This window comes from Heloderma suspectum, chromosome 2 (assembly GCF_057233095.1).
Source record: "Heloderma suspectum isolate Gila_16-S chromosome 2, 16-S_ref, whole genome shotgun sequence".
NCBI lineage: Eukaryota > Metazoa > Chordata > Lepidosauria > Squamata > Helodermatidae > Heloderma > Heloderma suspectum.
The window spans coordinates 199335249-199478651 of NC_139459.1; the positions used below are offsets into that span (position 1 = coordinate 199335249).

The following is a 143403-nucleotide window of genomic DNA, read 5'->3' on the forward strand; positions in this document are numbered from 1 at the left end:
GGGATGCTCATCCTCTTCATGGTCAGTTGGATTGTGCTCCTTGATAGAAATCTCAACTCTGTTCTGTTCTGCAGAAAGTCCTTTGATCATGAGAAGCTACTTATTGTTTTTGACCAATGAGAAAACAAAATTCAATCCCACAGAAGGTCCACTGGAATGTTTAAAAGATTATGGATTAGCCAAGGCATGGCTGCTGAACTCTTCCCAATTGTATCAACACACAGTTTGTGCTTAAGCAAATCTACTGCTAGTATATATTCCTGCTGTCCCATGCTGGCCTCTGTTCAGAAGCCATCATCTGTGGGCATCTCTACACCTGCAATTAATTAATTAATTAATTAATTATTGTATGTATCCCGCCTTTTCTCCTCTTGCAAGGAACCCAAGGCAGCTTACATTATCCTCCTCCTCTCCATTCTCACAACAACAACCCTGTGAGGTAGGTTGGGCTGATAGTGTGTGACTGGCCCAAAGCCACCCAGTGAGCTTCCATGGCTGAGTGGGGACTAGAACCCGGATCTCCCAGCTCCCAGTCCAACACTCTTGCCACTACACCACACTGGCTCTCTGTAGATTTGGCCACTCACAGAAGTTTGCAGGGCTCTTATACAATGTTGTAATCCTCCAATGATTTTCCCGCCGTTTCCCTGCCTACCCCGTGTTATCCCCAAATGGAAAAAATTCAGTATTTTTTCAGCCCGTGCAACAGGAGTGCCATGGCCTGCCCGTGTACTTCTCCCATAGTGCAAAAAACGCACTTTGTTTGGGGTCATGGGGGGCATGGTCATGATGACAACAGCAGTGACAGCAAGGTGGTGGGCCTATCGGTATGCTGTCCAGCCAGCTTGCCGCCATGCTGACTTGCCACCATGCCATGACTAAATGCAATGCACCGACTTCTGCTCCCGACTTCGGCTGCTTACTCCACAACACAGAATGGCTGGCATGCCAGCAGTGCGCCCGGAAGCCAGTGCCTGCAGGGACGGGGTTTGGGCAGTCCAGTGGAGGTTGCTGTCCACCCGCATTGTGTGTCAATCACAATCAAACCACCCGTAATCTGTGAGGGGAGGGAAAGGGGCAGGAACTAGGGAGAAAATTTTGCGACGCCCCAAGTGTGTGTAATGGCTTTTTGTGGAAAAGTAGCCACCCTGTGATAAGGTAAGGAACAGAATATAACGAGACAGAAACAACTGTGTAAAGGAACCTGATCTAATCCTGCAATGAAACCGGATGGAGAAAGCCCCAGTATTGGTGCAGATTTCTGCCCCCAAGTGATGAACCCCTTAGTCATCTGCTGAACTCACAGCTGGTTGAAGGATGCTGAGGGGCTCCTTTCTTGGCTACCACTACTAACTCTCCCTCGCCATCTGAGGGAGGGAGTTGGTAGGTCACTCCTAAGCAGTGGTGTTGTGGAGGCATGCCTTGCAGGGATGCAGCCCTGGCACTTCTTCATTAGCAGGGACTCTGATGTCATCTGCCACCCCCGTCAGAATTCCCTGCTCCCTCTGAGCTTAGCTGCGATCCTCACTGTAGCTGTGGGGGAAATGAATTTTCCAAGCAACAGTATATTGTTCCATGTTGGAATGCAAAGTATTTGGGATGACTTGGTCTGGAATGGGCAATTAAGACCTCTTCGCTTTACCAAAGACCTGCTCCTGGTGGAGATGAAAACTGTTAGAACTGGTTTGTGGATATGGATAGACACAGCTGCCTGAAATTTTTGGACTGCCCTTGGAGATTGTCACAATGATCTCCTGCATTTCCAAATTTACCACTACACCACTCTGTGTGTGTGTGTGTGTGTGTATGTGTGTGTGTAGTTCAATCCAGCTGGGTGTGTGGATGTTTCTGTTGGAAGGGGGAGGGGGGAGATATAATGAAGGAGCTTACGGCAGGCTAATGGGTAATGTTGGGGCACGAAGGGAGTGTGCAAGGGGTCTGTTTACATAAGAAGGGATTTGTCCATGAGGGCTGAGTGGAGAGGATAAAGCTTCCATAGAGTATCATATTCTGAAAACCTAAAACATTTGCATTTGAGTGAATGAGTGGGTGAAAAAGATTTTAACACCCCTGCATATTTTCTCAGACATCCAATTGAAATGCCACTGCCTTACTGTCAGCTACACTGTTTTTGGATCCCACTTGAAGGCTGTATATCTTACAAGGTTGTACAATCTTAGAAGGGGGCGTGGCTGTGAGGGGGCGTGGCTGTGACTGTCACGAAGGGACCCTGCCCTTCTGAATTTGCCACTACTCTCCTGGTCCTAAGCAGCTACAAAGTAATCTTTGGATCAGGTTTCAGCTATCTTGGCAGCGTGAAAACATCTTAACCACCGGGATATGCCTCATATCACCTATTTCAGATGTTTCTAACCAGAACTGTGCCTTGGGCCATGCGTGCACAAACACTCAGCTTTCTAGATCATGTGGAAGTCCCTTCATGCCTGTTACCCCATGAGTGTGGCCCAAGCATTTTTATTGGGGGGGGGCATGATCACTGCAGCCCACCGTGGCTCATTTAAGCTACAGAGGGTTGTGGTGCATGCCAGTGGCCATTTTGAATATTCAAGCCACGGCAGGCGGTCACCATGGCTTATCGTGTCGTGCAAACCTGGCAAGGGTAGCTTATGTGAGGGTTAAATAACCCTTGCATAACCCATGGGCTGTTTTAACCTCACATAAGCCAGGTTTGCATAGCACAATAAGCCACAGCGACCACATACCATGGCTTGAATATTCAAAAAGTCAACCAATACACACTACCCCCCACCATGGCTTAAATAGGCCACGGTGGGCTGAAGTAATCATGTGAACCTAGTCTACGTGTCATTGTAACAATGGATCAAATATTTCCAAACAGCTGACAGAGCAAGCTTGGGTCTTATTCTTGTTAACCACATCTTAAGAGACATACCAGTGAGAAGCACTGCTGGAGATAATGCTTTTGTACCACTCACATTCATTTGGTGGGGCTTGTGCAAGAGAACTTTCCAGTGGAAAATATGGAAGACACAAGAACTGAAAGGAGGTTATCCATGTAGTGGTTCTCCATGTAATTTTCAGGAGCCCAATAATTACAAGGTAGGATTAAAGCCACTGAAAAGCAAAACATTTTAATAACCTGAGCTTTCTATGTCAAATATCACCCTTTTATAAATCTTTCTCAAGCCTTTACCTTCCATTAGCTAGCACATACATATGTGTCTTTGTGTTGGCATATAATTCAAAGGCGGCATAGAAATAAATAAGTAAATAAATAAAGGCAAAAACGACTTTATTTTTATACACTCTTCCTACACATGAAATAGGGAAGTTAAACATCTCTTTGCCTTCACATAACCACTTGGGTATCCTCTAAGTTGGCTCCTTTCTATTATGCCTCATTTAATATTTGTTTTCAAGCTGTAACATTTGGTATTTTTCACTATGACATGCTTGTGAGAGGTTGTACTAGCAAATTGGAGGGAAACCCTTTGGAGGGGGAGCATTTTGCACTTGCTTAAAAGCACTGTGGCCTTACACTGAGCTTTTTTAAAAGCTGCTTCCTGTAGGGAAAGGTATTCTGCCCATGTTCAAAAACACTTCCCTCTTATAGCCTTTAAAGAACACACATCTTTTATATGCTATATAACTTGTATTTTCATTCTCTCATTAGGTAGTGAGCTTAGACTGTTTTTTCCTATAGATCTTCCAGAAGAATATTGCTGATAGATTAAGAATTATAATCAGTGAATTTGGTTGTTTCTTTAGTGATCCTGTTATATTATTATGTTCTCCTTTTTGTTGCCTTTATTTTTTTTACTTTATTTCAAAATAAAATAAAATGTCACGAATGAGAGAAAGAGCCTCTTTCTGAGGCAAAATATGACCATGGACTGCATAAAATGCTCCTCTCAGAGCTGAAGAGCAACGGGCGGCTCTCAACTGCCACTCCCATCCCTTCGTGCAGCTGTGGACAATGTGAGAACGTTCTGTTGGCAACGAGGTAACAGATGGCCTTAAAGTCTTGCTGCCCGTGAGCCTTGTCTTATTGAGAGGGGGGCGGACAATAGTGCAAAGGGCCGAGCATGTGCCACCGAACAGTGCACAGAGCCATTGTTGGAGCCTGAGTGCAAAATCCCAATTCCACGCTTAAGGGCGGCCCAAAAGGAGCCTTGCTTCTCCGAACCTGCAAAAGAGCAGCTCCCCATGTTGCACATTGAAACCAAGGAAGGGCAATGCATATAGAAATCTAATTATTGGCAGGCACAGAGCGAGCTTTTAGCATGATAATCACAGGGCCCCCAGTGCTTTCTTGTGCACGGACCCCTGAAAGGTGATGCTGAAAGCAAAAGTTAAAGCCATTGAATTTCCATCAATCATTCAGTGTTCGCTTTGATTGCACTGACAAGATCCTGTTTTGTTGGCTCTTAAAGTGCAGTGAGAAACTCTTATTAATCACTTTTAAGATTTTTTTTTTTATTTTAAGACAATAGGAGGTTGTCTCCTCATTAGCTGCCAAGCAGAGACAGAAGGGCTGAGAATAGAGCTTTGTGGAGCAGAATGGGTTCCAGTGGATGATGTGCTCAGGAATGGCCTCTCCACTCACCAATATGGCACAGCAGATTTCAGCATGTACAATAATTGCAAGGCCAGAGGCTGACATGGTGGACATCAGCCTAATTGCCAGATGTGAAAGCCAGGACCAAAGCACAATGTAGCTATGTTTATTTGCCACATTCGCAATGGGACTTAGTGGTGTCTAAGCCTCAGCCTGCTGTTTACACTGGGGGAGGGGGTGGACTCTTTTTCACCCAAGTCCTAAACTGGTCCCAGGCTGAGATGTTGGGAGGGGAGCCACTGCTGGCAAATGTTGTCACCCACCCTCTCTCTCTCCCCCACTCTCTCTCTCTCTCTGTCTCTCTCACACTCTCTCTCTCTCTCTCTCTCACACACACACACACACACACACACACTGAGCTGGCTTCTCTTACCCCTTACCATTCCCTATCTGGAAAAGCCTGTATAAGCCTTATACAGTGCAATCCTATGCATGTGTACTCAGAAGCAAATCCCATTGCGTTCAACAGGGCATGCTTCCTTGTAAGTGAGGCTTAGCTGCAACCCACTTTTGCAAGGATGTGGCCCTTGAATGGTTTCAAACAACAAGGAGGTGGATTTGCAACAAGCTCTCAGATTTTTCTTTTTAATGTATTGTCTATAACAGCAGTTATTCTCCCAGAAGGGAGTGGCTAACTCTACAGTAAGCTGCCTGGAGAAGGCTGCAAAAGCTTCTCCCTTGAAGGAGATGAATGCCAATGAGCCAGGCAGAATCAGCACCAGATCTTTGTTGTTGTTGTTCAGTCATTCAGTCGTGTCCGACTCTTCGTGACCCCATGGACTATATGGCCTTCCTGTCCTCCGCTGTCTCCCGGAGCGTGCTCAAGTTCATATTCATTGCATCGGTGATGCTATCTAGCCATCTCATCCTCTGCCGTCCCCTTCTCCTTTTGCCTTCAGTCTTTCCCAGCATCAGGGTCTTTTCCAGGGAGTTTTCTCTTCGCATTAGGTGGCCAAAATATTTGAGCTTCAGCTTCAGTATCTGTCCTTCCAATGAGCACTCAGGGTTGATTTCCTTTAGGATGGACTGATTTGACCTCCTTGCAGTCCAGGGGACTCGTAAGAGTCTTCTCCAGCACCACAGTTCGAAAGCATCAATTCTTCGGCGCTCAGCCAGAGTTGTGCATGTATGTGCATGCGCACACACTGTCACAGAGGCTGTGTCCTGAGCAAAGAGGCTTGCCTTCTGGCAGCGAGAGCGTGCATTCACTCAGTTCTGTGATTCTAAATCCATTCTCTTCACAGGCCTCCTGAGTGTCTAGGGATTGCTCTCCACTCAGCTCAATGGGCCCTTCTAATGGACCCTGTACAGATGCTCAGTTTTCTGGGGTGTTGGCACATGAACAGCACGAGGGGATGGTAGGATCATGCAAACATTAGGGCTGTGACATAGGGGCTGAAGGCAAAAGGCCCAGACTACAAACAAATGCAAAAAATGCCAGCATATTTTAGTTTAAAGCTCTTACTGCCAGGGACTAAGCCTTAGGAGAGGCATTTCAGCCTTTTAGAATGGGGGGGGGGGACTGCACAAAAGGCCGGAAACCACCAAACAATCCATGATTAGGGGAAAGGGTTGTGGCCATTTGGGGAACTCTGAAGGGCCGGACTGGGAGCCCAGGAGGGCTAGATTTGTCCCCCATGCCTGACGTTCTCCATCCCTGTATTACCAGATAAGAGGGCCATAAACAGCCTTCCTGACAACCCCAGCCCCCAAAGTCTAGAGTCAGCCCCGCCCTGACACCCAAGAAATGGCTCTTGAAACTCCCCTGTGCTCAAGAAGCAATGTCATGAACTGGCCTAAGCACTTTTTAAAGGGGAAGTCTGGGCCCTAGGGGCAAACACCGTGCATCAACACCTGTTTCCCTTTAGAAAGCGCTTGCATCAAATCTTCACATGTCTGTTGGAATACAGGGAAGTTGAAAGATCATCTTGGAGGTTCTGCAGAAGCACTTCCTGAAAACTGACTCTGAGGCTCTAGCCAGACGCCAAGGGAGACGGTCTTTCCCCTCCGGGATTGGCCCAGGACAATTTTCTTCCTGAGACAAAGGACAAGATGGCATCTCCCGCATTCCATATTCCAGAACCAACTGAACTAGCAGTTAAATCTTACTCCAGCCCTGGAGATGGTATGGCATCCTCCACCACACCTGAAGGCAAGATGCCAGCTCCAGGGGCACAGGGCAGGCTGCATGGCACACAGCTCTCTGCCTGCTTCGTGCACCTCACTACCTGCTCCCTGAGGTGGCTGCCTAATGGTAGGGCCGGCCCTGCTCCCCTCTTCCCCACCCCCACTTCCTTGATGCCATGGCCTGACATCATCACATTGTGCACTACCTCACATCTTTGGCTGTTGGCAGCGGGACCATGCAATGCCCAGTGCAATCTCACCACCTCGTACGTTTTCAGCTACACATAATGAAGTGGGGAAAGATTCATGGTGCAGCAGCGGCTTCATGCCTCTCATCAAAACATCTTGAGAAAAGTGTGTTTGTGCATGGGTTGAATGTGCATCACCTTCTCTGGCTTCTATTATCAAAACTTCATTATGTCTTTTATTTATAAATAAAATATCTTATTTTATTTTTTAAAAAAACTATTTTAGCCTGGCTACTGAACTATTCATACAAGGTATGTTTGTGACAAATGTTTTCTTACTTTTTCTGGATTTTGCTTTGCAATAAGCTATGGTGTCCTTTTCAATCCACATTGATTTCAGTGAGACTTAGCAGCATGTGCTGTTTAACTAAAATACAACCATAACGAGCTGCAAATTTGATCAGAGCAGTGGAGAGGTGAAAGCATTTAGCCCTATTCCTGCAGGCCGTTTTTCTTATCAAAATAATCCTCCTCAAATAATCCACCCATACTGGAGATGGAGACCTGATATCTTTGTTCCCACAGTTGGGGAAGCAGTTGTGTGGAGGAAATGGATTGGACAAATGGCCCAGGAGAAAGGGTTAAGAACCCCTCTTTCCAGAGTCACTGCCCTGATCTACTTTGCATCCCCCCTCCCTGCTGCTACATTTCAGTTATATCTTTTTTTAAAAGCCAGAAGACTGTTTGCTGGTCTTTAATGTTAAGTCTAGTTTGGCCTTGAAACCTCTCCTTGAAATCACTGAGGCTTAGACATACTTAAATGTTGTTGTACTCATGTGTGAATACAATGAATGTGGCACAGAAAGCAGCTGAGAGACAGTTTAAAATAGAATGTATATTGTGACAAGGTAGCTTTAATGTTCCCATTATAGACGTGGGAAATGCAAAAACCAGTGTCAACCTCACCAGTGAAGAGCGCACCCACCTTGGATTGTGCAACTGGCAAACAGGTGCAGAGAGCAAGTGCGTCCTCCAGTATTGGGTACACATTTAGGACACACCTACAACCTTTACACATTGTGAGGAAATAAGATACTTTATGTAATAACAACCACAATGCTCAGGAATGAGACAAAAATGTTTGTTAAAGAGGCAAGGCATTTAGGATTGTACTCCGCTCAGAGCAAAAACGTCAAGTGCAAACCCTGGAGTGTTTACCTCTCCTGGGGTTCATTAGTTGCTGGATTGGATTTTATCTGCTTTCTTCTTTTGCAAGCTTTATTGATTTGTATTGACTGTGTTGGTTTTTGTCTTGTTCGTAGCTGCCCTGAGAGCATTCGCGTTACAGGCTGCTGGAGATAAATTTAATAATCAATAAAGAATAACGAAGTAGGAGACATACATAATCAAGATCCTATAATCGCAAAAATGTTTCGTGCTGTGCTCCCATGTGCATCTACGTCTGTCTGCATTTACGGGGGTGGGGTGGGGGGTTGCTCTGAAACAAAAATCGCCCTTTGTGTTTGACGCCGCTGTTGTGATGCTCAGGAATAAGTGGGAGTTCTTGAAAATAAGGGACATCTGTCAACTCAACCGCAGATTATACTCAAACTGCATGCGGGCGAGGGGGGTGGGAGGGCTGCCCATCTGATTCACTGCTGCTGCTGTGCAGACGACCACGCCACTTTTCACACCGTTCCCCAAGGACGGCGCTTCCCCCACCCCTAACAAACCACCCCTGTTGCAAAAGCCCACCCCTCTCCTTGCCCTCTGTCCGCAGAGATCGCGCCATCCGCTCCACGCGGGCTCTAGCGGAGGCTGCAAACGCCGCCTTATGTCCCCGGGGCGGGAGGTCTGGAGCAAGCGCTCTGTGCCCCCTCTGCTGCTCTCGCTGCTGCTGCTGCTGCTGCAGCCATGCGCCGCCGACTACTGCAGCTGGAAGGGCAGGTAAGCGGGGATGGGGAATGGGTAGCAGGGCGCGGGCAAGAGGAGGCAGGGAGGCATCGACCGGGGAGGAGGACGGGCCGGAGTCTTCCCGCGTGGCATGACTTGACTTCTGGGCTTTCTGGTGAAATTGGCGCGGACTTTGCATACAATCCGACCTGGGCTGTCCATTTGCTTGCCTTGCCCCCGAATCCGAATTGTCAGCTCCGGAGAACTCACCATATCAGAAACCTCCATGCATTCAAACTGATGCCACGAATATGGCCATTTTCTCCTATGAAGGACATGACCGCTGTGTGGTTCCACCCGAGTTTTACAAATGTCCCCAGTCCTCGTAAGGAGCACCTGACTTCGCACTCAGGACTCACATTCGAATTCTCGGCTTCCTGCGAATGGCGACGTCCACAGCTGCATTAATTCAAACGGGGGACGTTGAATTGCGCAATAATCGTGCAATCCTGTTGATGTCAACTCAGAAGTAAGCCCCATTGAGTTCAGTGGGGCTTACTCCCAGGTAAGTAGCCACAGGATGGTAGCTTTAAAAAATTGAGGACAAGGTCTAGCTAAGACTAGGCACTTTTAGGTACCATCACTTTCACTGGGGGACACGTAAGCATGTGCTTAACCTGCTATTGAAACCAATGTATAACTTTGGCTGGACTGTGCTGCCGCTAATTTTATTATTGTTATTTGCAAATAATTCCTACTTTTTTAACTGAATGGAAGGAATCTAAATTATTTGAGATACCCTTAAAACTATGTTTTAAAGCCTCTGGCACATTTAAGGATCCTGCCAAAGTTCTTTTTAAGTCCCATTAATTTCAAAGGGGGCCATTTAAATTTGCCTCTCCTACTGATATTAATAAGACTTTAAAAAGCTTGATCATTCTTCCTGCATCATGCCCTAACTTCATGCACTAATTAAATATGTATTATTCTTAAACTATGAATTTACAATTGTATTTTAGCTCAATAGAATCAAGCACACATGTGGATTCTAAACATTTTATAAAAAACTGAAACTTTAGCATGTATTCATTGGCTAAATAGAAGTGGCCATGTTCAGGTCTGTATTCTGACAGATGTAAATGCTGAGGGCACTAGCAGTTTGAACTTGCACCCATACGATGTGTTATGATATTTGATGTTTGTTTTGAATCCTAGATGTACCTGTAGCTTCTTGCCTACTTTGGATCAAATATTGAATGTATAAGTGTCTGCTATTCGACACTGGCTATAGATTCAGACCAGAGATGCATGCGTACATGAATGAACATACACACACCAAACAGATGGTCAGTGTGTTTGGTTTGCTTTAAGTCCCTCTGCTTCTGAACAGGTGATTGGCTCTGCCAGCTCTTAAAGCACTAGCATTCAAAGCTGCAGTAAGACTTCCAACCTCATGTCCAGATCCAGATATGCAGCCCTGGGTGCAGGTATTCAGCCATGGAAAGAACTTGCACAGTACATGTTTGCTGAATGTACACAGTACACCCATCAAGAAGATCCGCACATGGAGGCCTGCTTCCTTACACAGATCCTTCCAGCTGGTTTAGGTGATCACTCTACAGTCAGTGGTGTAGTGGAGGCATGCCTTGCAGGGGCACAGCGCCAGCACTTTTTCATTAGCAGGGACTCCGATGTCATCTGCCACCCCCATCAGAACTCCCTGCTCCCTCTGAGCTTAGCTGCGATCCTCACTGTAGCTGTGGGGGAAATGAATTTTCCAAGCAACAATATATTGTTCCATGTTGGAATGCAAAGTATTTGGGATGACTTGGTCTGGAATGGGCAATTAAGACCTCTCCGCTTTACCAAAGACCTGCTCCTGGTGGAGATGAAAACTGTTAGAACTGGTTTGTGGATATGGAGAGACACAGCTGCCTGAAATTTTTGGACTGCCCTGGAGACTCTCACAATAAGCTCCTGCACTTCCAAATGTGCCACTACACCACTGTGTGTGTGTAGTTCAATCCAGCTGGGTGTGTGGATGTTTTTGTTGGAGGGGGAAGGGGGAGATATAATGAAGGAGCTTAGGGAAGGCTAATGGGTAATGTTGGGGCGCTAAGGGAGTGTGCAGGGGGGCTGTTTAAATGAGAAGGGATCTGTACATGAGGGCTGAGTTGAGAGGATGTGCGTCCATAAAGTATCATATTTTGAAAACCTAAAATGTTTGCGTTTGAGTGAGTGAAAAAGATTTTCATACCCCTGCATTTTTTCTCAGACGTCCAATTGAAATACCACTGCCTTACTCTCAGCTGCACTGTTTTTGGATCCCAGCTGAAGGCTGTGTATCTTACAAGGTTGTACAGTCTTAGAAGGGGGAGTGGCTGTGAGGGGGTGGGGCTGTGACTGTCATGAAGGGACCCTGCACTTCTGAATTTGCCACTACACTACTGTCTACAGTGTTCCCTCTGTAATAACTTTATAGCCAGCTTCAGCCCAAATAAGCATGTGCAAAGTGTATGGATAACAGCTGTAGAATTGGGCCAAAGCCACAATCCAGAGAACTGTGTAGCTAGCCTGAACACACCAGGAGAGCTTTGGACTTTTATTTCCCAAACAGCCAGTTGCCCGACCTCACTCAGGCGGAAGGTGGTGGGCTCTCCCACACTGGAGGCATTCAAGACGAGGCTGGACGACCATCTGTCGGGGATGCTCTGACTTGGATTCCTGCAGTGAGCAGGGGGTTGGACTCGATGGTCTTGTAGGCCTCTTCCAACCCTTCTATTCTATGATTCTATGACTGTACAGGATGCTACTTTTGAAGTATTGTGTGTGTGTGTGTGTGTGTGTGTGTGTTCAAAGATGTTTTGTAGTATGGCACACAGAACCAGGGTGAGGGGAGCTCTTTGCACTTGCTGTGTGAGTTACAGGGATGCATATGAATAAGGTTGCCGGATCCATCTTCGGAGATGGCTTCTGTGCCTTTAAGAATACTGGGGCTGCTGCTTCCTGGCCCTGCAGGATAGTGATGGAAAATGCCACACTTGGGTCAAACTGTCAGTTCTGCGCAATTCAAGATACAGGATCTCTTTTAGGATCTGGACCCGGCAACCCTAGACTGGGAATAGAATTGAAGCCCTGTGTCTCCCTTTCTCTGACAGCCTGATGTCCCGTTGATTGTGGCTGTTAATCCCATTGTTTTCTAGTGGTTTGAGCTGGGAGCCCCACTCCCGTGCAGTGGAGCAGGTCCACCTGCGCTGTACCGAGGGCTTCCTGGAATGGATGTACCCGGCGCGAGCCCTCCGCGTCATCTTGGAGCCCAACCTCTCAAGCACGCGGCACACCACGGTCTGCATCAAGCCGTCCAGCAACTTTCAAGGTGCCAGCATCTACGTGGAGCGTGACGGGCAGCTGCACCTGCTGGTGAGTGAGGCGGAGGAGCCCCGCCTGCACCACGTATCCTGCTTCAGCACCCCCACCCCCCAGCGGGTGGCCCTCTTCCTACAGGCTAGTCCTCAGAGGGACATCAGTCGCAAGACAGCCAGTTTCCAGTACGAGTTGCTTAGCAACCAGAGTGTCACAGGCCCAGACTTCCAGAAAATGGCTCTTGTAGAAGGTAAGGCTGGGACAGGAAGTGGCTCTTTGTTGGTTTAATGTTGTTTTAATATCTTAACTTTGTTGAATATTTTCATGTTAATGTTGTTTAATGTTTTTGGCCCCACTGAGCCCTCAAGGCAGGTTAGAGTAAATATCCCAAAACAAAGTTTTAAAAGCCAGTGTTCTTTTAAAAATGTATTTTTATTGGCATTTCAGCATAAAATCAACGAACAATATAACATCATGGGAATGCAAAAGCCAAGGTTAAAAAATTAAATATTCAAAGAATAAAAATTATTAACAAATAAAAAATAACAGCAACCATATCAGAACTAGGGATGTACGAAACACTTACCTGGCTCCGTTCCGGGGCATCCGCAGTGGGCAGGAGGTGCTCCGTCCCTCCCCCTGGAATCCTGCTTGGCCAGCTCTGCTCCACGGTGACTCCGCAGAGCCACCAGCTGGGGCGAGCCGCAGCTGGAATTCCACCCGCTGCCGGGCTGCTGCAGCCGCCATGTGCGTGGCTGCCAAGCCATGATAGGCTATGTAAGGATTTACATAGGCTATCACGACAAAAGGCAGCCACGCAAATGGCGGCCGCTACGCCATTTGCGTGGCTGCCAAGCCATGATAGGCTACATAAATACTTACATAGCCTATTACGGCAAAGAGCAGGGGTGCAAATGGCGTAGCGGCTGCCATTTGTGCCCCTGCTCTTTGCCATGATAGGCTATGTAAGTATTTACATAGCTTATCACGAAGAAAGGCAGCCACGCAAATGGCAGCCGCTACGACGGCCGCCATTTGTGGCCACAGCAGCCCGGGAGGCCAGCCAGAGCCGCCGCCACCAGGTATGCTCCGTCCCGGGGGGAATCCGTGGGGTGGCAGGGTGGGGAGGCCATTCCGCCACGGATTCTGGGGGGCCGGATTCTTAAGAATCTGGCCTCACTAGAGTCCATGGCAGAATTCTCTGACATCCCTACACATATAGGAAGTGGAAAGAACGCCAAGTAACAAAGGAAGAGTCCAGGCAGGTAGCACAGAATTGCAGGGATGGCATCAGGAAGGCTAAAGCTGAGAACGAGCTGAGGTTAGCGAGGGATGCTAAAAGCAACAAAAAGGCTTTCCTCAGATATGTGCATAGTAAAAGACAGAGAAAAGAAATGATGGTTCAGCTATTAAATAAGGATGGCAAAATGATAACAGATGATAAAGACAAGGCAGAAGTGCTCAATTCCTACTTTGGCTCAGTCTTCTCCCAAAAGACGGTCTATGACCCCCTTGGCAAAGGCGAAGTACAGGCTGAAGGGGCAGGATTGTAGCTTGAGATCGATAGGCATATGGTCAAGGAACATCTAATTGCTTTGAATGAGTTCAAATCTCCAGGGCCAGATGAAGTGCATCCTAGAGTAATAAAGGAACTGGCAGAAGAGCTCTCAGAACCACTGTCTATCAGAACTAAAACAAAACACAAGTCAGTTACTCAGTCAGTCATGCTGAAAGCGCTCTAGAGCAGAACACCTGCTGTTTCCCTCAAAGCCATAAATGAGCATGCCTGGCAAGCCATCTTTGGCAACAAATTCCATAGAATGGTTGGCGTAAAATGGTTGCTCTACAAGGGCCCAACTCCAACCTTACCTCTTAAAGACCTGGATAAGCAGATAAAGCTGCCAGGAACAGTAGTTTCTGATAGTATTATCACTGGACCCAATGGTGGCCAGCATTTTTAGCAAGCTCAGTACAAATCAAGCCCAAAGCATCCAACAGTGCCACTCCAGTGCTCACTCTGGTAGAACAGTCCCCTGCTCCTTGGTGCCGTTATATTTATGTATTAGTTATTTAAATTCCATCTTGCTTTCCAGCTGGTGTTGTTCACATTTCTGAGCCTCCCAACCCCACCCCCAGCAATAAAACCATAAAACAAACTTCAGTAAAACTAGCAGATACATAATTATAATACACCATTCTCTATGAAGCCTCTGGCATTACATCCAAGTCCCCATTGGCAGTATAATCCTACACACACATTTCCTTGAATGCCAGTCATTGCATATTCCAAAGCCTGGGGGAGGCCACCAAGAAGGCCCTTTCTCATGTCCCCACCAAATGGTGGTGGGATAGAGAGAAGGGCTCCTCCAAAGATCGTAAAACTCAGGCAGGCTTGTATGGAAGCCTTCCAGATAGCCTGGTCCCAAGACATTAAGGGCTTTATAGGTCATAACCAGCTCTTTGAATTCTGCCGGGAAACAGACAGGTAGCCAATGAAGCTGTTGAAACAAGGGAGTCACATGCGTCCCTGTAACCGGCTCTGGCCAACTTTCTGGCCGCAGCATTCTGGACCAGCTGAAGTTTCCAAATGATTTTCAAAGGCAGCCTTATGTAGAGCCCATTATAATACTCCAAACAACTACATTACTCTTCCTATCATTTATATAGATTGTTTAAAACACCCAGATGTTGTCCTGCCTGAGTATAGAGCACTCGAGAACAAAGGAGATGGTATTGGATGAAGAGAAATGACATACAATTCCATTTGATGAAAAATCCAGGGAAGCAGAGAGAGAGTAAAATCCTCCCTGCCGCTCAGCAGGCTGTGACAAACTAGTTTACGAGGTGGCTCCAATCAGGTGGCTACTGGTGACAGTTACCAGCCTATGTGACAATTAGTTTGAAAACATTATGTGACCTATCCTCCAGGTCTATTGTGAGGGCCAATGAAATAAGGATTGATAAGCGCTTTATATGTTTGTTAATGGTGTTATGGAAATGTAAGTGTTACACAAATGGCTCTGATCTACAAAGGTTGTCTTCAACCTGAGCTTCATCCAGATTCTGTTGAGGTCTCTGGACCAGGCTTACTGTCCTTGACCCATTCAGGAGTCCACTAGCAAAGCCCTTTATCCTTCCACTTGATATTTTTTGTATTCTCCAGCCATGTGCCGCCCTTGTGACAACATGGAACTTCTCATGGCTATTTGCAGCAGTGATTTTGGTAAGTACACTTTGCAGAAATTCAAGATACTTGGATATACTAACAGCGTGATCCTATGCATGTTTACTCAGAAGTAAGTCCTACTATGTTCAGTGGGGCTTACTCCCAGGTCATGTACATAGGATTGCAGCCTAACAGTCCTCTTGCTTAAGTAGGGTAAGTCATTTGTGTAGCATAAAAGGCTGCTTTTATGTTGCAGTGTGTACCTTTTCTTGAGCAAAGCAATATGGGACTAGTTCATGCCCAGTTCAGATGCTTAAGACAGGCTGAAGATCCTGTTCCCATGGTGGAGCAGGCAGGCATGCCCCCAGCACCAGGCACCACCATCATAATTTGCGATGTGGATACTTGCACATGTAGAGAACCAAGTAGCACAGTTTTCCTCCTCCTTAGTGGGGCAAGAATTGAACGCTTTGGGCTTCTGTACATATAGGCACCTTTGTGAAGTGCTCCAGTCACATATTTTGTTATGAGCAAAGTATGTGATGGAGAAGAATGCATCTGCCTGCTCCAGCACCGAGTAAGATCTTTAGCCCATTTGGTCGGGGAGATTTCCCTATTCCTTTGCTCATGCAAAAGTGCTTATTGAAAGTAGAATGTTCAAAATCCACTGTAGTATGGTGAAGTATCAATGCTGCCACTAGATCGCATTCTTTTCATGGGCCTCAACAAGGATACTGCCATCGTATTACCCATGCGTGCCATTTTGTATGTCACCATTACAGTGGAAATGCTAATTCGCACGTCTAAGTTTGAGCATTCTGTCCATGCAATATTTTTGTTTGTTTTCTGCAAGATGAGACTGTCAGAGCTAGTCATGCCCTGCACATCAGTCCTGAAAATATTTTCAGGGGGCTGGAGGGGTTGCTGTGGGAAAGAGGGGGCAGGGAGGTCTATATCTGCCAGCACAGTTGATCCAGCTTAAATCTGAATCCAACCCACTTTGAGCTCAGGGGAGGTGGGGTCTTCAGTAAATCAGTCTGCGGGAGAACAGATTCATGAGTAGTGTGAATGCTTCTCATTTAGATCTTTGCAGGCATATCAGTAGTTTTGGTCCCCCAAGGTGGCTTGAAATTAAAATAATCAAAATAAAATAATCAAATAATAAATAAAACAGTAAATATAATAGGGCCTTTTCTGTGCCACCACAGAGAAGGTCCTGCTCCTTGTAACAACCAGCGTTGGTTTTGATGACAAAAATATCAAGGGCTCATTTGAAGGTTTTAATACACAGTAAGGAGGGGGAGGGTGGTGACAGGCTAACACACACACAACCAACTTTCCTTGCGCACAGTCAGTCTTTTCCTGGGAAAAAATGCTTCCACAGATAGCTCCGTATCTTCAGGATCAGAGTGTCAGACTCTGTATAACCAAAAAAGAAACATCACTGTATTGCTGCTTCTATTGTAATGTATATTGCTATTGCAATGACGTGTGTGTAATTTTTCCTTATATCCCATGATTTTGTCATTGTTGTCCTATTTCTTCAAATGGATTAAAAAACACACACACTCCTTGGGAAAGCTCAGAGCTGCTTAGATGGGGCTCCAGGCAGTCTCCCAACCACACACTGGCTCAACTTCAGCAATGTTCCTAGAGCAGCTTTCCCCAACCTGGTGCCCTCCAGATGTTTTGGCAGCCCGATTCCCATCAGTCCTAGTCAGCATTGCCACTGATCAGGAATCCTGGGAGTTGTAGTCCAAACAGCTGGAGGGCACCAGGTTGAAGAAGGCTGTCCTAGAGCGTTGTTCTTCAGCAGGTGGATCTGAACCCACAACTGGGTTGCGCTTCAACCCAAGTTAATGTGCAGCAATGGCATCACTATTTAGCGGCCTCTTTTTTTAAGGGGTTGCCTTGTAAGGAAAGAGAGAGAATAAGAAAAACAGTGAGAGGAGGACAGAGGGGTATAAAAGAAAAAACACAGAATGATGGGCATGTACTGTAAAAGAAAAATTAAAAGTGGGTCCCATGTTGGGGCTAACAGCAAGCCCTGAGTCTAAAAAAAATACATAAGTAGGACCAGTGGTTAAGCACAAGCTTTGCATGGAAAAGGTCCCCGATGTTCAGTCCCAAGCATCTCCAGATAAAAAGAAGGATTAGATAGCAGAACCTGGGAAAGGCCCTCTTCTCCTCTGCCTAAGACCCTGGAGAGCCACTTGTCAGTCAGAGTAGGGATGTATGGATTTTGTAAAATCTGCAAAAGTCTGCATTTCATGGATTCTCTGTTCCATTGTCTGCACATTGGTGAAATTGGATTTTTTTCCAGTTTCCCAAATTTGCACAAATTTCCCACCACCACCACTGCCACTCCCAATGTGCATTTTTATGCTTTATTGGGAAATGTTCATTTTTGGCCAGTTTTTTAAAAATTTTATGTAGTTTTCTATTACTAAATTTGCATGAAATTCTGGAAAGTGACAAAAAAAAAAACCCAGTCCAGAAGCCTGTGGAATCTGTGCAACTTTGGAAAAGCCAGTCCGCTGCAGAACCTGAAGGTTGGATTCATAGAAATCTGAAGTCATTTGATTCCGTTGTGGATTTCTCTAACTTCCCTATGTCAGAGTAAATGGGCCAGATGGCAAAATACTCCGACTTGCTGTACAGCCGCTTTCCAAATATGAAGATACCTGGTTTGGACCGTACACTGAGCCAATTTTTATTACTTGGCTCAAGTTGGCTGGCCATTTCCATTCTTCTCCTGCTTGCCAAAGCAATCAGCCCCACTGTTTTAACTTGATCAAGTTACCAGGTCTCAAGCAAGCCACACTCCTTGCTGAGCCCTCCTCCCCCCACCCTGAAGACTGACAGATGTGGTGCTGAAGGGCACACAATGGGGGGCACTTACACGTAAAGCACCAACAGACCAGAAGAAATAGCCCTTTGAACTGACTCTATTTATGGCTTGACATCTCTGTCCTGAGTTCACCAGTCTCCACCATCAAGGTTTTTTGGATTAGAGAAAATAGCTGCTAATGAAAGTGTAAATGACCCCCAAAGTGAATTGGAGCTTTCTGGTTCTTAAGATGGAAGGTGGTCAGTCACTTGACCATGGGCTGCACAGGAGCAACTTGGATGAGAGGAACAAGAGCATTATAGCTTGTCAATAGACTTGACTGCATCCGAGTAAAAAATGTTCACACAAAGCTGGGTTGGCGTGGGGAGGGGGGTAGGGAGGAAGGGGGCAGTACAGGGGACATCTGTTGTGCTCAAAGGCTAGCGTCTCCAGGAAACTGGGTTAGCCAAGGAAGGTCCTGAAATTTTCCTAAATAAGATCTTTGTGCCTGTGACATGACTGAGATAATTATCCCCAACAGGGGAGATTTTTAAACGATGCCGGATCTTGCAAACAAATTCCATAATTGATGACTTGATTTTTGGGTGCCGCAAATAGAAATTGTCCTTGAAAACTGTAAGTCTGGGAAAGGCCTCCTTTCTCATTTGTGTCAGAATTACGGTCCATTTATTCAACCAGAGATGTTTTGTTTTTTAATGGGCAGGGGGTGCTTATCAGGTAGCATCAAATATGTGCTTGACACAGTGGTCATCTAAATGCTGTTCTGTGGATCCCAAATCTTGATTTAGAATCTAAATTTTGGAACAGCCTTCCCCAACCTGGTGCCCTGCTGATGTTTTGGGCTACAACTCCCATAATCCCTCACTATTGGCTATGCTAGCTGAGGCTGATGGGAGTTGTAGTCCAAAACCAGGTAGAGACCAGGTTGGGGAAGGCTGTTCCAAAATTTAGATTCTAAATCAATGCAATTAGCATGGGAGATGTGTATGATGGGTTATTCTAAGGGCCATATTCTGTCTGAGATGGCAAAAAAATATAGAGGTCACCATGTACACAAGAGGTCAGTTTACACATCAGCTTTCCCCAACCTGCCACATGTGGTGTACTATAACTCCCAGAATCCCCAGACATATCTGGAGGGCGCTGGATTGGAGAAGGTTGTTATGCATTCATGTATACCACTTAATTTCTCTACACTTTCCATGACTGACTCCACTCAAAAGCACTGTTAGAAGTGACCTATAGTGATCCTGAGAGGAGCATGCATGGCTCTACCAACTCAATACCTGTGAACTTTAAGGATCCTAAGTGGAGCAAAGCATCATAGGGCTCAAAAGCACCCGATGACTCAGACAACTTAAATGTAAATGTTTTTTTTTTTCAGAAAACATTTGCAGATTGCATCTCTTAAATCAAAAATAATTTTGGTCTTCCCAACTGTAATGGCTTCTAATTGCCCATTGAGAGGCTGCAGATGCCCTTCTGTTCGGGAGGACAGGAAGTGACACTCACAGCCATGCCTTATCTCTGCAAACTGTTTTTCGGATTAGGCTGGGTTAACACAATCATGCAGGGGAAATAAGCCACAGTGTCTTATTTCCCCTCCCTGCACATGCCACGGGGATGACTGTAATTACCCCTGGCACCACGTTTTGTCATGTAATGTGAACCCAGCAAGGGTGGCTTGTTGCTGTGGGTAACAAGCCACCCAGAACAAGCAACAAGCCACCCTGGCTGGGTTCGCACAACAAGCTAGGGGTAATTATGCTAATCCCCCTGGCATGTGAAGGGCAGGGAAATAAACCACTGTAGCTTATTTCCCCTCTGTGATCATGCGAACCAGGTCTTAGAGTGGGATGGCCCATGGGTGCTCACTGAACTCCCTCAGTGGGTTCCATGATCAGAGAAGGAAAATAAGCCATGGTGATTTCTTTTCCCACCCTGCATGTGCCAGCTGTGAACCGCCTAATTAGTATAATTACCTTCACCAGGTGTGGGTTGTCATGATGTCTGAAGCCTGCTAGGGTGGGCAACTGGGGTAGTTTACAGCTCACCCCGAAACCCATGACTTATTCTAGGGCTTCAGAGTGGTTTGTCCCTGTGTTACTAGGAAGGAAATCCACTCTCTGCCTTATAGGCCACTCAGGACAGCTCTGCCTTGCAACCTGGAGACCTCCTACCTGGCAGGATCAAGGGCCAAACTACATGTTACACTAGATCAGCCTTCCCCAACCTGGTGCCCTCCAGACATTTTGGACTACAACTCCTATCAGTTCCAGCCAGCATTGTCAACTGGGGATGGTGGAAATTGAAGTCCAAAACATCAGGATTGGAGAGCACCAGGTTGGGGAAGCCCTGCATTTGAGTTCCTTGACTGGGAATGCTAACATCATTTTCTTCTTTACGAAACTGTGTGTGTTGATTTGGAAAGGGCCAGACCACATGCCACAGCCCCAACCCCTACCCTTGTGGAGCCGCTATTATCCACAGAGGCAAAAACACAGAGGCATAAAAAGTGTGGCTTGGTGTGGGGAGCAATTTAAGTTGGGGAATCAGCCAGGGGGCAAAGGTTTATAATCTTCTCTCCCCCTGCATCCACAATACAAGTTGGGACACAAGGGCTGGTTTTTGAAGCTGAAAAATTACAGTGATGGAACTCCAGTGTTCATGTGTAGGTAGGCCTCAACAGTACTGTGTCAGATAGGACTTTGGTCCAAGAGCTTCTTATAAGGCATCCCCTTATACCACAGGTTGCAATCATGGTAATGAAGCAGCTTATCCTTTAAGCAGACATCTGTGTATTGCATTCCCATCTAGTGGTGAGAGGATCAATCCAAAACGTCACCCACGATTCAGAGAACCACATGTCCCAGGTTGAAGTTGGCGTGCAACGAGTCTACAGGCAGAAAAACCGGATCTTTCAGCAAGACAAAGCAACTGGCGAGTGGCGGGGCCCCATCAAAACCTTGCTGCAGTGCAAGGTGAAGAAAGGGGCTGGGGACTTCCTCTTCACTGGCAGTGAGCACTTTGGTGAAGCTTGGCTGGGTTGTGCCCCAAGGTTTAAAGACTTCAGTGCTATCTATCAAATAGCCAGAAAGAGAGGAGCAAATCCCTGTGAATTTCAGTTTGACTGATGAGTCACTGCCTGTCATGATCAAAACAACCGATTTCAGGACAGTTTGATGTATAGAATGGCGCTGATCATGAGAGTTGGCAGAGGTTGAATGTTAAATGTGCATGGGTCTTTTTTTTTTTAAAGGGAAAAGAGTCAGTGTACTCTTGTGAATAGAGGCAGGTTTGCACCAGGAAGAGTTAGCATCACATCTCACCTGTCATGACTCATTGTGAACTCTTGGGCAAGTTAAGTTCTTGACACCTCAGTTCCCAGTCTGTAAAATGCGAATAGTAGTGACCTACCTCACAGGGTTGTTGTGAGGACAAATAATAAAGTTAAGCACTTTGCAAATAAAAAATTAAACAAGTGGTAATTTTCTTCTAAAACTGGAAGCACATGTTTTGAATTCCAAAGAGAAAGTGGCCTGTTTTTATGGAATGAAATCCCATTTCAGTATTGGATATGAAGCCCAGCTCTGTCCAAAAGATGTTCATTTATGTCCTCATTATATATAAGGATTTAAAGTAGGGGTGGGCAACTTGTGTCCCTCCAGATGTTTTGGCTTAAAACCCATCATCCCTCACCCTTGGCTATGCTGACTAGGGCTGATGGGAGTTGTAGGCCAAGACATCTGCAGGGGCACAAATTGCCCGCACCTTGGTTAAAAGGCATGGTATTTAATTCCATATACTGTATGTACTTGGATGTAGATGAGGAGCTCCCGAGTGAATTGTTTTCTTAAACAGAGCAAACATCTTGCATTTATCCCTTTGTGCGTGCAAAGTTCTCCCCTCCATTGAACTGAATTAAGCCTTTGTGGATGGTTGTTGGGGCAAGGTTTTTATTCTCAACACAGGCTTTCACTTGAATTGAGAATCCGCTATGATGAATACAACCCAAGAATAGATGCATCATCATTGCATTGCAGCTTCTCCCACTCCGCTTCATTGCCTGCCTTGTGTAGGGGCAGGAAAGCCCTCTTAGTGACGTTACAGCAGCCATTTTAGTTTATTAGACACAACGACAGAGAGAAGAGCTGCTGCCACAGGCCTGCCGTGTTTGGCAGGGGCTTGGAGAGATCCAACCTTTCCAATGCCTTGTTTCAGCCTCATTTTTGAAACTGAGCAATGGTTGCAGCCCGCAGAGGGAGGTGGTTCTCTCCCCCCGGTCCTGCATTATGAAGTCACTGAAAGACCAAACAGCCTTAAGAATCTATAATGAGTTTTTGAGTGACTAGGACCAACCCTATAAACAGCTTGTGAATAGAAGGACATGCAGTCACACTCCACTCTTCCTATGAAAGAGTTCTTACTTAAGCCTCACTGAATCGGGATCCTTCTACATACAGTTGCTCTTGTATATGGCAACCAGCATAATGCAATGTTATTAGTCTGACATTTCTGTTCGGAAGACGAATGCAGCTATTCTAGTTTTATCCAACTCTCTCTCAATATTTTCCTGTTCTTTACAAGCACTACACTATGCAGCCTAGCTCCCAACCTTCAGCTGATCATGAAGAACTCTATGAGAGTTGATTTTAGGCTGCAATCTTATACACACTTAACTGAACAAAAGTCCCACTGCATTCAGTAGAACATACATCTCTCAACTGTTATGCACAGGGTTGCCTTGTTAGTCTCCTTTCTGCGTTCAATGTTAAATACATTCTAGGTTGTACTTTACACAGCAGACATGCAATCTATCGTATGCCACTTAACATATTTGTAAACAGTTTCCAGAACAGTATGACGTCCCTGGAACACTGCAAGGTTGCCATTTTGCATGTGGTGAATACGGCAACAAACATAACCTAGTATGCAAGACATTTTAAGTTTCTTTGGGCCCAATCTACATAGCTGGGCAAAAAGCATGGCAAATGGATGCTGCTGTTCCTGGGGGCAGGGGGAGCAGCACCAGGAAGCCCCCGGGGTTGACAATGGGGCTTCTGCCGAGGCAGGAGCCTTGGCAGTTGCCCAGCAATACTCCTCCCTGACAGAGGCCCTGGGCAGTTTCATCTGTTACTAACATGGGTTAACCAAACTGGGTTAGTCATGACTGACTTAATTCACATTGATTTCAATGGGTCTACTGTATGACAAAATCTGGATCAAACCCACTATTTTCTGTAATATTTGGAAAGTATTTATCTGGGTTTTTTTTTTAATGTATTATCAGACAGAAACAGCCTTCATGTGCTACGGAAAAGACTCCAAATCCATAGTACAAATGTAGAGACCAAACCGTAACACATGAAGCGGCCTTAAACTTACTTTATGCACATTTGTTCTCTGCAGTTATTGGTGGGCAGAAATGTACACCTTGACCATGAGTTTCTTTTGCCATGCATGCACAGTATAGGAAAGAAAACTGCTGTATGCATCAACTTCTCACCTCAACCAATCATAGCAAACACAAACACCTGACACCAGCTTTATATACCTTTCCCCCCACAATATGGAGAAGTGTCCCTTCACATCTACACAAAAGAAAGTGATGACCTTGATTTCAGATGTACACGAGGTAGAGAGCCAAATTAGACACATTACAGCAGTAGACCCATCAAAAGTATGCAACATCATCACCCCACAAACTCAATTAGCGCTAGGGAGCTCTTCTGAATCTGTTGCACAAGTGCTTGTGCAAACAGTTATGCAAATGTAACTTTAGATGGATTGTCCTCTTGCTCATAATTTGGAATCTAGTTGCCACTAGCACAACATCATTTGCACTAGCAGGACACAGCTGGATACTTCCCTATGTGTTTAAACTCCCAAATCATATCAAAAAGGGGGGGGTCAGAGGGGGCCTGGACTTTGGGCCTCAAAGGCCAGCTCTAACTGCACCACTGCTTGCCATTTAAATCAGACCCATCCTACCTCACTTTCTAAGTGATTAGGTGAGATCCAAGTTTAAACACGTGCATGCCACCATCACATCTAGTTAAGCAGTTCTCAACATTGTCACCAATGGAGAATTTAAAACTTCACTTTAACAACTGAAATTAGCTTTATGAAACCTTTTGGGGTCCCACAAAACAAAACAAAAGCAACTTCTGTTACTTTTGTTAGTGAAAGAGAAAGCAAGCTTCCAGGATTCTCAAAACCTCTTATTCAGGCAGAGTTTTCAGGGCTGCTGCGGTCAGTTTAGAAAAAGCTTTTAATCAGGCATTAAAAAAAAATAATGCCAGAGCTTTTAAAAAACTACAGATGGCAAGCACCAGCTTAAAAAAGCGATAAAGGGACTCATCCCCCTCCCCGTTAAAATAGCAATGGAAGCCAAAATGGGTGCAAAAGCATTTAAAACATGTTTTTATCCGATGGATAGTGAGTACTTATGCTGAAACTCATCACTAATATAAACAAGTTTCATTTACAATCATTAGCTCAAAATGGTTTGCTGTACTGGAGAAGAATAAAAATTACAAGGTTATAAAGACACTAAGGGTTTAATCCAATGATACTCAAACTAGTGAGAGTTTTACCACCTGTTTTAAAAGGTAGATTGTACTTTTATTTTTAAAGCGAATGTAATAATCCAACAAGCAAAACATTTTATAATATAAAAGCATGTGTGGCATTTGAAGCAAGGTCATTTACTGTATTTTGACTAGTATTTTTTTTTTTTTTTAGCTTCTTGCATGTGTGCATACAGAGTGCCTGTTCCTGAACTTGAATCATTTTGGAACCATGAATCCCTAGCACTGGCACTTTCTCCTAAATTATCTCCTTCTTTTCAATTAGCTTTTATTATTTTAATGGAGGATCCTCCCTCCCTCCCACAGCTTTTGGGGCTTGCTCACATAATTGCCTATATTTTATGTAAATGGAATTGTTACACCGTAAAATGATATACAAATGTGTCTACCACACAAAGTCCAATAAAGAGCCTGAATAAACCCATTATTTACAATGTAACAGCATCTGATAGCAGCCTGGGAAACATAGACCTGACAGATGCGGGCCCGTGACAAGGCCTGAAAAAAGTGAATGGGGAGGGCTCCAATAGACCACAATTAATTGACTTTTAAAATAACTCCTTTTTTTCACAGTTCTACTTGGCTGAGCAGGATTCACAAATTGCTGTCTTGAACTTTTTAATGGGACAAAATAGCTGCCAATGAAAGTCTAAATGACATGGGCTTTGAATGGGGACCGTACAATGACCACACCGTGACATGTTTTTAACTGACATATTGATTATTTGAGAAGTAGCAGCCACTCAATTGAAGACAGAGGAGAAGAGGAGGTGAAGGAGGGCAACAGAGAGAACGGAAGCAATGGGGGAGAAAGCTATGCCGTTGAAGAATTGTCCCAAATGTGAAGTTAAAACCTGAAGGTTGTGTCTAAAGCGAGTTTTGAATATTTCAGTCAAGTTTCACTGGAGTACCTGCTTCCAACTGTGGCACTTGTCACATCTCTGGTTCAAAACAGATGCCAGATGAAGGTCTGTAAACAACAACAACCCCAAACTAACCAACCATGGATAGTGTTGAAATCAGTAGAGACAAAGCTATGCACTATTGTTAGCTCCAAAACCGGTGGCAAAATCATGCACAAGGGGAAGCGGCACACAAGCCCAGAGCATGCACTCTATGGGTTATGTCCACGCCAGGCCCTAGTGAATTCATGGCATTGAAGAGCTCTCAACTGTGAGACAGAAAGTCTTTGGTTCAGTTATACACTGCAATCCTATGCATGTTTTATCCATAGATAAATCCTGTGGAGTTTAATGGGATTTGTTCCCAAGTAAATACTCTCAGAATTGCAGCCTTAGCTCCTACTTTACCTCAAGGTATTTACTTTGATGTGAGCCCCACTGGGTTCAATCAATTGAACCTCACTGGGTTCAATTCCTAGTAAATATATTTAGGAATTAACGTCTCACCCATTTAATCCTGTTCTTCCCCCATGCAGACGCAACATGCTTATATCCTCAACAAACATCACTCCATGGCAACGATCATAATCAAACTTTATTGAATTGTCACGTAACAAGTCTTGATCCACTGCAAGACCAGGCCAGTCATCTTGGATACATCACAACATTACATTTGACGTAGTATGAGATGGCAACAGGCCAATTACAAACCAAGCAAAGCGAGGACAAGAGCTAAGCAAAAGTGGTAAGAACCTGCATTTATTTTTCATCTCTACTTCTTAAAGCAGCCTATGGATCAATGTTATTTATTCAAAATATGAGATAGAAACATTCACTAGATATTCTGAATACATAATTTTCAAGGTTCCACAGTGAAGCAGCTAGGTGTATTAGTTTGAACTTTCAACATTATTCTGCTTGGTGTTTCAATATGAACATCCATGTGTGCTGAAACCATTTCCCAACAGCTTTACTTATATTACGATGCTTTCAGCTCATTTCATACACTGAAAAAGCTTGGCAGAAAATGTTAATCTACATGCTAGATCATCATAACAGAGTTTAGTATGTATCCACGCAAACACAGCCATCAGAAAAGCATTGTTTTTTTAGTGAGGGATTTCACCTAAAAAACAGATACACGGCGGCCCCTACCAAGCCAAAGAACCATTGATTTCAAAGGCAAAGCATGACGCTGGACCCCTTTCCACCAAAACCAATAGAACACAACATCCTTAACTTTGGCTCAACCATACCCATGAGAATTATTCCACTGCCCACCTTGCCATGAGATTATAGCAATGCTATTCTTGGCCCAAAAGCAAGGCTGGTTTGCAGTGTAGAGGCTAGCTTTCAATTATTTCTCTAAAAAGATCAATGTTTAGCCAATGGACAATATTGTGCCAGGCTAAAGATTAAAAGCAGTTAAGATAAAAATAGTGATCTATATCAAGACAGCAAGAGTCCCAAGGAATCCCAAAGGTATTTCAAAATCCTTAAGAGACCCATTCTACTGTAATCATAAGACTTCAGTACAGTACTGATCAGAGCACACATTCATAATCACAGCACAAAGGCGCATGGATGCCAGCTATGTCACCATCGTGAACATATCCCAGATCACACAAAATTTGAGTAAGGGAGACTAAATCCACTGTGCCTTGTATCTTGTGGGATTTCTTTTAAGCACATGGAAAAGTGCATCTAAATCCCAATGATCATTTGTAATTAGAATGCCTAGAATAAGAGATGAACTCATTTGGGAGAACATAGTCCCAAGAGCATTACTACTGGACTTCTAGTAGGACTCATCAGGAAACAAGACATGCACAAAACGTTCTTCATAAAGGGAGAAGTGCTCAGATCCTACAACAAATATGCAAAGCTCATTACTGGAAAAATATCACCCTAGAGTTCCTGAATATTAAAGAGCTGTTTGCTGTATTGGAAAAAATCTATTAGACCTTCATCCCAGCAATCCTCTCAGCTGAGACCAACAAGTCCTCAATAGTGGCTTATTGTTTTTTGCTTCATGTCAACACTGCAGCTTGCTGTTTAAAAGTGTATCCCGTCTCTCCTTCATACTGTGCTGTTTCAACTTGGCCCTTATCTTTCAGTTACTTTCCTGAATTACCCGTGGAATAATCTTGTGGCTTTTTTGGCAATGGTTATTGCATTTTGATAAGCCCCACAGAGCATTTCCCCAAGGTCTCAGTATTGTATATTTTAAGATTTCAGGAATGTTTTAAAAAAATCATTTGGTGCAAAACCTCAGATAGCTCAAGGCATACCAAGATGTCACAACTTGGTTTTTGGACAGTAGTTCTTTCCCAACAGTGTCCTAAGACTGGACCCTTTGTTCAGCTATAGGAAGAACCCCATGGCTGGTTTCTCATGTTAAACACACGAAACAGCCTATGGTAGTCATGTTTTACTTTCATCTCAAACTTGCTCCAGAGCTCTCTGCTCATGCTGAAACCACTAACACTCCCTTAGTTCATTTCACCTCAACCAGAATATAGGTGCTTCCCTACATTTTATAGCATGAGAGGCTCCTAAAATGGAGAGCTTCTTAAGCCACCATGTTTGGGTCAAGCCTCTTTCCAATTCTGTATGTTCTGGTCTAAGAAAGAGAAGACAGCTCTTGTGGCCTACTAGTGCGCAGCATACATAGTGGTCGTAAGGCCTTAGCAGCGCCTCTAGTTGGCCACTCCTTTCCGATTAAAGAACAACTCCGTTCTCCTCAATGACTAGGATGCACAACTGTCAGAACCATGCTGTATCAGATTCCAAAAAACAACAAAGCCACAGGAAGGCTAACAATGTTGTCCAAGAGATCTAAGCCCTCCAGCTTTCTCAGATCCTTCCCAGACGGCTGCCCATTTTTTAAAAAAAGAAAAAAAAAAGCAGTTCACATGTTAAGTTTGAAATGGCAGCTGGGAAGAATAGCTTCGAGACACAATTGGTTCTTCACACTTCTTGGAAGTCACACAAGTGATCTTTTAAGCATTAGGTTCCATGGCCAAACGCTACCAAAGAAAGCACTTGGAGAACTGCACGCAACAAGTGAGAGTGATGTATCCACCTCCCAACTGTGGCTAGCAGAAGATTTGAGCTACATGACTAGCCTGAGATATTCTAAATTCCCCACCCACAGTCTCCTCCTGATGCTCACACCATGGCAAAGTATCACAGTGAAGACTGAAAGGCCAGGAAGAGAAAGTGAGCTTCTTCCTCTCATGCAGTCAACCACATAACGGAGTTGAAATGGGCTGCTTAAGATAATGATGGGTTCCCCCTTCCCCAGCGACTCCCTTTCAGCAAAGGTCTGTCTGAGAAGCACAGACACAGTGCAAAGATCTCCTTCCCAACCTTCCTGTCTTTGCAGGATGAATATTGTACAAAGCCCTCTGTAGCTCCAGCTTCTTAGGTCTGCATAGCTCTGATTAACTGAACTAAGCTAAGAGGGGCTTATCATGTGGCACAAAAGGGATTTTTCAACATCTTCAGATACCAAGAAGAAACCACCTTCAAAGCATCTGAAGAAAAAAAAAGGCGGGGTCCTCTGTAGCACTGAAAGTTAGAAGAGACTCCAGAATTAAATGTTTGCCCTTTTCAGAAGTGCTTTTCCTCCCCCCAGCAGCACTGTCAAAGTGTCACCTCCCCTGGTTTTCAGCAGTAGGATCAGCAGTATTTGATACAAGAGCAAAAAGTCCCACCTCCTTCTTTGCACCTCCAGCCCTGTTCTCATTTATCAAAACACAAGTCCCATGTTGTTCACTGCATAAGCATCAAAACAAGCTCTAAAAACCTGTTCAGAAGATCGATCTGTATGAGTGAGAGAGTGCGAGTGTGACTGCGAGTCTCTGTGTCTGTCCCACATGGATCCCTTCCCTGTATCCATACTTCAGATACAAAGAATTGTGAACTGTGCAGCCTACGTGGGAAGGGCAGCAACAAGGGTACAGAAAGCACCATGCATTTTGTGCTCTGCACTTCTGGTTGCATGATGAGGCATCTATCGGGGCAGAAGCAAAGGAAGCTTCCGCTCAGACTTGCCCTTACTTGCCCCTTCTGAAGGACGGCTTAGAGTGCCAAGTGCTCAGTATGCCCGATGGCTGCAGTCCACCGAGAATTCCATGGGCAACTTGCCCAAAGGACATTTCAAGGAGGCTTGTGCAAGAGATTCTAGGTGGATCTTGGTTTAACATCCCTGGAAGTTTCCAAAAAGCAAGCAGGGAGCTTCCAAATATGCAACTTGGCTTCAAAATCAATACCAACACTACACACAGAACTGGATTCTAATATGGTGGGGGTGAGGTGGGGTGCTAGCGTGGGGATGCTGTGTGTGTGAACAAATGTTGATATCACTTCAGTTGGCAGAGCGAGATGGTGGTTCCGCTAGAGAACACCCAGAACGCAGGATACAGTGCCTCTGTGAACTGCACTCGGAATTTGTAGAGCAGGGTGATTTTTTCACTGACGCCAAAGAAAATCAGAAAGCCGCCCTCATAATTCAGCAGGACACCAACCTTCTTCACCTTGGTGTTGGGCAGGCACTTTTCGATGTCGTTGTGCCAGGCCGAGATTTTGGCATTGAACCACTCAATGCACCACGAGTAGCTGTTGCGCCCCAGGCGGCTTTCTGCTCCCTGCCTTGCCATGCTCCCGTAGCAGACGCCGATCCCACAGAAATTGTTGTGCTCCAGTTCCGCCTCCCAGTAATGGATGCCCCTCTTGAAACACTGGAAGGACACCACTTGGGAACAGTAGGTGAAGCGTTGCGGGTGGTGGCCGTAGCTCTGGGGGGTTTCTGACACCGATATTTTGGTGTTCCTCTCTGATAAGACCACTTTCTTATGGGCAGTGTTGAAATCCAGACTGAATCTTGTAGCAACTACGGAGAAATGAATTCATGGGAGAAGTCAGAAGCAGCACACTTTACTTCGAGCGAGGAAGAGAAAAATGGGAGGGGGAGGTGGCGAGGAAGAGCACAACCATCATGCTCTGGGGTATCTGAGGGCAACAGGCTCTTGTCAGTGCATCCGTGGCAACAGGACCGTTCTGCCCCAATGTACGTCACTTTACACAGAACCACATTTTCCACTTTATTGCTAATCGACCCAGTTTGGACAGATCCCTTTTGGAGCTCTTTGCAATCCTTTTGTTTTTACCACCCTGAATAATATGCTGACATCAGCAAACTTGGTCACCTCACTGCTCATCCCTGACTCCACATTATTTTTGAACATGGTTGAAAGCACTGGTCCCAATACAAATCCTTGGAGACCCCACTTCTTACACTTACACACACTCTCGACTTACACTTCTCATACATCCTTGGAAATGCCACTTGGAGACCTCACTTCTTCAGTTCTGAGAACTGCTTATTTAATTCCTACTCTCTACTTCCTGCTCTTTAAGCAGTTACTGATCCATAAGACAACTTCTTCTCTTATCCCATGCTAAATTTATTCAGGCATGTTTGTCAAAAGCTTTCTGAAATTTATTCAGGCATGTCTGTCAAAAGCTTTCTGAAATGTATTCAGGCATGTTTGTCCAAAGCTTTCTAAAAGTCCCAATACAGAGTGCCTATTGGATCATCGCTATCCAAATGCTTGTTAACATCTCAAAGAGCTCTAAAAAATTAGGTGAGGAAAGCCTTACTTTTGCAAGAAGCCATGCCAATTCTTCTTCAGCAAGACTTGTTCTTCCAAATGTTTGATAAAACTATATTTATCTACCAATTTACCCCAAACAGACATGAAGCTAACTAGCCTGTAATTTCCTTGATTCCACTCCCCGCCCGCCAGCTGCAAAATCCCTTTTTAAACAATTGGTGTTACATTGGCTTACTTTCTAGTCCAGTAGAATGTGACAGAAAGGTGGGAGTGAGGGACAAAATGTTGAGAACTGGATTCGTATAGAGTTGGTTATAATCTGTCAGTCACTTACATTCCAAAAGTTCTTCTCTTGATTTAGTTAAAAAGCTTTCAAGAGTCGTTGACTGAGTCCTGCTGGAACTTCTTCCTCTCTGGCTGGGACTTGGTGCTGTAGTTAGGGGAAGAATGGAGGAAAATGCAATTGTGTGGGTTTTCTTTTAAACTGGCTAAAATATTACACTGACCAAGAGAACTCAAGCTTCTGCAAAACTTTATACAACTGTACTACATAGGTTGCCCAAACACTATCTTGTAGCCCAAACCTAGCCGTGTTCATTCACAGGTAAGTCCTATGGATCTCAACAGGGCTTACCTTCCATGCAATTGTGCTTAAGATTGCACACAATTCCAGCCAGGAACGGTTGTCAAACTGGAGGACAAGACACTTTAATCTGGCCTGTCCTCAGAGCCATAAGGCACTGAGTACCACCTGCCCAGCTGAGGAAAGGCCCCAGCTCTTTACAAACACTAACAGTTTGTGCTCCCTGGGCCTGGTGTTCAGCAACACTTGCTTCTGTGGCCACTGCAGACCTGATGAGGCACCAGAAAGCATGGGGAAAGATCTTTTAAACATCACTGCTCTCCCAGAGCCTCCTGGTATTCCAGGGGCTGCAAGCTGTCTAGAGGATCGGCCTGATGAAGCCTACAAGACTCAAGAAACATCCTGTTCAAGGGAGAGTGAAGGTAGGGCTGTAGTGATAGATTTACAAGTCCGTCAACTCTCATCCATTTTTTACTGGAAACCAGTTTGAGAACTCTGTTTACTTTATATACTGCCTTCCAACAAATAAGTGAATCCTGGCCCCAAGGGAGGTGTCCTCATTTAGTCACTGCCCACGCTAGCATTGCTAACATGTATTTCTAACAAGGAATCACAAGGAATCTCTCCAGGCAGTCATGTCTGCTTCACTTCACCACTATCAGGCTCCGATGCTCCCTCTGGTGGCCTGCCCATATGAAATTCACATTTGGTTTGCAGCAACCAAATGGAAATAAACTATTCAGTTTCAGCATTTACTCTCACTCTGTCCCCCACCATTCTGAATGAAAGGTCAGATTAAGTCAGGGAAGACTAGAATTGTGTAGTGTCTTCCCTAAAGCTCCTGCACTTTACATCTACCACTTAACCTTTGTACTGCACTTTTACTTTACACAATGCTTAATATTCTTCTTTGTGTTTATTCTTGCAAGAAGCTTTCTATGTAGGTCACTGTTATTCCCATTTTATGGATGAGAAGCAGAGGCCAAGAAACCTTGACTGAGGACTCCGTTGCAGATTTGGGATTCACAGAATGGGTGTTTACTCCCTGACGCAATTATACCTGCAGGATGTGCAGGGATGTGCTAGTTAGTTCCACCCCCTCTGTTGTATCCCCACTGCCCTCCACATTTTGGAGGGAAAAGATCTGCAGCAGGGAGACTGAGGTGCTCATGGGGTGATTTAGAATCTTTCACAATCAGAGCTCTAGAAGGTTCCCACTGGAAAGGTATGCCTTCCAATGCCGATAGCCAGGACCTCTTCCCAGCCCCCTCATATGATTCGAAATTGTATGAGGGAGTAAAACGCATGCATGGGGTTAAAAACACAGATCCAACTCCCTTCGTACCAGATGACAGCGCTATGGCTTCTGCTATCATAGCCCCCAATCCCACACAAGGTATTGCCAAAGAAGTATATTCTGCTGAACTTCCTTCTTTCTAACGTATTCAGAAGCTAGGCTCTAAACCCAGGTCTGCTGTTTCTCAGATTTTATGTGATATAATATATTGGTGGCAAGTGGGGGTGGGGGGAACTGCAACTTACAGCGTTTAGCAGGTCGCCTTCTCTGCTCTGAAAAAAAAGTGAACGACATCTGATTTAGTTATTGGGGAACAAGATGAAATATTTTAAAACTGTTACCTCAGGATATGCAAAGGACGTGGCGTCAGCGACTGATGAGCGGCTAACTGGTAATAGGGTTCACTGAAACCTATTTATTGGGGCTGAAAAGGCCCATTACTGCTCTGGCAAAGTGCTTTAGGACAACTGCATGCAGTGAGGTGGATATCTAAAAAGCAACGTACCAAGACTCATGCTTACCAGGATGCCCTGAGCCAAATCATAGATTTACACAGATGGGTTGCACAAACGCTGTGGGAAGGGAAATGCAACCCTGCACATGCTCAGAGGTACTCATCTTCATTATCACCTTGCATGAAGGGCTGACACCTATGATCTCAGGGGATGGAGCCCTTACCAGTAGCAAAAACCTTTTGGAGGTATTTTCTTTCCTGAAACAATAGGGAGGGCCTTGAAATACTTATGCTCGACGATTAGGAACACAGCAAGATGCTGCATATTAAGTTAGACCACTGATCCATTGCACTCAATATTGAACACAATGACCAGCAGCAGCTCTCAAGAGGACTTTCAAGCCCTGTCTGGAGAGGGGAGCGACTGAACCTGGTACGTTTTGCGTGCAAAGCATGTGTGTGTGCCTCTGTCAATGAGCAACGGCCCACATGCATGATCAGAAGGTCCACCACGATTTAGCGATGGTGGGCTGCAGTGCGTGCAGCCATTTTGACTATCCAAGCCACAACTATGCCTTGTTATGTCATCTTAAACAACCCTCTCATTACCCATGGCCTGTTTTAGGGTTATATGAGGGTTGTTTGACTCTCACACAGTCCATTCCAGGTAGGTTTGGACAGCCCAACGAGCTGCAGTTGCTGCTCAAACATTCAAAAGCCATCAGGCACGCCCCACGGTGATCATGTGAACCACATCAGTGTGGTGTAGTGGTTGAGAGTGTCAGGCCAGCACCAGAGGCCCCAAGTTTAAATGCCCACTCAGCCATGATGTGGCTGGGTGACCTTGGCCTCATTGCTGTCTCTTAATTTAGCCTACCTCACAGGGAGGTAAGGTGGTGGAGGGAGGACCAGGAGAACAGGTGGGATAAAAATATAACAAACATAAAACAAATGCCCCAAAGTCAGTAAACTGCCCTCTCTTCCACCTGAACTTGGGACCAGGGCGTCTGTGTGTGTGCATGCGCGTGTATGCATGCAGTGGAAAGCCTCCAATAATCCCTGCAGTCTAGAGTGCAGCATTGTAGGGTATGGCACACGCCTTCTCTCCCTTCCCTTGCAGAGCTTCTCAGAGCAAAAGAAGAGGACGTGTTGGGAATCCTCCTGCCCGCTCTTATGTCAAGAGCTCCACTTACTTCCATGAGAGAGAACAAAACTGGTATTTATCGTATTAATCTGCTCTCAGCACTCACTGGGTTCTGCAGCAGAAGCCTCCTCTAGGACCTTGTCATGTGAAGAATTTGGCAGCTGATCATCTCCCTTTGGAGCATCTTTTGGAAAAAGGGTGACAGAAGAGACACGAACACAAACAAAAACCACATGAAGTGGGATTCAACAAATGAATATGCAAGGTGCAACGCATAGACTTTGCTTTTTCTGAAACAGCCTCCCCCAACCTGGATCTCTCCTGATGTTTCGGACTTCAGCTCCCACCAGCATGACCAATGGCAATAATACTGGGAGTTGTACTCCAGAATATCAGGGAGGCATCAGGTTGGGTGCGGCAGGCCTATTTATTCATCCCCACTGCCTGGCACACAAATGGTGGCACTGCTTGTGCATGTTGGAGGCACCCCTTAGCTATCATGGTCAATAGCCGCTGTTTGACCTCTCATCCTGTAAAGGACCATTCCCCACAACAGGCACCACTAATTATTTGATGTCATGAGACAATATATAGTAACTGATCACCAAAAATACACACTGCATGGTGCAATACCAAATGCACAGCAGTGCACTATGCCAGAGATGAACATCTCCCCGACATCTTTTCTGAAGAAATAATTGTCTCCGCTTCCCAATTAGAGATCTCTTCAAGAAAATTGGAGATCTCAAGGGAACGTTTTGTGCAAAGACGGGCATGATAAAGGACAAAGAAGGCAGGGACCTAACAGAAGCAGATGAGATTAAGAAGAGGTGGCAAGAATACACAGAAGAACTACACAGGAAAGATCTGAATGTCCCTGATAGCCATGATAGTGCGGTCACTGAACTTGAGCCGGACATCCTAGAGAGTGAAGTCAAGCGGGCCTTAGGAAGCACTAGTAACAACAAAGCTAGCGGAGATGACAGTATTCCAGCCGAGCTATTTAAAATCCTAAAAGATGATGCTGTTAAAGTGCTGCATTCAATATGCCAACAAATCTGGAACACTCAACAGTGGCCACAAGACTGGAAAAGGTCAGTTTACATTCCAATTCCAAAGAAGGGCAACGCCAAAGAGTGTTCAAACTACCGCACAATTGCACTCATTTCACATGCCAGCAAGGTGATGCTCAAAATCCTACAAGCTAGGCTTCAGCAGTATGTGAACCGAGAACTACCGGAAGTACAAGCTGGGTTTCGAAGAGGCAGAGGAAATAGAGATCAAATCGCCAACATTCGCTGCATCATGGAGAAAGCAAGAGAATTCCAGAAAAACGTCTATTTCTGCTTCATTGACTACGCTAAAGCCTTTGATTGTGTGGATCACAACAAACTGTGGCAAATTCTGAAAGTGATGGGAGTACCAGACCACCTTACCTGTCTCCTGAGAAACCTGTACGAAGGTCAAGAAGCAACAGTAAGAACCAGACATGGAACAACCGATTGGTTCAAAATTGGGAAAGGAGTACGACAAGGCTGCATATTGTCAACCTGCTTATTTAACTTATATGCAGAGTACATCATGAGAAATGCCGGGTTGGATGAATCAGAGGTCGGAATTAAGATTGCTGGGAGAATTATCAACAACCTCCGATATGCAGACGATACCACCCTAATGGCAGAAAGCGAAGAGGATCTAAAGAGCCTCTTGTTGAGGGTGAAAGAGGAGAGTGCAAAAGCTGGTTTGAAACTCAACATTAAAAAAACTAAGATCATGGCATCTGGCCCCATCACTTCCTGGCATATAGAAGGGGAAGAAATGGAAGCAGTGACAGATTTTACTTTCTTGGGCTCCAAGATCACCGCAGACGGTGACTGTAGCCATGAAATTAAAAGACGCTTGCTCCTTGGGAGGAAAGCTATGGCCAACCTAGACAGCATAGTAAGAAGCAGAGACATCACCTTGCCGACAAAGGTCCGTCTAATCAAAGCTATGGTTTTCCCAGTAGTAATGTATGGCTGTGAGAGCTGGACTATAAGGAAGGCTGAGCGCCGAAGAATGGATGCTTTCGAACTGTGGTGCTGGAGAAGACTCTTACGAGTCCCCTGGACTGCAAGGAGGTCCAATCAGTCCATCCTAAAGGAAATCAACCCTGAGTGCTCATTGGAAGGACAGATAATGAAGCTGAAGCTCCAATATTTTGGCCACCTAATGCGAAGAGAAAACTCCCTGGAAAAGACCCTGATGCTGGGAAAGACTGAAGGCAAAAGGAGAAGGGGACGGCAGAGGATGAGATGGCTAGATAGCATCACGGATGCAATGAATATGAACTTGAGCACGCTCCGGGAGAGAGCGCAGGACAGGAAGGCCTGGCGTGCTATGGTCCATGGGGTCACGAAGAGTCGGACACGACTGAACGACTGAACAACAACAACAACAACCCAATTTGCTCTAGATCACAACCAAAGTGGTTTTCTAGGAGGACCTGCATTTATTGCAGGCTAGTATTCCTTTATCCTCTCTTTTTAAGCTTGCATCCAATAATGGAGAGTGGTTTTCTCCCAGCAAATACCACCACCCCACCCCAATATTCAGTTATTACAACTCACTGTGAAGATCAAAATGCAAAACATCTACAGCTGGAGATAGATAACATCTTCAATGCACTCTGAAAAAGCTATGAAGAAGGCACCCTTCATTTCCTGTGGTGTGCACACACCTTATTTATGGTCAAACAGGGTTTCCAGGGTTCTGTAGCACTTCAAAAACCTGATACAGCTATTCGACTAGAAACAGCAGGACAAAAGAAGCGTGCATTTATATCACAAGAACACTATGCTTTTATCAAGTCATGTCCAGCCTCATTTTAAGAAAGTTGAAAACAGATGTATTTGCTACTGTGAAAAGAATTCGGCAGGCAGGGGTCACATGCTTATTTACTTACCTGATGCAGCGTTCTTTCTCCCTGGCTGTGAGGCCTGTGGCTTGGATTTCAGTTGTATGCTTCCTGAAAGGGAAGTATATGGCATTTATGAAAATACCGGTATTGGCATTAGGTAGTATTATGTGGGGAGTCCAGGGCAAAGCAAGTGATAATGCCACGGGTGCATTTCGTGGTGTCATATACGGATCTGCATTTAGCATAAAGTTGGCCTTTTACCAACATGACTTTAATTAAATGTAACTTAAAGTTGATTTTAGGTCAGTGGAAGCCAGCAATGAATGCTGAACTTAGAAGTTTGGAGTCATAGTCACCGGGACTGCATACTGCTGCAAGCTTGCCCCTGTGAACAGGTAATGTCAAACATTTCATGGCCTATGGAGCAAAAGACGGCATTTCTATAGTTTATGACACATGAAACAAAACAAAAAACTGTGCAACTTGAAAAAAAAACTGAAGTGTGTGATTCTGTGATGTGGGATAGAGGTATCATAAATATAGTATAATGGGTTTGATCCAGACTACCCCTCCACTGGTGAGCAGAAGGTTTCCTTCTGTTCACTGAATGAACCAGGATCTAGTGAAGGCTCCCCACTGGAGGAAGGGGGTAAGGTTGCAATTTTCATACAATTCCTCCTTCCCCCTGCAGCTCCTAGAGCCACCACCTCCCATGCTGTTCCAGAGCAGATTTTGGGAGGCAGGGGCATCCAGTTCATAGCGATCTGCTCTGCACAACTCTGGAACCAACCCAAACAATTAATGCATCTCTGTCTGTAATAAGTGTCTGATCTTTGCTTCATTCTATTCTCCAAATTAAGTCCTCTGAATAAAGCTGGCCAAGCCTTATTTATATCATCTAAAGCAACCTGGTGGCCTTGTATTATTCTCAACAACTACTCCCATAATCAGACCACTGACTCATCTGGCTGGGACTTATGGGAGTTGTAATCCAAAACATCTGGGGGGGCACCAGGTTGCCTATCCCTGATCTATAGTTCTGGCCTGCACGTTTGTTTTCTCGTAAGAAGACAGTCTGGTCCAGTATTGAACAATCCTGTAACCTAGACCATAAGAAAATGATATAATAATAGGTGGGACCTTACAATTGCACATGGAGCTTCAAGTTATTGTATTGCCACCATTCCACGTTCATAGATTAGTGAGAAGCTGGTATTCTGGGAGAGCAAGTTCAGGACCACACTGCAACAAGTGTGCATGCCATTCATATGCCCATTTTATAGATGGAAGACCGAAACTTGGAGGTCTTGACTTCACCGAAGGATTCATGCCAAGATCTCCCAGCCCCAAGTCAACTACCAGCCCCAAGTCAACTACCTAGAGAGGTGGTGGGCTCTCCCACATCAGAGGCATTCAAAACGAGGCTGGACAGCCATCTGTCAGGGATGCTTTGACTTGGATTCCGGCACTGAGCAGGGGGTTGGACTCAGTGGTCTTATAGGCCCCTTCCAACCCTACTATTCTATTATTCTACTACCTTGAATTCACATGTTCCAACTCAATGTCCTCCCTCTGACCTTAGTCATAATACCTTGTGACATCCACATGACCTGCCATGCAAAGGTTAGTCCTATATTAGCAAGAAAACACAGTTCCTATTACACGCAACAGTTCAGCAGACCCTGAATCTCTGAACACCCATCCCTATAATTTTTACCAAACCCAGTCTTTAAAACTTTAACACATATACAAAGTAAAATAAGCAACAAGCACATGCCAACAGAGGGGTGAGATGGGGGAGAAAAATAATCACCTTCAGTTTTCTTCTCTTGGGGCTGAGTCAAAAGCTGTTTCACATGTTGATTGAGGCCAAATGCTTTCTGATAAACAGTATGTATCAAGTTTTGATCCAAATTGATTTTGGGAATGAATACATCTTTGTAGGGTAGCTGCCGCAGTTTTGCTGTCTTCTGAAATAAAGCAGAACATCTTATGAAGATTCAAACTCTACACAGCACAGAGGCCCACCACCTCCCATCTGGCAGGCAGGGGCATTTCATACATTACGTTATATGCTACTTTAAAAAAAATTATTACGTTTATATACTGCCCAACAGCCGAGGCTCCCTGGGCAGTTCATAACAATTTAAAACATAAAATACAACATAAAACCTAATACAAGACTTTAAAAGTTTAAAAACGGCAGGTAAAAGCAGAGTAAAACCCAACAGCAGTTACAACCCCAGTAAAGCCAGAGTGGAAACGTGCGCTTTTAGGAGGCGCTTGAAAGATGCCACATTTTCTGCCTCCCAAACTGCACGAGGGAGGGCTTTCCAGAGGGTGCCGCTACCGAGAAGGCTTGCCTCAGGGTTCCTCATGGCAACATTCCTTTTGTTTTGGAATGACCAGCAGGGCCTCCTCTGTTGATCTTAAATGTCGCCTGGGTATATATAAGGGAAGGCGGCCTGCTAGGTATCCTAGTCTCACTTTGCTTTATATGATAACATAATCCTGTATGCGGCTTGATAGCTAATAGGCAGCCAGTGCAGTTCTTTTAACACGGGTGTTATGTGAGCACAGCTGGGTGTCCCAGTGAGCACCCCAGCTGCTGCATCCTCCACTAGCTACAGCTTCTGAACCATGCACAAGGGCAGGCCCCACATTGAGTGCATTGCAGTAGTCTAATTGTGAGGGTACCAGTGCATGAATCACAATGGCTAGGCTATCCCTATCCAGGAATGGACATAGTTGGCGTACCAACCAGAGTTGGTAATGGGTGCTCCGGGTCACCTGGGCCTCCAGTGACGAAGATGGGTCCATGAGCATTGGACACTGGAGACAAGATGGTGCCCTGTGGTACCCTACAGTTCAGCTGCCATGGGGCTGAGGTACAGTCACCCAAAGCTATTTTCTGGAACCAGCCTCGCAAGTACAAGGTGAACTACTGTAGAGCAGTGCCCCCAACTCATAGAGGTGGTCCAGGAGGACACTGTGGTCAATGGTATCAAAAGTCGCTGAGAGATCAAGAAGAAGTAACAGGGTCGCACTCCCCCATCGCTCTCCCGAAGGAGGTCATTCATCAGGGCGACTAAGGCCAATTCCATCCCAAAACGGGGCCTGAATCCAGACTGGAATGGATCCAGATAATCAGTTTCATTCAAGAGCACCCACAGCTGAGACTCCACCACACTCTTGAGTACCTTACTCAAGAACAGGGTGTTTGTGACTGGATGATAGTTAGCATAGTTCTCTGGATCATGGGAGGGTTTGCTCAGGAGTGGTCGCATCACTGCCTCCTTCAAAGGCATGGCTCTCTCTGTCTCTAGTTTGTCAGTCACTGAATGCCGCCATCCTGCCAAATTTGCAGCATGGAAGTTGAGGTGGCACTCAGGACTAGGCTGTTTTTTTTCTAAACTAAGAAGAGTCTAGGACAAGAGGAGTACAGTTTGCCTATTATGAAAGCCAAGCTAAGGCTGAGATCCTAAGTAGGAATTACACCCAAATGAAGTTCTGAGAAACAGGCTTAGGATTGGCCTGCATGGGCCATTTTACATATGATGTTTTCTATAAATGCATCTACACCGGTGTAGGAAAAAGGATCCTGAATACCAGCACAGACTGTCACGTTTGAAGATCACATCCTTCCTGTTTCAGCAGATGCACTCTTAAAATGGTTGTTGTGAATCCACTTCCAACTGCAGTTTCCCAATGTATGTATCTAGGAAGGGTGAATAATATTCATACTTGACCATGTATAACAGGTTTGGGGAGTTTTGGGGGGGGGCGGGGAGAACTTCACTACAAAGTGGGCCCACATATGCAGGAACTAATGTGCCTATTCACTTTTCTTGTCAATTCCAACAGGCAGAATTATTATCTTTCTGTCCACAAAGGCGTCAACAGGGGACATCCAAGGCTACTTCCAGCCCTTTCTTCCTGGTCTCAAATGACTGTATTTTAATAAGAGGAAGCAACTTCTTGTACAGAGGAAAGAGTCATGAGACCCTTTAACTGCCCTGCTCAGAAGCTCAATAAACTGAGAGTTACCTCTAAAAATGTGATATCATCATCTTCTGTCAAGGCCATTTCAATTTGGTCTCTTTCCCCTTGAATTTCATTTTTCTTCTTACCCAGAACTTTATAGACAAAATCATATTTCTCTTGGACCCTTTTCTCTTCTGCCAAGACCTTCTTTACAGATTCTTTTTCTTCTTCTTCAATTAAAGCTATCATTTCCAGGAATTCTGACTTCAGCAAGTCCAACTTCCGACTGGCTGTTTCCTGAAGAGACAAGAAACCATTTGGAAACCAAGTTCAGGGAGGATATCTGGGTAATTCGGCCAGAAGACAACTCTACACTGTCAGTATTGATGCAGTTCAATGTGGGCCAATTTTATGTAACAAGAGCATAAAAATCACAGAGAAGCAAAATGGAGTTTCAAGTGAATTCCTAGTAGTGCTTTCTGAATTGCTTTATTCATAAGACCCACAATGCATCAGAGATTTTATAGAGGCAGAAATAATAATTTCAAGATTGAATTAACAGTATCTCTTTCAAATCACACACACACACACACACACTCACACTCTAACAGAAAACTCAGATGGTCAAGTGCTTATCAGTTTCAAACTGAAAGAGGCCACCCATAAATAAGGTGGGAAAACTCCCTAAGTACACAGGAATTTGGAAATGAAAAAGAATGTAAATCCCACCCCCAAAATCAAATAAGACCGATGTGTGAGCTTTCAGGATGTACAAAATGTTGAAAAGTCAGTTAAGAAAGAGGAGAGAGGGAAACTGGAAGTGTGTTTGGGGGGAGAAGATGGAATTGGCCTACTGAACCCCCTAAAAAGTTAAAGCTCCTGGAGTGGCGGCGGGGGGGGGGGGAATCTTAGAAATGGGAGGATGTGTGCCAGGAGGTTAAAACACTCCCTTCTATGAACTAAGTATGGATGTTTCGAGAGGAAAGAAAAAACAGCCATCTTTCCCCTTTCCCATTCTCCAGAACTACCAGCTCACACATAATCCGTTATATAGGTATAAAATGGTCAGATTCAACGCTGGCAGCCTGTCTCCAAACATAACACCATACAGTGCAGCGAGGGAAGGCCTCAGAAAGGGGGAATGGGGTGGGAGAAGACATCCCTTTCCTTTCATCCTCATCCTGAAATTCCACAGTCTACCCATGAGGCCTAAACAGAACTACAAAGCTCTTGTTGCAGGATGGTGTCTGCCCTGGACAGGAGCATTCCTCTGATTGGGTAGGAACATACCACAACATTTTTTTTGCACATCCCACTTGAAGTTTTAAAATAAATACTTTCTATGCCATCATTTTTGAGAGTCACAGTTTTCTATGGACTATAATAGAATATAATAATATAATTATTATAATAATTATAATAGAAAATATAATAGAAAATATATATTTCTATAATAGAAAGTATCTATTGCCACAGATTATCCATTGCCACACCAGTGGACCCATAGTATTATAGATTTATGTTCTGCCCCACTTGGCCAGCTCGTGACAAAGGTGAAGTTTAGCATATTTTTTTCCGGAGCAATTGCTCACATCTACCTTCAGTTCAAGCATCATTTTAAAATGGTTTTAAAAAGACACATGGCACAAAGTAAATGTCCTCGGTTGGAATGGCCCAAGCTTTGTTGCAGCCATATAAAGGTGCCTCCAATGTGAAATATATTGCACCAACTAACCCATATGAACAAAGCGGTTTAAGGAATGCTCCCCCCAGTGAGGTGTGCCTGGGACCAAGATTGTCATATTTTCAGTGCCAGGTTAAGACTTTCCTCTCCATCCAGCGATGTGATGGCATATGATGGGGCTCCTTAATCTAGTTGTCTTATCAGGTTTTGCCATTTTAAATTGTTTTTAGCTGTTTTAAATTGTTCTAAATTTTTGTATGTTTAAGCCCTGTTGTAAGACACCTTGAGTCTTTCTTTTGAGAAAGACGTCTAATAAATAACAACAACACACCATTGGCACAAGAAGAATCTACCCTGTAAACACGTACACCGATGGCACCGTTCCTGCCAATTTCCACAGGGAGAGCAGAACCCAGTCTTTTGAAAGAACTGCAAATTGGCCAGTTTTGCTAGGGTTGTGCCCCATTCACTATGGGGCAACATAGTACAACATCAGTGGGTTTATGGCAACTAAGTCTAATAGTGGGCATTTAGAAATACCTTTTCATTTTAATTAAGGAATATGGAGCTGGGAGACAGGGAATAACTTCAAGCTCTGTCCACAGTAAATATTCTACTATATGGAATCTGATCCACGCAAACTTGTGCCAGAATAAATGTGTTAGCAAGGTTTTTATGGCACCTTTCAGTATAACGTCCAGGACAGCTCACAAGAAGGAATAAAACACATGCAAATAAAAACTAACGCACACTCCAAACAACAAAAAATACTTAAAACAGAGGAATGGATAAAACAAAACCTATAGATAAAAAAGCCCAGGCCAAATTAAAAGGTCTTTCCCTCCCTGGAAAAAATATTTTACAAACAGGGTCCCACAAAGGAAGAGGCCCTCTCTCCACCCACCTAACTTCAGCTGGCAGGACGACACAAGATTTGGACAATCTTTCATGGGAGGGGCTGCAGCTCAGTGGTAGAGCACGCACATTGCATGCTGAAAGTCCCAGGTTCAATCCCCGGCACAGAATCACAGGGTTGGAAGGGGCCTACAAGACCATTGAGTCCAACCCGCTGCTCAATGCAGGAAGCCTGATTCCCAGGCAGTCTCCCATCCAAGTATGAACCAGGGCTGACCCTGCTTAGCTTCCAAGATCAGGTGCATCCAGCCCTGTGACATCTCCACAGAGGGGTAGAAAAGAATCCTGCCTGAAACCCTGGAGAGCCACTGCTGCCAGTCAGCAACGACAATACTGGGCTAGATGGACCAATTGTCTGACTCAGTATAAGGCAGCTTCCTATGTAGGTTCTCTGCTCCCAAGCCATTTTGAACATATCTCACAGAACATAAATAATTCTTATGAACTGGCAACCCTCTAACAGTGGGCAATATCCAGTGATGCCTGTGGGACCCACTGTCAGCGTAACAGGAAGCCAGGGCTTCCTAAAGCAACTGGAAATGAGCTGAAACACTCATTTAAAGAACAGATCAACGGAGCCCACAGAAGGCAAACAAGTGTCTCAGCTCATTTCTGGGGATGCTCCAGGAAGTGCTAACTTCCTGTTGCGCAGTGGTGGGTCCTGCTGGCACAACAGCGAGAAGAGGTGCAGGGGATACCCTGCGTTGGTTCTCTTTTCAACCCAAGGCAGGCTGCCTGCACTCCACCAATCTACTTGCCCCTAACCAAAACCAAGCTGTATTTTTTAAAGTTCTTTCTTACACTGATTTGTTTTTGCTGCACCCGTACTTGGTCCAAGGACTGCAAAGCCTTCTCATCCAGAGCATAGAGTTCAGTCAGTCTTTGCTTCAGCTGTGACTATAGGAGAACAGAAGAGGAAGAGGGTTTACTTTAGAGAACAGATCAACCATTCCCATCCAGTAAAAGTAACACATCATTCTTGCTGGGATCAGCCCTCTTTCCTTTGCAAGGGTGAGATCTATGCTTTATTTAAAGAGTTAGATTAGTTTTTTTTAATGGGTGGCAAAACCTATGTTTCTTTTCTTTTTTATAAGATGTGTATGCTGCTTCCTAAGCAAATGGGGTCTCAATGCCACTCACAGTAAAAAATGTTGAAGTGTATGAATCAACAATTTCAGTCATAATAAATCAATCAACAAACCCATAAAATCAAGCCAGGTCCAGATAAAAACAGCCTTCCATCATCTGCCAATAGCATCAATGTCTTTTTAAAACAGGAAGGTGTTGATCAACTTCTGGAAAGCCAACTAACCAGTTGGGCTTCCCTAGGCGAGGAGCATTTGATAAGGAAGGTGACCCAAGAAGGCCTCTGGATCTACACACTAAACTTCATTTGGTATGGATACCCAAACATGACAAAGAATGGGGACAACAGTATTTCCAAACCAGTACAGGAGACTGTGATTGTCAAAGATTTATCCCATATTGGTGGGTGAAATTTCATTAGGATTTGGAGGGAGAGAAAATTGCCACTTTTTACTGCACCCCACAATCCATGAACTAAAAGTCCTGTCCATTCCTCAATACTTATGGAAACATTACATGCCTCTGGCTTCCCACTGCAGTGTACAGATGTCCACAAATAATCAGGCAATACTGGACTGTAGTATGTACTCCCTTAGCTTTCTAAGATAAGCCTACAGTGGAAACATGCCACTGTTTCCTCCTAACTTGATTGATACTTCTGTCTCTTCCAGCAGGCAGATTCTGAACCTAGAATCATAGAAGGGGTGGAGTGGAACTCAAAGGTCATATAGTCCAGCCTTCCCCAACATGACACCCCCCCCAAGTGTTTTGGACTTCAACTCCCATCAGCCCCAGCCAGCATGGACAATGGCTACAAATTCTGAGACCATTGGATCTTTCATGCCCTCTTTGCTGCTAAAAGACTGATCTTACAATACTGGAAGGATAAAAGCTCACTGCCTATAATGCAATGGATTGAAGACCTAACAACACCGGCAACATTTGAAAGAGTGGTATATAGGCGTCACTTGCAAATGGACTTACATTTGGATATCTGGGCTGCTTTTACTGAAATTTGTGTAATCTATTTCTCCCCCTCGAATTTTATTTATTTTAATTTACTTTTATATCCCACCTCTCTTCCACCATGGAACTCAGGATGGCTACATATGGTTCCCAGGTGGTCTCCACTCCAAGCACCAACCAGACCCAAACCTGCTTAGCTTCAGCAAGCTGGCTGCCTCGTGTGCCTTCAGACTATGCCCTGAGACCAGAATGTTGTAATATTTGAAACTGAGGACTTTAAAGTATGTTGTTATATTTTCAAATTTTTGGTTTTGTTATGTTTTGTTGTTGTTGTTGAAGCTCACAATAGAAAATTGATTTTAAAAAAAAGAATGCTGGGAGTTTTAGTTCAAAACATCTGAAGGGCACCAGGTTTGGGAAAGGCTGATCTAGTCCATCCCAGTCAATGCAGGCAATCTGCTGCTAACCTAGTGGGACTTACTTTTGATTCATGCCCAGTTCTCACAAACAGCGGAGGTAGTAAATGCTCTGTGCGGACTGTACCACTTCAGATTGCAGGTGGAGACTCGCATGACTTGAGCACCCCTCCATTCCCCAAAAATAAAAATAAAATCCTTACATGTAGAGAATGAGAGCTTTTCAAACAAGCTTCACACATTCAAGGAACACAGTAGGTTGGGGCAGCGGCAGGTTCTGCCCCCTTGAACTATACACATTCATCATAAGGTCTGAAAATCGTACACTGAAGAGAATTTTCTCTGCACAGTCAGACTTCTGAGTAGCTGAATCCTCAATTGTGCCAGGAATATAGCTACAGCTAGCTGTACAAATGGAGCTCTTTTCAGACCTAACAAAATATCTGTGTGTACGTCAGGGACAGAGTTTGACATGGCAGTCCCCTAACACATGCTCACTGAATGTGCGAAGGATTTGTGAAAAGGGCTTCAGCATGGGAGAAAAGGGTTCTAGCTTTGCTTCCTCCTTGATATGCTTGCTTGCTACGTGTGGGGATTTTGTTTGGGGGCAGGGGCAGGTCTGGATTCCACAAAGGCTCCTGGCCGAGAAAGACAGGGCTCCTCCCATACTTTCAGTAGGAGCATAGAAGAGGGTTCAACATACACAACTTTTCTGACCCCTACCCCACAAGCTACACCTGCCATAATTCCACACAACTATCAAAAAGAACCCTGTCCATTTTTCCATCAGACCACCCTCCTTGTAACTTTTAAGATTTACATAAGAGAGAAAAATCCACTATTGGACAATTTCTCCTGTCATTGTGCTACAGTGACAGGAGAAGCCATACGTGGCAATTTTTTTCCTTCATGCATCTCCTGACGTGGATTCTAGGCCACGAAAGCATATACCATTATAACATTTATTTAGGAAATGTATTATACATTTGTGTGAGCCCTTAAAGATGCCACAGGCCTCTCCAGTTGTGTTTGCTGCAACAGGCTAACACTACTGATATTTTTAGAAAGGCAGAAGAGTATCTTCAGGATCTGGAACCAGCAGCCCCATCCACTGCAGGTTCCAGTGTTAAGTCCTAAATCAGCCTTGTAAATAAGTTACTAGCCCACAAACATTTGCTGGATGTGGAGGAGGGCAGGGGACTTCGCTCCTTTGATAGCCCGCTTGGGTGCAATCTATCCCTTCTTCTACACTCTGCTCGCTCACCTGCATGCAATTATTTTCTCAGCTTAACTGCCATGCAGGGAGTGGGGGATTTATTGGCGGGTTGCTGCAGCATGTGGGGGAGAGCAAGGTTAACCCTTCCCCTCCCCAGCTGCAATCAATCCCCTTGAAAATTGCCCCTTGCACAGCAAAACTGGAGGTCAGGCAGGCACCAACACTGGGTTGTTTTCGGGGCCTCCTAAAAACAGCTCTTTCCCAGGATGCCTTCCTTGGTTAACCAGCCTCGGTTTTGTTGGCACCCTGTTTTTTAAAGAATAATTTTAACATGTTTTATTCTTTTTATCTTTCGTTCATTTTATCTCTTGTTGTTCACTGCTCCGGAATGTGTTTAGATGTGGAGCAATACACAAATGTCATAAATAAAAAAAAATAAAGCTGAGAAAGAAGGAGTCACATTGGGTGAGTAAGCAGGCCAGAAGAAGAGAAGGGACAGGCTGTGCCCAGCACAGAACCCAAGTGGGCTGTCAGAGGAGAGAAGCCAAAGGGGGCGGGGAGAAACCCTTCTGTAGGCACCAATGGATACCAAGGCTCTAGGGAACAGAACCAGGGTGTTGGGAAATAGTTTCAAGGCCAGGACCCCACGGACCCAGGCGTAGCAATGACCTTGCAAATGCTGAATACAAGACTGCCCTCTACACACATTTATGACATGTGCGCACACATGCGCGCAGGCTAGCGCCCTCTCACCTCCTTCTCTGCCTTGGCCTCTGCCATGGGGACAGTGGCACACACCTTGTGTGTGACCAGGCAGAAGCAGCAGATGCAGCTGGCGTGCTCCTTGCAGTAGAACTCGAGCAGCTTGTTGTGGGCTTGGCACTTCCTCTGCTGCAGGTCCTTCACGGGCAAGACCAGCTGGTGGCTCCTGAAGGCCGGGCTCTCCAGGTGAGGCCTCAGGTGTTCTTGGCAGAACGAGGCCATGCAGGTGAGGCAGGTCCTGGCCGCAGCCGCCTCCAGGCAGCTATCACAGGCCACCGAGGGGGCGCTCCCGCTACAGCTGGTCCATTGCTTCGCTTTCTGAGCCGCCTTGGAAGGGCCGCCGCCGTGGGTGCTCCGGAACTCCTCCACCACCCTGCAGAGCACCGTGTTCTTCTTCAGCTCCGGCCGGCTGTCGAAGCAGCTCCTGCACTGGGGGCAGCTGAAACTCCGCTGCAGATCGCCCCACGTCATCTCCAGGCAAGGCAGGCAGAAGTTGTGCCCGCATGGGGTGGTCACCGGGCTCTCGAAGGTACACAAGCAGATGGAGCAGGTCAGCTCCTCTTCCAACCCGCTCAGAGAAGGCACGGAAGACGCGCTCAGTAGTTCGGACATGGCTGGCTGGCTGGCTGGCTGAACAGAGCCTGGGCGAAGTCGGGCGCTATAAAGATGCCCGAGCGGAAAGCGAAAGTCTAAGCGGCCTAGCGGCTTGCACAGTTCCTAGAAATCACGTGGGAATGGGTGGGCAGGGAGTCAGGGGGCGGCTGAACGGCTGATAAGCCCATCCAAAGGAAGCAGCGGCCTCTTCCGCTTTTGAATAATCGATTTAGTCCTGCCTTGCTGCGGTTGTGAGATGTACTCCCGGTCATGCGTGCGTAGCTAGAAGCAGCGGAAATTCTGCCACGTCCTGCACCGGGAACCGAAGATGCCGCTGATGAAGTGCCCCGTAGTTCGGGCAGAAGGATCCGACTTGCTCCAGATTAAGCTGATTTCGATGGCGCGGGCTCCCTCGTGTCAACCTCTTTAGGACAGCCCGGTTCTCTATACCAGGGGTGAGAAAGAGGGCGTTGTGGAACTGCAACTCCCATCAGCTTGGACAGCGGTGAGGGATAATGGGAACTGCAGTCCAGCAGCTTCTCTAGAGCCACACGATCCACATCCCTGCTCCATATGGATGTTTTCTCGGAAGAAAATCTCAGTGACTTTAATGGGGCTTGCTCCCAGGGACGGGTGCGTAGACCTGCAGTGTTGAAAGTTTCAGGAGCTTTCTTGAGGCCGGGCTAGCCCTACATTCAGATTTGTTAGTCAACTTGGGATATCCTAAAATGAGTGACGGAGCACGGGCCATTGAAATAGATCAACTCCTTTCTTTCCTAATGGCTACTGGAATACATTAAAGCCAGAGCGAGTCTTATCAGATCCATACAGAAAAAATGAGGGCCGCTCGTTTGATCAGAATTGGCCAGGTTTAGGGGCACTGAAGACACAATCCTATGCATGTTGGACAGAAAAAAGGCCTACAGCTCCCAGCATGGCTAGCTGAGGCATACTGGGAGTTGTAGGTCTTTTTTTCTGTCTAAACATTCATAGGATTGCCCCCTTAATATCCATGGAAATTCAAAATGCACATTGGGCATCGTACATAAATACATATACATATTGGTTGCTTGATGACCTGCATGCGTGAATGGGCCACCCATCACATCTCAGAGAGCTCAGCAGTGATTTTTAATAGGGCCTGTTTGCACACTTTCAGCTGCCAGCCATCAATATATAGAGTGGTCAACTGTAAAGAAATTAACTGATATACTAGTAATGATGGTTATATATACCTCCAGTATTGGAGACAGGGTGCTTCTGAACACCCACTGCTGGGGAACACAAGCAGGAGGGTGCTACTGTACTTACTCACATCCTGCTTGTGGCCTTCCCACAGGCATCTATCTGGTTGGCCACTGTGGGAACAGGATAGGCCTCTGGTCTGATCCAGCAGGGCTTTGTTTTTATGAATCAACTCCTAGCTCAGGAGGAAAATGTGTACACCATTGTGTGATCATTTGTGTTTATTTTACAAGATATACCATTGTTGAGTAGTGAGTTAATCCCTCTTCACAGCAAACTCAGGTGGTGAGTGCTGACAGGATTTGAGCCAAAACAGAAACACTGAGAAACAAGGCAGAGGTACAAGCATGTGAGGGGAAGCTCTGAGGTTTGCATAAGTATAAAACCTTGTTTTAAAGGTGGGGATGACCCCCTAACAGCCAAATGAAGAGTGAGCATGCTCAGTAACCTCCAGAAGCCAAGGAATGTCATCAGCCGGAAAAGAAAAAACAGAGAAAGGTGGGGGAAGACTGAATTGCCCTTCTTCAGCCCCTTGTAATATTCTGGAGGAAGATATGGCTGACTGAACCTCTGAACAGGAATGCTCCTGCTAGGAGGTGAGGACACATTGAAACGTTTTGTTACAGTTCTCACTTGTGGTATTAGATTCCTTATGAATGGATGCCTATCAACATAGACCCATGGCCTTCATACATAAGATATATACACAAGAGGATTTTTTTTTCTTTACAGAAACACACACCTGTGTAGAGAAAAACAATGCACAAGTAATCTCTTAATGTGAGTCAGTGGTGAGAAAAATGGAGGCTTACCACAGGCTTTACAGGCATATTTTTATTATGACCTCTCATGGCTTTCGAACATGCTCTTGGGTGGAACAGAGCTGAGCCCTACTTAAAAACTAGGGTGCCACACACAAGTCGTTTTCATGGCTCAGCATACAGGATCAAGTCTCATGATCCTGCAACTGGTTTGTACTGTTTGGTGCTAAGTTTAGCTGGGTGTTTGGAATCTTTGAAATTGCAAACAGTGAGTAATATGAATGTGAGAAGCTGAATCATTTAGGTGAAAACAATGCTGTCCTTTATAAGGAAGTCAAACTAAATGTAGTCGAGTATTCAGCACCCCCCCCATGCCCCCACCCCATCTACATCCCTATTTGTGCACTAATGTACTTCTGGGCAAGGCGTGCATTTTACATCTCTGAATTTTGTTCACTGCGTGGGGTAGCTCACTTCAGGTATTGCAAAGAGCTATCCCCTCCATCTGTGAATGGGAAAGCCCGTGCAAAGTATGAGTATGTTGTTGCTCCTACACCTGCAAGGAACAGCAGGGTTGATGCAGACATGTTTTCCATGAGGAACGTTGGCCAGAAATTAATTTCATGAAGTATTTTGAAGCGGGTCTAACCTAAACACATCAAATGCCACTGCAAATCCATGTCTGCAGTGAATTTAGTAGTCGTTTACATTAGTATACACTTTCAAATCATACAGTAAGATACCTTCCCTGGATTATCTAGCCCTTGAGCAAGCTCTAGGGTAGGGGTGTGGAACCTGTGGCCCTCCAGATGTTGTCAGGCCATAACTCCCATTGTCATTGATTATTGGCCATGCTGGCTGGAGCTGATGGGAGTTGGGAGTTCAACAACATCTGGAGGGCCACAGGTTCCACGCCCCTGCCCTAGGGCAATGGAGAGACTTCACTCAAAAGCAGGGGCAGCAAAGATTTAATAAAGGTCTGAAAAGTCACAACAGTGGTGGTGGCACCCAGAACCTGATTGCCTCCCTGTGCGTGCAAGCACTCACCTTCACATTTATCGTGTCTTCGTTCATGAACCAAAAAAAATCTACTGGGGTTCTAAATCTGGAGCTAACACTACTGATTTCCTTACACCAATACCCAAAGATGCATGTGCAGTTTAACAAAGGTGCAGTCTTTGTAAAGGCTACTAGAATCATTATTGTTTGCTTTTTATCAATAGGGCTGAGCATTCCAGAATTAAATTTTAAAACCATTGCAGCAAAAACAAGGATCTAGTGACACATTAAAGACAAAGAAATATTTCGTGGCATAAAGCAAACTCTTACACCACAAAATATTTATTATTCTTTAAGGTGCCATTACTCTTCAAGGTGTACATGCAGAGAAAGTTGTTTTAAAAAGCACTATTTGAAATGCAATAAAGCACACCTCTGGTGACTGTTACCATTATTAGGCCTTTTGTATCTGTGGATCTTAGAAGCTCGATGCAGCCGTGTTATTGGGATACAAGTGCCGATTCTAAGGCAGCAAAATATTTAGGATGCATCTTTGCTGAGTATGTTGAAAGATCAGGATAATACATGATCTAGGTTCACTTAACTGGGGACCTGAGTAAACATGTGTACGAATGCGTTGCTAGTTCTCATTTGTCACATCTTTTAAAAAGGGAAGTTTAGACTCCAGGACAAAGACATAAGAGTCCTGCTGGATCAAACCAAAGGCCTATCTAGTCCAGCATTCTGTTCCCACAGTGGCCAACCAGAAGCCTATTGGAGGCCCACAAGGAAGACACAACCTGCTAACCAGAGGAGTTTTGTGCATCACATTTAGAATATTTACAATACCTCTGTCCCTCTCTGAAGGTACTCGCCAAACTGAGTCTAAAAAAGGGGGGGGGTTGCAAGAGCTTTTCAAAAGGGAAGTAATGTCCGTTTTCATCCCTTAAAAATTCTGGGGCCAAATTGCCAAACTGCTTTTTGAACATGGATGAGTTCAAAGAACAATTTGGGGGGCTCCTCTCAGAGGAAAATGTGGCATGCACTCTGGCCACTGCAATTTCATTATATTGCAAAACCCAAGCAGGAGGAATGGCATCTTGTTAGACAAATGTTAAACAACCTTGAATTTTCATTCGGAGTAATATGGTAACAGCCTACAGTTTTTTTACACTCTGAGCAAGCAGTAAATGCAGGCTTTCCCACTTTTTTAGATTGTTTTTCATAAAATTTTAATAAGTTTTTCATAAAATCCACTTCTTAGTAGATCTTAGGAGTAAATAGAAGAACATTCTCCCATGAAAAAGATGTCTATCAAAACACATTTGGAATAAATGCCAAACCATGCAGCTGTTTTCTTTTGGTACTCGTTATTTCTTAGAGGTATTTCTGAACTCTTTGTTGTGAATGTTAGTCCCCTACATTTTATTAATGAAGCTGCAATCCTATACACACTTACCTGGGAGTAAGTCCCACTGAACTCAGTGGTGCTTGCTTGTGAGTAGACGTGTGTAAGATTGCACTGTTAGTCTACTACCAATTCCTGTTTGAATTATGAACGTACTGCTTTACCTCTGCGACATGGCTACTGCTACAAAACTGCTCCCCCGGGGTCAGTTATCACATGTGGCAGTGGTGATGTAAGTAAGTGCTACATCAGTTAGGTTGCCTAGGGACTTCACATGCCAATGGCCACAATAGTGCAGTGGTACTGGTGTGGGAAGTAACCACATGACCCCAGTGACTAAAGTGATGTAGCATTTGCATACATTACTGCAATATGGCCCACGTGTGCAGGAGCAGTTTGGAGGAGACAGCCATTTTGCAGAAGGTTAATATATAAAATGTCTCACTGCCACCACAAGGAGAAAATATCCCCGTCTACAACATATATCACCAGCCTAACATCTGTAAAATTCAGAGGCTCAGATGAAAATGTGTAACGAAATAGCCAAAGAGAATTTAGGCCAAGCCAACAGCTAAGTAGCTGGGAACATTAAACAGTTTATGTCCTCTTGTTGTTTTACTAAATTTGTAACCAATTCTAAGGGTATAATCCACCTTCCACTGCATTTAATGCATTTAAAATATCTGGATGTGTAATTGTGATTATGCAGCAGAGATCTTTTACAGCGCAATTCTATACATGTCTACTCAGAAGTAAGCCCCACTGAATTCAACAGGATTTACTCCCAGGAAAATATGTTTTGGATTGCAGCCGTAGGCTCTTACAATGTCAACTAAGGAGAAGAGGAACGTTTAAAAAAAATATTAAGATATCACAAAATTGCTTATAGGCCTCATTTCAATTTAAAAATCCTTTATTAAAAAAAAAAGCATTGCTGTGCATATACTCTCTTCAGAAACAGAGGGAAAACACTTTACAAGCTATTTACACATGGGACAAGCAAGTTCACATCTGAAGGGTTTCCATTTTTAGTACTTGATTAATTATTAGGAGGATCAACTATTAGTCTTGGCTCAATCAACGCATCCCAGCTTTGAGTTATCTAAAAGATAAAACATACATGTAAGACTCAACATGGACATAGCAGGCACACAACATTTCAAAAGCGTTAAACCCTTTTAATACAATTAAACACTTTTGTATGACAAAAGCATTTCTCAAACCCTGCATTTGGCTAAGAGAGGACAACTGAACAAGACCAACATATACTACAAATGTTTGTAGGGTTGGACAGTTTTTTATTCTCGCTATCTGTGACTTAAGATTAAGAAGAAAGCAAAACAACTGCAAACTAAAAGCTAAGAACAGACAAATGCTTGCGGTTTCATACACTCGGAAAAATACTAATTTTTAAACAATATTTTGTATATACACTATATATGAGTCTGTGTACACTTCTATAACCCTATTAAAATAGGCAACTAGATAAAGAATTTGTATCAGTACCAATTATGTTCTTAAAACACACTACAGAGACTATCCAATGGTACTGTGGGTGCAAGCCCTTGGGCACGGAGGATTCCCATAGGACTCAACACACAACTTGGCACGTGCTCATAACATGAAACAGGTTAATGCCGCTGTGAGGAATGGGAGGTCTGTGCCACCTCCTCTATCACCTTCTAGCCAAGGGGTGGTGAACCTCTGGGAAGCAGCCCCCCCTTTGCCTCTTTTCTTTTAAAAGCCTAATTGCTGCTTGGGGGCATTTTTTGAGAGGTCACTAGTGGGAAGGGAAGCGCTAATCCTCCCTCTGCAAAGTAATTTCAGAAAAGTGCTACCTTACCTTTCTATCTTGAGATACTGCATATTCTATTGTTTCAGCTCCATCTGCAGACTGGTAAACCAGATCAAACTTTCCTGGTTCTTTTGCTACTAAAAACACACAACAAAACAGAATTAGTTTTGGGGTATTTCAGGGTACATTGGGAGTTGCAGGACCCGTCTATGGATGGCACCCAATTAGCCTGCCCTGCCGACAGAATGGCTTCCAGCAGCAGAATGGGAGACAGATGATTCCCCCTTCCCTCACATCTCCCCACATGCCCTCAAAATCTGCTCTGTGGGGTTGGGGATACCCCCCTTGAATTTGAAGCATGCCCAACAGCCCAGAAAAAGGAAAAGGCTAGGCCGGAGTGTGAAGGGGGAGCATCCTGAGGGCTAGAGATTTCAGGGAGCGGGGTGTGTGTGTGTGTGTGTGTGTGTGTGAGAGAGAGAGAGAGAGAGAGAGAGAGAGAGAGAGAGAGAGAGAGAGACCCCGACCAGTTTGCCTTCTGTAAAATTGGTATTTTGTTGTGCTCTGTGTGGGGAAATCTGTGATTTGGCATTTGGGACTCAGACCCCACCTCTGCCTTGTACTCAGTTTCTTGACCAGGTTACTTGATTCTGAGACTCATCAGTTTGCCTTCTGTAAAATGGGTGTTAGAGCAGAAAACTGTGGGTTCAGAAGAGTGGTTTTGTGCTTTGGAGCTCAGACCACACCTATGCCTTGGGCAAATTTCCTTTCTTTTTGCCTCAATAATTTGCCTTCGGGGAATTGGTGTTTTGTGACAGGCCACCCCCACCATAGCCATTTTGTGAGAGTGCCCATGGGATGATCTCAAAATTCCAAATGTGCTCATCAGCCCAAAACATTTGGGGACCCCTGTGCTAGCATGACACTGCATTTTACCCTGTATTAGCCTTCCCCAACCTGGTGTCCTCCAGATGTTTTGAACTACAAATCCCAGCATTTCTGATCATTGGACATGCTGGCTGAGGCTGATGGGAGTTGGGAGTCCAAGACATCTAGAGGGCACCAGGTTGGGGAAGGCCGCCCTATATAATTTTTTTTAATATATTTGTATTTATTTTATCTTTATAAGTGAAATAAACAATACCAAAATTACCAACAACCTAATCAATACTTCAATTTCCCAACAGCACAATATTCTGATGAGGACATCACAATAACAAAGAAAGAAAAAAAGAAAAAAGGGAAAAGGGAGGAGGAGAGGAAGAAAAATGAAGAAAATCCCCCCCCTTCCCTCCCCCCTAAAGAATTGAGTTTAAACTCCAACACTCCCCGGCCTCCGATGCCATTCTATTTTAAAAACTTTATCTATAACCTTAACAATCTTATAGTTTAATAAACAACCTTACATTTCTATATCATATCATCAATCTTATATCAAAGAAACAGGTCTACAATTCATTCCCAAAAGCCTATATTATTAGATAGATAGATAGATAGATAGATAGATAGTGTTATATAATAATAAAACTTAATATAAACCTTCAACCATCAGTAATATATTTTATACTAGATATACTATCTATTTTGAAATAAAAAATATAAAGAAAAGCAAGAAAGAATAAAAGATGAACGAGAGTAAACCAATATATATAAAATCATTTTTCTTCTGAATTAGCCTGGATCAGGTAGACTAAACACAAACAGTTAACAAAGCTTGTTTAACGATTCCAGTTCATGGGGTTGTAACCGAATTCTCACGCATTTTTACCTTCAGCCATGCCTCCACCATTTCATGATTTAGAAACTTCTTCATCTGACCTTCAGACACAATACAAAGTGTAGCAGCATATTTTAAGTAATATTGTAAGTTCAGGCTGCCCTATATAATTGACTTGCACCTAAAGCCAGAATTATGTAAAATTCGTAAGGCAAATCAACATTTAAAGGGGATGACATGCTACCCTTCTTCATAAGAGCAAAATACATTTTCATGTTCAGCTCTGAAGTTGCATAACACTTGCCTGATGAAAAAGAAAGAATTTCAAGTTCTAGCTGTTTGTTAGCAGGGTTCCAACTGACAATTTTCCCTTCCTTAAAAAAAACAGCAGAAAACATGTAAATAATGGTATTTATTATATGTCAACAGTAGTTTGATAAATTTATCTGTCCAAGTCTTTAAAAAACCCTGGGTTACCAGGAACAAGCCAGTGTGCTAGTTCACACAGCTTAATTGCTCCCACTTGGCTCCTACTGCCAGCAGGAGCAGCTAAACAAGTCAGGAATGCTTGATCCCTGGGTTGTTTAATGTGGCATCTGAACCTAGAACTCTGCTTTGTCTCCCCCCCAAAAGCAAGAATTGGAACCCGGGGTTTATTCCTAGATATCATGAGTGGGGAGCTTCAGGCCCAGAGTGCCCATCTGACCCTCCAGGGGTCCACACCCCCTTACCCTGGCCAAACCCTCTTCCCCTAACCACCAATTTCCTTGCTTTTACCTCTAGAAGTTTGAACTACCCCTCCTAAGGCTTAGTTTCTAGCAATAAGAGCTTTAAGCTACAATATGTATTTTTTCGGTATGTTTGGCTCCATCCCTTTTGCCTTTGGCCCTGCCCCCTTTCCTTCAGCCCCCACCCCACTGGAATGTGACCCCCGAGAACTTCTCTGAAATTGAACTTGGCCCTCGGGCTGAAAGAGGTTTCCCATCCATTATAAATGTTCAGTTCCAATGGCATACATTATAAAAGTTTACAAAGATAGTGTCTATATAATGCGGATATTCATAGGCCACTTTTCTGCCAGAGGCCTTCAAAGCAGTTTACAGAATAAAAAGAGATAAAATTGAAAAACAAAACAATCATAATATGTAGCATTTATATAGGACTCCTCCACTCCAAGTATTCAAAAGACTCTTGTATTCATGGTCTCAATAATCTTTTCAACAACCATGTAAAGTAGATCACCGTTATCATACCTTATAATCAGATACTTCAGGAGTATAGTTTTCAGTTAGTTCCAAAAGCTGTTACAAGAGAGGAGAAAAAATATTAAGCATCAGGCACTGGTGTGGTCTCAAAATATTACATCATCCAATTAGGGTCCTACCATCTACTCTCAAACAGAAATGAAAGTTTAGTAACCAAAGACCTTGGCAGTCACCTCCTAAATTCTAGCATGCTCCACCTATCTTCAATAGTATTCAATGATTTATTTAAAATTTAAATTCCACCCTATCCAAAGGGCTCAGGGCTGGTAACAGCATACATGGGTCCATGCCCCTAAAGTATGTGCAACTGAAGGAGGACAGATAAATGGCCCCTGGAAATATAAGTGGGAGAATAAGAAATTCCAAAATATAAATATGGGGGTGGGGGGGGGGGAAGCGATCACATGCATATGGACCAATTCATTCTTCTGAAGAGAGTGTCTCAGCTGATCCTGAAGTTAGCAGAAGAGGAGCTCCAGTTCAGCTTTGCATGTAATAAGGTCCCAGGCTCAATCCCCAGCATATCATGCCAAGCATCTCAGGAGGCAAGGCAAGGGAAACTTTCTGCCCAAGAACCAGAAGAAAAACAGACAATAGGGCAGGCAATATTTGGTTGGGTGGACCAATCACCTGACTCTGCATACAGAAGCTCCTAAACCTCAAGTGCTGTTGGCTTTCACTTAGGATACGTCTGTTCGCACATGAGGATGGTGACTCCACTTGCCTCACCCTTTCCAGAAACCTCTCTCATTGGGTAGCTACCACTACCTACCCTGACAAGAACCACCTATTTATGCATTTTTAATCTGAGTTTGGATCTGCAGGGGAAACAATGTTGAAGGTATCAGCTTCCTCAACATTGGCTTTTCATTTCCATTTGCTCTTGATTTTAGAAATGTATTTCAATTTCTCTTTAGCCAGCCAACATCTTGTAATGCTGCTATTCCCATTTAACATGCATCTTTTATTTAAGTAATCTGCCTGAATATTTCTGGGTCTTCTGTGGTTTTTCCCCCACAATCTTTCCCAAGTTATTATTTTTTGCACTCCATGTCTTATGTTCCTTTTCCCCTGCAGCAAGTTTAACACATTGCAAGAAGCAACATAATCCATCCAAGTATACAAGTAAGCAAGCCTTAAAGAATGTCTTGTTCCAGCGTATCTGGGCCCTATGTTTTCATTATTGTTTTATCTGCTGATGCCAACTTCAATGACCTATTAATATTTTTTTTTACTGTTTTACTGCTCTGGAATTTTAGTACATTGTTATTCATTACTGATCATATTGTGAGCCACCTTGTGAGGGTAGACATTCTGAACAGCAGGGTAAAAATCTATCAAATATAATATGGTAACACAACTGCCCCACCCCCCACCCCCATAGCTTAAATGCCATCCATCACATTCCTGACAATAAGTCCTACAGCTGAAATGTGGTACAAGAGTGTTTTAAGATTTCATACCTTAAAGGCAATTTTTTCTCCTATTTGTGGAGGGGCAGCCAACAGAGGTAGTACGCTATAGTCCTTCTTTGGAGCCTCCAATGGATTCTATGGAACAAAGATTAAAAACATTGCCATTACAACAAAGTTAGTCAGAAGTACTGTAATACTGAGCTGCCGTCCCAGTGACTGTTTCTTCAGAACTACAGCCTCCTTGGCCAGGATAAATGGCATCCATAGCCAACTTAAAATACCTCACGTCTGGGGCAATCCTAGTGGCTAGATGGCCATAGGATAAGTCAGTTCCCAGAGAACCGCCACCTCATAGGCAGCGCGGATCGGCCCTGCACTCCTAACAGCAGCGCAGAGCAGCGAAAACAGGGTGTTCCCAGGGGTGGGGAGGTCGGAAATGCCAGTACAACACATCCTGTGCATCATCTGGCCGCCGCTTCCTGCACTCCGAGGTCCTGTGGCTAGAGAGCCGAAATTGGCCGTCTAGCGTGAAAGCAGGGCAGGGGGAGCAAGGAGGAGATCCTCACCACTCCTCCGGCCCTGTACTGGATAGGCGGTTGCCCCTGGGGTCGGAGGCGACTGTCAATCCGCATAGGATTGCTCCCTCCATGTATTAACAGTGCAATCTTATACATGTCTAATCAAAAGTATAGTTAAGGATTAAACTGTTAAGTTTGCCAGAAACATCTTCTTTTTAATTAACACTTCTCTAGGCCATCTCACAGACCCAAAAGGTGAGAAGATGTGCGGGTCATGGGATTGGGTAAAACCTGGATGCCTAGCCCCGACTAACACCATAAAATGAACTAAGATCTTTGCATTCCTTTGTTACCACTCCTCTGACTTTCTGAAGATGCTGTGTGTGTTGAATCTACCCAGGTGACCCCCCACGTTGCTGTATTTAGCATAGGTCTTGATGTCTGTCTTTATTTTTCAAAAGACCTTTCTGTTTTTCCCCCCATCCTCTTCTTCCATCCTTTTCATAAAAGGATCTTTCTTTCAGTTTGGACCTGAGGTGTCAGTGGGAGTTTCTGACAAATCCAAAGACTTATTTTTCCACCAGCCTAAGCCACTTGGAGTTACTTTACCAACTTTTTTAGGCAGCAAGAGAACTTGCAGGTTCAGATGCATTCTACCTCTGAGTTCCAGATGCTTAAACAAATAACAGCATATGGAAAGCCACCACCATCATGCTCTGCTTCTCAACTTTTATGACGACTGCCGGAAATACAATGGGCTACTTTTGCAGGTTATTTAGAATGCAGGCACCACTTACATTTCTTGTACCAGTTGTTTTAATTTTGTGAGTTATGCTTATCTAACGACGTTCAGTCATCAAATATACTCCCCATCATGGAAACAAAAGCAGTCACCAGACTCACCTGGATAATAACTGAACTGTTTGTTGCTGCTTCATTCAACTGTTGCTGTTTCTGATGTTCACTGTTGTAATTATAGAAGTAGTTAGCATTTTCTCCTCTGCCTCTTCCCCGGCCCCTGATCATCCCTCGACATCCACGAACCCTAGGTCCTCTCCAAAAGGGATTTTCTCCTCTCCCACGACCCCTTCGACTGTCACTGAAATTTGTAGCTGGTCCACAGGTGGCAGCTGGCAGTTGTTTGCCACCATTCCCTCCTAAGGACTGACTGACTATGGCATTTGTCTTGGACTTCTTGATAGTGCAAGTCTCCGATTCTGAACTATCAGACTCTGAAGAGGAGGTTTTAGTTTTGGCCTTTGAAGTTAGACCTGTGACAGCACCTTGCTTATTATATGGTAGTTTATTTTTCAAGTTACTGCTCTGCTGCTCTCCCTTTCCCCCTGAACTAGAATCAGAATCTGAACTAGAGGTCTGGCTCTTTGCCATTTTACTCTTAGCTATCTTAGGAGAATTTTTGTCTTTACATTTAGCAGCTAGTTTACCAGCAGAAACAGATTTTACAGGAGAAGCCAGCTGTGATTTGTTTATGTGCTGTGATGCCACCTTAGTTTTGTGTGTGTGTTTTTGTTTTGTACCTGCAATACTATCATCACTGTCAGATGAGGATGTTGAGGATTCGCTTGAAGTTCCACCTTTCTTTGTGCTGGACCTAGCTATTGTGTTTTTTGTTGTGCTTTTTTGTCTAGGACTCAAAGAAAATGTCTTGTCGGTCTTTTGTGAAGTGTTCTTTGTTTCAAGTGCCCTTGTTTTCTTCTTCTGTTTGTCTCCCTCCGCTTCCTGCTCTTTCTCCCGGTCAACCTGTTTCTTAAGCTTTTTGGAATGAGAAGTAGTCTCATCATTCTTACTGTCTGCTGCACAGTCTCTTTCAGTCACTGCTTTTTTCAGTTTCCTAACTGTTATAGAGTCCTGTATATTTATAGCATTCTCTTCCTGACTGGAAAGATAGTCAAAGTTCTGTTTCCTCTTCTTCCTTTTTCTACACACTGCGTCTTCGCTTTCAGAATCCTTTGCCTCCAACTTTTGCCAGTGTCTTTTTCTTTGCTTTTTTGAAAGGTTACTGAAACCATTGGTGACTTTATCGTAACTCTCTCCTCCAATAACCTCTTCCAATTTGACTCTGTCAAGACAACATGCAAGAGAAAATTGGTATGAGTACAGCACAGTTTATATGTTATCATGCTAAAAACTAAGCACATTCATTCATCTTACCTTTAATCCTACAGTGATATAAGCAAAGAAATCCTAGTGATCTCAGTAAGAACTGTCTACACCATCAAATGCATGTTTACTTGAAAGTAAGTTCCATTGTGTTCAAAGGCTTATTCCCTCATAAGTGTGTTTGGGATTGCAACCTTGCAGTGAAATCCTATACTTGTCTACTCAGAAGTAAGTCCCACTATTTTCAAGTGGTCTTACTCCCAGGTAAGTGTGTATAGGAGGCGGCCAACTATCCAATGCAGGGTGGGCGGAGCAAGGAGGGGATCCTCTCCTCCACATTCTGGCAGCCCTGCATTTGTGGCTAGCCAGCCGATTTTGGCTGTCTAGCTGGGGACCTCAGAGCTGGGTGGGAGAGGCCGGATGGCAAAAAGGACACATAGTACCAATGCTTCCATAGTCTCCTCCCCACCCCACCTCTAGGAACGCCCCCTTTTCACCTGCTCTGCACTGCACTTATGAACATGGAGACAGGGACGAACTGCGCTGCCTATGAGGTGGCAGGGGAAGGGGTGGAGAGTGAGGTTTCTGGGAACTGAGCTTGGAGTCCTGGCTCCAACCTTGTTTCCCAGAAACTGAAAAATCCTATGACCACTTAGACACTGTCTAGTGGCCATAGGATTGATCCCTTAAAAAACTAAGCATTGCTACACTGTAAGCAATACTTTCACGCATGCTTATTTTGAAGTCAGCCTTAGTGTGTGGAATGCACCTTACTTCCAAGTACAGCTCCAACTGTGTACACGCTTAAGTACACTGGAACTCACTGGCAAGTAACAGCCTGGTCCTACGCTGACTTAAGCATGATTTCCACTGCCTTATGCATATCTAACTCTGCACAGGATCAGGCTACAGTAGTAAACCAGTAAGTTCCTAGGTCAGTTCTTATATCACCTATGAACTAGCATTGCAGAACTAGCATTGCCAAACGAGCAGGACAAACAGCCATGCCTGTTGTTGCACCTCTGCTGCAACAATCGGATGTAGTTCAGTGTTTCCCTAATTTGCTGCCCCCCAGATGTGTTGGAACTATGACTCCCAGAATCCCTCAGCCAGCTAGGAGAACCAGTGTAGTATAGTGCTTGGAATCCTGGACTGGGAAGACCCGGGTTCCTGTCCCCATTCGGCCATGAAGCTCATTGGGTGACTCTGGCCCTCACCTCACGGGGTTTTTGTGAGGAAAAAATGGAGAGGAGGATCATGCACACTGCCCTGGGTTCTTTGCAAGAGGAAAAAAGGTGGGATATAAATGCAATAATAAATTACTTAATTAGAAGAGGTCACCTGCAGCCCTAAGACTAAAAGCTGCCCCTACCCTTGCCATAATTTATGTCGGGTATTCAAGACCTATCCAGCTCTGACTGGGGAGAGATCCTGCCATGCAGCGATGGGCAAAATGGCGACTGGTGAGAGGCGAAGGGGCTCTGTTGGGGGAAGGCTGTGGGCTGATGCTGCTTTTCAAGGCATGGAGGCAAGCAAGGCCACCGGCCAGCGTCTTCATGTCAAGCAGCTGCTACGGGGAAGCCCAGTTTCAGCCCCCGCCCGCGCTGCGCCTGAGGGTGCCGCTGCCCACCCAGCGCCGCAGGGGGCCTACCGGAGGGAGTCGTTGTCTCGCACGAGCCGCGCGCTCTCGGTGGGCGGCAGGAGCGCCCCGTCGAGGAAGAGGCTGAGCTTGGTGCGGCGGCTGAAGCCGAACTTGTCCCGGATGAGGCTGATCAGGTCCGTGACGAGGCGCACTTGGCTGGGCTCCAGCAGCAGCCAGCACAGCCCGCAGGCCGGAGCTCCCGGGGGCGGGTAATCGAAAAGCAGCCGCAGCCGCACGGGGGCCTCGCCGCCACCGGCGGCCGCCGCCATCTTGCCACAGGAGCGGCTGCTACGGCGCCCCGCGCAGGACAAACGAGGCGAAGGAGCGAGCGAGGGACGCCGGGGCTGCAGCCTCACCCCGCTAGCGCCGCCTCTCGGAAACCGCGTCGAATTGCTCCGGGGGTGGAAGGAGTCGTGCGAGGCGAAAGGCAGGAAAACATCCAACGGGCAGCATAATTGACACAATACCAGCGACTGTTGTTTTGTACGATAGATTTTCTTGAATATTGGCTCGAGGACCGAAATTCATACTTAAACATTTTGAATTTCATTTCATTTATTTCATTTTCATTTATTTCCTTTCAATAGACGAATTAAAAACGTTTGTTGGGGGGGGCGGGGGCTTTCATGGAGTCATTTGCTTGACAGTTTCCACGAACGAGGATATGTATATTGGCAGCGTGGCCACCTTTTGTATGTGCTTTTAACAGACGAAGGATAGGCAGAAATTCGACAGGTGCAGCTTTGCTCAGCAAAGAACTGGGTCGAAACCTCAATTTATTTTATTTCAGCCCTTCACATAGCTGTTAAAGACACATCAGGCCTGACAGATAAAAAGGTGGCTGGAAGTAGCTAGTGTTCACATATGTTAATGTACATGAAATTCATTGCTTGTTTAGCATATAGCCAATTGGCTAGTATTGGACATGAATGGAACTCCAGCTAGCTAATGGCAAAAAGGACCATCAGTTCTTTTTGTGCCGGTGCAGGAGATCATCCTATTCACTTCCTAAAGTTCTGTGTTTTGTTAACTTTTTAAAAAGCCATGTGTTAGGTATAGTCTATGGTGCAACCTGAGCAATACCCATGGAGTAGTTGTACAAAGTGTTCAGTACATTTTGCATGCCTGCTCCACACATATTTACTATATCTGTGCTGTATTGAAGCAGATGTAGTTATTTAAAAGTGCAGTTCAAGCTTTTAATTAAAACACAGGAGTCTTCAGCAGGTATAGGTTTTGGAGCCAACCAAAAATTAGTCAAGTGCAGTGCTTGAGATACCTTGCTCACTCCTGGCCCCTTATAAATAGGTGCAGTGGTTGTGCTTGCATTTGAACATGGGGTATATCAGTCGCCAAGGCGTAAATATTGCATTTTCCCTCCCCACGTCTGGGTATGGGGGCCACATGGGTGTTCTAATTCCAAGTGAAGAATTCTGTCATAAATGTTTCACTCAGATCCCTACGCATGTGTCTTGCATCGTTCCTGAGCTTTTGAAAATGAGAGCAGGGGTTTGAGCTGGAGTTTATATTCATACTTGAAATGCAGGATGTAGTCCTGAATATGCATAGCAACTTTTAATTCTTTCCTCTCTCTCTGTTCAAGGATGATACCATCCTTGTTTACATTGCATTTTGCACTTTCCTCCCCTTCTTTGAAAATGGTATCATCCTTGAACAGAGAGAGAGGAAAGAATTAAAAGTTGCTGTGCATATTCAGGACTACATCCTGCATTTCAAGTATGAATATAAACTCCAGCTCAAACCCCTGCTCTCATTTTGCACTTTCCTCCCCTTCTAGTACCGGGATAGAGTTACTGAAACATTGTGATCTGGATGTGCGTACATTTCGTTCCAATATCTCAGTGTTTCATGGTACTGTTGTATTAAAACCATCTGCCCACCCCAAATAAAATGGCAGAAGGACAAATAAACCAAAGGCCTCACTTTACTCAGCCCAAACAAATCCCTGATGAAGATGATGATGATGATTTGACTCAAAGAGGGAACCAAAGTGTTCTACAAGTGGTTGGAACTAGGGAATTTGTTCTGAGCAATGCCAAGCAAGAAACAGAAAGAGCCCCAGAGGAGCAAGCATTGTTAAGAGTAGTTACACAGTTCAAGTAAAGTTCAGCTCTTGTGGATGCTAGTCTCTCTGCATAATTTATGCAGTTTGCAGCAGCAAATAATGACATTAGAGATCTATATCCAGGCTTTGTAGCTTGTCTCCTGGTTTCTCTGGGAACAGACAGTAGCAGCTGAATTGTAATTTTTTTTTTCGTTGGTTTGTCCAGGATTGAGAAGCAATGTAGCCTTGAATTGTAAGACTAAAAATCCATATCCTGTTGGAATAAATAGCAGAGCTCTTATAGCTTTCAGTAGTTTTGATTTCCATCCTAAGTCTTCTTGGAACAACTATGAAAAGAAAGTGCTGCTGTTCAGTTAGGGGACTGTTGTAGTTGCAGTTCAGAAGGTGAGGAAAGAATCTGATGAGTGATCGCCTATGCTGGCAAGGCTTAGCTGGGTACTCAGTACTGCAAGAGTATTTATGACAATTCCTTGGGTTGACAGCTGACCAAAAATAAGTAAATAAGAGTGCAATCCTATGCAGGTTTAGACAGAAACCTGTCTAAACCTGCAGAGGATTGCACCTTAAATGAATAACCTGGCCTGCGACAATATCTTGATGTGCAGAAACCAGCAAGTGAAGTTTTCCACAGCATGGAGATATGCAACATCGTCTGCTAACATTTGTACATTAAGCTGCTGTTAAAAGCACAGGAGAAAGGTAAAAAGTTGGCAGCCCTAATAATTATTGAATTTAAACTGAGGGCTGCTCACACTGCCAAGGTCAGCATGCTATCTACCAAAGGAGCATACTGACCCACCTTATCGCAATGGCATGCAAATAAAACTATAGTCAGCAGGATACTTGTTTAGACTGTCTACAGAATGTTTAGAAGATGTGAGAGTTTGTGGCTCCATGAAAATGTGCAAAGTTCTCTTAGGTGGAGATACAGGCCCTGTTTTCTCATGCAGTACTTGCTTTTTTCAGAACTGATTATGCATGTGAATTTCCTAAGATGATGCTATGCCTACCATTGTCCTCTCTTTCTCCCTGGCCTTACTCCAGTACCATTAGGAGCAGTCTAAAACCCAGGCATTAATGGCCAGATCCTATACAAAGTAAAACACACTTAGGATGCAATCCTATACATGTTTAGGGTGCAATCCTATGCTGGCTGGGCAATGCTGGGAGTTGTAGGACTTTTTTTCTGTCTAAATATGCATAGGATTATGCCCCTAAAGCAACCAGGTTTAGGTGTATCTAACTCTTTATAGGATTAGGCTATAAACATGTGAACTTTCCACACCATTTACCTTGAATTGTACAGCTAGACCTGGAGCCCGAGGCCAGAGTGCAGGACCCAACAGCCTGGGGTAGGGTAGAGGGGCTCCAAATGACCGCCTAGAGTGGCAGGTGCAGAAACAAACTTTTATTCCCGTAGTCATTGGGGTGCTATTATTTAAGCGAGTTTAAAATGCCAACTTGCACATGCTTAGAGAGTTCTTTTGAAAATCAGGGTTGGCAAACGGTATTGTTCCAACATATCAGGAATGTAGAAGCAGTTTTAAAGCTTGGAATGGCTGTGGGAAGGGGGAAGAGAAATGTGAGTCGTGTGCTTCGCAACAGAAGTAATACACACAGTCATCTAAAGGGGGCCCCATAAGCCTATTTAGTCCCGGGTCTAAAATTACCTAGCTGCACCGCTGCTTACCTCTGTGCTAGGTGAAGCATCACTTGCTGCGTATCAGATGGCTGTTAACAGGTTCAGTAGTTGTAAGTGCTTCCTCAACCATATGTACCCAGACTTTTCTAATACAAAAACAGTATTTTCAAAAGCGTGGGTATCTCTTCGTGTATTTTTTTTTTGGGGGGGGGGTTCTTTTGCACAGAAAACACAGTTATGAGATTGGCTTTCTTGATTAACATATATGAATGTGCCTGTTGCGTTGACTTTGCCTGCCAGATATGATGGGTGATCAGATCTTAAGGCAAGGGTTGAATGTTCTTTGATAGTTTAAGCTTTAGGAATGGAATGCCCATCAGAGTTTAGGGGCGGGGCAGAGATATAGCTAGTTTTTGCATGTTGAATGTGGTCAGAGAGAAGAGCCTAGTTCTCACGGTGGTGGAAAACCTGTGTCTGTACCACATGAAACTGCAGTTGGGGGCTCACATGATTGAACACTCTTCCATATTAAGATTAAAAAAAAACCTGCATGTGGAAAACTACTATGTCAGGGGAAAGCCTAGGCAAAAATCCTTCCTCTTGACAGCCGTCAAGTTTCAATGTGCAGGGATTTGGTATGGCAAAGCATTTAATCATGTGAGCTCCCGCTTGCAGTCTGATGAAGTACAGCCCAGATACAGGTTTAACACCTTTTGCCACCCAGTCCCTTTTCCTTTTGCATCGTGTCTTTTAGATTGCAGTCCTGAGGACAGGGGTGTCCCATTATTAATCTTTGGAAGGCACTCTGGGAGCCTTTTTTTGGCTGACGAGTAAATAAATAAATAATAAACTAGGCCAGAGAGAATGGGTGAGCGTTGTGAGTGGACTGAAGATGAAGCGCTTTGGGGTGAAGTTGCTCTGTTTGGCATTCAGTCAGCGGAGGCTCCGGTGTCAGCGGGGCTTTGCACTTTGGACAGCTCCTTTAGAGTTCTAAACGATTCTGAATGAAACCCGGAGTGGATTCACCGCTCCACTGACATCAGAGGCAGTAGCCTCTGCTGCTTTCAGTGAAGGATTAGGAGTTGTGCTACTGCTTTAGGGGGTCTGGTTGTCCCCCAAGTGCCCTCCTTGTCTTGTAACCAGCAAACGTATCCAGCTTTGCCCCGGTTGGCATAGCAAAGCCTTCAAGCAAGTGTACACATCTGTCAGAGGTGGACATGTTGGGCCACCCTGCCTGAGGGAAGCCACCTCCACTGGCACCCCTAGGCATGGCCCCTGCCATGGTGCACTTTTATAGCCCCCTGAAGGAGGGGTCTGTCCACTCCCCGCCCCTGAGCAGGGGGGAAGGGCAGGTGTACAACGGCCTCTCAGCCTACTAATCTCTCGGGGCGTCAGAGTCTATGGGCTGGAAAGCTCTGTGCTAGTTAGGGAAGCCTGCCCCTAGCAGCTGAAGATACTACTGCAGGCTTCACTATGTGGACACACTTAAATTAATTAAAATTAGTGTGTTTTTAAAATGAAATAACTCAGAGGTGCACACCCCTACGGTTCCCCTGGTATTCAGGCCAAGTTTCAGGTGGCTAAGTTTCACAGTCCTGGCATTGGCAGACATCCTCTTTTATTATTACGGAAGTATTACAAAAACACCGCGCCCTCTTTCATCCAGAGGGAACTGGCCCTTGCCGTGCTGTCCTTGGACTTCTGGGGGAAGTAGGAAGAGCTTAACAATTTCACCTGCAGATGAGTTTGGGGTGGGGGAGTGGAGTTGTGTGTACTTGCTCCAGAAGTGGTACTCCTTCCGACCGGGCCATGGCTTTGGGGGCAGATGCAGGCCAGGAGGGGCATGGTCCCCCACAGCCAAGTCTTTCGTTGGCTGTGGTTTGGAGAGGGCAGGCTGGTGGAATGGGCTGGTGACTGCTTTATTTATTTTATTTATTTATTGCATTTATACCCCGCCTTTCTCCCTCTCGCAAGGAACTCAAGGCGGCTTACATTATCCTCCTCCTCACCGTTGTATCCTCACAACAACAACCCTGTGAGGTAGGTTGGGCTGAGAGTCTGTGACTGGCCCAAAGTCACCCAGTGAGCTTCCATGGCCAAGTGGGGACTAGAACCCGGATCTCCCGGCTCCCAGTCCGTCACTCTCACCACTACACTACACTGGCTCTCTTGCAACGCAGCTTATTACATTAAGATATATCCTACCTCAAGGCAGCATACATGGAGGTCCCTCTGTGGTCTCATCCAGGAACAACCAGACCCAGACCTGCTTAGCTTCAGCAAGGTGGCTGCATCGTGTGCCCTCAGACTATGCCCTGGGATGTTGCAGCCTATGCGTTGGGCAGCTGCCAGGGGTGTTTGCTATATGGAACGCTGTGATTAGTGGGCAGTCTGGCCCCATTGCCTGAGGATTAATTATGATATGGTGCTGTCACTAATACTGGCATGATCCCGTCTGATCTCAGAAGCTGAGCAGGCTCAGCCCTGGTTAGTACTTGGATGGGACACTGCCTGAAAATCAGGCTTCCTGCACCGAGCAGGGGGTTGGACTCGATGGGCTTGTAGTTCCCTTCCAACCCTATGATTCTATGATCCTTTTCCTTCACTCTGTGTGTGGTCACTTTGCCCTTGTGCTGTGCTCATGTTCTGTCTGTTTGCAAGTACCTTCCATGTTTCTGCAGTGAGGTCTGTTTGCTGCCATGTCCCTTTGGGGCAGGCTGTTCCCTTGCCTTGACTGAGGGAGAGTTTGTGCAGACTTGGAGGTGCCTGTGTGTTCAGGTGGCTTTGTTTCAGGTGGTGGTGGTGGAGGAGGCAGTATTATATTCTTGCCTCAAGTGTGTGTGCTAGAGACCAGAACACATTCCAAGGCACAGGGCACTGTAGCATGCACGAAAGTGGCCCTTTCTCACATTTTGGACTTTTGCCTCTCTGGCCCCAAGGAAGTTGGCCAGCAATACCTAAACTATCTAAAATCTGAGTATTTCCCTCTAACTGTGTTGAGGATCAAAGCTGACAACAACCGAGCAAAACAGATTAGGCAACTCAGCTCCAACGACACAGGAAGCTGGTATTACAACACTGCATGCAAGAAAAACATTGAATATCATCATGAAATTCTCTCTATTTGCATACCCGGATCTCTGCCGGTGTCATCAGCATCTGCATTTTCAACACTTTGCTATTATCCCTCTGTACAAACCTGTTCACACTCAAAATTGTCACTCATCCAGTTCACGGAGTGTGACATGATTGTCCCATACAAAATGATTATTTGCAAAGTTTTGAGGACCTGGCAGTGAAAATATTGGCTGCAGTTTCCAGGCTAAAGCAGAAAGAGGGCGCCCCTGGGCAGGCTATGACTGCCAGTTCCCTTTATAAACCGAATTCACCACTTCCCTTTCTCAGAAGCAGCTGACAAGGAACTGGAGTCATATGATTTCTACTCAGGAAACTGCCGGGTCGTTACAAAGATGTTGCTGAAACAGCATGTTATTCTACTGTTCTGTCTGATTACTTTGAGTTTAGGTAAGTCTTAATGGGAATTTACCTTTCCATGTATATAATATATGTGTGTTTGTTTGTTTTTCACACTCCAGTTAAGTTGAAGTACTTAGGTGTAAATTGATAGATTGTTCATTGTTGTTCAGTCGTTCAGTCGTGTCCGACTCTTCGTGACCCCATGGACCATAGCACGCCAGGCCTTCCCGTCCTCCGCTCTCTCCCGGAGCGTGCTCAAATTCATATTCATTGCATCGGTGATGCTATCCAGCCATCTCATCCTCTGCCGTCCCCTTATCCTTTTGCCTTCAGTCTTTCCCAGCATCAGGGTCTTTTCCAGGGAGTTTTCTCTTCGCATTAGGTGGCCAAAATATTTGAGCTTCATTTTCAGTATCTGTCCTTCCAATGAGCACTCAGGGCTGATTTCCTTTAGGATTGACTGATTTGACCTCCTTGCAGTCCAGGGGTCTCATAAGAGTCTTCTCCAGCACCACAGTTCGAAAGCATCCATTCTTCGGCGCTCAGCCTTCCTTAGAGTTCAGCTCTCACAGCCATACGTTACTACTAGGAAAACCATAGCTTTGATTAGATGGACCTTTGTCGGCAAAGTGATGTCTCTGCTTCTTACTATGCTGTCTAGGTTGGCCATAGCTTTCCTCCCAAGGAGCAAGCGTCTTTTAATTTCATGGCTACAGTCACTGTCTGAGGTGATCTTGGAGCCCAAGAAAATAAAATCTGTCACTGCTTCCATTTCTTCCCCTTCTATATGCCAGGAAGTGATGGGGCCAGATGCCATGATCTTTTTTTTTTTAATGTTGAGTTTCAAACCAGCTTTTGCACTCTCCTCTTTCACCCCCAACAAGAGGCTCTTGAGATCCTCTTCGCTTTCTGCCATTAGGGTGGTATCATCTGCATATCTGAGGTTGTTGATAATTCTCCCGGCAATCTTAATTCAGACCTGTGATTCATCCAACCCGGCATTTCTCACGATGTACTCTGCATATAAGTTAAATAAGCAGGGCGACAATATGCAGCCTTGTCGTACTCCTTTCCCAATTTGGAACCACTCGGTTGTTCCATGTCCGGTTCTTACTGTTGCTTCTTGACCCTCGTATAGGTTTCTCAGGAGACAGGTAAGGTGGTCTGGTACACCCATCTCTTTCAGAATTTGCCACAGTTTGTTGTGATCCACACAATCAAAGGCTTTAGCGTAGTCAATGAAGCAGAAATAGACGTTTTTCTGGAATTCTCTTGCTTTCTCCATGATCCAGCAAATGTTGGCGATTTGATCTCTAGTTCCTCTGCCTCTTCGAAACCCCGCTTGTACTTCCAGTAGTTCTCGGTTCACATACTGCTGAAGCCTAGCTTGTAGGATTTTGAGCATCACCTTGCTGGCATGTGAAATGAGCGCAGTTGTATGGTAGTTTGAACACTCTTTGATGTTGCCCTTTTTTGGAATTGGAATGTAAACTGACCTTTTCCAGTCTTGTGGCCACTGTTGAGTGTTCCAAATTTGTTGGCATATTGAGTGCAGCACTTTAACAGCATCATCTTTTAGGATTTTAAATAGCTCGGCTGGAAGACTGTCACCTCCGCTAGCTTTGTTGTTACTAATGCTTCCTAAGGCCCAGTTGACTTCACTCTCTAGGATGTCCCGCTCAAGTTCAATGACCGCACTATCATGGCTATCAGGGACATTCAGATCTTTCCTGTATAGTTCTTTTGTGTATTCTTTCCACCTCTTCTTAATCTCATCTGCTTCTGTTAGGTCCCTGCCTTCTTTGTCCTTTATCATGCCCGTCTTTGCACAAAATGTTCCCTTGAGATCTCCGATTTTCTTGAAAAGATCTCTAGTCTTTCCCATTCTATTGTTTTCCTTGATTTCTTTGCATTGTTCATTTAAGAAGGCCTTCTTGTCTCTCCTTGCTATTCTCTGGAACTCTGCATTCAGTTGGATATGTCTTCCCCTTTCTCCCTTGCTTGTTGCTTCCCTTCTTTCCTCAGCTACTTGTAGAGCCTCATCAGACAGCCACTTTGCTTTCTTGTATTTCTTTTTCTTTGGGATGGATTGAGTTGCTGCCTCCTGAACAATGTTACGGACCTCCGTCCATAGTTCCTCAGGCACTCTGTCTATCAGGTCTAATCCCTTAAATCTATTCGTCACCTCCACTGTATATTCATCAGGGATATGATTTAGGTCATACCTGAATGGTTTAGTGGTTTTCCCTACGTTCTTCAATTTAAGCCAAAATTTTGCAACAAGAAGCTCATGATCTGAGCCACAGTCAGCTCCAGGTCTTGTTTTTACTGACTGTGTAGAGCTTCTCCATCTTTGGCTGCAAAATACATAATCAATCTGATTTCGATATTGACCATCTGGTGATGTCCATGTGTAGAGTTGCCTCTTGTGCTGTTGGAAAAGAGTGTTTGCTATGATCAGCGTGTTCTCTTGGCAAAACTCTATTAGCCTTTGTCCTGCTTCATTTTGTACACCAAGGCCATGCTTGCCTGTTATCCCAGTTATTTCTTGACTTCCTACTTTAGCATTCCAATCCCCTATCCAAAAAGGACATCTTTTTTTGGTGTTAGTTCTAGAAGGTGTTGTAGGTCTTCATAGAACCGATCAACCTCAGCTTCTTCGGCCTCCGTGGTTGGGGCATAGACTTGAATTACTGTGATGTTGAATGGTTTGCCTTGGATTCGTACTGAGATCATTCTATCGTTTTTGAGATTGTACCCAGTACTGCTTTTCCCACCCTTTTGTTGACTATGAGTGCTACTCCATTTCTTCTAAGGGATTCTTGCCCACAGTAGTAGATATAATGGTCACCTGAATTAAATTCGCCCATGCTTGTCCATTTCAGTTCGCTGATTCCCAAGATGTCGATGTTCAATCTTGCCATCTCATGTTTGACCATCTCCAGCTTACCTTGCTTCATTGATCTGATATTCCAGGTTCCTAAACAATATTGTTCTTTACAGCATTGGACTTTCTTTTCACCACCAGACACATCCACAGCTGAGTGTCCTTTCAGCTTTGGCCCAGCTGCTTCACTCTTTCTGGCGCTACTTGGAAATACCCTCTGCTCTTCCCCAGTAGTATATTGGACATCTTCCGACCTGAGGGGCTCATCTTCCGGCGTCATCTCTTTTAGCCTTGTGATACGTTCCATGGGGTTTTCTTGGCAAGAATACTGGAGTGGGTTGCCATTTCCTTCTCCAGTGGACCACATTTTGTCAGAACTCTCTGCTATGACCTGTCCGTCTTGGGTGGCACTGCACTGCATAGCTTATGGCTTCACTGAGTTACGCAAGCCCCTTCACCACAACAAGGCAGTGATCCATGAAGGGGAAAAAATTTATAGGTACCTCGATTTTAAAACGTGTATGTAGATGCAGAGTGCACTCGTATAAGGATAAAATCTTCCAAGTCGGCTTGCTTAGCTTGCTTTTAGAATCCTTTTAGAACTTCCAGAGGGGTAGCCTAAAAACAACAACAATCAAGAGACGTATGGCACCTTAAAGACTAAGAAATTTATTCTAGCATAAGCTTTCACGGATGCTGTCTGCTTCATTAGTTGTATGAAGTGTTAGCCTCAAATTGGCAGATTTATATACACTTGTTTGGGGGTGAGGGTAGGGGTGGGGTGGGGTGGGGTGGGGGAGAGGGAATTGAAATGCAAGACGTATAGACAGTAATGATTACCTTAACAGTTGCCATTCAAAAAATGTGAATGGCAACTGACAACTTGCTAGGTGACAATGCAGACATTATTACAGTGGTGAGCCAATTAACATATGTAGCTTTTTAGAGCATCTGGTATCCTTGATTACCTGCAAGCCACACGAGCTTTGTGACAATTCCAGTTCTGATCTGGAATTGGATTTCTGTTGAAATCCCTGCATGAATCGGTTGGTTCCTCTTCTGTTCATCCCTCCCCACCCTCATCTCAGGGTGAATGGAGGCAAAGGAGGGATGGGGCTCCTATATCTGCAGTAGCTGGGTAGGAAAAAATGGAGTTTTAGCAGGTCTAGACATGTTACATTGTGCTGCTGTAGCTCGCAGGGGCAAGAAGAGTTGCACCTGCTAAACTTCTCGTGCAGGCGCTACTATTAAAAGTTCAGAAGAGCTGGCCTTCTTTGCATCTGGTTTGTACCTCCTTTGCACTGTAACCCTGCCCCTTCCTATATACCCTCTTCTTGTATATATTTTAGAAGCCATCAGTTAGGATAGCAGCCTGCCAAACAAAGGGTTTGATTCTGTGTGTTGAGCTGAGAATCCTGAGCATGTTTGTTGAGAAATGTTTAGTCTCTTTAACTGGTTGTTGGTTTTTAATTGACTGAAAAGATACCTCTATTAATCAGGCAGCAGACTTTAAAAAATATTTTTAATACAAAGAGTTAAAAACTAGATGGTAAGAACCATCTTAGAAGAGGTATTCCTCCCACCTCCCCACCGAAATGCCTCTTCTAAGGTGATATGTGCCTGGGTCGCAGCAGGCATGATCTAAAACTAAGAAAATAAACTAAGAGTGGGTTTTGCTTCAGAACTAGTGTCTCCACTTGTGTATACATATGTCATTGATGCCTATAACCATCCAATGAGTGTCTACTCAGAAGTAAGCCCCACTGAGTTCAATGGGACTTTCTCTCACATTTACCTGCCTCATGAGAGGCAGTATGCCTGTTTATACCAGTTGCTGGGGAACATGAGCGGGAGACGGATATGGCCTCATGTCCTGCTTGGGAACTTTCCACAGGCAGAATTGAGAACAGAATTTTGGACTAGATAGGCCTTTGGTCTGATCCAGTACAACTCTTCTTATGTTCTTAACACAGTGTGACTTACTTCTGAGTGAATATGAATAGGACCATGCTATAAGATGTCTTTAATCAGGTGGCAGCCCTAAGACAGAAAGATCCCACTAAACTCTATGGTACGTATTTCTAAGTTTAGAATCAGATCATGCCAGTCCCATTCAAATCAGTGGAGTTAAAGCTGCTCAAATCCCATTTTTAGCATATTGGTATAGTTCTCTGATTCCAGTAAGACTCTTGAATGGTGCTACTGTAGTGTTGTGGTTAATTTTAGATACGGGGACAACTTTAGTAGCTGGTGAAATGGAAAGGCACATCATAAATTTATGTAGCAGCAAGAGGCTAGGGCCTGATCACCACAGGTGAGATAAGAACAAATCAAATAGTAGCCCCAAATCTAATGTATTGAACAGCAGGAAACGCAGTGGCTTTTGAACTTAAACAACCTCTTCACAAGGAACTATGATCTCTCTCTCTCTCTCTCTCTCTCTCTCTCATACTGTCCCCTGATCATGTCTAATTGTACTGGCAGAACTGTGTTTTGGTCCAATGTGTTAGGCGTGTGCATATGTGCATATCTACCATAATCGTCAATATGTATTTTTAAGACCTAATTGAAACTTACTCTGCTCTGCAAACATAACTTGTGATGTTTAAATAGCCCTTTGGGATTCCCCACCCCAGAAAGTATCACAAAGTTAATGAGGACTGGAGCCTGAGCTGGAAGGAAATAGGAATGTATTTTTTTGACATTTTAGATAAGAGGAAGTACTTCTTCCTTCTAATTACAGGAATGGAGCTTCTTCTTTCTTGACCCAGCTCAGTATGTTTGAGCACTGAACTGAATTGAAGAGGGAGCTTAATGCATGAAAGTTCTGTGTGTTCACAGGATCTAGTCTTTGGGCAGTATCCAAGTTGACACTACTGCTAATGTAAGTTATGTTGCACTCACATAAGAGACCTCTAGCACAACACCAATAGTGTTCAGTGGTGCAACAGGTTTCCTCAGAAAACCCGTCATGCCAGCAAACAGTATTGGCATTGCACTAGAGGTTGTCTACACTACTGAAACATAATTTATATTAGTAGCAGTGACAAGCTGTGTACTGTCCTACGGGTCCAAAGCTATGACCCTACGCACACTTACATGGGACTAAATCTTACTGAACATGGTGGAACTGACTTCTGAGTAAACATGCATAGGAGCATACATACTGCATGTCTCTGGGAATACCTTTTTTCTCTTCCTGACAGGCTTTAACAATTAACTGCATAACAAGCAGAAATTCAATGAGGGACAACCATTCCCACTACAGAGATATAGTAGTGTGCAACACCTATTGAGTTTCTGCTCAAGGGAGCTCTTAGGAGCCAGGGGGACGAAAGGTAGCAATATTTTTCTGGGAGTAGTTCATTCATAACCATAGCTGTACACCTACAGATGGGTGGAGAAACTGCTCTCTCTTAGAGGAGTTGCATGGGCTTCAGCAGAGCTGCTGTGGCGTAAGTGGCTGGAGAACTGCACCCTGTTGGTGGAAGGTGATGAAAGATGTAGGAGAGCTTATTGGAAGCCTACAGAACAGACCAAGGCTCTTGCATAGAACTGGTTTCTACGCCCGAGTTTATCTAGCTGTGGGCCGTGGCCTGTGTTGCTAGACTGCAACCTGAAGAGCCTTCCTGTCTGCTTAACAGCTCCCCAGCAGTCAACAAGTGATGTGGTCGGTGCCTCTCTCACCCTCCCCTGTTTTTGTCAACTCTCCCCATTGGGAAGGAAAGGGCAAACAGGGACTGCTTGCATGTGTGTGATTTTTTTAAAAAACCAAGAGAACATTAATAACAAAACAACAACGACATAAGTATCGGCTTCTACCTGCTGGAGCAAGTAGGGTGGGCAGTGGGATCAGGGCAAGAATGAGGCAGGAGGCCTTAAAGAGAGGGGTTTCTGGGTTGCTGCCACCAGTTAGAGTGGCCATGGGTCCTCTTTTACAAAGGGCAGTCCTTCATTTGGAGGGCTGCTGGAGGACCATCCTCTATTTAAAGGCATTGTCTGTCTGGAAGACTGCCCAAGATAAAGAACTGTAAGAACTGTTTCCCATCAAGAGTTTGCCCCTGAACAGGAGACTGAAGAGGCAGGCACACAGGTCATCCAGTCACAGTCAACTGCACACTACAGTGAGATGTACTGTATTTCTATTTGAATAAATTAGCATGTGCAAATTCTATGAAAATTGCTGTCCTCTTTTTTGGTGATATGTTTCCTCTTTGGGGGAGACTCGTAAGTGGCCACCGTAGGAGGCCTTAGTCATGGGAGGCAGTTGCCATCCATTTTGCATATGACTCATAAGAGGCCTACAGACAGCTAAGGCTAGGATGGCTAGGTGCAAAGGGAGGGTCAGGACCCGTCACAGCTGAGCAAAAGGGGGAATTCTGACATATGTGTTTTTGCTGAAGCTTCCTTTTCCACACAGCTACTGGAGATGTAGGTGGCCTACTCTGTCTTGTTACTATGCTTATGCATGGTTACTCAGAAGTTAGGCCCAGTCTGTACTCAGTGAAGCATAGTTCCATATGCATGGAACTAAGCAGAATGGAGCAGAATGAGGTGGTAGAATGGACTTACCTTTTCAGACTGTGGACTTATCTTTTCAGACTGCCAGTGGGGAACTGTGCCATTGAATGCTCATGTGTGTGTGTGTGTGTGCGGGGGGGTGTTTTAATCCTTGCAGGTAGAAAATCAGCACAGCAGGGAAAGAACTAAACTAGAATTTTTCTTCATGATGTGTTAGATTTCTTCTCACAGAGAGTTCTTACGAGGAGGAAGAGAATTAAAAAATGTAGCCTGAAATAGTAGAGTCCATTTCACCACCTTGTTCTGTGAGGATGCGTAAACCAGGTCATAGTCTCCTCTTATTCATGCCCTGCATGCTGTCAGAAGACAGGAATGAAGTTAATGCACAGTGTAGGTCCTGCTGAAATTGGTGGGGCTTATCTCAAAGTAACAGTGTTTAGGACTGGGATGCCAGAAGATGATATGCAATTTCCTGGGTGTAGACAAAACACCCTCTGAGTGATACTGCAAGAAATTCTGATGTAAGAAAAGATCCATATGAATGTACATAGCTGTGGGGTGGAGGTCACATACTAGTCTTCCTTTCCTGAAGGTTTATGGCTAGAGTATTGTCTTTCACAAGTCTCTACAAAAGAGGCACATGTCGCCTCGGCCATCCCACTCCTCTGCTAGCAATGTTGATTAAATTTCCATCGTGGGTTAAGATAATTTGCCCACCAACTATTGTCCCATTCAAGGTTGTTAGTACTGATGCCCACTGCCGAAATCTGTATTCCAGAATCCTCTAGGGCAAAAAACACATAACCGTATCTTGGGTATTCTTTGAAATTAAAGCTAGTGTGAACCAGTGGCTAAAGTAAGGGGTGAGAGATGGTGGCACGCTGGCACCCTAAATGGTCTCTCTGCCTTTAAGACCGGAAACTTTCTCTTCTAGGGAGATGCAGTGATGGAGAGGGCTGCACCTGTTGAATTCCTGCCTCTCCAAGCTATTAAAATATAAGCCATTTGATGCTTACGGGCAGGAGTGTGGCATTCATATCCTTGCTTGCCATGAAACTTGCTGTGCAATGTTCTATCCTAACGTTGCCCTGGTAAGACCACTAAAAGGGACAGAATTAAATAATGTGATATTTGCGGATGGTATGGGAGAAGGTCAATTGCCATCTCTCTCTCTCTTCCTCGTCCCTTGTAATTACTCCTCAAAAGCACTTGTATCTCCAGCTAATTCAGTAATTTCACACCCTGAGTGCCTTTTTTCATCTTAATGGTATGCATGCTAAAAAGCACAAATCCTTTCGAACCAGACGAAAAGGTTATGTGCCTTGGATTGACAACAATAGTTTTTACAAAGCACTAAAAAAAAATAGCTGCAAATACCCTTTTCAACAATTTAACCTTGAATGTGTCCAGGAACAGGCCTTTGGGCCTCCCAAGCCCTTGTAATCAAGGAGGAATCAAGTATAGCTCTTTGTAAACTTGCCCTAGCCTTTGCAAGGCTCTGTCTATTTTTCCAACAATAAACCAGGATGCAAATACTTCTGTGTATTTGAGCGAAACCACAGGATATTGGCAAGACCAACTGTCCAAGCAGATTTGTCTACATCATTTGCAAAAATGAAGTGTTGGTGCTGAAGGAAGAGTTGGCTGTGTTGTGTATCTTAAAAATACAATAAACATGGTGCTTTTGTAATACAGTATTCTGTCCATATTTACAATGGCAAATGCATGCTGTGCCTACCTTTGTAAAGTGTAGTGTCTGATGCTTTCCCTTTTAGGCTTGCCTATAAAGGAATCCAAAGAACCAAAACAGGCATGGGGATATGTTCCTGTCAGAAGCAATGCAAGCATGTTCTGGTGGCTGTACTATGCAGACAGCCCTGCCCGGAATTTCACAGAGCTCCCTCTTGTCATGTGGCTTCAAGTAAGTTGGGGCAGGATGAATAGATTTCGTAGCAAAAGGCCTAGGAAGTCTGTACATGGTAGACCAGAAGCATTGGCATTGGAACGACGGGTGGAGGATGAACAAAGGTTTGGGGATAGCGAAGCAAAGTCTAAAGGAGGGAGATAAATCATGCAAAAACATCCAGCTAGCTTGGTTCGGCTTTTCATATTTGGGGTAAGGGTGGCTGTCTCCTGGGGAGGACGCTTGCGCCTTTAACGAGCAGTCGGTGAAACTTTTCCCATCACTCTTTGCTCAGGCTGTGAAAAGCTGCACCGGTAGAAATTCTGCTTGTTTTGCAGCGGTTAAAGGCATAGTCTCCCTTTCAGAAGCACGGGTGGGTGGGAGACTGGTAGCCCCAATGTTAGGGTAACTATGTATGTCAACTAGCATAGCATGTTGTTGTGGTTTCTGAGGTCAGCAGATCGCTGTTCAGCTGTGGACTTGCTGTGTAGCCTTAGGGGAGATCCTAAGGCTGCGCAGGAACAATGTCTACCTACTTTGCAGGGTTGGGGGGAGATAAACAAGGAAAAGATCATATCAAGTGTTTCTGATTTGCTTTTCCCTCCTCTTCCTTTCCCACCTGCGTGGTTTTCTAGGGAGGCCCAGGGGCATCAGGCTGTGGATATGGAAACTTTGAAGAGATTGGCCCTTTAGATGCAGATCTAAAACCAAGAAGGACAACTTGGGTATGTGTCATGGCTCACAAATGGAAGATACAGCTTTTCCTTGTTGGCAAGTAGCTAACCATCCTCACTCACATAATCATGTGCTTAACTAGGGGGGAAAAAGTGTTCCCTTCTATTTAAGCTAAAGGGCTCTTCCAGATCATATTCCCTAAAAGTTGCAGTCAGTTGTGCAGTATCACAGCATTTTTATACTTGTTTCTGTTTTGTTTTGTTCATACAACATGTGGATTTTGGGAACCTTCCTGTATATTTTCCTCTAGCAGCCAATATGTACCGCCAAAGTTGCCACTTCTCCTGCCCTCCTCTTATGTCTAACAAACAAGGTGAAGCTTTTCCCACCACTTCCCTCCACACTAGGAAAAGCTTCTCTTGCTATACTACTTTGTATTACACTTGTGTTAAAGATTATACATAGGCGCCACTTACAATTTTTCTGTGTGTCTGTTTTGTAATTGGCAAGTCCCAGTGGCTTGTTTTTGGATACATTGACATTCAAACTACAACAAATGTATTTATTTATTAAATTTATATACTGCACAACTGCCAGATGTCCTTGGGGTGGTTTGCAATCATACGAACTAAAGGAAGTGTGTATTAACAGCATTTAGGGTGCAATCCTATGGAGATAATCATCAGCCTCCGAACTCGGACGCTGATGGCTATCCAGCGCAGGGCGGCTGGGGCACAGAGGCAATTTTCCCCTCTGTGCTCCAGCCACCCTGCATTTTTGGCTAGACAGGCGATTTTGTTTGTCTAGCCAGGGACTTCGGAGCAAGAGGCAGGGAGGCCGTGTGGCACATAGGAAGCTGTGTAACACAGCTTCTGCAGTCTCCTCCCTGTCCCCGGGACCATCCCCTTTTCCCCATCTCCACACTCAGTTTCCCAGTGTGGAGATGTAGCTGGTGCAGAGAGAACCACGCCAGCTATGAGGGGGTGGGGGAGGGGAGTGCGGTTCCCAGAAACCAGAAAATCCTCTGGGCCTCTAGACAGTGTCTAGTGGCCATAGGATTGTGCCCTTCATTTGTTTTTCTTTTTATATTTATAAGATGTGTTATAATACATCACATCTAAATCATAAAACGGTACAGATAAAAAACGACTGCTCAGAACAGTCCACTCATGAACCAGCAAAATGATTTGCTCATAAGAACTTTAGAGGGTTTGAATCTGTCTGTTGCAAGCATCTAAAGGTGAACCAAAAGGAAAAGTGTGGAAACCTCTGGAAGGCTTTATTTTTTACTGAGTGCGTAGCCATGTTTTGCTCTGTTGCCAAGGCATTTTTTAATCACACTTGGTGTCCTTTGTATGCATGTGTGTTGTTGCTGATGCGGATAAAGGTTTACTCTCCTTTCTTTTGGTGGTGCAGCTTCAGGCAGCAAGTGTACTGTTTGTCGATAACCCTGTTGGCACTGGATACAGTTATGTTAATGACACTCTCGCATACGCCACAGATCTCTGCACTGTTACTTCGGATATGATGGTAGTTCTCAGAGAGTTCTTCAGCTCTAAGACAGAATTCCAGGCAAGTATGGCTGGTGGTGCACTTCTCATGATCCGAAAAAGAAGATCATGATAAAGAAGACCTTTAAATATTTGTAGGAGATTGCTATTGCTACAACTAGTGCTGCGAGTAGTCCTCTGAATTGCCCCATCACCACGAGTAGTCCTCTGAATTGCCCCATCAGCACAGAATCAAGTACCCACCACTTGTCATTCTGAGACCAATCTACACATTACGGTTGTTGCTTGTGACCCCCTTTCTCCCCCTCATAACGTTTCGTGAAGAGAAGTGGGTGATGTGATATTGTGTTGAGAGTTTCTTCACCCCTGTAAGTGTCAGACAAATGAAGTGGAGAAATGCTCCTGCCTGAGAATCTCCACTTGTTTTAAGTTTCTAGCCCTAATGGCTGTTCAGAAATGAGCAGTCCCTGGCAAAGTTTCTGAAGCCAATAAACAACTGAGTGGGTTTTCACAAGAAGTGATAGTTTAATGCCCTGCACACATGCTGCCCACCCCACATCCTTTTCTCTTCTTCCTCAGCTGAAAGCCAGTCTGGTGAAGTAGTTACATTGTCTGAGGAAAACCAGGGAGTTCAGATCCCTCTTCTCTCAGAATTAAGCTCATTGGGTAATCTTAGGCTGGGAGTGACTGGCCTGTCTTACCTCCTGGGTTTGTTGTGAGTATAAAATGGAGGAACTAGATGCCCTGAGCTCATAGTGGAATAAAATAATATTTTGGTCCATGAGTTAATTTTTTTAAAAAAAATTCAAAATATGCACGATCATGTGTGAAAGCTATTTGGCGGTGGAACAAACTGCCTCTGGAGGTGGTGGGTTCTCCTTCACCGGAGGTATTACATGCAGGCTGGATGGTCTTCTGTCAGGAATGCTGTAGCTGCACCCTGCAGTGCAGATCCTGCATTGAGCAGGGGGCTGGACTAGATGATCTCAGAGGTCCCTTCCAACTTGGTGATTCTATGATAATGTAAATTACTCTGCTTTGTGTAATAGCTTATTTTTCTTGAGTTGTCTTTATGTTGTAACTTGCCCCACATCTTTGGAATAGGACAGGACAGAGATAGAAATGAGAAGTTCTTTAGCTGCTCTTATGGCTGAAAAGGAAAGCAAGGGCTATATATTTTTGTGTTGCTCCTCAGAATAATTAAAAATTCTGGTGGTGTGTTTACTGTGTGTGTGGACTGGAAGATGTACAGTGCTTAAAGCCTTGACTGTTTTTATGTGACTTCCCTTGCAGACAATTCCTTTCTACATCTTTTCAGAATCTTACGGAGGAAAAATGGCAGCTGCTATTGCTTTGGAGCTTCACAAGGTAAAATAAACCCTTTCCTGCTCTAGAGAATGGATTCTTCCTTGGCAACATGCCTGTCTTTTATGTATCTGCAGCAAGAGACTGAAGGAGGAGATTGGTCTAAAGTGTGTAATATATATGTGATCAGAGTGGATTCTTCACCTGTGGTATAAATGTACAAACCAGCAATTTGAATGCTGGATCAGCAAGTGAGCCAGGCCTCGATCTTACCTTTCTCTTGTCTGGTGGCTAGGGTGGCCAGGTATCCTACTTTACAGAGAACACTCCTCTGTTTTGGAGAGCTCACAGAGGACAGTCCTCTATTTGAAGAGGTGTGCAGTCCAAGTCTGTTTTTAAAGTCAAAGAACCATAAGTAGGGAGAGTAGGGGTCTTGAAGTTCCCCATCAGAAGCTAGCACCTGGACAGCTGACTGAACATAAGAACAGCCCTGCGGGAACAGACCAAGGGTCCATATAGTCCAGCGTTCCATTCACACGGTGGCCAACCAGCTGCCCACAGGAAACCCACAAGCAGGACACAAGTCCAACAGCATTTTTCCACCCATGTTCCCCAGCACCTGGTGTACACAGGCTCATATGCCTCTGGTACTGGAGGTAGCACACAGCCATCAAGACTAGTCGCCATGGATAGCCTTCTCCTCCAGGAATTTGTCTATCCCCCTGTTAAAGCCATCCAAATCGGTGGCCTCATTATATCCCATGGTAGCGAATTCCATCGTTTAACTGAGCAGGCACACAGGTTGCCTAGTAAGTCTTCTCCATTTTGGAGACAGATATTTATAGTTATTATATATAATAATATATACCACTTATAGTTAAATTATAGTTATTTCTAAAATCTCACCTATGCATATACATTTACATATACAAGTATTATGCAAATTAGTGCCCTATTTTGTCCTCACTTTTTAGTCATGCATTTCCTCTTTTTTGATGATGTATAAATGGCCATGTCACTGGCTGCTTTAAAAAGAGGGGGGCGGGGAGATATATACATTGCGGGGGAGCGGGCGAGAGAGAGATTTATTTGGAACATATGAATTTGCATTATGCCAAGTCAGATCATTGTCTTATCTGGCCTAGTCCCTAGTATTGTTCATTCTGACAAGCAGCCGTGCTCCAGGGTATCAGGCAAGGATCTTTTCCAACCTTGCTACCTGGGATGCCAGGGAAAAATCTGTGCCAGGAACTGAGAGGTGTGGGTTATTGGTGGAATCATGGGTGCTAGCTAATAAGAATCTACCATAGCCCAAATACATGCAGTTCAGGAATCTCAGTTCAACCTGAAAGTGATAAAGAATCTGCAGAACCTGGGTTTTTTTCTAAAGAGGTTTCCTTGGGGCCAAAAGAAATGTACGTATGTTCGTGAAGACAGTGACCTGGTTCACATGACATGTTAATCCACCATGGGTTGCTTCACCTGTGGGGGCTCCCAGTTTGCATATGCAAGCCAGGGTTGGGGGATGCGCTGTGGCTTGCTGTGTCATGCAAACCTTGGCTAGGGTGGATTGTTGGCATGGCTGCCAATACAAACGGATGAGGTTTGTCTGTCTTAGTACAGTGGCTACAAGATAAACCCCTGAAGAAGGAAATCAATCTTTCCGAAACGCATCGGACCAATATAAAAGAACTACGATAAACCTTTTTCTACAGGCACCTGGGATTTCTCCAATTTCTTTTCTCCATTGTTTTTTCCTATACACGTGCCTCCCCTCCTGTTTTTGTCCTTCATTCTTGGGGGACTCAACATGGTTAACAAACCACCCACAACCCATGGCCTGTTTTAGGGTTGTGGGTTGGTAACCACACCAACATCCCACCCTGGCCAGGTTCTCATGACACGACAAGCAGCATTGTGCCCCCCCCCCCGCCACACACACACAGCTTGCATATGCTAGATAGTGGCTGGCACTTTTCCTGGAGCCCCCCGGGCAAATTAACCCTCAGTGGCTTGGAATGATGTGCGAACAGGCCAGAAAGTGCTATCAAACTGCCTTGGCCACGCTTAAAATGTTATGTAGTACTGTAGTGGTGTAGATCTCATTTTACACAAACTCTTTTGACTTTTTTTTTTTTAAAGGCTATTCAAGCTGGGACAATGAAGTGTAATTTTCGTGGTGTAGCCCTTGGTGATTCATGGATTTCACCTCTAGGTATGTTAACTGCTGTCTTGAGAGCATCTCTCCTGACATAGCTCTTACGATGGTGTGTGTGTGAGACAGAGAGAATATGAGTGAAATAGCTCTTGCCCCCATTTCACAAGGATTCAGGGAAATCTTTTTCCTTGGTAAAAAGGGTTTTGTATTTCAGGTACAAATGTTTTGGATCCTGTAAAATAGTTCTTTTAACATTTTACAATGGCAGAGCAGATAAACGTAAATGGCAGGAGAGCCCTTAAAAGCTTCTTAGTGTTGATACAGATTGCTACAACCTGTACTACAACCTGAGAAGTATTGAGGATTTTTGACTGGGAATCTGAATTGACCTCAGCCCCACCTCTGTCCCACAATATTAACAATGGATTACATTGCAGGGCTGCTGTACTACACTCTTTCTCTCTCTCTCTCTCAGCGCTGCCCCCCTCCCCATTTATTTAAAGCAGACATTCTCAGGATATTGGGCTTTATACAATCATATTCAGCAGCAAAAGCACAGGTCACACCCAGCCCCGGTGCAAATCAGCTTGCATAGCTCCCATCAGCTTTAAATGGTACATGTGCAGGAAAAAATCCTAGTGGATGATTTTATTTATTTATTTATTTATTATTAAATTTATTAATCGCCCATCTGGCTGGTCACCCAGCCACTCTGGGCAATGTACAACATACAATAAAAACAGTTTAAAACAATAAAATTCTACAATAAAAACATTTTCTAAAATACCCTAACCCACCCCAAATGCCTGCCTGAACAACCACGTTTTTAATGCATGACGGAAGCTCATTAAAGAGGGGGCATGACGGAGTTCCCTAGGGAGGGAGTTCCACAGAGTGGGGGCCACCACAGAAAAGGCCCTCTCCCTCGTCCCCACCAGTCTAGCTGTCCTGGCTGATGGGACAGAGAGAAGGCCATCCGAGGCTGATCTTGTTAAGTGGCCTGTCTGGTGCTGCTGGAGGCGCTCCTTAAGATAGGCTGGGCCGGAACCATATAGGGTTTTAAAGGTCAAAACCAACACCTTGAATTTGGCCCGGAAAACAACTGGTAACCAGTGCAACTCCTTCAGCATTGGAGTGATGTGATCTCGCCGGCGGCTGCCTTTAATCAGGCGAGCCGCCGCGTTCTGTACCAGCTGCAGTTTCCGAACCGTCTTCAAGGGTAACCCCACGTAGAGCGCATTACAGTAGTCTAAATGAGAGGAGACCAGGGCATGTACTACCGATGGGAGCAGATGGTCGGGAAGGAAGGGGCGCAGCCACCGTATCAGATGGAGTTGGTACAGCGCTGTCCGGCTCACAGCTGACACCTGAGCCTTCATGGACAGCTGGGAGTCCAAAATGACCCCCAGGCTGCAGACCTGGTCTTTCAAGGGTAGCCGTACCCCATTCAACACCAGGTCAACATCCCCCAGCCTCCTCTTGTCTCCCACCAAAAGTACCTCGGTCTTGTCAGGGTTCAGCTTCAGCCTATTCCTCCCCATCCAGCCACTCACCGTCTCCAGACATTTGGACAGGGATTCTACGGCCAACCTTGGTGAAGATTTAAATGAGAGGTAGAGCTGCGTGTCATCCGCATATTGATGACACTGCACCCCCAAACCTCCTGATGATAGCCCCCAGCGGCTTCACATAGATGTTAAATAGCATCGGGGAGAGGATGGAACCCTGTGGCATACCACAAGTAAGTGGCCACGGGTCCGAAACCTCCTCTCCCAGTGCTACCCTCTGGTACCTGCCGGAGAGGAAGGACCGGAACCACCGCAATACAGTGTCTCCAATGCCCAACCCCTCCAGGCGGTCCAGGAGGATACCGTGGTCAACGGTATCGAAAGCCGCTGAGAGGTCGAGGAGAACAAGGAAGGAGCATTCACCCCTATCCAGAGCCCTCCTCATATCATCTACCAAGGCCGTTTCTGTCCCATGCCCAGGCCTGAAGCCCGACTGAAATGGGTCTAGATAATCAGTTTCTTCCAAGTGTGCCTTCAACTGCACCGCCACCACCCACTCAATCACCTTGCCCCAAAATGGCAGATTTGAGACTGGGCGAAAGTTGTTCAAAACTTGAGGATCCAAGGAGGGCTTCTTTAAGAGCGGTCTTATCACTGCCTCCTTGAGGGCTGATGGCATCACTCCCTCCTCAAGGGAGGCGTTCACCACCGCCTTGATCCCCTCACCCAGTCTCTCTCTGCAGCTCATAATGAGCCAAGATGGGCAAGGATCAAGTAAGCAGGTGGTCGGCCGTACCGATGAAAGCACCTTGTCCACTTCATCAGGAGGAAGAAGCTGGAACCGATCCCACAAAACCGGTTTGCCACAGGCCCCCCACTCTTCATGATGCCCACTCTTCAGTCCTACCAGTTAGAAAAGTTTATTGCAACATAAAACTCTTAAATTTTCTACCCTTTAGATTCTGTGCTTGCCTGGGGCCCTTATCTTTACAGCACTGTAAGTATTCAAAGATTTGCGCTTTTATTTTACTTCTATATTTTCGCTTTTCATGAGAGTTATCATGCTGGATCAGATCAAAAGATCCATTAAGTTCAGGGAGTGTCTCCACAAGTAATTCACTGTGAGGTTGCTGCATTGGGAAGTCGTTCAGGGCACATGACGTCTGCCATCCCACAGCCATCCCGGAGCTTCGCGCTGAAAACCTGGTTCTTCTGAGACTACTTTTAGTCTGATTGTTTTCCCTAATTTGGTTTGCCTGTGCTTCTGTTGTGGTGTGCACCAACCCACTGTAATTACTCTGGCATGATTTCTTTGCCAAGGGGTGTGTCTTTCATGGCCGTGACCTAACTGACCCCAGTCAAAGGGTGTTTTCCCAATGTTTCCGCAGACAGCCATTTTACAGCTGGCCATCAGAGTTCTGAGCTACCTGATGGCATTTACTTCACCTTGCCTACCACTAAACCCTGGTGGCCATCCCCGCAAAGTATAGGTATGCTCCAGGCAGCCTCTAACTTGTTTTCAAAAGTAAAGCATTAACGTGAAACAGCATATTTGTCTGGCAATACCTATACCCCCTATCTCACTATCGCACCTTTGCCCAGCAATACCTATGTCCCCTATCTCACTATCTTGCAATAGTGAGATAGGGGGTCGTGCTCGCTAATACAGCTTTAGAGGAAAATATTTTTTAAGAAATTGGCAGACTCAGGCATAGGTTGGGGATGCGGGTGTCTCCTCAGAAATAACTCCTGTTGTGGTCAATGAGGCTTCTTCTCTAAATATGCATGCTGTGTTTCTCTACTGCTTGCTTTGTTGCTGTAAGGAACTAATTCATGCGAGGCCTTGATCCTTCGCATTAAGGGATCTTCAGGGGAAGGAGAAAGGAGGGCAGAGCCTGGTGGGGGTGGGGGAGCCTTTCTTACTGGTTGAACGGCCCCTGCTAGTCTGATGACATTCGCTGCAATCCACCCACCCCACCCAGAAGTATGTTCCTGTGAAACGACTTAGAATGGTGTCATTGGGGAGCTCTGCATGTACCAAAGCCAGTTCCTTGAAAAATCAGGGTAAGCCACCATTCGCTTCTCCTTCCATTGTCATGGAGACACCCCCCAGGACTCCATCTCCCAAAGGCAGCCAGCTAGAGGCTTCTGAGAAGCTTGAAAGCTATCCCCACTTGTTCATTTTTAGCATCTAGTAGGATTATATCCCAAATATCTGACATTTGGTACAATAAACATTTATTGCTTGTAGGCATAGGTTATTGCATACAATACAAATAAAGAAAATTCTGAAACATAAGCAGTTAAGCTTTCCAGTTTTAATTTAACATACACAGAACAACTAAAATAATCTGTAATAGTAGCTTCCAAAGGTTCCCTGTTTACTTTGTTCAGATTAATGAATCACCTTTACGATTCACTGATAACTTCATTCAAAATACCTGCACGAACTTGCTTTGCTGTTGCAAATAATGCAAGCTGGTAAAATATGTACTCGTACTCATCAGAAAGTAAATGTGCTACAATATTCTCTGTTGATTCCTACTTTGCTTTTGGTTTTTCCACATTTGCACTGCAGTCTTTCCTTGATGATAAAGGTTTAAAGGAAGTGACTACTGCTGCTAAAAAGATCCTGGATGCTATGAATAAAGAAGAATTTAAACTGGCTACATTGCTTTGGAGTAAGGCAGAGGATATCATAGAAGAGGTAAGATGGCTGCTGTATAATGAAGTTGGATGAGGACCTTAGCAGTTTGGAAAAAAGCTGAGTTTTGCTTTATCATAGCATGATTGGGGGGGCGGGGGTTGTCATTTTATATGAATGAGGTCAGGAAGAAATTGTTTCCACCATTTGGAAACCGCTAGCACCACAGGCATTGTGATGATTTGGATGCAAAGGGGGACAAGGCTCTTCTGCCTCTGAATGCTTGTGCAGAAGGTGAACATTTGGCTTGTCATGTAGGGTTGAGAGAAGTGACACCTACCCAATGGCATCTTCTATACAACTAGTAAAGGTAGAGGAATCCTGCTCTCATTTACATCTTGTAATCCTAGCCCTGGATAGAAGTCAGGAGCTGAGTATGGAAGGGAGGTGGTCATGCTTCCCTTCATACTGTGTGGCTTGAGTAATTCTCTTGAGCCATTTGGATAGTAAACTGCAGGCATTTCTTGCCTCCTGCTTGGTTTAACAATGGTCTGTAAGCTGTGAGTAGCTGTGTAAGGGGTTAAATGTGGTAGTGTGGATGCATATTAGTAAATGGTAGATTGTGCTTTAGAATAAAGATTTTTAATAGATGATCTTCAGTTCCTTATTTATTTAATTAAAAGCATTTTTCTCATGCTTTGCTTCCATGACGATGCAGCTATCTTAGATTGGGTGTAGGCATGAATCTAGTTTAAATAATCCATCTCACTAGCTTGAAAAATGTTCAGAGCAGAGTTTAACATATGCTAGATCATTATTATATCATTATAGGGCCGCGGTGGCTTAGTGGTTAAGACGCTGAACTGCAGACTGGAAGGTCGGCAGGTCAGCAGTTCGACACCCGAGTGCCGCGTGACGGAGTGAGCTCCCGTCTTCAGTCCCAGCTTCTGCCAACCTAGCAGTTCGAAAGCAAGAAATTGCAAGTAGATAAATAGGTACCGCCTCGGCGGGAAAGGTAACAGCGTTCCGTGCACCTCGGTGTTCAGTCATGCCGGCCACATGACCACGGAAGCGTCTTCAGACAGCACTGGCTCTTCGGCTTAGAAACGGGGATGAGCACCGCACCCTAGAGTCGGACACGACTGGTTGGGGACACCTTTACCTTTTTTTTAGATCATTATTATTTAATTTAATTTGTAATTATCACTTAATTTAATTTGTAAGTGAAAGTTTCTCTCTGTATATACACATATGAGATACATACTCAAGCACACTACCATTTCCCTCATATTAAAATTATTCTGAACTTTATGGGAAGAGCTGACTGCTAAATAAGACTGGTCCATTCTCCAGTTCAGAATGGGAATGGATCATTCTGATTTGCTGTTTCCTCTTGCTGTTTCTAACAACATCCTCCAGATCTTGTTGGACTCCCAACTCCCAGTGCCCCCAGTCAGCTTGCCAAATGGTCAGGGATGATGGGAGTTGTAGTAAAAAATATTTAGGTGGCTACAGGTTCCCCACCCTGGTACAGTAAAAACTAACAGCTAAACTACACATGACATTAAATCTTTGCATCTAAGGTATAGGGTTTTTTTAAAAAATGCAAGTTGCATCACTGGGGGTGGGTGATAATTAATGGGATCAGAGCAGGTGTGGAAGGAGGAATTTAACCCTTTCCTCCCATACTGCAGTCCTGAGAAAATCCCACTACTCAAGCTATTTTGGCACCAATTATCTCATTAATTATCAGTCATGCATAGTATGGTCCTCAGTCAATCATCCTTTTAAATGAAATCTTAGTAGATTAAGTGCATGAGCTCTAGTTAATTTAATCCTTAAACTATTTTATGCAGAGTTAAATTAACTAGAGCTCATACACTTAATCCACTAAGATTTCATTTAAACAGCTTTTAAACTATTTTATGCAAAGCAACTATTTTATGTATTACTCAAATGCATTTTATAGCAGACACCATCTTAGAAGATCTTCATGCATCTGATGATGTGAGCTCTTGTCTACAAAAGCTTGTGCCATAATACATTTGTTAGACTTTAAGGTGCCACAAGACTCTTCGTTGTTTCATCTTTGAAGAGACATTCCTCTCCTAAGATGGTGCATACTTGTGAAGATTTTGTATGTTCTTCTACTAAAAATAATTTAACTTTTTCAAAAGCCTTTTCAGATATTCCAAGTTGCCCCCAATTTAAACATGCTGCTCAATCAACTAACATCATAAAGCTATACATCTCTACTCAGAAGTAAGTCCCACTGAGTTATGTGGGCCTGACTCCCAGGTTAACTGGGTACAGGATTGCAGCCAAAATGTTTCAGCTGCACTACAATCTTAAATCCAAATAGGTTTGCCATGTTAGCCTTTGGCAGCAAAAACAGCAGAGCCCAATGGCAAATTACAGACTTAAAAATAGATTGTGGCATATGGACTTCAATAGACAAGGGCCTACTTTGTTCATGTCAGTGGAAATGAATGTTGAAGAGAGAGAGAGATGAACAAACTTAAATTGGGGTTTAAGCCAGTTTACCTTCTTCCAAGTAACTGAGGAAACTATTGTCCTGTGAGAATGCTGTCTCCTCTCTGTTAGAGGTCCTTAAATCCTCTTGCTCTTGTCTTCACTATATTCTCTCTTCTTTTCTAGTACACGAATGGTGTAAATTTCTATAACATCTTGACTAAAGACACTACTTCAAATACAGCTCTTACGTCTGTTGCAAGTGAAACAGCGCCCTTCTGTAAGTGAGAGAGAGAGCCCTGCTGCCAGAAATCTCTTTGTAGTGGGAACTTGTGGTTTTAGAAGATCAAGGGCTTAGCTACTCCGCTGATGTTAAACAGGTTTAGCCGTTAACTCTTCTCCACAGAGAATCTTGGGAACTATATTTGGTGAGGCAGGCTAGGGATCTGTGGAAGAATTCTCTCAGACCTGCCAAACAACTTCCTCCAAAAAATCCTGGAAAATGTAAAGTTGATGTGCCACATGTAACTTAGCACCTATCATGGAATTTTGTGGCGGTACTGTTTATGTTAGGAATGGTATGTTCTATTGGCATTTGTTTCTTCTTGTCAGGAAAGAGAAATAAATGTAATGGGGGATTAACTGGAACTCTTGTAAAGCAGAGAATGAAAGTAAAGACAAATGTGGTAGTTCTCAGATTAGTAAAGCTAGAAGTTCTCTGTGATACAGTACATGGGCCTGGGGTAAGGATTAAACACCCATGCCCCCCATTTCTCCAGTGCAGACCATACCCACTCCTCGCCACTCACCAGTTGTTCACCAACCAATCTTCTTTGAACCTAATTTTAGAAAAAGAACTAAGTACAGACAGAGTCAAGAAAAATACTATTGGATAATGTTTCTGATATTTTTACCTATATCTATTGCAGCTTGTAAAATGGGCCATGGCTTGTTGCAAGTAGTGTTCATTTCATTATTGTCTTATGTAATGTATCATGTAAATTAGTGGAGGAAGGAACCAGCGGAGCATAATAATTTATGCTTCGCTGTGGACTGACTTTACTGTGTTCTGCTCCTGATCTTTCCAGATAGATGTTTATTCGAGCTGAGCAAAACAAACCCTGATAGATTTTGTATGTTTCTTTATTGATTGGATGTTTATGGGTTTAATTTGTTGCAAACTGCCCTGGGATCTTTTTGATGAAGGGCAGGATGCAAATCTTTCAAATAAAATAAATGCATTTATCAAGCCAGATAAGGCTCAGATGATTGGTAGACGATACAGTCCATTCTGAAATGTGAGGTAATGCATGCTTCAAAAGCGAGAAAGTTATTAATTTTGATGGAGACTTGGAGCCACGGTCATATTCACAAATGTTTTTCTCACATCTGTCGGCTGTTTTCCTCTCCATCTCCCTTTAGCAACCCTTTCAAGCTCAAAGAATTATGGAATGCAAGGTAGCTATGGAGAAGCATGTGGTCATTGGCTGACTTGCCAACATGGACCTCACCTGGCCGCAAATCTTATTTCTCATTAGTGCTGAGTGAAGGCCCCTTTTATTGCCTTTTCGTTTCAATTCTGCTGTCGCTTATGGAATGTTTCATTACTGCCCTGCTGCCCGATTGTTTTATGTACTTTGGTAACTTGTTATATTGTAAGCGCTTGGGAGTTCTTGAAGAATAGGGTACTGGACTTTAAAATAAAATTTTAAAATGTGTCCTTTTTCTAAATAAACTGCTTAATGAACTCTCCAATAACAGCCTCTCTCTCTCTCTCTCTCAAGTAAAACTCTTCCAGCGTCATGTACAACATCAAAATAAAGACAAGCTGAGTGACTTGATGAATGGACCCATCAGAAAGAAGCTGAAAATAATTCCGGACCATGTCACATGGGGAGGTAATGCATCATCTTTTGGACTGAATCTAATAGTAATCTCTTAACACAAACAGTATTTTCCATACTCTGGTCTGCTGGAAAATGAGGTGTTAGTCTTTTGGGTAGCACACTTACTGGTCTCTCTCCATAGCTCTTCCACTTTTTTTTAGTCTCAAATTACATTCTCACACGATACCAGCTGTATCCTTAGTGGTAAAGTCTGTCTGCTTTGTCAGGGTGGTTTTAAGAAAACCACCAGAAGTATCCCTGATATAAATGGCCTTTTTATCTCTGGATACAAGCTCTGAAAACTATTTGACAGCTCTTCTGAGTGTTTCAGCTAGAACTGGGGGAAAGCTGGCTGTGGACAGTGCTCATTGACTGGAACCTCTGATATCAACCCACACACACACACACATAGTTTCAGAGTAGTCTTGGAACTGCTTTTTAAATGTTGCTCATACTTTTTTGAAAGATAAAAAGTTCCATGTACAAAAGATAACATGTACATGTGCCAGTTTAAAACAAACAAGCTGAAAAGGAGGACAAACCACTTGAAGTGAGGGGTGGGGTGGGAAGACTCAACCCTGAAGGCAGGTTGCCAGCTCTAACTGAAATAATGCTTGTACCACAGGTGAAGTACTGTAGGGTGTGGCCTTAGTTAAAACATTAATGTCTGTCTTCACCCTGACTGAGGCAACCTTTAACCAGAGTTTGCACTAACTAATCTTTTCAAAAGTCCCAGGGCGGTGCAGAAGAGGAAGAATTTTTTAATTTCCTCAGCAAGAAAGTGAATCTTAAGCCTTAAAGTGTCTCTACACAAGGCATTTATCTCGCTTGTGATTGTTCACTCACAGAAGTTCGTGGGTCCTTTTCATGACATCATCAACCTCTGATGCCTCTCCTGCTGTTTTCAGGCGGGAATCTGCCATTTTATAAAACCCTGAAAATGCTGTAATAAATCAAAATTGCGCAATAAAACAGCACCATCTGCTGGCGCTATAAATGAAACATGGAAAGGAAACCAGCAAAAAGGAGCGGGGGGAGCGTGTTTATTGTGCCAATTGTTAAACCCGTGAAGACTCTGGAAGACAAAGCCCCAATAATGCTGTGGAATTTTTGCTAAATGTGGCAAATGCCTTAGTGAAGATTAGGGGTCGAATATTCTCCTTCACAAGAATGAAGCAATTTGCAAAGGAGGATAGCCTAACAAAATTCTGACCATCTCTGCTTTTGCTATGGCAGCTGAACACTATCTCCCTTTCCAACTGATCTCTAAGCTTTTCTCAGGACGGTCTCTTTCAAGAGAGATATTGAGACGCTCCAAGTAGGCATTTCATAATAAATGATATGAATATGTCAAATTGATATGAATCAGGATCCTCATACCAGAGTCCTGTGCCAGGTGAGGCTTGTTGGGCATGAAAAAATCGTTTTGACCATCCATGCTTCCCCACTTCCAAAGCAAGAGATGTGGTGGTGGGAATGTATATTTATATTTAGAATTGTTCAGGAAGAAAGAAAAAGGTACATGTTTATTCAGTAGTGAGTCCCTCTGATTTCAGTGGGGCTTAATCTCGTGTAAGTATGTTTAAGATGGCTTCCCCAAAGAACAAAATATTGGGAATTGGATAGGCTTGCTCAAGTTTACCAATTCCTTCCCCTCCACACACACTTTTTAAGGGGTTATATAAGCATTCTTATTTATATACTGTTCTCAGTGTGTATGCTGCTTTACAAAGCGTAAGAGATCAGGTTCCTGCCTCAAGGAGCTTACAGTCTCAAATACACACATGTGGAAAAGCATGTTTAATTTTTTTTAAATACCAAAAACTGCGTGGGATGGTAAGTTTTCATTGCATCACATCATTAATGACATCAGAGACACTGTCTAATCAGGTTCCCGCAACAGTCACTCAAACATCAGTGCAGGTGGGTAGAATGGCATTGGCTGGAGAAAGAACTGGATTTAATCAGCAACATCTAATCTCAGTGTGAGTGCTGGGAAAACAGCAGTGGAGGCAGAAATTGGACTAAAGACCTTCATACATTTTGCAAACAATTCTGGGGTGTAAATTGGAGCCTATGGGCATCTTTCAGAACATATCTGCATGAGGGCTATGAACTTGCATTTTTATGAAATCAAGATTCTTCCTCATCCAACTTCAGTATCAGAGCTGGCATACAATTCTGCTGGCACAAAATAGTGGGAGGCAATTTGGCTTGTTACCTGGATGCTATTTGGGTTCTTAGAAGAATGAAAATATATGCCATTGCACTGGCTGTTTTGATTACTTTCCTCAATAAAAAAAAGTTGACTATCTTTTTGGTAGTGTAAAGCATTACAGATTTCTTTTGCAATGCCACTTTTGTGGCCAAGCTGGGCATTGGGAAAAATGAGTGAAGATTTTGCTTCAACAATTGTAACTCACTCTGAAAGATAACCTTTGGACTGGTGCAGTGAAGTGTAAAGTTTTACCACCGATGCTGCAGATAGTTATAAATGACCAAGTACCCTTCCTTCCCTTTCCCTACCCCTTACATTTTTTGCCATTGCCCTCCAGGCCAGTCAAAAGACGTATTCATGAATATGGCTGAAGACTTCATGAAGCATGCAATAGATATTGTAGAAGACTTGCTGGAAGCCAACGTCAACGTTACTGTTTATAATGGACAATTGGATCTCATAGTTTCTACCATAGGTAAGGATATTTCTTCATGGGATTGGGTCACTGGAGAAACAGAGCATGCCAATATTGCTAGATGTTACTGTTTTGAAATTGGATCCATGTGCCATGAAGTGGTAATCCTCTAAAGTGCGCATGGGTTACGGGGATAGTTAAGGAGGCCAAAATAGTGTTTTTTACAGAAGTGCTGTGACTGTGCCGTATCCGATGTAGGTTGTGCATTCATTAGAAACTGGGATTAAATTCTCTGCATCAAGATCATTAAATGCATTAGTTGTTTACTACTTTGTATTTCACAAGTCCTCATGTGTAATTAAAAGGACACCCGAATATTCTTGCTTCCTTACAATACTTTGGAGGACTAAAAATGATTTTAGTTGTGCAAGTTCTAATCTATGTTGGATTGTGCTTGTGGCAGCAAAGACTCTAATGCCAATTGGCTGAGCAGGTGCAATGACACAGGATGTTCATGAACATTTTAATGGGTTAGGAAGCAATGCTGTCGGCAATGGAATATTCACAGTCCGGCTTTTATAAGGGATGGAAATGTTGACAGTTTGGCCTGAATGTTTCACAAGCCTTAAGGACAGGAAACCCAGAACCTTATGAGGCAGAATGCTGGACTAGATGGACCTTTGGTCTGATCCAGCATGGCTCTTCTAACAATAGAAGGGAATGAGCAGAGTGGATTGAGGAAAGGGTAGCTAGAAGAAAAGAGGAAACAGGAGATAGCAAACTGAGGAAATGATGGGTTCCATTAGAGAGGGATCTGTGGAAGGAAAGTATCTCAAGGGCTTAAGAATCAGAGAGGCTATACTTTGTGTGTAGAGGTAGACAGGAGTGCTAGGCAGTCTGGCTAAGATGGGGAAATATAAGAGCTGTATTAATAACTATTTTAAGAGGTAGCTCTTTGCATAGCTGTTATCCTGTCACCCATTCCTTTTACATGTGCGGTGCTCTTGGAAAAGGGGTGTTTTGCACTTAAGAATGGCCTGTTCCTTAGCCAAACTATGAGTGTTAGACTTGCCTCCTAAACATGCCAAATGCCTGTTCTGAAATCTTACCAGTCATTATGCATGTTTTCAGACTTATATTCATAACTGTTGTACACTGCTTCCCTCCACTTTCAACCATATCAGCTCAGGTTATGGTGAACCACAGTGTAACCTACCACACCCAATGTTAGGAAGCCATCCATACTGGGTTTTTGCAGCGTGCGATGTGCTGTTGTAATGCGCACAGCTGACTTGGCTCTTGGGGCCTGTATGATCAGAAGGCAATATGAACAAAGGTGCTATAGACTGACTTGCTGCCGTGAAAAACTCAGGCTGCTTGAGCCATGCACAAATGGCCTCTTTAATAGAGCGAGCTCCTCTTATCCTCCTGGGCTAAAACAAGTACTCCTATAATATAGATAAAACCTATATTCAAAAACCATGTTTATACTCTTATCCTTCACCCCTCTAGTAATGTCTTTTGTGGAGGCCTGACTTGGAATAAGGTTGCTGGGTCAGGGAATATTTAAGGTGCAAACAAATTGCAGCTGAAGAGGTGAATCCACAGCAGCCAATTTAAAAATAATTTTAAAGGTGGTTCCATAGGCAATACTAACAATTATCAGAAAAGACAGGGTGGAGGCGAGAGTCTGTGACCATGAATTCACATACTTATTAATCTACTTAATCACGTGCATATATCAGTTGCTCAGATAGGTCGTAAATAACTCACTAATTGTATAATGGGAGTCACTGCAGCAATTGCAATCCACCTTTTTGCTATCTCTGGAATATTCCATTTTGTTGCCAGTGGAGTCCATCATTTTGGTTTGACTTCTTTGTTCCGCATGTTTTGCGCAATGATTTGGTTTGGATGTAACACCAACTACAGTTTTTATGTGCACAAGGCTCGGGCTCTCCCCTCTCCTCCTTCAGTGTGACAGTGAGGAGACTGGAAGCTTTTACTTCTGTTTTCAATTAATGGAACAAGCCAGGATAATGGAACAAGCTAGGATTTTAAACCATGATTTGAAGGTGACTAAGACCCAATCCACTCGATTGAACAACCCATGGTTTGTTAACCATGGGTTGTTTGTGACCGTGCAGGAGCGAGTATGCTTTTGTCCGCTTGACCACTTCTGCTTTGCTAAACAATCCAGGTCACCCCATTACAGGGTTGTTCCCTGTGATGTTCAAACCCAGAACTCTGGGCTGTTGAGGGAAAAACAACTTGGAGAAACTTCTTGTTTCTCTCTCAACAGCCCTCAGTTCTGGGTCCGGACATCACAGAGAACAACCCTGAAATGGGGCATCCTGGGTTGTTTAGCAAAGCGGAAGCGAGTGGGTGAGAGTCACCATGCTCACTGAGTTCCGCATGTGCCAAAACAACCCACGGTTAACAAACAACTGCAAACAGTAGTTTAGCTTTGCATATGAACAAGGCCAATAACTTTATATTCTTTTATAGACAGCCCCTCTCTTGGATTCACTTGTCTCTTTGATACTTACAGCGATAAATGGGTTATTCAATACATTAAATTGGCAGGGGGTGGGGGGAGGCAACTTGGTTTTTGTCTCTCAGTAGGTTCCTTTATTTCACATCCATCTGCCTATAAATTCGCCACCTAGAGTTGAGCTGTACTTATTTGGAAGTTTAAGGGTGCAATCCTATGGGGATAGTCAGCTGCCTCCGAACTTGGAGGCAGCAGACTATCCAATGCAGAGTGGGCGGAGCATGGAGGGGACCCAATTTCTGCTGTCTAACAAGACACCTTGGAGCAGGGGTGGAGTAGGCCGGACAGCGCATAGGAAGTGTCATAATGGCACTTCCGCGCCCCCCCCCCCCCGCCCCTAGGAACACCTCCTTTTCAGCCGGTCCACACTGCTCTTCTGAGCATGGAGTCAGGGATGAACCGTGCCTCCTACAAGGCAGTGGCGAAGGGGGAAGGGAGTCGGATTTCTGGGAACCGAGCTCGGAACGCTGGCTCCAAGCTTGGTTCCCAGAAACCAAAAAATCCTGTGGCCGTCTAGACACTGTCTAGCAGCCTGTCAAGGGCTCCTTGGAGGGCTCTCTCAGTCTAATCCAGTAGCCAAGTCCAGACACAGACAAAGGGATTCCTTTCAAAGCTTTATTCTTCTTTTACAACTTAACAACTCTACCGTTAGCAACTAGATCTGAGCAGCAGAATACCTATGCCCTAAGTTGGAACAGTTGGTCCCCGTTTGAAAGGGAATTACTGGCAGACCCCTGAACTTAAGGACTAGGGAGAGTCCCTCCCCTTTTCCCTTGGATCCTCTGGGCGCAGCCGTTGTTTGCGCGCCAACCGGGCACTACGCCTCCTTTCCGCACCCTCCATTTGGCGCCGCTCTCTGCATTGGTGTCACGCATCCATCAAGTCTGCTTCCCGTGCTCTGTCACTCCCAGGACTGCTATCTAAGCTAGGAATGCTGGTGGGAGGAATCTTCATCAGCTGTTGGCCCTGGGAAAAAGGAGCATGCTCCTCTCCCCGGAGCGACTGCTCTGCCTCAGAATCAGAACTACTCTGGGATTTTATGGGCTCAGTGTCCACCCTGACACAGCCATAGGATTGTACCCTAAATGTCTCTAGTAACATTACATGACCTCACGAATGCAAAGCTTGTTTTTATTTACGTAAACCATTTCTAGACAGTTTTTAGACAGGATTAGGGGGATTAATTTGTCCTTTTGAGGTGGGGGAGGGATCACAAGGCAGAGGAGATGATGTATGAAGAATTCTGCCTTGGTACACAACTGTAGATGTTAACGACCTTCTCGACGTGATCTAGATGTTTTCTTTTTCTCCATTTATTGTGCATTGGGGTGTGATGTCTGGCAAAACTGGACACCAATCTCTTGTACGAGCATTTCTTTGACAGGGTTAATGATATCTCTTGGTTACATATCCAGGCCAAGAAGCATGGCTCAGGAAGCTGAAATGGCCCCAGCTGAAAAAATTCAGTGTGCAAAAATGGCAGGCTTTATATGCATCCCCGGAATCCACAGAGACCGCAGCTTTCCATAAGTCCTATGATAACTTAGACTTTTTCTGGATTCTAAAGGCTGGACACATGGTAAGTCACTTCTATATCCTTGGCAGGTAAAATAGAATATTAATGGAGGCTTGATTGCTTTCCTTGCTTAAATGGAATGTGCCTCTTGTAGTCTTAATAAGAAGCTATATAGATCTATATTAGCAGTCCATAATTTTGTGCAAGTCTGTGAAATAATATTCTGAAGAACAAAAATGTAGCATTGTATGGAGAAAACCTCCACATATGCGCTAGTGCAACATCTTGCTGCCATAAGGCAAAAATAAAGGATTCTAATAGCGACTCTACTTTTTTCAGAGGGTAAGGAACATTGGGCTGTGTTTAACTCTCCACTATCCAAATCATGGGACCCAAAATATTTGGTTCTGCTGGATTGTACTTGAAACTAGTAGGCCCTGGATTTCTGTTTTTGTTCTCCTGCCTCCTTTTCCTAATACTGAGTGAAAAAGTCTTACACTAGCCTTTCCGTCTCAGTCTTTAAATGGCAATATTCCTGAGATGAATAATATTATAAAAAGGGGGAGGGAGATTCTTGCCTCTGTGAGTCCCACCACCACTACTGCACCCCCAACACTTTATTTTCTAAATGACAATGGAGGGAGCAATCCTAGGCCACTAGACAGCAGCTAGATGGCCAAAGGACATGTTGTTTTCTGGGAACTGACCTTAGAGCCTGCGCTCCGAGGTCGGTTCCTGGAGAACCAACCTCCACCCACTTCCACGCTGCCTTGGAGGCAATGCGGAACAGCTCTGGCATCCACGCTCGCAAGAGGAGTGGCTGGAAAGGGGCGTGGCTGGGGGACTTCCAGGGCGGGGAGATCGTAACTGCCTGTACAACACATCCTATGTGTCATACAGCAGCCTCCTTCCCCGCTCCGTCCTCCCACGGCTAGACAGCCACAATCGAAAGAGCAGGGCAGGAGAAGTGCGGAGGGAACAATCCCCTCCACGCTTCTCCTGCCCTGCTTTGGATAGGCAGTCGCCTTTGAGTTCAGAGGCTGCCACCTATCTCGATAGGATTGCTCCCTAATTTGTTGTGGCTAGCTGGGAAATTCTCTATAGTTGCTAATAACGTGTTCTTCTTGCATCAGGTACCAGCTGACCAAGGTGATATGGCACTGAAAATGGTTAGGATGGTGACACACCAAGACCGCTAACAGAACTGCAGCCAGCTGGACTGGCTTTCTGATAAAAGCGCACCATGCTGTTGGAATTTTCCCTTTGCGCTTTGAGCCACAGGAGGAGCAATCACTGCACAGCACAGTTGTGTCTTTCTGCTATCCGGTACTATGCAAGGCATTTTAAGGAGATGCAGATGCTGCCTTTACACTTATAAAATGGTGGCTCTCTGCCACTGCATTTACCCCACTGACCTTCAGTGTGATAAATAATTCACTGAAGACCTGCTTTCTGCTCTGCTGCCTCGTTTATAACATGGGAATAATTTTTTGGTCATCTTATGTTTAGGCATAATCCATAAGTTCTGAAGTTTGAGAGACAAAGAGTAGGTGGATGCTCTTTCTCAAACAACAGTAATGTTCTTTACAAATGACTAAGGGCACTCTTTTATGTATTTTTTAAAGATATCTATTTTATGTACTCATTCAAACAAGCACTCTTCTGCATGCACAGAAAATGGGCCTTATTGGGCTTTGCCATAGATCAAATTCCCAAAGCTACCATGTTTCTTTCTACAGCTCTTTGCAGCTTGATCTGATACGTGGGCTGGGGCCTAAGTCCCGCTGCGTACAGTGGAGTTCCTGTCATAGAACATATGCGTAGGATTATGGGCTTGGTTCCAAAGTGCACATCCAGTGGGGGCCACAACTAAAAGTGCAAAAGGTGCTCTTCTGTTGGCTTCAAGTATACAAGTTCACCTAGGAGAAAATGCAGGGATAACATCAGCAAGTAAGGGCGAAGGTTCCTCACCCACCCCCATCCATCGCTGCTGTTGTGATTCGGACAGAGCCCCATTTGAAGACACAGGCCTGCTGCCATCACACTAAGCCCAGCCTTGTGTCTATTTTTCCTCAGTGGGATGGTTTTGGGGATGTGTATATTTTATCAAAAGCAACCGAGGAAGCTGCAGTCTTGAACAGAGGACCAGCAGGAGTTGGGGAGGAGATGCTTTACCTGTTCACCTCTGCCTAGCTTTTTCACTTGAATTTATTTCCTGTCCACACACACACTGCTTTTACCTGGGGTGTGGGGAGATAGGGCTACACACTCTTTTCCCCGTGTGTGTGTGTGTGTGTGTGTGTGTACAAATGGTTAGCGGGGAAAGGGTTAAGCAGTGTCTCTTATCAAGAAGAATGAGTATGTTCCTAACACTACATCTGCAGTAAGATGTAAATCAAGTGCACTGAAGTCATGCAAGGACTTAGTCTCTGCGTCTGCACACTTGCTTACATGCATGTTGCTGACCCTTAAGAATATATAGGAGTCAGCCTTATACTGGCTAAAACTATTTGTCCATCTAGCCAGGAGTGGGGAACCTCAGACCTGTGGGGCCAAATCCAGCCCTCTTGGGGTCCCCATCCAGCCCTCTTGGGGTCCCCATCCAGACCTCCAGGGTTCCCCAAATGGCCATGCCCCCTCCCCCTTTCCCCCAACCACTGACTGTTGGGTGGTTTTCCACATTGGTGAATTTTTCCCCTATTCTAAAAGGTTGAAATGCCTCTCCTAAAGCTTAGTTACTGGCTGTAAGAGCTTTTAGCGAAAATATGCTCGGTTTTGGGGGTATTTTTGGCCCACCCCTTTTGCCTTCAGCCCTTCCCACCGCTGGAATGTCCCCAAGAGCTTCTCCAAAATGGAATTTGGCTCTCAGACTTAAAAAGGTTCCTCAACCCTGATCTAGCCCAAACTTGTCTGCTCTGACTGGCAGCAGTTTTCTCCAGGGTCTCAGGCAGAGAGAAGCCTTGCACATCACCTGCTACTTGATCCTTTTAACTGGGGCTGCTAGAGGTTGATTGATGCTAAAGATGCAAGGATCTTCTTATGCCAAGTGTATGTGCAGTCACTGTGCTATGGAACCCTGCTCATCAAAAGACCAGTCTGGGGAGAATGCTGGAGTTGGCGCAGGAGTAGTAACTAGCGTGTTGTTTGAAAACCCAACACATCTTTGTACTCCTTTTTTTGGTGGTCATGTATTATTTCCTGTGCTTCATGTTCTGAATTAACCAGCCATCAAGGAAGCTGGCACTTTAATGAGGCCTCTAAGTGTTTCATTTTCACTGTTTACAATCCCATCTTGTATGAAACAAGACCCTATGTTTCGAAGCTCCAAAACATGTGTGTGGATCTCTTGATAAGGACCAGAGAACCCCTTGGCTCCACTAAATGAAACGGAAAGATGAAGGAAATTGGCTTGCCTGGTAACATGACGAGAAGATAAACAGATAAACTTTGCTCAGCATTATCCTCTTGGCTGTCCCATTTTCTCCTTATTCTCTAGTCAGGAAGTTGATACAGGTGTTTTCCAGGCTCAAATGACATATCTTGAACAATTAAGCTTTCCAGGGAAAGCACTGTGTTCTTATTTAAATAAACTGTTACATGTTGGCAATAAAACTTGAGTTACTTCTTTCAGCATGTTTTTAATGCATGTCTTTCTGACGACTGAATAATAAAGCCCTGGCAATGAAATCACATTTGCATGATGTTTCTGAAACCTGCAGGCACCACTTTTTAAAGCATAGGGTTTATTTGGTTTTAGAAATGTCTAATCAACTTTTCTGTGTATGCATTCAATATGTATATTAACACTTAGGGCTGTATCCGACCCTTGCGCAAACAGATGTCCGCTCGTGTAGTGGGATTTCCCTGTCCTCTCCTCCCCCCTGCAGCCCCTGTCATATGCCCCAAATCTGCTCCAGGGGTCCAGAGTGGGCTACAAGGGGGAGGGAGAAATCCCAGGGGGCTGCAAGGGGGGATGACACCATTGGATACAAGCCTTAGAATTCAATTTGTTTTCAGAACAGCATCTGCCTTGTTGAAGCTGCCCTTGTGTAAGCCTTGACCCTGCTTTTCTCTGCGTTTGGGATGGAACCTACCAACCCGTCTGAGATCCCTGTTGGCTTCCTCTCTGTTATTGCTGCCTACCACACATACACTCTCTCCTACATATTTTTTGCTGTTTGAAAACCAGCTTCAGTTAGGACTTTGTCAGGGTTGCACCACTGACCTGGATCCCCTGAGCAACTCCTTAAGTATCTCTTGCCTCCTTAAGAGCCCCACTTTCCTTCTTTTACCTTCCCCTTTCCAATAACATGGGTTTAGGCTGTAGGTGTGGAGTGATTGATGCTCTAGACACAGGGTTTAACCAAAACAGTTTACGGGTAAATTAAAGCAAGCAAATTATAACTAAAGGTATTTACACAATAGAGCTGAATGGTACAAAAGGCCTTAAAAGAAAATAAAAGTTGCAAAATGTAAGTTCCTTTTGCCCCAGCTGTACTTAGACTTCTCTAGGCTGCTTTTACGTGCTCTGGTCTTCTTGCTCTAACTGGATGTCTCACTCTATATACCCTCCTCCCTCAAAACTGAAAGTACTGTTTCAAACCTGAAGAAATGAAACTTAACCTGGGAAAAGAAGTTACTGCTCAGGGATACCCCCTCCTGCCAAAACACTCCAGGCCTGCCTTTTTCCCTTGCCTCTAGGCCTCAAACGTTCACAGACTTTGTATATGCTATGATCTCAATAGAAGCTCAGAAAAAGCAGGTAATAGAAATAAGTATTAAGTATAGCATTCAGCGTTCTGAAAAACTCAGCCTTCAGTTATTATTTTTAAAGCAAGTTTCTATCTCTAAGAGCTGTGGAGCTAAGCCTGGACACATTAGGGCAATGGCTGCTGAAATTTCAGATGATTGGCGGAATAGAATATTGAGTGGCTGGGGCAGAGCTTTGTATTGCCATTGCCCTTCTCCAATAACTAGCAAAAGCAAAAGAAATGATGCAAAAGAAGAGAAATTATGCAAATATGCCCAGTTTACAGAGAATCCCATTTTTTAGTGGGTCAGAATTGATTACGAGCGTGAAGAACTTTTTTAATAGGGGGGAAGGAGGATACAGAGTATGCATAGCCTTGGCTATTAATTTCCTGAATCCCATTCCCATAGTTTGCTGCACCTCTTCCCTTGGATCAGCTACAGCAAGGTTGCTCACAATGAGGTATCTGATAAAGCAGTTCATTTTGACCCCATGTTAGGTAAAGCCATCACACCATATGTTCATGGAACCAAAGGAAACCAAAAGACTTTATTCTCTGCCTGATCCTCAAAAAGGAAATGGGATAGGACAGTTGGGTGCCTTCTCACCTCTTGCACGAGGGTGACAACATGTTGTACCAGTGCAGCTCCCTCAAACATCTGTCAGTTTTCATACATTTCTCCATTGTGCCCACCTTAATATTCATTGGCAGGAGGGCAGAGCTGGGGTAGGTACAGAAAGGAGCCTTAGGTGCAATCCTATGCCTGTTTAGACAGAAAAAAGTCCTACAACTCCCAGCATTCTTCAGCCAGCATGGGTCAATGGCTGGCTGGGGAATGCTGGGAGTTGTAGGCCTTTTTCTGTCTAAACATGCATAGGATTGCACCCTTATTGTAGTTGATATCCACTTTAAGGGGCATGGCAAAAGATAGGGACTTAATACAGGTATTTAACTTAGAACTTTCCTGCATCTTCTCATGCAAGGCAACTGCACTGATTTTTGAGCAAGCACTGACAAAGGATCTGGTGCAGTATTCCTTCCCATTTTTCCAGGCATACAATTTATAGCAAGGGTGGCCAGAAGGTATATATTGGGATCTACTGGTAGATCTCTGAGTGATGTGAGGTAGATCAGTAAGGATTTCTAACTCCCACTTGTTTAACAATGGCAACCACAGAATAACTCCTCTCCCTTCCAAATTATATGGCTGAAATGTAGAAAGCTTAGGGTAACCAGGGGGTAGTCTTCTATGTGGACAGAATATGAGCTCCGCTCAGTTCTGGTGTAGCAGCCATATCGGGGGTCAGACTAAGTAGCCTCATGCAGTCTCATGCTTCATGTTCTTGCTGAGCTCTTTCTCCCTTGAATATATTGTTGTAAGCTGACGAGACACAGGAATTTCTTATCTTGTCAAAGGTCATACAATTGTATATCTTGTTCTCTGCTGTTCTCTTCTGTTCTCTCCTTATCATGGCTACCCTATAACCCAGTTCTTGTATTATAAACAATAGTGCTAAGAGAAGAAATGTTGAGGATTGCAACCCCATGCAGGAGGGAGAGGAGGAGCCGTTTCATATGTGTCACAATGTCTATAAAACCAATGTGCTAATGTAAATCGGGGCTTCTGGCTCTTTGGAAACGATTCCAGCCTTAAGCCCGCGCGTTAAATAAAGAATCTCTTTTTCCTTCACTCCGTGGTCTCTCTGACTCTGGGTTCTGCAACATAAATGGTGCCGTGACTCGGATGTGGCAGGCTCTGAGCCAGACAGGTGGCAGTTGCCTGCTCTTGATCGCCGCACCAGGAGGACGAGCTCGGCGCATGCCTCCCTTTCTTGGCGCCACCGACCTTTTTGTCGAGTGAATGGGAGAAAGCCTGCACCGGGATCGCCCAAACGGTAGTGAGCAGCAAGAGAACCTTGGGAAGCGGAGGAAGGAACTTGAGCCCTGCCTGTATCGCAGCTGCAATTGAGTTGAAACCCACATTGGAAGCCTTCAGGAGAAAGGCAAGTATATGGGAAAAAGAGGGCCCCGCCTTTAGGGAGAAAGGCCACTGGGCAGAAAAAAAGAGGGCCCCGCCTTATGAAGAAGGTCAGTGTTGGTGGTATACGTATACAAAAGAACCTACTCCTTGCGGGTAGAAGGGGGGCCTGATCACACCCCCGAGTGGGCGCCAGTACCTAGCACGCCAGTACTCAGTAGGAAGCTGAGGAAGCTGGGGAAGCCGTTTTCCGCTCTGGTAAAAAGTGGGAAAAGTGGGTGGCAGGGACATATGGATGTAGTGGAGAGATTGATGATTGTGTGAGTGGCTACTGCGGTTTCTGAAGCATACCGTTGACCGTCCGGGTGCCCAGGCCAGTAGCAAAGTGCGTGGTGTGAAAAATCCTCTTGTGTCGGCCAGTGAGACCCCTTACTCACTGACCAATTCCCATTCCCTAATTGTGTCTGTCTTCAATTTAGGAGGGAGGCTATGGGTGGTGGGGGAAGCAAACCTTGCACCCCCTTGAGATGTATGTCAAACAAAGAAGGAAAAAGGTTTTTTTAAAAGATTCAGAATAGAGAGAGAAAACAGCAAAAAGCTCAAGGTCGAGCTGAGAGAAAAAAAAACAAGATCTGAGGCTGTTAATTAGAAAAATGTTGCAGGACAGTCTGGCTTTTAACAAAGCGTGGGAGCGTGAGAGTGTAAGGCCGAAAAAGTAGCTGTTAGCCTAGCGCGCCGAGAGGGGGGGGGCAGGAAAATTGCCCACAACGTTCTGAGTTGTGCAACATCATCACCTCGCCTAATTGAGATAAAATCCCTAAGAAATGGAAACTGAAAATGAAGACCCAGAAGATGAAGGCAAAATAGAAAATAAAGGTGAAGAATCAGCCCCCAGAGCACAGGCTAGACCCCTCTTCGAGTGAAAAGTGTGCCATAAGACTGTCCCAAAGCAGAATGAAGCGGAAAGACCACGTTGAAGATCTCTGTCAAGGTAACCGTGTTTAGCTTTGAACTGTGTTAAAATTGCATAGAGCCTGTAGCTACTGACCATCAGCTATATGATTTCTGAAGAGCGTAACCATTAAGCTTTTGCCGTGGGATTCCCTGCAATGAAGAAATCTCACTGATTCGAGTGTCCAGTGTTACACTGCCTAAGTGTGTGTGCTAAAGAGACCGAGAAACCAGACAGCATGTTCCTGGCCAAGCCAAAATCGCGCTACTACCATGCTCCTGAAAGCTGCAATAAACTGTGTAAGCTGGGAGACCCAACCTGATTGAGAAGAAAAGAAAATATTGGAGCAACTGTCTTAAAAAACAATGAGATCTGTGTAGCTGGCTGGCTGACGCTGTCAGTGATGTTACAACTTTAAATTAAGACTGTTTTCCTGTTTGAGACCCCAGCGAAGAAAGCTGACCCGAGTTATTTGTTGCCCGTGCCAAAGCAAGAATTTGGTGGCCCTGTACCTCATCGTGTCCTGTTTTGAGCTTGGGATTTACAAATACAAACAAACTGAGAAGCTTGCCTTTGAAGTCCTGCAAATCACCCCACCGCCTCCCCGAAGATTAATGGCTGCCTGAAAAATGCAAGTATAAAGCGATGCCCATCACCCCCCAGCGTCCTGAGTTTCGGCACTCAGTGTTTCAGTGCTTTTGTGTACCAGGTTAGAAAAGAAAAAAAAAAGAGTAAGTTTTTAAAATGTCTGTGAGAGAACCTGACAGAAGTAAAATAAAATTTACAGAGGAGTTGCCCAAGTTAAAGCGTCACGGCTAGAGAGCTGAGCTGTGCGGCTCTGTTTAGACAGAGGCCTTGCTAAAAAGTTAAAGGCCCTTGTCTGTCAGAAGGGGTGTAGGGCCACACTTTCCCTTTTTAAACTGATGCAAAAGTGGAGAGCCTTTGCTGGAAACATCGCATCTTCATTGCCCAGGGCCTTCTCTGTTTGCCTCCATCAATGTCTGGGCTTTTTAGAGACACTCTGCACACGAACTAAAATTTTAAATTGTCAAAGACTTGCCATGGACAGTGCTGTGAAGCTTTTGATAAACTTGAACTCTCATCGCTGTGGACCGTGTGTCTATGTTTGTAGTCAGCTCAGTGTACAGCAGGCTGAGTTTGATCTATAACTTTTAAATTTCCTTCTGCTAAAACTCATGCAGCATAGAGTTGCTGATGCAAAAATGGTGACCTAGAACTCTTTGCGTGTGTGGGTATGCCCGTCCCTTGATTTTAATGAGCCCTGAGCTTTCAGCCAGAAGAGCAGTATAATTGCTGGATCTGCTCCATCATGCCTTACCATGCAAAAAGTGTTTTCTATTCATTGTGTTAAATTGCAGAAAAAGTTTGTTGTGTATATTTTATGATTTCTTAAATATCATAAAATATATGTGATATTTGCAGATTAGTGTTAGTTGCAACTCCAAATGATACTAAGTGTGGTTCCCAATGGATAACGAAGAGAAAAGACAAAAGCAAGTAGAAAAGAAAAAATAGAGAAAGTAGAAGACAGATAGAGAAGAGAGAAAAAGAAAAGGCAAAAGGCAAAGAAAAAACATTTGTAAAAAAGAAGCGTGGCCATAGTTGCCCCCAGGGTAAATTAAAAGCAGCTGATTGTGCCTGGAGCTTATTACCTGGGGTAAAGTAGCCACAATAATGTAATAGTTCTTTAAGATAAAGAAAATCTAACTAGAAGGAGAAGAAGAGCCTATCCCAAATGTGTGTCAGTGGGACTAGTGTAAGGCAGAAAAGTTTAAGTAAGTTTAACTTGAAAAAGACAAATAAAGAAACAAGGCTGGTGCATAGATCAGAAAGTTTTATATAAAAAGTTTGAAACATGATCTGCAATACAGGCAGATCAGCAAAGAAAAAGAAAGCAAAAGAAAGAGAAAAAATTTGTCTTCCCATACTAATAAATAAAAAGTGTTATCAAGCACTTTGGGAAGCGAAGTTGTTTACAGGAAGCTGTGCCTGAGAACCAAGCACTTCTAGCCTATGCTGAAAATGCTTGCTAGTGTTGTGCTGCCTCATGGGTAACATGTATAGTATAAAAACCCATTTAGTGCAATAGCTCGTGGTTCAGAGAAGCTGTCTGATCCAAAAATTAAGTACGCCTGTGTGCTGTAAGTTACCCAATAAAGTCTCCTTGTAAGTAACCCCCCCCTGCTGGAATCCCAAAACACAAGTGCGGCTAGAGCGCCTCACCCAGTATCAAACCCTGCTGTTAGAAGCCATGAAAGCAGGTATGAAGAAGTCAGTTAATATGACCAAAGTGTCTAAAGTGCTGCAAGGTGCCACCGAGGCCCCAGAGCGTACTTGGAGCGTTTTTCAAATGCCTATCGCCAGTATACCCCCCTCCCTCAGCCCAGAGGCCCAAAAAGACGTGGACGAAAGAAAAAAGAAGAAGACCCGGCAGAGGCAGAAGATTCTTAAAAAAGAACCAGTGTGCCCAGTGTGGACAAGATGGACATTAGTGGCATGAATGCCCAAATAAAATAAATCAAATACACAAAGGAAAAAAACAAAGGGGCCAGAATGGGCGAAGAGGGAGACAGCTTGAGAAGGGCCGTGACATTGACTGTGAGGGGCTGTGACATTGACTTCATAATTGACACTGGAGCAGCATCAAGAGCAAGCAAACGTTAGCCTTAAACAAGAAGTCCAAACACTGAGCGAAGTTCTTCAAGCCCAGCGTCGCTTTGTCTTAAAAAATAAGCCATTCCCATCACAGAAGCTCATCCTTTCCAACCAAGAGTTAAAGTATGAGTTAAAGAGGGAAAAATAACCCTTTGACTCCCAGATAGAGAAGACTGAAAACTGTCATACTTTCCACCCCCGCAGCTATGAAAGCAGCTAGAGTTAAACCCTAGATACATTGGACACGAGTCAAGAGAGCGAGAGGGGGAAAGTAGACCATAAACAGAAATCCTGAAAATCCTTTAAAAATCATTCTGAAAAAGCAGTAAGAAGACTCAGGCTAGACCTTACTGTGGACACACCGGGAAACTGTCCCCCTGCGTACGGTCAGACCTGCAACTGGAGAATTAAAGAAGGGGACTAGACCCTACTGCAGCTTGCCAGGTGAATAGCTGCCCAGCGTACGGTCAGATCCCAAAGAAGATCAAACATGCGTGTTGTAGTGTTAGTAGTGTTGCATTGTGTTTCCTTAATAAGGTGCAAAAGGGGGGTCTGCCCCTGGAAAAAAAAAAAAAAAGTTTGTCCCAGTGATTTGCTGATAATTACTGGCTCCACCTGGCTAACATCACGAGAGTAAAACATTTTTGTTTGCCAAGAGGTATACCTGCAAACAGGCTTATTAGCTCTTGCCTAATACCTGTCTGTAGACATCCTGGGAAAATTCAAAAAGATACCATGTTAAAAGTTTATGGTGTAAGTTTAACTTATTCCCAAAATGCTAATTGGGGCGTGGTTGCAAAGATCCTACCCCCTACAGAGTTCACTCTACGCACCCCCATCATTGCTGAAACAAATGCTACGTGTGCACGAATGCTTAATTGTCAAAAATTTTTTCCAGAAAATACAAAGCTATCCCTGGCCCCCTTCCACTGTAATAAAATTCAAAACATATCTTTTAATGATGCCCACATACTTTTGCCTCATGGATGGTTTTAGACATGTAATTCCTGCACTTGGTCATTTATTCCTGCCAACTTGTCTGATAACCACCCATGTTGCCTCAGCCGCCAATTGAACTGGTGCCAGTTCTTCCCCTGTAGCCTGAAAAAATCCGTCAATGGCAGCCTCGAGCACTCCAACTAACTAAAAATTGTAATAGTCATGTGCAGTGATATTCTGACTCAGAAAAATTGGCCTTAGCAATGTCACTGGTTAAGGTTCCAGGTTTAGCCTTGGCTGATGGTCTGGAAATCAACCGGTTAGCTTGCAGCTTAGCCAAAAGCATAAATGCCACCTCACAAGCATTGTCATTGTTAAATAAAGAGTTGCGTGATCTAAGAGGTGCAGTTCTAGAAAACAGAGCTGGTATAGATTACCTCTTCCTTCTTCATCATTTAAGTTGTGAGACACACCAAAAGCTCTGTTGTTTTAACTTAACTGATAATGGCAATGCTGTAAATAAACAAATCAACAAGCTGCACAATATAGTAGCTTACAAAACAATAAAACAAAACAATTAGCTCAATTAGTTAACCCCTTGGCTTCCAGATCTTAGCTAGCTTGAAAGCATTGTTCATCCTAATTCTACCAGTGTTGTTCATAAAGTTCTGTTATGTCTCTGCGTTCCTTGTCTTATGAGCTGTTTAACCAATCTGTTTTATGTCTCAGCTAGTAAAACTGCTGCCCTCTATGCTCTAATAGCCCAACAAGAGGCTAAGTAATATGTATGTCACAAAAAGCTTTGTATGGTTATCAAAAATGCTATAATTGTAATGAAATTATGCATTTAAGGGGGGAATGTAGCAGCCATATCGGGGGTCAGACTAAGTAGCCTCATGCAGTCTCATGCTTCATGTTCTTGCTGAGCTCTTTCTCCCTTGAATATATTGTTGTAAGCTGACGAGACACAGGAATTTCTTATCTTGTCAAAGGTCATACAATTGTATATCTTGTTCTCTGCTGTTCTCTTCTGTTCTCTCCTTATCATGGCTACCCTATAACCCAGTTCTTGTATTATAAACAATAGTGCTAAGAGAAGAAATGTTGAGGATTGCAACCCCATGCAGGAGGGAGAGGAGGAGCCGTTTCATATGTGTCACAATGTCTATAAAACCAATGTGCTAATGTAAATCGGGGCTTCTGGCTCTTTGGAAACGATTCCAGCCTTAAGCCCGCGCGTTAAATAAAGAATCTCTTTTTCCTTCACTCCGTGGTCTCTCTGACTCTGGGTTCTGCAACACTGGTACTAAAAACAAATTCCTGGGCTCAGAATTCTTTAGTTTGACGTGCATGACTTTTGCACCAGGTTGTCATGCCTCCCTCGGAATCCTCCAAGGATGAAGGGGAATGGCAGGCTCCAGACCCAGGGGAAGGGACCAGCACAGAAGGAGCCCGAGCCCACCCCCATGGATGTTCCATGCCCAGCTGCAGTCCCCCCAGTGGATTCAGAGGATGAAATGCCACTGACCCCTACAGAGCAAAAACAGCTGCATGTCCAGGCGCAGCATAGGTGAGCCTCTGTCTGTTTAAGACAGAGAGGTTCTCAGAGGCAGGAGGACCAATTGGATGCAGCTGCCTCAAGTCATGACCAAAAGCGGAAGGCAAGCGAGGTCAAGGCTGCTGAAGAGCAATGTTGCATTGCATGGCAGATCTCTGTCTTGACCTTGGGCCTAGCCCACTGCCTTGCTTGTGTTCCCTTATGTGTTTTGGACCTCGGACTGGATAACAGACATCTCTTTGCCTCAATGCTTTGGATTCACTTCCCAGGTAAAATATGCCTTGCTACAGCTGTTTTTTTTGCTCCCCCAGCCTTGGACAGGGTTACGACCCTGTTATCAGCCAGTGATTTATTGCCACCAGCTGAGGTCAGCTGGCAGGAGCTGCCACAGGCTCCTGTTAGTGGATCTTGGAGTTCTAGTAAAAAAAACAACCAGATGAGATCTTATGAGCTTGCAGTTTGCCCCCCCCCCAATTTATGTGAACCTCTGTTTTAAAAATAAAATAAAAAATGCTCACCTTCATCTACAGAGAACAGTGCTGAGATAGTTTGGCTATGTTGGTTGCTAGTTTACTATGGATGTTTTGCAGTGCTGTCACTTGTCCAGGTTACTCATGAAGTTGCAGTGAGCTATAAGGCCACTTGGTGGGGTAAAGGGACTTTAAATATCATGGGAATGTACCAATACCTGAGAACAGCCTTGATTCAGTTAAGAGGGATGCAGGCTGCTTTGAGATGTCTCTTTTTTTCTTCTTTTTAGTGTACAGCAGAATGTGTGACAGCACACATGTAAATTCGGTCCCGTTTAACCTCTGAACCTGCACCAGATGGGTCTGAAGCACCCCAGCGGGTAACCAAGCTAATCCCAACAGACAAAGATCACTAGAGACAAAAGCACAGATTGAAATCTATTCAAGGCTTTATTTCAGGGAACATACAAAATAAAGTGGCATGGTGGTTATATGAGCAGTTAGAAACTTCTCTACAATTACAGGGAAAGAGAATGCAACAAAAATAGAAGATAAATCAAAAGAATTGCAGTTGTCAAAGCTGTTACTATGAACTCGGCCAATAAGATTAGGACTTGAGCCTCTAACATTGTTATGACTCCTCTCTCCAGCTTACTCCTGTTTACTACTTGTGGTTCAAAGCTAAACCAAAACAACCTAAACTAAGTGTTAACCCTCCCATTACCTCCTCCTGGTTCTTACTTAAATACAAAAGCTATGCTAAAGCATTACTAAGTTCCTCTAAGCATGTGAAGGATAGAGATAAGAGTTAGAGTGAACGGAAAACCCAAGACCCGGAAATAATTCCATTTGCCACCTCTGAAGATGGGATTTCAAATCCCCTCCTCAGAAATAACCTCCAAGTCTCATGCTCAGAAAGCACTCTTAAGTCCTAAACTCAGAAATAATTCTAAGTTCTACTTTCAGAAAACACCTTAAGTTTCAAAGTCTAAGTCTAAAGAGGTCCATAGTTACCCAGATCCTTGGGTCTGGTGGCACAGCAGAAGGGGTGAAGCAGCAGTAGGAACCAGAGCAACAGGAACCACCCCGGAGCTCCCATTCCCTGTGCTTTTGTACCCCTGCTCTGTTCAAAGGTGGGGCCCAAGGAGCAATGAGATCCTCCAGTAGAAATAGGGTGCACGTGGTTAGAGCATTTGCCCACCAATCAGAAGCAAGGTGTCTCATCTCTCTCCCACAATTTCATGTGTCTGGGGAACATGTCTGGCAACATTACAAATGGGTTACTTTGAAATGTCCCAAAATATGACCCAAAGTCTGCCATCTGGGCATGTTATCTTGATTGACGCATTTCTCTTTGGTATATCTGCTTTGAACTCCTGGTCATCTTTGGTCATTTTTGGTCATATCCACCCAAACACCTCCTCCTAGTTGTTGCTCGTGCTCAGGGCTACACTTCCCTGCTCAACTAGCATTGAGTAAGGACATTCTCTTATCAGCAGGTGTACACCACGGGACGTCAAAACAGTACTTTTCCTCCTCTCAGTAGGCATCTGAGCATGCTCAGTTCTGCTGTTCATCTCACTTAGACACTCTGCCAGCACGTCATGGCCTTGAGCAAGCTCTGTGAAGCCGCTTGTAAAGACAGCTGCATCCCCCCCCCTTTCTTCAAAGATAGTCCTGTGAAATCTCAGTTAGAGTCTCAGTGAAATAACATCATTTAGCATAGAATCAAGCTTCATGGTCTTCTCGCCCAGGGGTCAAGAGTCTGGAATATAAAGCTGGTTACGAATCTGGGGTCTTCTAGGGGCTCTTCTTGCAGGCCTCCCCCAGATCAAATCAGCCCCTTAACTCTTTGTTAACCCTTTTAGTACCGGATTAACAATGCATACATATGTGGTTTGGCTAGTAGATTATCTCCATGTAGGACAAATGCCATGTTTGACGCAGCCCAGAGATTTTGCTCACATGTTGTATTGTTGGTGCATGATCAGATGTACAGCAACCAAGGCTCACTGAACATCAGGCCTTGCTGCTGTGCTTCCCCGTCTTCTCCAGCTCTCTGGGGTTTCACTGTTTTGCACGAGAGAGATGAGCTTGCCATATTTTTGTCATCCATTTTTGGGCCAATGGAGTAATTTTTCTTCACCATCAAAATGGGAAAGCAAGTGGGGGCAAGAGATGTATGTATTGCATTTGTATCGTGCCCTTCCTCTAGGGAGCTCAGGGTGGGGGTTACCCCATTTTTATCCTCGCAACAACCTTGTGAGGTAGGTTAGGCCGAGGAAGTATGAGTGTCCCAAGGTCACTCGAGGGTTTCATGGCAAGTGGGGATTTGAACCCCCGTGGTCCAAGTCTAACATTCTGTCCACAACATCACACTGGGATGAATACAAGGATGTGGTGCAAAGGGGAGAGAATAAGGTAAGAGGGTCAGATCTGGGTATGGAAGGGAGACTGAGTCCTTGAGAGACAAAAGCCACAGCTGAATGCTACTAGGAGAAGCTTCAGAAGCAGGGCCAGCCTGAGACATGTTGCTGCCTGAGGCAGAGTAGCACATGGTGCCTCCCCACACCCACCCAAGTCAAGGTGCACAGTATCCAAAGCCAGCCGAGTTATTTTGACACCTGATGCAGAATATCCCACAAGCACCTCTCCGCTTCCCTGGCAGAAAAAAAATCCAATAACAAATGGAATAAGTAACCACTTGCTGCCCTTTCATGACACCCCAAATCCTCTTCCTGAGGCAACTGCCTCACTCCGGTTAATGGCCGGGCCAGCCCTGTTCATAAATGAGTGCCAGAGCATCTGCTTTTTAGTGCTGCAAGTGGAACATCCAAAGAGGAACTTGCACATCTCCCATGTGATGAGATGTATGAGCTGTCCTGGAGCTGGAGCTTATGTATATCAATGAGGAAGATGCACAAGTTCCCCTTTTTGGCACTGCACCAGAAGCACAAAAAGTGTCACTTGCAAAAGCCGTTTTTCTCATGTGGTGGGAACGGGACCCCACAGATCTCAGATCAGGCAAACGGCACACTCACGGGAAAAAGTGTGCACCAATTAATCTAACATAGAGCATTCTTCTGTCCATCTCATTCATCCCATTCCTGAAAGATTCTGCCATGGGGAAGCTGCTCTCATGTAGCTGGGTGGGCGTGTGAAGGGCCTCTGTTTAGCTACTGCATTTTGGACCTGATTATGAGAGTTCTAAATTCTCCCACAAATGGAAAAACTCAGATGTCTCCCCCCCATCTCCATCTTGCAACTATGCTTTAAATTATGGGTCAGGGTTAAAGCACAGGTATTGAACCTCTTTCAGCTCAAGGGTCAAATTCAGCTCTCGGGGGCTGCATTCCAGTGGTGGGTGGGGCCAAAGGCAAAAGGGGACATGGCCCCAAATGGCAGAAATACCAAAACATCCAGCGTATTGCAGCTTCAAGCATTTACTGCCTGTAATGAAGCTCTAGGAGAGGCATTTCAACCTTTTAGAAAGGGGGGAAAACTGCGCAAAAGCCAGAAAACCACCAAAATATAGGTGGTTAGGGGGAAAGGAGTGGGGCCAGGGAAAGAGGTGCGTGGCCATCTGGAGAATCCTGGAGGGCTGGATTTGGCTCACAGACCTGAGGTTCAACACCCCCGGATTAAAGGATCCCAGGGCATGAAAGGATATGCACGATCAATGCTGCAAATCTGAAATAACCATTATGTTGGATGGCGGCCTTGGTCTGCTTGGGCTCTGTCTCTGCAACTTTCTAACTAGAGCCATGAAGCCAAAGATGTGGATGGCTACTTCAAATCCATACGTGATCCCTCACCTCTTCAGCTCCTGGCTGTATGCTGCTCTAGCAATAGTCTGTCTTTCTCCCACAGCAGGCACTTGGTGAGAGCGCCCACAACACTCTCTCAATATTCCAAATGCGCACACCAACCCATAAGGTTGAGGACCCCTGGGGTGTAGGAACTTAATGGTCCTTTGGCGAAAGGGCTTGAGCTTGGTGGTTGAGCACATGCCTTGCAGGCCAAAGATCCCAGGTTCAGTCCCCACCATCTTCAGGTCAGGTTGGGAAAGGCCCCTGTCTGAAAGCCGGAAGAGCTGCTGTCTGCCAGTCAGTGTTGACCCGGGCTGGGCAACTTTGAATGGTTGGGGGCCCCACATTGGATCCCCCTGAACCCCCCCCCCAGGCACCGCACCCCTCTAGCACCGCAGCTGCAAGCAGAAGTGGCTGTGCGGCTGCACTCCTGGAGATTCTGCTGAGGAAAAAGGTGTGCGAGGAGTGCATGTGCCTGGCTTCCCAGCAGAATTGCACTCCCCCCAGCCTAGCAAATAGCTATTTGACGGGCTGCCAGAGCACAATTCTGCAGGTGTTTGTTTGTTTGTGATATGTATATACCGGTAAACATAATAAAATCCCTAAGCGGTTCACATATAAATATTAAAACCACATTTAAGATACAATACTAAAACAACACTGAAAACAATTCCAATTACAATAAAAGCAATACGGTAAGATGGAGCAGTATGATTAATTTGATGACAGCACAGGGAAAGCCTGGGTGAACAAGGGCATTTTCAGAAGGCATTTGAAAGATGCCACAATTCCTGCCTCCTGAACTGCACAAGGGAGGGTTTTCCACAGGGTGGGTGCCGCTACCGAGAAGGCCTGCCATCGAGGTATCACGTGGCAACATTCCGTTTGTTTTAGAATCACCAGCAAGGCCTCCTCTGATGATCTTAAAGGTTGCCTGGGTACGTATAAAGGAAGACGGTCTGCTAGGTATCCTGGTTCCAAGTTGTTTAGGGCTTTGTATGACGGTAACATAACCTTGTACCTGGCTCGGTAGCTAATAGGCAGCCAGTGCCGTTCTTTTAACACAGGTGTTATGTGAGCAGAGCTGGGTGTCCCAGAGAGCACCCTAGTTGCTGCATTCTCTGGCTGCAGCTTCTGAACCACGCACAAGGGTAGCCCCTCATGGAACACACTGCAGTAGTCTAATTGTGAGGTTACCTTTGGATGGATCACTGTGGCTAGGCTATCCCTATCCAGGAACCCATCCCTATCCAGCCATGTGGAAGAACATGCACCTTGTTTCCAAGCAGAACCACTGGGAATCCAGTGGCACAGCAGCAGAGGCGGGTCATGCTACAGAGGCAGAGGACACAGTGGGGGCTTCAAAACTCTCCCACAGGTCATGTGCTGCCCACCCCTGGTGTAGAGGGTACTGAGCTAGATGGACCAATGGTCTGGCTTGGTATAATGGAGCTTCCTATGTTCTTATGTTTGGAGAAACCAGGTGCTGGGATTGGACTGGCACAGCGCCTAGGAACAAGCACTAAGTGCAATCCTGAATGTTTAGAGTGAGACCATGTAAAACCAAAATCCATCCGTTTTGGAAGGATAACTCCCCAGTTCTTAATTAAAATGTCCTAGGGCCAAAAGTTAATTGTACTGGTCTGGGAAAAGAATGGAACTAAAATCACATGAAAAATGATATTTCCATTGTTAATCTCTCCATCGTGAATGTTATATGTGTTTCCCGGAGTCAACGTGGCCTGCAAATGTATTAAAAGATGTTGCTACTGCATGTTAGAAGGCAACCCAAATTGCAAATGATAAGGTCATCAGCCTTTGGGTAATGCATTTTCGACACAAGCCGTTGTGACGTCAGCTCCACATTCATGAAATAAGCAGGGATGACATTGATGGAAAAACATCTGGCCCTGACAGAATCAGACAAGTACTACGGCTATGAGAGGGTCTCACAGTGAAATGTCTCCTTCCCAGTCACTAACCCTTAACGAGCAAAAATAACAAGCCCATCAGGAGTGATATTTCAGCAGCTGAGAAGGCACTTGTCCTTCCATAAATTCTCTGTTCCATAAAGCATGTGATCCGAGTGGAGGGTATTTCTGGTAATGACTAACGCAGCAGCCGACACATTGTTTATCTGCCTATATGCTGCTTTTCTTCTTCAGGGTTGGTTTGCATCAAACATCTGGAATCAGCCTGCTGCTACATCCATCATACAAAATCTGCTCTGTATTATGCACAGGAGCATGTATGGTTGTTCCCTAGAAGCTCTGTCCCTCAAATCTGTGTGCTATGTGCAGTTAATCAATCTCTCTCTCTCTCTCTCTCTCTCTCTCTCTCTCACTCACTCACTCACACACACGTCTTATTGCTCTTGTGTGATGGGTCATGAATGTTACCTATATTTAGCTGCAATAAGGAAAGATGAGTAGTTTGGATGCAGAGTACCTGATCACTCGGGGTATGGTAAGGGGAGATGCATGAACATAGGAGGCTGATATCCTGTGGAAAACAAAAACGCTCTACAGCACTTAGAATATTAAATTTCCAAAACCCATATTAGTGGAATACTTTTATTAGGCCAACCAAAAGATCCCAAAAGATATGCAAGTTTTCAAAATCTCCAGATCTCTTCATCAGGCAAGGTGTTACAAAAAGCAGGTGGGGGGGATAGAGGAGGGGGAAAATCTGACTTGGTGGTGTAATCTGTGACCTGGTTCACATATAATGGCTAACTATGAATTGTTTAACTGATAGCTAGTTGTGGCTACATAGCAACAGGCGCACCCATCACTTCCAGTTTCTAAACAACTCAAGAATGCCCCATTCCTGGGTTGTTATTGTTATATCTGAACCAAGAAACTCTGGGTTGCTTAGGGATTAAATAACCCATGGTAACCAAACAATAAACCATGGGTTAACTCTGGATTATTTAACCCCTAAACAACCCAAAGTTTTGAGGTTCAGAATTAACAATAACCCAGGAACAAGGCATTCCTGGGTTCTTTAGAAAAGCAGAAGCAGGCAGGCAGGAACCAGCCTACTTGCTCACTCCAATGTGCTCACAAACAGACCATGGTTTGTTAACCATGCATTGCTTGATCGTGTGAACCAGGTCATAGTGTCTGCATGTTCTAAGTCCCAAGGGGGGATGGTGGAGGAGGGGTCTGCAGCCCTTCAAATTAGGGTCAGCAGTCATGTGATAGTCATAGGCGTGACCTGCAGCCGCCCCTATGGCTACAGGGAGCAAAAAAGCGGGAAATGTTGGGTCCCCAATTTTTTAAAATATAAAATCCAGCTGTTCTTAGAAACATTTTCATTGTGGGTGAAGCACATGGGCTCCTTTTACCAGTGGACTACATAGAGAAATAGGCAGTCTTTATATTAGCAACACAGAGATAATTTTAGGTGCTGTTCTAGGTTAATTTTTTAAAAAGTCAATTGAAGCCAAGTAGATTTACCTAGTAGTTTGAGGGGCTGTATTACACTAATATGGGTTTTGGAATTTTACTTATGGGCAGCATTGCTACCTTTGCTGCTTTGAATATTAAAAAGTGCTCTATAAAAAAGAAATGCAGATATCAAGCTCTTTTAAGACTCTGTTACTGGAGACACACATTAGCCCTGTTCAGGCGTTAAACCTGAACAGGTGAGTGGACTGTGGGGTCGCACACGCTAGTCCTGCCCTCTACATCCCCCCCAAATGAGGGTACGTTTGCATTCAGGGTTGCAAATGGGGCTTGTTTGAATGTTTTGCAAGCAGAAACAAAATTCTTGTATGCCTCTACCCACGAATCAGATCTGTCTGCCTCCCACTCTGCCACTCTTAATGCTGTCCAAAATCTGGTCCTTGAACTGGCTGCTGTATCGTCTCTGTCACAATATGGTGGGAATTTGCAAACTCTTTAGAGAAACATGTCATTGAAAATGTCCACCCTGCCCCCTATCACATTAACAAGGAATGTATATACTGAAGCATTAATGGTTGCACTGGTACCTTATTGAGGTATATATCACCCTGTAGTTTCCAGCGGAACTATTATTACTTCACAGTGATAATCTTACTTTTCCTAAAGGCATCATTTGTTATAAATCATACTCTTTTCCTAATCTTTTGAATAAAAAAGGCAATACACTTAACTTTTTAATTCTAGTTTCCAAGGCGATTTTATACACACATACGTGTGTGTGTGTGTGTGTGTATGTAACATTCATGAGGAGCTTTGGAATTTGCTGCCTTGGGACTTATACATTATGCCTGCTGGGCTGAAGCTGCTTTAAATTATCTCACTTGGCAATTGTCACCCTGTGATAATTATATTTTTGTGGAGTAGTTAACTGTCTCCATACCACTGAAAATGTAAAAAAAAGTAAAGGTTTCCATGGGGAGAAGAAAATTGCCCTGGTCATGAGCCAGAAAACAACATCACACACTAACAGTTGCCACATGGAACAAGTTTATGCAGGTGGCCATTTGTGAATCACCAAAAAAGAGGACTTGCATTACTAAAAAAAAAAGAGGACTAAAGTGAGCAGTGATTTGCATAAAATTTGCCTATGCCAATTAATATGGATAGCTGCAAATTTCAGCAACGGCCCCACCATATAGGTGAACTAGGCAGTTGCCTAGGGTGCCCAAGTTAAGTGGGGCACCAAATTTGTGGGGGGAAATACACATTTTTAAAAATACAAATAAAATAACGAAGATGTCATTATTCCAATTCCTGTATGCGTACAGAGGGAATATGACTGAGGCGGTGGAGGTGAGTGAGGGGCTGACTGGTGATGGTGGGGCTGTCAGGATGCTCGCCTGCCCGCCTGCCCGCCTGCGGGACCCGGTCCTCCCTCAGGCGACGCGGGGCATCCCCCTGCTCCGCTACTGCTCCCAGTTGGAGGCAGGGAGTGAGAGCCCCCCCCCCGAGCAGCCGCTTCTTTTGCCCTCAGAGGGCCAAGCCTAGGGCCTGGCGGTTCCCTGTTGGTCATGGCGCTCCAAGGATGCAGCTGGGCACCTTCTTCCAGGGCTGTGCTCTTCTCCTTTGTTGTTTTTATCAGACCCTCTGTGCTGATACAGGGCTTAGTTAAAAAGAAAAACATTTGGGCCACGTTTTATTATAAATAATGTTTCTGTTTTCAAAGACATGCGGGGGGGAGGGGGTGCCTCTTCATTAATGGAAAATAGGTGCAAAATGTTTCTCAGTTTACCCAGAACCTCAGCCTAGATCTGCCCTTGGAGTTTGGGGGTGGGGGGTGATTGCATGATTGGTTTGCCTAGGGCACCAGTTGCTGGCAGCTAGTTTAGGGCCACCCCAGGCAAATTTAGAAACAATCCTTCTAATTTAAATAGAAATACAGTACATCTCACCATGGTGCGGAAGACTGTGCCCAGGTGACCTGTGCGCCTGCTGCTCAGGGTGCTGTCCAGGTGCTGTTGATGGGCAACTTCAAGGCTCAGCTCTTCCTTATGATGGTTCCTTCTCTTTAAATAGGACTTGGACAGGACAGCCCTTCAAATAGAGGACTGTCCTTGTCAAAGAGGACACATGGCCACCCTAGATAACTGCTACATCAAGGATGGGCAACTTTGGGGAGTCTGGGGGCCACTCCCCCCCCCTGCACAGGCCACACAGCCACCGCTGCTGTGCCACCAGCAAAGAAACCCGTAGTTTGTCACTTAATTTTGGCAAGAAACCGCCACAGAGACTTAAAAAGGACAGGTTGTTTCCAAGCTAAATTTGGCCTTTTTAAGTCTCTGTAGTGTTTTGCCATCAAAATTCAGTGGTAAACCACCGAGGGTTTTGCGCCACCATGGTTTGTGGCAGTTGGGGATGGTGGCAGCGTCAGGGACACACCAGAGGAGTGGGGAGGGGACTGCATGGGACCCACAGGCAGCATGTTGCCCACCCCTGCCCTAAATGGTGACCCTAACATGCAGGAAAGCAAAGGGAGGAGAGTTGACCCTGAGCAGGTATCAAGAGAGACTTTCTTAATGCAATAAAATTGCCCAGTATATGTTGACAAGTGTCTTTGCCTGCAGGGCCAGCCCTATCATTAGGTAAAGTGAGGCAGTCACCTCTGGCAACAGATACTGGGAAGCAATAGCAAGGTGTTGAAGGAGAGAGCTGTAATACTACTATTAATCATCATCATCAGAGCAGGGGGAGGAGGAAGGGAACCACCACATACCTTCTGACCTGGTGGGATGAGCTGGCAAGGCTTAGAAAGTGTTGATTCCTCTGCTGCAGATTTTTTTCTATTACCAAATAAACTACATATGCACACACACACGCGTGCACACATGTGTGTGTCTAGCTATGCAGGCATTTGTGAGGGCTAACTGGGCAGAGATGTGCATGTGCCCAGCTGTTGTTCTTGTCCTTAATATTTATTAGATTTCCTATACACCCTTCTCAAAAAAGAAGACTCAAGGCAACTTACAGCAGGATTAAAACAAAGTCATAAAGCATGCTTAGCACAAAGATCCCAAAGGGGTGTATATGTGTGTTCAGCTGAATACTCTTACAAAGCTCCCTGCATTTGGGAGCCCTCCCTGAACAGGGTTCCTGATCACGGGTAGGGTTGTAAGTGCATTCAGCCAATTGAGCTTAGAAACCCCTTTCAGATCTCTACCCTAAATGTGCAAAGATCTCTAAAAGCAGCCAGGCATGTTTGGAGGCTGGGTCCAAGGCTTGTGTGTGCATCCACATCCTTCCCAGTTTAGCCCTCACATATTGCAGGCAAAGGCATGCATCTGTCCGTCCGTCTGTCCATCCATCGCCTGCAGAGAGTCCCTGAGTGGGGATTGGGGAAGGCCTTTGACTTGCCAGTATGCTCAGATCCTGCTACCCAAGCAGAGTCTCTTGGAAGTTTCTGATTTTATTTATTGCATTTATATCCGGCCTTTTTCCTCTTGCAAGGAACCCAAGGCAGCTTACATTATCTTCCTCCTCTCCATTTTATCCTCACAACAACAACCCTGTGAGGTAGGTTGGGCTGAGATTCTGTGACCACCCCAAAGTCACCTGGTGAGCTTCCACGGCCAAGTGGGGACTCAAACCCGGATCTCCCGGCTCCCAGTCCAACAGTCTAGCCACTACACCACACTGGCTCTTAGTTTTTTACAGAACTGGAAGGACCATAGAGGATCATAACAACCACGCTTGCTGCTTGCACAATCCTCTGCCAAGAATGCTGAAGTTTCTCATCCATTGTGATCCCCTCTTTAAGTGTATTTGAAAGCAGAGTGAATATCGGTTCTGGTTCCAGATTTGGGGTGGGGGCAGGTTTGGGAAGGATGCCCCTGACACCACTGCCCATTCATGTGCCTTCTTCTTATGGGCCCACTCTGCCTGGAAGGAGAGGGCAAGGCAGGAGCTGCTGCTCCCTTTCCTTGCTCTTGCCACTGCTCATATGCTCAGAGGAGCCCGGTGAACAGCAAGGAGGAGGAAGGCCATAGAGCTTTGTGGTCAGCAATGGGCCACCTGCTGCAATAAGGGCCCTGGCAGTTGCCCAACAATGCCGACCCGACCCTAGTGAATACAGCCAGCTGAGCATCCTTTGGATGTTTTCAAAAGTGTCACCTAAATGATTATTTTCCTCCCTACTTTTTGCAGGTCCATAAAATAGTGCCAGTGTAGCATAATGGACAGAGTATTGTACTTGGAGAAGGGAGCCTCAAGTACAAGTCCTGCCTCAGGCATGAAGTTCACTGGGAGGCTTTGAGCCGTGGGGAGAGCGATCCTATGTCCCCTAGACAGCATCTGGGGGGGGCATAGGATACTCCAGATTCCTGGATCCAAAGTCTGAGACAGCGCTTTGGCCTTGGAGATGGGAATCCACACTCCCCTCCCCCTCACAGCCAGCATGGTGGGAACTGTGCCGGCTGCCTCTCCGACGTTGGGAAAGCAAGCTCAGAGAGAAGGTGAAGGGGGCATTCTGGTGGGCAGGGAGGGAGTGGTGAGGCCGGGATACAAGCAATCCCGAGGTCTCCCCAGCCTCCTTCCCTACCCCTCCAGAACATCCCAGCTAGACAGGCAAAAAAGCCCGTCTAGCTAAAACGCAGAGCAGGAGGAGCGGTGGAGGCAACAATTGCCTCCACCGCTCCTCCTGCTCTGCACTGGATGCTTGTGAGCCTCCAAGTTCAGAGGCTTACGAGCATCGGGTGTGGAAGTAACAGGACTGCACCCTTACTCACTCTCAGCTAAACCTATATCACAAGGTTATTGTGAGGATAAAATGGTATATATAACCCCATGTATGAAGCTGCTTAGAGGAACTCTCTGTTCCTCCCCCCCCCCCGCCACTTCTTTTTTTCTTGACATTCAGGCTGAAGAAGAGTTCTGAGGAACTTGAAAGCTTGCTAACTAACGGTGACATTTCATTTGGTACTCCTCTTAATAAAGGCGTTATTCTGCTGCTCCTTTTGGATGTTTCCACCCGATAGACCAACATGGCTGCATGCAATTTTTAGGTGTTTTACAGTAACGTATTCAGAACTCAAAGATGTTCTTGGCATCACTTGTGAAAACCGCTCCAATCCCTCTGGGACATTCCTAGCTTTCTGGTCGCAGCTTAATTTCCTCTCTTCCCTTCCTCAGATCCTTCATCTCCTCCCACTGCAATCAGATCACAGTTGAACACTCTCCATTATCCCCATGGCAGCCTTTGCAGCACCATGCAGCTCCCTCATCCTTCCTCTCACCGAGATCTCATTAGTGTGTGTGCAGATATTTGACTGGCAGCTGGCAGATTTCAGCCCACTTCAGTGCCTGTGATCAGCAGCAGGGATGTGCAATTCCTTTGGAACTGAAAGGCCCCTCAGAAGTATATCAGGACGCTGAAAGTTTTCTGCTTACTTGCATAGACCATACACGTGCAGTTAACCTACCTCTGTACGAAATGGACATCAGCGCAGCAGGCACTAGCTGAGGTAACAGGAGTTCCAAAACATAAAAGTGCAAGCAGAAGTCTTAATATAGCAGAGATCCATAAAACATAGATATGCTGCTATGCCTCCCCCCACTAGTCCCTACTGCTTCTCCCAACCCAAATAATTTCACCATGTTGCATGGGGTCAATTCCAGCCATCAGCTACAAGTGAGGAGGCAGTGGGGAAACCAAAACCTGACTGGCTGCTCTCATAATTGCAAGCTTTGACGATGCAGAGCCCTGGAGCTGATGTCAAGGCTGTGGCTTGGCAAGAAGTGGTGATTCAAACTCAGAACCTAAGCTTGGAATCCTAGATTCAAATCCAAGACTCTGTCCATTAGCCAGTCTTCCCCAACCCAGTGCCCTCTAATGGCCATGCTGGCAGGGGATAATGGAAGTTGTAGTCCAACACATCTGGAGGGCACCAGTTTGGGAAGGCTACATTAGCCTGTACGTCAACTGGGCACTAGAGTGCTTTCTTATCTCCTATGTACGCACCCTCTGTTACTAGGATCACTGTCAGGTGACCTGTACAACACAAGGTAAAATAAGGCAGGGAGGACCAGTGAGGCACATGCCAGCCCATTAAGCCAAAAGCATCCAGGGCAGACCATTCATCTGAGTTGGCACATGCACCCCAGAAAACCATGTATGCTCCCTGCCTTTCCCTCCCTACCAGCATTAGATGCTGCAGAGTGGAGGTCAGCAAGGTCCTGGTCATGGACGTTATTTATTCAGGTTGCAGCAAAGTCCATGTTCCATCTCCTTTTCCCCTGCAGCCAAGGTGTGCATAGGATAATAGGAATGGAACCATATCCAGGTTAAAGGGAATGAGATATGTGTTGGAACAGGATTTCATTTTATTGTATTTATTGAAGTATTTTTAACATGCTGCCGTATCAGTGGATCTCAGGACAGGATACAAGCAGTAAAAACAACTCAGCACAAAAACTGATAAAACAATAATCCACAATCCAGTATATAAAATCAGCAATGATGAATCAGAACCAAGCAATGGTCAATGAGACCCCAAAGCTTGGGTGAATAGCCAGGCCTTAACTTGGCACTGAAATGAAGTCAACATTGGCACCAACCAGGCCTCCACACAACATGGCATTCCATATAACCAGGGTGCCGCAGCCCAGAAGTTCCTCTCTCATCACAGCTCCGCATAATGCACAGGCTCCCATTATGGGGGGAGCAGAGACCCCCCTCAGCAGATCTTAACACTTGGTCCTTTCTCTCTTTAAAAAGGTTATACAAGGTGGCTTACAAAAATATGCAACATCACCAAAAAAAAAGCCCAACACTTCTGTATTAACAAAAAAAAGGTCATATTAACTGCAAAGTATTAAAACCAGCAGTAAAAAAAAAAAAAGCACTGCATTTGATATAACTCTGAGGAAAGCAATGTGTTAGAAAAGTGGACCTTACATCACTTTTTCTCCCCCTCCAGTTCAAAATTTCTAATGTTACAACATGGAACACTTTTGCTACTGGAATCAAGAAATTAATGAGATGCACTTTGATTCCAGACCTAAGTGTTAACTTTAATACCTCTAGCAAAGGGGGAAAAAGTGACTTTGAAAGTCAAAACCCACTATAGCTCTTCAAAACATTCCCTCATAAAAATCACAAGAGATGTAAAACAGCTGCAATGGCCATGTAAACTCATTAACAAGCAGGCCCCTGCTAGCAAGTTGAATAAAACTTGGCTAGATTCCAAGCCTGCAAGTACCTGGATTTCACTAGAGTCTCCCAGCACTTACTTCAAAGGCAGTAATCAAGATTTACATGACTGGAGGTCTCCCCTATGCTATCACCTGTTTTTCCCAGTCCCAGCTCTTTCTGGCTAATGCAACCTTTCCCAACCTACTGCCTTCCAGATGTGTTGGACCACAGCTTCCATTATCTCCAGCCAGCATGACTGGGGATGATAGGAGCTGTAATCTAGCACATCTGGAGAGCAGCAGGTTGGGGAAGGCTGCTTTAATGCATTACAAATCAATCCTATGCACACATACCTGGGAGTAAGCACCACTGAACATAATGTGGCTTACTTCTGAGTAGACATGTATAGGAAGGTGCTGTTAGTTCTCTTGAATGCCTCAGATATGGCTGCTTGGAGCCTGAGTGGCTATGAAGGATCTGATTTAAGGATGTGAAACAAAGGATTTGAATAATAGTTGAAGAAGTCAAACTTAGGTTTTCCTAATAGAGTTCCAGGTATTGAATTTGTTAAGTTACTACTTATTATTGTTGCCTGTAAATTTATCAAGAAAACATAAAATTGATTAAGAAAAATATATGTCCCTCAACATCAAATAGTTAAGAGAGAGGGAGAGAGGAAAATATAATAATGTAAACATTTAAATTCTGGATCCAAGTGTCAAGTTTTTTGTGAGATGTTATTTCAACTCTGGTTTTTCCATATGTTCTCTTTGCTTAGTCTTAAATGCTAGTGTGAATAGGCAATTTTTAATGTGCATTAACAATACGATAACTTTCCTGAGGATGAATTCACATGAACATATTTTATTAACCCATACAGCAGCTATGCATTTCTCACTGTCCCACTAGTATCTACACTACACCCCAGTCCTATGCATGCTTACTCAGAAATAGGTTTCACTCCATAGTATGTTTATAGGGGATTGGGGCCATAATACTATACCACCTGATGTGTCCTAGCTGGGACCAGTCCCTGGCACTTGAATAAGTTCTAGGGATGAACTCTGATGAGCCTTGATTTAAATTCAACCTGCCCTGGAGGTGAAGGGGGGGGGAATATTCAGCATATTTGTACAAATAATTTACTCCATAATATTTCATTTATTACATCTGTATTGCCCTACTACAAAGGAGCTCAGGACAGTGTACAGGATTCTCTCCTTCCCCATTTTATCCTCACAACAAACTCGTGAGGTAGATCAGGCTAAGAGGCAGTGTCTGGTTCAAGGTCATCCCGTGAGTTTCCTGGCTGAGTGGGGATTTGACACTGTCTCCGTGATCATAGTTGGACACTTTAATCACTACATGACCCTGCTTTAATATGCGTTAACCATGCTGTTGTACTGGTAAGAAAAGTGACTAAAAATGGGGGAGGAGGAAATGGATTTTCTCACCTACACAAAATCTCATCTTTTTGCACACTGCCGCATTAATTTATCTGGATTAATACACCCGGCTCCATTTTTTGATCACTAATGTGAATTAGAATCCTCACATACGTTAAAACCACATGTTGAAAGGGTGAAAAATTCTAACCCCACCCGACCCTGATTGAAGATGTGTTTAATACAGTTGTTGTTGTTGTTCAGTCGTTAAGTCATGTCCGACTCTTCGTGACCCCATGGACCATAGCACGCCAGGCCTTCCTGTCCTCCGCTCTCTCCTGGAGTGTGCTCAAGTTCATATTCATTGCATCGGTGATGCTATCTAGCCATCTCATCCTCTGCCGTCCCCTTCTCCTTTTGCCTTCAATCCTTCCCAGCATCAGGGTCTTTTCCAGTGACTTTTCTCTTTGCATTAGGTGGCCAAAATATTTGAGCATCAGCTTCATTATCTGTCCTTCCAATGAGCACTCAGGGCTGATTTCCTTTAGGATTTGACCTCCTTGCAGTCCAGGGGACTCTTAAGAATCTTCTCCAGCACCACAGTTTGAAAGCATCACTTCTTCGGCGCTCAGCCTTCCTTATAGTCCAGCTCTCACAGCCATATGTTGCTACTGGGAAAACCATAGCTTTGATTATGCGGACCTTTGTCGGGAAGGTGTTGTATCTGCTTCTTACTATGCTGTCTAGGTTTGCCATAGCTTTCCTCCCAAGGAGCAAGCGTCTTTTAATTACAGTAGCTAACCGTTAAAGGGCGTCACGAGGCAACTAGTCCGTTTTGTGCGGCTTTAAATACGTGCTTCTCATCTTTCAACGTATCCCGATGTGCGTGGCTCTAATCCGGGTTAGTTATTGTCAGTCAGGTGTTGAGAATTATTTGGTTTAATTAATCCGGGGTATAAGTAGTGTGATTGTGAAACGACGGAGGGAGCCCTTGGGGGAGCGCGCCTCATCAGCAGGTTTGCGCGCTAGTGGTACCCACACCGCTTCTCTCTCCGCGCTATGGGCATCTTCTCTTTGATGTGCATCCTTCCGCCGCTGCCAGCAGTTCCCTTTGCATCCTGACTCCTCTTTCCATTGTTTCCTTCCCCCGCTCCCTCTCCCCGGCCCGCCCGCCCTCCCTTCCCCTCTTCCCTTTGCTGATGTCATTCGCTGGCTGTTAAGGCTGAAGGCGGCGGCAAGAGCAGCAAGTAGGAGCCGCGCACTCGCCCGCCCGCCCGCCCGCCCGCGATCATGGCTGCTGCGATGGAGTGGAAGAGCCTCTCGCCGGCGGCTTCCAGCTAATCCCCAAAGGGCGCGATGGAGCCCAGTGGTCTCGGGGAGCCACCGAATCTGATGCAGTTCCTGCGGAAGCTCAAGGAGGTCTTCGATGTCTGTGATGAGGATGCCGACGGCTTCATCCGGGTGGAGCATTTCGTCGCCCTGGGGCTGCAGTTTGCCCAGGGGGATGAGGTAAGAGGGGGCACGGTGACAACTGGAGGAGAGAAAGGGGGGGCGCCATGCTCTTCCAGTGGCCCGTCCAGTCTGGCTTGTAAGGGAGCCACATCTTTAAGAACTGCCCTTTAAATCATACTAGTCCCAGCCCCATAGAGCCCTATTTCTGAGACAACCCAACCCCGGGATTCTGTAAGAATGGTGCACATTCCCCCACACAGCACACTGTTACACAGAATAGACCTTGGGTTTGTTTGTTTTTAGAAACTGCATGCAATGCCAGGGATCAGCCCTGGCTGGAATATGTAGAAGAATTACATGTACTTGAGCATGTACAGAGTGTCTTTTCCTCACTGCTGTGATTGCCACAAGTTTGGGGTGGGGGAAGGGCCTTTGGGCAGGCTTAAACCCTGGTGGCCCACACTTTAGAAAGTAAACACTAAGGGATGCCCTTGTGGGGACGTTTTTTGGAGCTGGGTAACCCTACAGCCATGTATGTCCACCACAAATTAGAATTTCTGATTCCCTGCCCCATGCAGAGGACATTGATGTAGAGGAGACCCAAAGAAAATAAGTCCATAAAACTGAGAAAGTGGCAAGTCTGCTGCCAGCTCCATAGAACTGCAACCCATGGAAGCAAAGAGTGTCAGTGAGAGAAGATGTCTTCCAGTGCCCCAGAGCAGAAGGCCTTTGCACAGAAACCTGTGGAGTAGATTGACATCTCAGAAACCCTGCATCAGCCATCTCAGATTCCATAGTCAAAGGCTTCCAAATGATCTAATGGGTAGGTTTATGGCCCTGAATCCTGCATGTGGTAGCAGCACAGGACCAATAGCCAGGGGCAGGGAGATGATGTGCACAGGAGCACTTTAAGGGCATAATCCTATGCATGTTTAGACACAAAAAAGTCCTACAGTTCCCAGCATACCTCCAGCCATACCTTTTTTCTGTCTAAACAAGGACTGAATCTACACATAGCAGTTATACCGTTATCATAACTATTGGTACACATGACACCAGTAGGCACCAATAGTTATGATAACGGTGTAACTGCTATGTGTAGATTCAGCCAAGGCATAGGATTGCGCCCTAAAGCAGTTATTGCAAGCTGAGTGCTATTTGTGAGAGTTGGTTTTCTGTTTGATGTCTAATTGACCATTTCACACATTCCCTTCTTAGTCAAGTGCTCTTTGTTCCACATTTTGTCCCTTGGTCATACATTGTACCTTTATTTTGCCACCAGCCCTTTATACGTCCAGCAGTATACTGGATCAAAAAAAAGTATCTCTCACCCCACCCTACCCCCTATCCCCCAGCCACTAGTACAACTCATAGCTGCTGCTTTTCTTGCCTATCCCACTAGCACTTTATTGGTTTCATTGGGTGAGCTTTGCCAAGAATGTCTATATCTGTAGGGCAAGGCTCTTGTTCAACTGATATGTATTATTACCGAATACTCTCTCTAAAACAGCCTTGCAGGCATTAGAATGACACACGCTAAGGGGGAATGTTTGAGTTATTCCAGTATTGGTTTAGCTGAAGTCTGCTTTTGTTGTGGATGTGAGGAGGGCTTAGATGTACTTGACTGAAATGTTTTATCTTGGAGCAGTAGCGTCATTAAGGGCTGTAGTTCCACTACAGCATAAAATTAATGTATTGTAGAGCAAAGCTCTGAGCCATGAGACCTCGAAATCATTACACTGAAGTAGTCAACTTGTCAGTGGGATTATTCTAGAACTAGTGGCTTGAAAAGTGAAACATTAAGTTGCGATCTCGGGGTCATAAGCTAATGTGTGAGGACCTAGAAAAACTGGTTTGAGAATCATAATTTATTTTGGAGTTGAATGGACGCACCAAAACTGATGTGAGCAATCAGTGTCTGTTGTTGTTTTGCTTGGGTTACAATCTATGATTTCCACAAGACAGCATCCTTTTTGTTTTTTCTTAAAATTGCCACTGATTCCCTAGGGTGAGAGCAGCTTCAAATGCTGTGATTAAGAATGGTACCTTAATAATGTTTGAGATTTGTGGCTTTAACAAGCCGAAGATGCTCAAAGACTATTATTATTTGTAATGCACTGCTGGCCCTTACTTTCATCAGTCTTGCGCTGAAGGTCATGGGTTTCTTTCCACAAGTTACTGACTGCTGTATAAATATGAAAATATGTGGATGAGGAATTATATTGGATAGGCTTAACAACAACTAAGACTACTCCTTTGGAAAAAAGAAAAGATCAGAATGGAGATGTTGTTTTCATAGCCAGTCCTGTAGTCGCATGACTTTTTGACCTTGTTTACAAAAATGTCAACAGTTTTCCAACCCTCCTCGTGCCCCACTGTCAGGATAGAATTTTGGAGTAGAAATATACCTTAAAGACTCATTGCAACATAATGTTTCCCCTTCCCTTAAAGAAATTAAAAAGTTACATGGGGATGTGGAATTGGCTTGAGTTTTACATTCTGATAATTTCTCCCCCAATAATATTCCTCTGTGGAGAAAAAAAAAGTTCTCTACTGACTCATGGAAGGCTAAGGTGACCAGATGTAAAAGACAGATGGGACTCCTGTACTTCTAGTATTCATGCCAGAAAGAATTTTGGCAGATGCCGCCTTTTTTAATGTATATTCTATCAAAATTATCCCACATAGAGGCTTACTTCAAACAAAAGGTCAATACACAAAGACATTTCCACCAGCTTGAAACAATTACATTGTCAATAAATTTTAAAAAAGCCATGTTCAGTTCTGTTTTATTATTTATAACTCTAGGTCAACCTTCCCCATCATGGTGCCTTCCAGATGTTTAGGACTTCAACACCCACCAATCCTAGCCAGCATGGCCAGTGGGCAGTGATTCTGGGAGTTGTTGTCCAAAACACCTAGAGGGCACTAGGTTGGGGAAGGCTGCTCTAGGTCATTGCAATATAGCAGAGAGAAAATATCCAATGTTACAAAATGGACAAAATAAACATAGATATAAGGAAATTACAAAGAATTCAGATCTAACAAACAAGTTAATGATGAATTCCATAATACTAATTTCCAACTTTTATTAAAAAAAAGTCTGTAAAAGCAGTGATAGAACTGTAGGGTACAAAGCCTATTCATTTGCAATCTCAAAAGCTTTACAAAAGTCAAGTTTTGATCTCATGCTTAAAACGCAGCAAGGAAGAAGCCAGGTGAGCTTCCTTTGACATGGAATTCCACAGTGTAGATGCCACTGATGAGAAGATCCTATTTCTCATGACTGCCCACTGTACCTCAGACAGTGGAGGCATTTCGAGTGGGATTTCCAGAGATGATGAGAGTTCATATGGGAATACGCAGCCCCTCAGACAGCCTGGACCAGGTGGAAAATACTGCACTTGTGGCTAAAGCCTATATAAAACACAGTACACCACATAAACATTAAATCATGACTGTAAAACCACAAATAACATACAATAAAGCCAGCAACACAATCATTACAAAAAACAAATATAGCACTTGTCTGTCTTGTAAAAGTCTGAACAAATAAATACATCTTTAACTGCTACCTAAATGACAACAGTGTAGGGGAGAGTCGATCTCTACTGGAAGGGAGTTCCATAAGCTTCAGTGTGCCACCATATGTTGGAGCCCCATGGGCCACATTGCTGGAGAGCACCACAAGCAAAGCCTTCCTGGTTTCAAGAGCATCTGGTTATAAACAATGGAGCACTGGGCATTTAAGGGAAGACTGCAGAGGAATGAGGCCTGGGGCAATGTTCCCTTTAAAGAGTTGCATAGAAAAGTCCACCAGGTGTGGTCCCCTTCCACCCTATGCTGTCCCATTACGCTGCAGTGTGGTGTGGAAAGAAAGCCCTCTTAGGGAATGTTACTTTGTAAGTCTTAAAGGTACAGGACCATCCCTAGTGCACACCTTGGAGTCGCTGTGCCTTCCTAAGAGTGCCCATGGATATTTTGAGCTCTGAAAAGGAGGCAGACAAGCCTAGCCTAAGAGTATTAGAAGTTCAGTCCTTCATAAAATGAAAAGTGTAACAAAATTAACCTGCAATTTGCCAAAGGATGCCAACAAGCATAAATCCACGCATCTATGAAATGGAATTTTTCGTAAAAAAAAAAAAAAATCAACATAGCTTATGAAGCAAATGAAATGAAGGAGGTTCTAGCACTGGTTTCAGTCAAGACTGCTGCTTGCAGATTGCTTAGAGTGGAAGATATTTAAAAGCCTGCTTTAGATAAGGATAAGAAGAGAAGGGTAATAAAAATAATTTTTTTAAAAAACCTGTTACGGTCTGTATGTTTGGAAGAGTTACCAGATGCAAAAAGCAACAAGGCTTCTATGCCTTGAGTAGTTTCTAGAAGTTGGAAATGGCAGGCGTACTTTGTTTCACAGTGTCCAGTTCAGGAAAAAATGGCACCTCCTAAAATTCTCTCTTCTCAAAAGCTATTATATTATGATGATTTACTGTGTTAATTTTATTATTGACATTTATACTATGCCTTTCTATGATATATACATGGTAGCCTAGAGTTAAAAATAAAACAATACACTGTAATAAAAAATCCAAATATCAATAAAACCAATAACAACCTTGAAAAGACTAAAAAAGCAACAGGAGCATAAAAAATCCCACATAAGGATGGCAACCTACAAAAGTCTTTGCTTCCTGTCAAGCAGTGAAGGAGCCAGGATGACTTTGAATAGGTGCCACTGCTGATCTTGGGTGCCACAGCTGAAAAGACACCATCTGATGTACCCATCTGCAGAAACAGAGCATGCAGGAGTCCTCTGTGGTGGTAATCCTCAACTTTTTTTTTTTTTTAAAAGACCCAGGACACATGTTTCAGCCAAGCGTGTGTTTGGGTGCATGTTAAAGACGCAGCAGGAGGCCACTTTTTCTGATCAGTTGACAACCCTGTTTAGCTGTCCATGCTGTAGATTAGGCAAGAATAATATTAAGTAGCTATCTAGCTCAGGGTCACTTCAGTAGCCCATAGTATTATTTGTTTGAGATCTATTAGCCTGGAATTCCTCCACTGTAACCTTGTGGTGGTATATCTGAGGGGTCTGGCCATGGCCAAGATCTGTGTTTGGAATGTTGGTGCTAGTTGTTTTTTTAACTGTGGATTGAATATAGCTATCCAGATAGCTACCTGGTATGTAACTTTTGATTTGTTTACTGTCTGATAGCATTTATTATGTTTATGTGCTTGCTTTATTTGTACACTCAACTTTATAATGATGCATCTCGGTAAGGAATAGAGTTGTTGCTCTCCCCCCCGCCCCGCTTTGGTCTGGTTGCTTTAAACAGCTCTATAGCTGGAGAAATCCAATAGGTGAAGCATTACCCATCTCTACATATTGCCTTTTGGGGAAAATCTTTACCTGTTGAATTTCTGCCTTAGCTATCAGCTTGGATGTTTGCTTATGACCAACCTTGCCTAATAGGCAATTTAAATACTGGGTTAGCATGGATTACAAATGTGCCTTAATTTGAATTTGGCTGTCATGACTAGGGATGCTGGAGAGATTTGGGATGGACTAAAATGAGCTTGGATTTCTAAGAATCTGGCTTGCGGAATCTGCTGTGATGCGCCCCCCTCAGGCTGTGTGGAATCTGTGGACTTTTGGATGTTTTTTTAAACTTTCCCGAAATTTATGCATATTTATCGGTAGGAAAATATGCAAGTTTCTGCTGAGGAAAAGTTGAATGGAATGGGGGACGATATGTTAAATGTTACGTACTAAGATAAATTGTGTAAATTGTTATGAAACCACATACATAATTATTTGCATACTTTTCCACATGACAAGAAAAAATTTTTGCATCCACCTGTGAGCAGACGACAGAGCAAAAGTCACCTGACAATCTGTGAAACACAGACGGAGTGGATTCTACACAGTCTGTATGTTGTTGTTGTTGTTGTTCAGTCGTTCAGTCATGTCCGACTCTTCGTGACCCCATGGACCATAGCACGCCAGGCCTTCCTGTCCTGCGCACTCTCCCGGAGTGTGCTCAGGTTCATATTCATTGCATCGGTGATGCTATCTAGCCGTCTCATCCTCTGCCGTCCCCTTCTCCTTTTGCCTTCAGTTTTTCCCAGCATCAGGGTCTTTTCCAGAGAGTTTTCTCTTCGCATTAGGTGACCAAAATATTGGAGCTTCAGCTTCATTATCTGTCCTTCCAATGAGCCCTCAGGGTTGATTTCCTTTAGGATGGACTGATTGGACCTCCTTGCAGTCCAGGGGACTCGTAAGAGTCTTCTCCAGCACCACAGTTCGAAAGCATCAATTCTTCGGCGCTCAGCCTTCCTTACAGTCCAGCTCTCACAGCCATACATTACTACTGGGAAAACCATAGCTTTGATTAGACGGACCTTTGTCGGCAAGGTGATGTCTCTGCTTCTTACTATGCTGTCTAGGATGGCCATAGCTTTCCTCCCAAGGAGCAAGCGTCTTTTAATTTCATGGCTATAGTCACCGTCTGCGGTGATCTTGGAGCCCAAGAAAGTAAAATCTGTCACTGCTTCCATTTCTTCCCCTTCTATATGCCAGGAAGTGATAGGGCCAGATGCCATGATCTTAGTTTTTTTAATGTTGAGTTTCAAACCAGCTTTTGCACTCTCCTCTTTCACCCTCAACAAGAGGCTCTTTAGATCCTCTTCACTTTCTGCCATTAGGGTGGTCTGCATATCGGAGGTTGTTGATAATTCTCCCAGCAATCTTAATTCCGACCTCTGATTCATCCAACCTGGCATTTCTCATGATGTACTCTGCATATAAGTTAAATAAGCAGGGTGACAATATGCAGCCTTGTCGTACGCCTTTCCCAATTTTGAACCACTCGGTTGTTCCATGTCCGGTTCTTACTGTTGCTTCTTGACCCTCATACAGGTTTCTCAGGAGACAGGTAAGGAACGTATCACACAGTCTGTATAGCCCTAGTCATAGTGTGCTACTGTAAGCAGAGTTGTGATCTGGAAAGGGATGGGGCAAGGGCACACAGCATGCTACCACCTTACCCAATTGCCAGCCTTGGTACTGCCTCAATCCTGTGCAACCTGTAACAAGGTCCCATCTGTACTTGGTTGGAACCAAAAGGCTGTCTTGGGAAGAAACCAAGAATAATAGATCTGATGGAGCCAGTGAAGAATGACTTTCTACACCATTATTAACTATCTGATCATTCAGTAAAGCATTACACCTGGCTGCAGTGGTGTAATGGTGGCCAAGAATATTTTCACACATGAAATGTCAAGCTTTGTTTTGTTTTGGTATAAATCACTTTATCATACGACTGCAAGATCATATGATACTCTTCGCATGACAAAATACTCTTTGCATGACAAATTCCTCTCTGCCTTTCCTTTACGTGCATATCAGTTTGCTGTTAATATGGAATATTAGGGGAAGAGGCTCAAAAGGCTGTTTGACCCTTATATGTGAAAATACCCCACTGTGGGGTTGTTCATACAACACACTAACTCAGTGGTTGAGTGTGGGTTGTTTGTTGAACTGCGGGTTGTTTGTTGAACCGTGGGTTAGCATGTTGTCTGAACCCAGGAGATTTTCTGCAGAGTGGCTTGTTAACCATGCAGTGTGGCTTATTAACCACCCTGAACAACACAACAAACCATGGGTTCTCAAGGTGGCATGTTCAAGGAAAATCAGCCACACTGCATAGTTAACAAGCCACCCAGAGGAAAATGTCCATGGTTCAGACAACATGCTAACCCATGGTTCAACCAACAACCCACACTCAGCCACTGAGTGTGGGATAGCATCTTGTGTGATGAACCCAGGCATTGTCTTATCGCTTCTGAAGGGTCTGCCTCAAACTGTAAGCACTGAATGAGAGTTCTAGTCTGCCTCCTTCTGCATCATCAATACATTTCACCTAGTGCTGTGCTGAAAAATTCTCCCACATTTTTTGACCATTCTCATTTAATTTGATAGAAAAGAAATTGCTTTCAAAAAGAAATTCAATGGTGGAGAAAATTTCAGAGAAATTCTCTTGGGTTGGGGTTGGGTTTCTTGTACTTCCCATACTTAAGAGGTGGCCAAGGGGTGTGCATAAGCATCACTTTTTTTTCATTGTACGATCACCACTTCAGAGAAGCCTGTAGCCTTCTCAGCTTCCCACAATTCAGTTAAAGCCCAGGGCATCATGAGGTAATTCTCCCACAGGGCTTTTTCAGATCAGGACGCTCAGGCAGCCTTGGAGGCTGCAGAGCAATGGAGAGATGTGTGATAGAAAGAAAATACACACACAGCATCCTCAGCCACCTCGCAGTGATTAGGTAAGCTCAAAAACATCACAAGAATAAATTATGAAAACCCCGAGAATGAGGCAGAACAATGGAAGCCTCTTTCATGGGAGAAGGAAATTTCTAGGAACTTGGAGGATAGATTTAGGCATAGTACTAGCTCCACCTCTTCCCTGGAGCTAGACACAACACTCACACCTGCATTGTTGTGGATGCAAAAAGGGGCCCAGCCTGCCAGCACAGTTGATGCTGTTGCCTTGCAGTAGCAGCACAAAAACCCTAAAAACTCTTATGAAAAAAGAAAGCAGCTGTGCTACAAGCCCTGCCTGTGAGAAACTGTTGAGAATTTCTCCTCCCCCTGCAGAAATTCAGTGAAATTGCCTCCCCCCACCATTCTCTGCCCGCAAATGGGGTGGAGGATTTCAAGAGGCCATTTGTGCACAGTTCTAGTGTCACTTGTGAAGCTGGACTGCAGGATATCTTCTGGTTGCCTCTTAACATCTGAGCCAGGAAGATTTTGGGCAGCTCTCTGTATCTGCAGACACGGTTAACAAAATGATGTTTTCTAGTCTCACCAGCTGAGTAAACTTGCTAGGAACACAGATGGGTGAGTTTATGTCAATAGCGGGCAAGGAGCCATTTTCAGGAACATAGGCTTCCTAAGTACAATAGCCTGGATGCATGGAGATGACAATTATTAATTTGGCATCTTGTTTTTCCAGAGACTGCATTCCTTACAAAGAAATGAACTGTTTGTTATGTGGTGTTAGTGATGTCTGGAACACACAAGAATGGCAGACGGATCCAGAATGGCTGGTGGTAATAGGGCTGGCATTTCCCAGGTGTGATATAGTTCATGATTCTAAGCACTCAGAGCAGCAATGTAGAAAGCAGCACAATACCAGTAGAAACATGAGATAAGGTAGCAACACCAACAGCTACTCCCACAGCAACCCACCTGGTATACCCTCCAGATGTTTTGGAGTACAACTGCCACAATCCTTGAACATTGGCCATGGTGGCTGGGGCAGATGGGAGCTGTAGTCCAAAATGTCTGGAGCTATCAGGTTGCCTACACCTGCTCTATATCTATGATACTCTCATAGTAGCCTTGCAGGGAAGGCACCAATCAACATGCAGTGATAGTGGGAATGCTGTGATGTCATAGCACAGCCCATACCCCTTCCATATGCAATGTAAGAACGCTCTTGTAGGAAGTGCCCACAGCATCTCCCCTACTGGAAGCCTCCATTATCCAGAGTTTCAGGCAAATATGCCAGCATACTTTAGCTTAAAGCTCTTACAGACAGTAACTTAGAGGCATTTCAACCATTTAGAAGGGTGAAAAAATTGCGCAAAAGCCCAGAAACCACCAAATGGATGGTGGTCAGGGGAAAGGGGGGTGAGGCCAGAGGAAGGGTTGTGGTTTTCTGGGCACCCCCAGGGGCCTAGATTTGGCCCCAGGGCTTGAGGTTCTGCACCCCTATTTTAAATGCATTGATAAAGACAGGAAGCAAGATCCCTGTTCCTCTGCTGGTCCTTTTGTCTGCCTGTCCCTGGCTGCCATTGGGCAGGTGTGGAGTCTTGCACATGACTGCAGGTGTGGAAGAAGGGCAGACAAGAGGAAGAGAGGAGAGATGGGTGAAAGCAGCTGCAGCTCTGTTTCCTGCTTTATCAGTGCTTGTAAAGATCAACGCTCCTCTGGATTGGAGCTTGGCAAGCTGACTCTCAAGGGAGGCTTGTTGGGCATTCCTCTTTTCAGAAGGTCAGCTGAGACCAGACTCTCTCATGAAGCTTTTGGGCTGGATTGATGATTTCCTTTGCAGCTGTGCTGTCATGATGATGATTTGGGCTTTACTGATGTTCTTTGTTTATGGTTCCTGTTGATCTTTTTCAGTGAGTTCAAAATGGCTGTGTGCTCTTCCTTGGGAACTGGCAAGGTCAGAAAGCTGGGCCGCAAATGGAACAAACCAAAATGGGTGCCATTATTTTCTTGAGGGTTGTTCCTGAGAAAAGGAGAGGTATTTTGGTCCTGTGTTTGCTGCCAGGAGCCTCAAGAGCAGATTGCTCTGTGACTGTGGGCCAAAACAGACCTGACTTTAAATCTTTATCTAGCTGCTATGCTTCCCCCCCTTCATTTTTACTCTAGAGTAGATGGAGTGCCTTGATCCAGATTGGGACCCTAGCACAGAGGGTCATGCTGGTTAAGATCTCGATTACGTCACCTGCACCTACTCTACAGTAAACAAGAAAAAAACAAAAGACATAGCTGCTGGACACAGATTTAAAGTAATGTCTGTTTTGGCCCTGTGTCACCTGCGTACACAGTGCGCAAGGTAGTCATACTGGCCTCTGGGGAGTGGGCGACTGCCACGGCACTTGTGTACCTTGAACCATAACTTCAGACAGTCAGTTCTGCTTAATGTATATTACTGTCTGGGTCTTTGGCTGCAAAATGTACATCTGAATTCTTTTCTCCTTTAGCCTTTCAGAGGATTCCCCTGTAGAGTAACTCAGGCTAGAATCCAATTAAGTCCTTCCACTAACAGAACCAGCAGAATAGAGCAGGGGGAAATTCCCTCAAAATCTGTGGGCCCTTAAAATGTGCTCTGAAGGGTTGGGGAGGGGGGAGGATACTCTGGAGCAAATTTAGGGAGGGTGTGAGGGCTGCAGGGCAAGGAGAAGAGGAGGATCCACTACGGCACAGACCAGGTCAACTGGCATCTTGCCCTTCCTCAACGGGTTTGCCTGGGGCTTGATGTTGCTATCTTTTAGAGTAACATTTAATTTCCTCAGCCTTTCAAAATACTTTGAAATATTGTTGACTGCTCTTCTATATGCTTGTTTCTTTATTTAAGTTGTGTTTGTATGTATAGTTATTATTACCTTTTCCTCTTACAGGGAACCCAAGGTGGCTTACATGGTCCTTTTCCTCTCCATTTTATCCTCACAACAACCTTGTGAGGTAGGTTAGACTGAGAGT

The 143403-nt window shown here is 44.6% G+C and overlaps 4 protein-coding genes across 7 annotated transcripts; 2 read left to right on the plus strand and 2 right to left on the minus strand.

The window, feature by feature from the left end:
• Positions 1 to 8715: 8715 nt before the first annotated feature.
• On the plus strand, positions 8716 to 21651 carry LOC146353767 (meteorin-like protein). The gene is made up of 4 exons (XM_084837245.1): positions 8716 to 8862; positions 12012 to 12421; positions 15335 to 15394; positions 21006 to 21651. Exons 1-4 carry the CDS (start codon positions 8750 to 8752, stop codon positions 21320 to 21322), a joined length of 900 nt encoding a protein of 299 aa, XP_084693371.1. The 5' UTR covers positions 8716 to 8749; the 3' UTR covers positions 21323 to 21651.
• A 4606-nt stretch (positions 21652 to 26257) lies between these two features.
• Positions 26258 to 49341, minus strand: TRIM25 (tripartite motif containing 25). The gene is made up of 9 exons (XM_084837239.1): positions 48699 to 49341; positions 45063 to 45158; positions 41726 to 41959; positions 39492 to 39648; positions 37724 to 37786; positions 34886 to 34963; positions 33427 to 33453; positions 31636 to 31731; positions 26258 to 30577 (listed from the first exon to the last, which is right to left on the minus strand). The coding sequence occupies exons 1-9, from the start codon at positions 49317 to 49319 to the stop codon at positions 30048 to 30050; spliced, it is 1902 nt and encodes a 633-aa protein (XP_084693365.1). The 5' UTR covers positions 49320 to 49341; the 3' UTR covers positions 26258 to 30047.
• A 1691-nt stretch (positions 49342 to 51032) lies between these two features.
• SCPEP1 (serine carboxypeptidase 1) lies at positions 51033 to 105174 on the plus strand. 2 transcript variants are annotated; one of them, XM_084837243.1, is made up of 13 exons: positions 51033 to 51142; positions 80573 to 80718; positions 81336 to 81425; positions 82792 to 82947; positions 84180 to 84254; positions 86334 to 86406; positions 88817 to 88854; positions 90436 to 90564; positions 93160 to 93253; positions 94758 to 94871; positions 97415 to 97552; positions 101462 to 101625; positions 102696 to 105174. In XM_084837243.1, exons 1-13 carry the CDS (start codon positions 51127 to 51129, stop codon positions 102759 to 102761), a joined length of 1299 nt encoding a protein of 432 aa, XP_084693369.1. In that variant the 5' UTR covers positions 51033 to 51126; the 3' UTR covers positions 102762 to 105174. The 2 variants fall into 2 exon arrangements, with proteins under 2 accessions (XP_084693369.1, XP_084693368.1); XM_084837242.1 differs by lacking the exon at positions 51033 to 51142 and adding an exon at positions 71369 to 71437.
• COIL (coilin) lies at positions 54634 to 64461 on the minus strand. Of its 3 annotated transcripts, XR_014788158.1 has the most exons (8): positions 64194 to 64461; positions 61325 to 62501; positions 59952 to 60038; positions 58477 to 58524; positions 57524 to 57597; positions 57275 to 57319; positions 55558 to 55643; positions 54634 to 54816 (listed from the first exon to the last, which is right to left on the minus strand). XR_014788158.1 is itself a non-coding variant. In XM_084837241.1 (7 exons), the coding sequence occupies exons 1-7, from the start codon at positions 64451 to 64453 to the stop codon at positions 54754 to 54756; spliced, it is 1791 nt and encodes a 596-aa protein (XP_084693367.1). In that variant the 5' UTR covers positions 64454 to 64461; the 3' UTR covers positions 54634 to 54753. The 3 variants fall into 3 exon arrangements, 2 of the variants coding, with proteins under 2 accessions (XP_084693367.1, XP_084693366.1); XM_084837241.1 differs by lacking the exon at positions 57275 to 57319 and having other exon boundaries at positions 57528 to 57597; XM_084837240.1 differs by lacking the exon at positions 57275 to 57319 and having other exon boundaries at positions 55558 to 55646; positions 57528 to 57597.
• Positions 105175 to 143403: the final 38229 nt, after the last annotated feature.

Excerpts from the sequence above, each read along its gene's own strand:
- LOC146353767 (XM_084837245.1), top strand. The coding sequence starts at position 8,750 with ATGTCCCCGGGGCGGGAGGTCTGGAGCAAGCGCTCTGTGCCCCCTCTG. Across the intron at positions 8,863-12,011 it reads TACTGCAGCTGGAAGGGCAG|TGGTTTGAGCTGGGAGCCCC; the intron begins GTAAGCGGGGAT and ends ATTGTTTTCTAG. Across the intron at positions 12,422-15,334 it reads GAAAATGGCTCTTGTAGAAG|CCATGTGCCGCCCTTGTGAC; the intron begins GTAAGGCTGGGA and ends TGTATTCTCCAG.
- TRIM25 (XM_084837239.1), bottom strand. The coding sequence starts at position 49,319 with ATGTCCGAACTACTGAGCGCGTCTTCCGTGCCTTCTCTGAGCGGGTTG. Across the intron at positions 45,159-48,698 it reads AGGCCAAGGCAGAGAAGGAG|TCACAGCTGAAGCAAAGACT; the intron begins GTGAGAGGGCGC and ends GTTCTCCTATAG. Across the intron at positions 34,964-37,723 it reads GAGAAAGAACGCTGCATCAG|ATGCTCCAAAGGGAGATGAT; the intron begins GTAAGTAAATAA and ends TTTTTCCAAAAG.
- COIL (XM_084837240.1), bottom strand. The coding sequence starts at position 64,453 with ATGGCGGCGGCCGCCGGTGGCGGCGAGGCCCCCGTGCGGCTGCGGCTG. Across the intron at positions 62,502-64,193 it reads CGAGACAACGACTCCCTCCG|AGTCAAATTGGAAGAGGTTA; the intron begins GTAGGCCCCCTG and ends TTGTCTTGACAG. Across the intron at positions 58,525-59,951 it reads GAGAAAAAATTGCCTTTAAG|CTTTTGGAACTAACTGAAAA; the intron begins GTATGAAATCTT and ends CTCTTGTAACAG.
- SCPEP1 (XM_084837242.1), top strand. The coding sequence starts at position 71,383 with ATGTTGCTGAAACAGCATGTTATTCTACTGTTCTGTCTGATTACTTTG. Across the intron at positions 81,426-82,791 it reads AACCAAGAAGGACAACTTGG|CTTCAGGCAGCAAGTGTACT; the intron begins GTATGTGTCATG and ends TTGGTGGTGCAG. Across the intron at positions 97,553-101,461 it reads TCTCATAGTTTCTACCATAG|GCCAAGAAGCATGGCTCAGG; the intron begins GTAAGGATATTT and ends TTACATATCCAG.